This window comes from Canis lupus, chromosome X, assembly GCF_011100685.1.
Source record: "Canis lupus familiaris isolate Mischka breed German Shepherd chromosome X, alternate assembly UU_Cfam_GSD_1.0, whole genome shotgun sequence".
Taxonomy (NCBI): domain Eukaryota; kingdom Metazoa; phylum Chordata; class Mammalia; order Carnivora; family Canidae; genus Canis; species Canis lupus.
Window position 1 is genome coordinate 33,045,973 of NC_049260.1, and position 141,259 is coordinate 33,187,231.

The following is a 141,259-nucleotide window of genomic DNA, read 5'->3' on the forward strand; positions in this document are numbered from 1 at the left end:
AGAGTATTAGAACTGGATCCCATAAGCATCTAGGGCTGGGGAAGAACAAGAAAAATGGGACCCACCAGTACTTTTGTTTCAGAGGAATCTCCTGCAGATCTCTGCTCCTCTGATGCACGTTCTAAGATTAGTTGATAAACCACCTTCGTGTATACCCCAGGCGCTTATCAAACTTGTTGCTTCTGTGCTGTGTCTTGGGCCATTATTTAATATGTTGACTCTTTAAGGAAAAGAACTTGGTTTCCTATCACCCTTGCGCTCTTCTGGAGTTAAGCCCCAGTAGTTTCCATAGCCAGACATCATGGGTACTTGTCTTCCCAGTGCAGGTTCCCAGTGCCAGGGGTGCCTGGTGTGGAGTCTCATTGTTTTGCTCCTCCAAGTTTGGTTAGCTCTGTCAGAGGATTGGTTACCAAGCACATCTCCATTCCTCTTACCCTTTTTGAAATGGCCTTCTCTCTCTGACTAGCTGTTGTTGTTCTGCCAATCTTTCGGTAATTTTCAGCATTAGTTATATACATGTAATTGATGCCTCAGTGTGCCCACAGGAAGAAGCGAGCTCAGGATTCTTCTACTTCGCAACGTCTGTTTACTTTGATTCTAATAGTTCAACTGGTTCGTTGTTAGGGAGTTTTTTGGCCAGAAAGTACTGCTACAGCCCATGTTTTTGGTTTCTCCTATGGGAGCTGACTTGCTAAGGTTGAGTGCACACATAAAGCTACTGGGAAGAAAAGGTGGTGGCAGAGTGGGGGTAAGTTTGTGTTTAGCACTTGTGGCTTTGGATGTGACCTGGTAGGGGCTATCTTTAACTAGAGGGTTCCATGGACTTCCCTCAACAAGGTGACAACCCTATGTCTTTGACACTCCACCTGACCTTTGGTAACAGTAGTCCATTGGGGAAAAAACAAAAGGGAAGAACTGGGGCTTGCTCTGGTTTTAGCCTTTTGTTTATGCTATCACAGCGATCAAAGGCTTAACTCTTTAATTTTTGGCTTGTTGCTACTCTAGGACCTGAAAGGACAGGTCTCCCAGCCCAGCTCCTCCTAACAAAAGTAATTACATTTTTCCATTCCTAAAACACAGCTAAGACTCACAGTCCTGGGGCACCTGGATGGCTCAGTCAGTTAAGCATCTGCCTTCGGCTCAGGTCATGATCTCAGGGTCCTGGGATAGAGCCCCGCATCAGGCTTCCTGCTCAACAGTGAGTCTGCTTCTTCCTCTTCTCCCTCTGATCTCTCTCAATTAAATATATAAAATCTTAAAAAACATAAATTGCTAGTTCCTAGGGATAAATTTTTTTTAAAAAAGAATCACAGTCCTAAAAACCACTGACCACACTAAGTATGGCCTGTGCTTAAAACACTAAATAAGTTTTAATAAATTTGCTCCAAAATATTTTATTAATATGTTTTATACAAAAAACAAAGTAGAAGTTATGTGTTACACTGAATAACACAGTGAAAGCATGTGTATGGTTGTTGTTTCTAGTTTCTTTAAAATTAACCAGCCATGATGGAATAAAGAAAAAGAGTACATATTATATTCATCATTTTTGGGGTACACTTCAAAGTACAAAAAGCATCATGGTAATTTTTAAGTGCAAAGAAAGCTCATATTAAAATAGACTTTAAAAATTACAAATAAAAATCTGTACATCAAGGATATTTTTAAGGCCTTTCCGTGTGCATAGCACTCTGTAGAATGAGAAGAGGAGCTGCCAAGAGAGGAACCATCACATCAGGTGTTACAGGTCTGGCCCATTTCAGCTTGCAGGACCATCTCCTCTTTTCTCAAGGGGAAAGTATCAATCAGGTTGAAGAGAGCCACAGGCATCACCAGGGAGACATAGCGCTCCTTGTCCATACCATGCTTATCCACTAGCACCGTACTGAAGGAGTAGAGTGGGATGCGCAGCAACAACCTAGGACAGACAAAGAGAAGACTGTCAAACCTGACTCCCAAGGCTTCTGCTGGACCAACCAGAGCCCTAGAGTGATACTGTGTGTAGAGAAAGGCTTATTTCCACAGACTTACTCATCTCAAGACCCTTGCTACTCAAAGTATGATGCTTGGACAAATAGCATCACACGGAAACTTATTAGAAATTAGAATCCCATCCTCCATCCCAAACCTACTGAATTAAAATCTGCATCATTAGCAAGATCCCCAAATGACTGGTATGCATATGAAGGATTAAGTAGTACTACTTTATAATCAGGAAGACACCGGGCCTGCCTTGGAGCTGTGCACCGATAGGTACTGACAAGGTAGGTACAACAATACTAGCAGATTTTGTGCATTACACTGTCGTCAACCCAAATTTGCAGACTAGGTTTGCACAACTATGTACATCCTGGAACTAGCATCAGTGGTTAATAGGGAGGATCTTGCCCTATGTCTGGACACAGTTTTCATTGTCACAGTGAAATGGTGCTTCTGGCCTCTTGTGAGTAGAGGCCAGGGATGCTGCTGAATCTACTACAACCCACAGGAAAGCCTCCCCCACAAAGAATTAGCCCCAAATTCAATAGTACTAAGGTTGAGAAACACTGGACTAGGGGAAGCTGATTGAAATATGTTTCCAAACATTATAGTTCTGGCCCATGCTGGCTTATTCGGTAGCCAGCTCAGGACTGCACCATTAGAGCAGATTAAACTTACTCTACACTCTAGGTATATTAACTTGGTTAAGTATGACTCAAATAATTTCCCCCAAATTCAAAGTTTCAAAAGTGATTTTTTTCTACCACACTAGAAGGTATATTGTGTAAAATGATTTTTATATCAACAGAAACATTTAGATGAAATAAGCCAGAGAAAGCAAACAAGCTGATCACCTGAGCCCATTGAAAAATAAAATGGAGATTGAGTGGGTTTATTTTTTAATTTCGTTATCTAGCAATTACGTGTAAGGCAGACTATACAATGCCATCTGTATTTAAAGCGAAATATTTTTCTCCCCATGAAAGGATCAAAAGAAAAATATTGACTACTCCGAATCCGAACTGACTATACTTTCCTCTGCCTTTAAGGGGAGTTTCAGGGAAGATGGGAATAATTTCTACTTTATCTCCATAGGAAGCTAAATTGCTAATTCCATGCTAGTGACTAGAAAGAAAAAGAAAGACAACATTAAAGTATCTCTAGCAGGTCTCCTGAGATATAAGAGGGAAGCTCAGAAGTAGATGACCCAGAAATGCATTAATGGAGTGTTTGTAGACCACGAAGTGAGTCAAAAATGCAGAGAAAAACTTCTCCACATTCTTAAAATGAAGAGTATTTAGGTCTGGGGGAGAGGGGGATGTCCTAGGGCAGTGGGTCCCAGAAAACAGGAGTAGAAAAGAAAGCTGGTCTGGAGGGGAAAAAAAAGGCCAAGCAATGTTGTGGCCTAAGGGAAAGGGTAACCAATGAGGAATTGGAACATTTGACGTTCTAGTGCTCCTGAGCCTAGGGTGGAAATCTCCCATGTTGCCACCAACTGCTACTGCACACATTCCTCGTGTGAGCCTCTTGCCTTGACAGAATATAAAGAAAAACTACCAGGGCAAGAAATGAGTGTTCAGGCCAGCATGCTATCAAGTCACTGGAATGTATCCCACCATGGCCGAGAGACCACAGAAATCTTGGGGGTAGATGGGGCACCCCACAGGTTAAGGGGTGGTGCCAGCAGTGTGTTGGAGTCGCATAAATGCCTGTCATCAGACCAGAATGAACTCCTCCTGGAGAATTTTCTAGAAAACTCTGTAGACTCAAAAAACATGGCAATGGAAAAGGATCCTGAACTCACCTCCTCCCCTGGACACAAGTCCCTCTGAAAAAACAAAAACAAAAACAAAACCAGGCAGAGTGACTTCCGCGTATCAGGAAATGAGCCACATCCAAGTGGGTAGGAAAAGCCGAGACACAGTCTCACCACACAATCCACACACCTGGCACCATGACACACAAGAGGGAACTGAAAACCTGGAGCTTCTCCCTGAGGATCAAAGCAAGCCCACCCCACTTAGGGAACTCTGTCCTTTGAGACGTGCACATGAGAGAGCCCCTCAAACACCTAGCTTTGAAGACTAATAGGGCTGATGCCTGTGAGACTCACAGGTCTGTAGTAAACTGAGAAATGATGCTTAACAGGGCTCAACATGCGAACTCACCCCAAAGTGCAGCCCAGAAGCAGCCATTTGAAAAGCACCCCAGACGTCAGGTGGAAGAGGCTCCTTGGATCATTTTTAAGCATGTGACTGAAGGGCAGAGGCCTGAGGGAGAGTCTCCAGGGACCGAGGTTGGTGGGTACCATTTTCACACTCTATCTCTGTCTTGCTAAAGTCAGTGGAAGCCACCTTTTTTCTATTTTTGGGCTGTGGGCTGCTGCTTTACACTCCAGCCAGCAGGTGCCATCTTCATGCTATCCTGCCTCCTAAAGCTGGGGGGCACTGTTTTTCTCTCTCCATCTTTTCCTTGCTCCCTGTCTTGCACACTCAAGCTCTCCTGCCCTCCAGCTCTGTCCATCTCTCGCCCTCTCTCCATCTGTCCTCCACACACACTTGTTCCTCATTTCTCTCTCCCTTTCCCTCTCCTTCTCTATGTGTGTCTCTCCTTTGCTCCATCCCCTTCTCCCTTTTATCCTTCTCTTTCTCTCTCCCTCTGTTTCTCTCTTTTTGCCTCCCTTTCTCTGTGTGTCTCTCCTTGTTGGTGTCTTTCTACCTCTGTAGCTCTCTCTCCCTCTCTAGGTCTCAGTCTTTGTCTCAGCTTCCACCCTCCTCCTCTCTCGCCTTCTCCCCCCCCCCCACCCCTCTCTACGTGCCTCTCACTCCATCTCTGTCCCTGTCTCTCTTTCTACGTCCATCTCTTCCCCTCTGTGGATGTAACAATCGAGAAGACAGTTTTTCTTTATTTCTCTTTCTACTGCTTCATTATTGGTATTTAGAAATACAGTGGGTTTCGGTACCTTGATTTTTTCATATCCTTGGACTTTACTGAATTCATTTATCAGTTCTAGCCATTTGTTGGTAGAGTCTTTCAGGCTTTCTATATGGAGTATCAGGTCATCTGCAAACAGGGGAAGTTTTACCTCTTCTTTACTGATGTGGATGCATTTCTTTCTGATGTTTGATTGCCGTGGCTAGTACTTCCAGTAATATGTTGAGTAAGAGTGTAGCCAGAGTGTACTTCCTTGTCTTGTTTCTGACCTTAGAGGAAAAAGCTCTCAGTTTTCCCCTATTAAGGATGATGTTCACTGTGGGTTTTTCATAGATGGCCTTTATTATGTTGAGGTATGTTCCCTCTAACCCTAGTTTGTTGAGTTTTATTATGAATGGATGGTGTACTTTGTCAGATGTCTTTCTGCATCTGAGAGGATCATATGGTTCTTATCTTTTCTCTTATTGATGTGATGTATCACATTGATTACTTCGTGACTGTTAAACCATCCTTGCAACCCAGGAATAAATCCCACTTGATGGTGGTGAAGGATTCTTTAAATGTGTTGTTGGAATAGGTTTGCTAGTATTTTGCTGAGGATTTCTATATCTGTGTTCAGAGATATTGGCCTGTAGTTCTCTTTTTTGTGGTGTCTTTATCTGGTTTCAGTATCAGGGTAATGCTGGTCTTTCACAATGAATTTGGAAGTTTTCCTTCCTTTTCTATTTTTTTTTTTTGAATAGTTTGAGAAGACTAGGTATTAACTCTTCTTTAAATGGTTGGTGGAATTCACCTGTGAAGCTATCTGGCCCTGGACTTTTGTTTGTTGTGGGTTTTTTTTTTTTAATTATTATTACTGGCTCAATTTCTTTGCTGGTAATCAATCTGTTCACATTTTATATTTCTTCCTGTTTCAGTTTTGGTATGTTTTATGTTTCTAGGTATTTCACCTTTTCTTCTAGGTTGTCCAATTTGTTGGCATATTATTTTTCATAATATTCTCCTATAATTGTGCTTCTGTGGTGTTGGTTGTGATCTCTACTCTCATTTGTGATTTTATCTGAGCTTTTTTCCTTCAGAAGTATGGCTAGAGGTTTATCAACTTTATTAATTTTTTCAAAGAACCAGCTCCTGGTTACACTGACCTGTTCTATTGGTCTTGCAGTTTCTATGTCATCTATTCTGCTATAATCTTTATTATTTCTTTCCTTCTGCTTCTTTGGGGTTTTGTTCTTTTTCTAGCTCCTTTAGGTGTAACATCAGGTTGTTTGAGATTTTTCTCACTTCTTGAGGTAGGCCTGTATTGCCATGAACTTCCCTTTTAGAACTGCTTTTACTACATTCTTAAGGTTTTGAACCATTGTGTTCATTTTCCTTTGTTTCTATGTACTTTGTTTATTCTTTGATTTCCTGGTTGACCCTCTCCTGGTTTAGTAGCATGTTCTTTAACCTCCATGTATTTGTCTTTCCAGATTTTTTCTTGTGATTGACTTCTAACTTCATAGTGTTGTGGTCAGAACAGATACAAGTTCAACAAATTCAAAAATATCAGTCATACCATGTTTTATGACCCAATATGTGATCTATTCTGGAATGTTTCATGTGATCAGTACCCTTTTATAACATATAATACTTTGTGTTAGTTTGTTCTCTAGAAAAAAAATTCATTAACCAAATACCTTGAGAAAAAAAAATATACTAAAACTCATGGAATGTAACAAGAACAGTTCTAAGATAAGTTCATAATGATAAATGCCCACCTTAAGTAAGGAAAAAAAAAACTGAAGTAACTAACCTAAGTTTACACCTCAACCAGATAAAAGAACAAGTGAAGGCCAAAAAAGAAGGAAGTAAAGTTAAGATCAATGAAAAAAGATAGCAATATTGACTAACCTTTAGCTAGATTTACCAACAAAAGGAGGGGGCTCAAGTAAAATCAGACATGAAAGAGGAGAGGTTACATCTGATACCATAGGAATGCAGGAAATCAAATCATATACTACTATTAATAATATGCTAACAAATTAGACAACCTAGAAATGTATAAAATCTTAGAAACATATAACCTTCCCAACTGAATCATAAACAAACAGAATATCTGAATACACCAACTTTTAGTAAGGAGATTGAACCAGTAATTTAAAAACTTCCCACCAAACAGAAGACCAGGTCCACACAGCTTCACTGGTGACTTAAACATTCAAAGAAGATTAATAAGAATCCTTTCAAACCATTTTCAGAAATGGAAGAGGAGGGAACACTTCCAAGCTTATTTTATGAGGCCAGCATTTCCCTGGTACCAAAACCAGATTAAGACACAAGACACTACAAGAAAAGCCCAATATCCCTAATGAACATAATTACAAAAATCTTCAACAAAACACTAGCAAGCTTAATTCAACAATACATTAAATGGATCATTAACTATGCTCAAGTGGGATTTCTTTCAGGGATTCAAGGATGTTTCAACATCTGTTAATCAACGTGATATACCACATTCACAAAATGAAGGATAAAAATAATATGCTCATCAACAGATGCAGAAAAACCATTCGCAAAATTCAACACCATTTGTGATGAAAACCCTCAACAAAGTATAGAGGAAACATACCTCAACATACAGAGGTCATATATGACAAGAAGCCCACATCTAACATCATACTTGATGTCAAAAAGCTGAAGATCTTTCCAGTAAGGTCAGGAACAGGACAAGGATGACCACTCTCACTATTATTCGCATTGTATTAGAAATCCTACCCACAGCAATTAGGAAAGAATAATAAATAGAAGGCATTCAAATTGGAAAGGAAGTATTAAAACTGTCACTATTTGCAGAGGACATTATATATAAATTAAAATCCTAAGGATTGCACCAAGAAAGTGTTAGAGTAAATGAATTCAGTAATGTTACATTACAGGATACAAAAAAAAATCAAGATACAAAAATCTTCTGCATTTCTATACAATAATTATCAGAAAGAAAATCACTTTTGCAATTGCATGAAAATTAATAAAATACCTAGGAATAGATTTAAGGAGGTGAAAGACTTGAACACTGGAATCTGTAAGATATTGATGAATGGAACTGAAGATGATACACACAAAAAAATAGATATTCCATGCTCATGAATTGTGATATTGCTAAAATGTCCATACTATCCAAACCAATATACAGATTCAATGCAATCCCTATAGAAATTCTATTTTTCATAGAAATAGAACAAAAAATCCTTGAATTTGTATGGAAGCAGAAGAGATGCTGAATAGCTAAAACAATTTTGAGAAGCAACAACAAAGCTGGAGGCATTATACTCCTTGATTTCAAACTATATTACAAAGCTATGGTAATCAAAACAATATGGTAGATACACAGATCAGTAGAACAGAATAGTAATCCCAGAAATAAACCCACCATATATGGTCAATTAGTTTATGACAAAAGATCCAAGAATTCACAATGGGGAAAGGACAATTTCGTCAGTAATTTTGGGAAAATTGGACCATTTTCATACACTGTATGCAAAAATAAACTCAAAGATGGCTTAAAGACTTGAATGTAGGACCTGAAACCATAACATAGAGAATATATAATCAGTAAATCCATCATCAATGTGATGATTTTTTGGATATCAAAAGTAAAAATAAGTGGGAATAAATCAAAAATTTCTGCACAGGCAATTATCAACAAAATGAAAAATCAACTTACTAAATTGGAGAAAATAGTCACAACTCATATTGGAGAAGAGGCTAATATACAAAATATATAATAAAGAGCTCATACAACTCAGTAACAAACACAAAATAAAAAATGGGCAGAGAAGCTGCATAGATGTTTTTCCATAAAAGACATACAGATGGCCATCAAATCCATGAAAAGATGCTCAACATCACTAATCAGGGAAGTGGAAATCAAAACCACAGTGAAATATCACCTCAGTCTTGTTAGAATGGCTAGCATTTGAAAGACAAAAAAGTAAGTTGGTGGGGCACCTGGGTGGTGCAGTCAGTTAAGCATCTGACTCTTGGTATTGGCTCAGGTCATGAGATTAAGCCTCTCATTGGGCTCCATACTCAGTGGGGAGTCTGCTTAAGAGTCTCCCTTTCCCTGCCCCCCCCCCCGCCCCCCGCCCCCGCTCTCTCTAAAATTACTAAATCTTGAAAAAAACGTGTTAGTGAGGATGTGGAGAAAAATCAGTTGGTGCAGCCACTTTGGAAAACAGTATGGATATTCCTCAAAAAATTAACAACTATACGATTGTCCAATTCCACTTTGGGTATTTATCTGAAGAAATTTTTAAAAACTTGAAAAGATATACACACTTCCCTTATCTTTACTCCAGCATTATTTACAATAGCCAAGAGATGGGAGCAATGTAAGTGTCCATTGATGGACAAATGGATAAAGACAATATGGTACACATGATAAAATATTACTCAGCCATATAAAAGAATTAAATGTTGCCATTTGTGACAATATGGATGGACCTTACAGGACATTATCCTAAGTGTAATAAATCAGAGGACAAATACCATATGGTGTTACTTACATGCAGAATCTAAAACAACAAACAAAAAATATTCATAGATACACAGGACATATTAGTGGTTGCCAGAGGCAGGAGGTTAGGGGTGGGTAAAATGTGTGAAGAGGGTTGAAAGGTATAAACTTCTAGATGTAAGTCATGGGGATTAACATACAGCTTGGTGGTTATAGTTAATAATACCACATTACAGATTTGAAAGTAGCTAAGAGTAAATCCTAAAATTTCACAAGGAAAAAATATGACTATCTATGGTGATGTTAACTAGCCTTAGCATGATGATCATTTTGCAGTACATACAAATATTGAATCACTAAGCTGTATATTTGTATAGTGTCAATTATACCCCCAAAATAAAATGAATATTAAAATAATGGCATTCTTTGTCCCTACCACCCTTGCAATTGCTGGGAAGTTACTCTAGAGAACGTGAATTTGCCCATACCTTCATCTCTAAAAAACAGAGTAGGGGCACCCAAGTGGCTCAGTCAGTTAAGAGTCTGACTCTCGATTTCAGCCCAGGTTATGATCGCAGGGTCATGGGGTAGAGTCTGCGACAGGCCCCACATTCAGCAGGGAGCCAGCTTGAGATTCTCTTCTCCCTCTGCCCCTCTGTCCCCCATGTGCTTGCTTGCATGCACACTTGCTCGCTCTCTCTCTCAAAAATAAATGAATCTTTAAAAAATAAAAAAACCACGAGAGCAAGAAAGCAGGGAGGCGGGGACTTTGCAACACCAGGCACTGCTGCTGCCTGCTAATTGTCTTATCCTGGCTTTAGTGCTATTTGAAAATAGTATTCTAACCAGACAAGAGAATTTTTAGATTCTCCAGGCATTCTGCATCTCCTTTTCTTCCATGCTTCCCATTCTTTGCCTAAATTGGCTCTTTTCATCTGCACTAGACTCTAGGGTAGAATTCAAAGGGAAAAAGATAAAACATCCATCTGGCAAGTCCCTTATTCCTCACGGATAGGGCTGATAAAGGGGACATGTGGCCTGACACTGAATCCATTAGGCAACACATGAGACAGATCATCTCTGCGTGACATCTACCTGGACTAGCTTCTGGCTACCTGGTAATGATTCACTCTTTTTATAGGCTGCTTTGCAAAATATCCACTTCAAAGTCGTGAAGCCTTTGGTAAAATGGTAGGCCAGGGGTGCCTGGGAGGCTCAGTCGGTTGGGTATTTGCCTTCAGCTCAGGTCATGATCTCAGGGTCCTGGGATTGAGCCCCATGATGGGCTCCCTGCTCGGAGGGGAGTCTGCTTCTCCCTCTCTGCCTCCTCTCCATTGCTCATGCTGTCTCTCAAATAAATAAAATCTTTAAAAAACCCACAAAAAAAAAACAAAAAACACCACACTACGCCAGGGGACCAGCAGTTTCGGCCACATTTGGGAACATGCTAGAAGTGCAAATTCTCAGGCCCCATCCCAGACCTACTGAAGCAGACACTGTGGTGGTGGGGCCCAGCATTCTATGTTTTAACTGTGCTCCAGGGGATTCTGAGGCTGGCTCTAGCCTGAGAAGCGCTGCGTAATTCATTTTTGCAACTTTTTTGTTTCTTCAATCATCCCCAGACTGCAGAGGTTTCTAGTAGCCCCACATCTACAACCTGAATGACAGAAGTTTTTGTCTTAACTCAGATCTTCAAATTTCAATAGTTTAAAATCACATCACATTAAAATTTTATCAAGATTGCTTCTCTATATATCCCCAATCCAAAGAGTAACATTTAGCAGATTCTGTGGCAGGTTTTTAAGAAATCATGAACATAGGGTATGAGCAGATAGTTCTAAATTACCAACAGCTTCAAATACTTATTTTGAGAATTTTTGTTATACATTTTCAGATGTCAACATAATCCTCTCCTGAGTTTTGTTGTTTTTGACTTAAAATAGAACTATAAATACACTCTTAGATCTACTATTTCAGTTTCAAGTCATTTCCTCCATTTATTTAACTCCAACATGGTGGCAGGCACTATGCTAGGTACTGGACAGCAAATGTTGAGGAGATCTGATAGTGACCTCAAAAATGTCACCTGTAGAGAGAAGCTAGTGAATGAAGCAGGACCAAAAAAAATGTATGTATAAAAGCTTTTGAGTATACCCAGCCTTCTCCCTCTTTCAGCCAACTAAAGAGAATTCAGGCATCCTCATTTCTTTTTCCATCCCTTGCCTCTGAGTTTTTGACCTTGGTATGGATGGGGCACTCTTTTTGGCGTGGAGAGGTATAAATCAAACATGGTGGGGGGGGTGTTAAAAGGCAGATGGAAATAGACAAAGAATCTTTTGTGTCCATCTATAACATCACCAGCTAAGTATGTACTTCTATCATATAATCTTTCAAGGAATCTCTGTGAGCCTCTTTGAACACCTATGATGGGGCTCATCAGGTCTTCTTTCATTATCTTCTTCTGGGAATACAGAAAGACTGCATTTCCCAGCCTGCCTTGGAGTTCAATGGCAACCATGTGATGAATTCTAGCCAGTGGACTTGCAGAGAGCAATTTTAGGCTTCAAACATGAAGCACAAAAGGAGCCTATGGTTTGTCTTTACAGTCTGCCCTCTTTGCAGAAACCCAGAAGTCATGTGTTCTAAATGTTGATGCTACAAGATGGTGGAGCCACCATCAGCCTGGGACTCTTAAAGACTAAGAAGAGTAGGGGCTTTAACTATAAACAACTTCCGGATCCCTGGGTGGCGCAGCGGTTTGGCGCCTGCCTTTGGCCCAGGGCGCGATCCTGGAGACTCGGGATCGAATCCCACGTCGGGCTCCCGGTGCATGGAGCCTGCTTCTCTCTCTGCCTGTCTCTGCCTCTCTCTCTCTCTCTCTCTCTCTCTCTCTCTGTGACTATCATAAATAAATAAAAATTTAAAAAAATTAAAAAAAAAACTATAAACAACTTCCTTGCACTGGGTGAAAAAGAAGATGGGTGAGAAAGGAAGATTTTGAGGAGTTTTGCTTTAGTCTAATTAGCCTTTTCACGGTTGTCAAGAGATGGAAGTAAATATTTGGGATTGTTCTGAAATTACCTTTTGGCTACTGAATCCTGCTTTTTAAATGCACCATAACTCACATCCTGAGCACCATGATTCTAAGTCAAAATCTTAGACTTGGGATCCCTGGGTGGCGCAGTGGTTTGGCGCCTGCCTTTGGCCCAGGGCGCGATCCTGGAGACCCGGGATCGAATCCCACATCAGGCTCCCAGTGCATGGAGCCTGCTTCTCCCTCTGCCTGTGTCTCTGCCTCTCTCTCTCTCTCTCTGTGACTATCATAAAAAAAAAAAATCTTAGACTTGATTCTTCTAAGTCAAAATCATCTAGCTAAGTATTACCAAAGTAAAATATAGTTGTTAAAATGGAGGAATGGACAAATGTCGTGGAAGCATGGAGGTAAAAGAGGCCAGGCCTGGAAAAACTTATTGGATGCCTGCTCTCCCAATAACACAAAGGGCTGCATAGGTCCTTTTGGCAGCCTCTTCTCTACCCACCCCAACCCCACCAAGCTGAAAGAAAAAACAAAACAAAGACAAGGCATAGACACTTGGTTAAAGGGGAAAAGAAGAAAATACTGGAAATTATCTACTGCATTTGGACAAGCAGCACCATGCCGATTAACATGGCTCTAGAACTCTCAGACTACAAGCCATTAAACACTGAAGATTACCTGGCATTAATACTGACTAGCAAGACATCAGGGAATCTAGTCCAAAAACACATTATAGGGGGTACAATTTAAGGACAGAATTTCTACCTACCTGAGCTGCAGAGCTAGGGCTGGAGGCATAATCTTTGCTCCTATCCTACCAATGAGGGTTGGGAACACACCTACAAGCTCCACCACGGTAATATGTCGAAGATCCAGGCCACACTGTGCTTGCTGGAAAAAAAAAAAAACAGGCATGAGCATGAAGAAAGACTTCCAGGTTAAACTACAGACTCACAGAAGCAGCAGTGTTCTGTTTTGGGAAGTTTATTTGCCTACTCCAGGCATTCTTGAAAACAGTGGAGAAATTAGGGTTCAACTAGTGGTTATAAAACCTAAATATTTTCCTGGAGAAATCATTCAGAAATGACTTAGCAACAAGATTTTGAAAACCTACACAAGATGGCAGTCTATATTTCCAGGTGGGGTGAGACTTTGCATGAGCCTAAGATCCTAGAAAGTGTCCGAAACTACCCACAGAGAATTCTAATTTGTTTTCAAGGAGAGAAGAATATTTCCAGAGTCCCCTTATCTGCCCTTGCTTCTCCCTCCACCCCCATGCCCCTAAGCTCCTCATACCAACACAGTAAGAAAACACCCAGTAATCAAAGGTTTCAGTCTTCATCTAGTGCCCTAATTTTCACATCTGGTGACCTGACTTTTATGCCTGCTGCCCATAGGACACCCTTTGATAGCTTGTCGCTAGAGGCCGGGGTGAGTGGTGGGGGGGGACTTGCATTCCTGGGTCTCAAGAGACCATAACAACTGGAGAGACAGTTATTGGTAGACTACAACTCCTATAGCACAGCACAGATGGAAGACTGAAAACCAGCAGTTTTTTTTAAAGATTCATTTGAGAGAGTGAGAGAGCAAGAGGGTGAGCACGAGCAGGGGGTGGGGCAGAGGGAGAAGGAGAAGCAGGCTCCCCACTGAGCAGGGTGCCTGACATGGGACTCAATCCCAGGACCATGGAACCATGACCTGTGCTGAAGGCAGATGCTTAACCCACTGAGCCACCCAGGCGCCCCTACCAGCAGCGTTTCTGAGAATGGGACCTATCTTCTTGTCTGGTTGGTTTGGCCTGAGAGGCAGGCTTCTGGTTGGGCATGCATCTAGGGGCCAAGAGAGATGTTCTCAGGGACTGGAGGCCAGTGGATGCAATGTTTGTGCTCTACCTCCTCCTCATTCCACCTCACTAGAATCTCCCCCCCCCCCCCCAAAAAAAAAGCTATTCCTTTGTCTGGTCATTTGATTTTTATGGCTGTTGCCAGGGAACATCTTTCTATTACCTGGCTGTGGTATCCTACAGGACTGTAAGCAAAGGAGAGAGAGTTCTTAAACAGCCACCACCCTCAGGAGCTCAGTCATTATGTGAAGGAGGCCTGTGAGCTTATCATCACAGCTGGGGCCTGAAGGGCAGGCTTCTCCTTAAATACACATTGAAGAGCAGACTGTAAACCTTTCCAGAGACCTTGGAGGGCAGGCCCTGCACTCCCAGGTCCTATGGGACTGTAACAATCAGACAGTTCTTTGCAGGCTGCCACTCCCAGAGCACTAAATCCACAGCCAACTGAAGCACAATCCCAGTATTTCTGTGAAAGAAGCCTGTTCGTTTGTCCTGGATCTTAGGCTTCAGGTTTGGCACACACCTAGAGGCCTGCAGAGATGCTCTCAGGGAACACAGGCCAGGCCAAGGGACACCACCTTTTGCACTCTTTCATACTCTCTTGAAGTTTTCTTGGATTTTCCCAGGCAGGCAAATTAACTTGTTGCCCCATCCACTATGGATCAAAGCTCACAGTCACTCCTGACCAGAAAGCCTATTTGGGAAAATCTGGGAGTTGCTGTAAGTGACCTCTTCCAGTCCTGCCCAGGCAGGAACGTGGATCATGGCCCCACCAGCTATGGAATATGGCTTCCACCCCACTCTGACAGGGAAGATTGGTTAAGAATATCAGGGCACTACCTAACCCAGCCACTCCCAAGCTGGGAGGTAGGTAGACAGAGCTGATGGCCACCAGAGCAAACACAGTAGCCCTGCTCAGACATGAACTTGAAGGTTGGGTCAACTTGAGTCAAGACCAAAAATAAAGAGCATTGGCAGCCTTAGAGCTGCTGCTCCCACTGAGCCCAAGCAGGGAACCTAATGCATCACCTACTAATTGGTCACCCCACTTATTGCTGCATACAGCCTCCAGACCGCCCAACCAGGGCACCTTCCCACAACATAAGGGATGCTGAATGGCCTATTTAACAACCCGGCTTAGAGTGGCACTTGAACAGAGGGCACAGCCCGTGGCTTTCCCTGTCTACAGAGCAAAATTGGTAGCTTCACCCGACTATGATACTCAGTGTACACTCTTGCCTGATTCAGGTCCACAAGCAGTGAGCTGTGCTGACCCTGGTTCCATCCCACTGCCCCACCAGAACAGGGAAGCTAAGTCCTAGTTCCACCTTCTGCTGAGCATAGTAGCCAGTTCTGACAGTCTAATAAGCCTGACTAGACAATCCAGGCAAATGTGAAGCCCAACCTATAGCTTCACTTGGACAGGGAACCAAACCAGCAGTCTTACCAGCTATTTTCAGTAGTGTACACCCTCTACCCCCACCACCAGCCTTAGAACTTAAACAGTTGCCTTGCCCCAAAATAGACCCTCATAGCAGGCGCCCCACCCTCCCAAAGACATTATCTGCAGACATGCCCAAAAAACCAAAACTGAGCTTATTGCTGAGGAACGGTCTCAGTCAGAAACAACCTGCAATGTCTAGAAGAGAACACATACTCAAATGTGTAGATAGATACCAACATAAAGAATCAAGGATCATGAAAAAAATCACAAAAGGAAATCAATCAAGGATACCACCAAAGGGAACTAGACATCTTTAATAACTGATCCTAAAGAAATGGAGATCTATGAACTGTCAGAGAATTCAGGATAATTGTAAGATTTGTGAACTACAAGAATACATAGAAAACTAAACAAAGTTAGGAAAGCAATGCATAAACAGGAAATTCAACAAAGAGAAACAATTAAAATTCTATTCTAGAGTGAAAAAATATGTAACTCAACTGAAGAATTCCATACAGAGCTTCAAAAGCAGTCTTGACCATCCAGAAGGGGGGGACAATCAGCAACCTGGCAGATGTGGCATTTGAAATTACCTATAGGGTCCGAGGAGAAAAAAAGAATAAAGAATGGAAAAGAAGGAATAAAGCCCATAGGATTTATGGTAGAGAATGAAAAGAAACAATTCCAGAAGGAGGGGGAAAAAAAGGGAGAAAGGGGCAGAGAGTATATTTAAAAAATCATGGCTGAAAACTTCAAACCTGGGGAGAGAAATAGACATCCAAATCAAAGATGCCCAAATTATCTCAAATAGGGCTACACTGAGACACATTATAATTAAATTCTCAAAAGTCAAAGAGCAAGAATTTCAAAAACAGCAAAAGGAAAGAGTGAAGTTACATATAAGGGAATCCCATAAGACTATTACTGGATTTCTCAATAAACTTTTCAGGCCATAAGATAATGGAATGGCATATTCAAAATACTGAAAGAAAAAAACTCAACCAAGAATAATATATCAGGTGAAGCAGTCCTTCAGAAACAGAGAGAGAAAAATTTTCCTGAGCAAACCAAAGTTGGTTTCTCCATTAGACGTGCATTATGAGAAATGCTAAACAAATGAGTTAATTTAACTGGAAATAAAAGAATATTAGTTAATATCATAAAAACAGAAGACAACGTAAAAGTCACTATCAATGGCTAATATATGGTCAAAGTTGGATTCTGTAATATGATCAGGATGATAATTCACTTACAACTGTAACTTAAAAGTTAAAAAAATGGAGTAAAAATAACTCAAACTACAATCAGCTGTTATTAGTTATACACTATGAAACATGTGAACTGTAACATCAAAAACCTAGAGTGTAGAAGTACAAAGCTTAGGAATTCTACTGAAGTTAATATTGGTTTAAAACAGTGTTACAATTTTAAGATATTTTATGTAAGCCTCATGGTAACCACAAGGGAAAAACCTGTAGTAATTATACAAAAGAACATGATAATCAAACCACATCAAACACACACACACACACACACACACACACACACACACAGTAAATACACGGGAAGCAACAGATCTGCAAAACAATTAAAAAAACAGTTAACAAAATAGTAGAAGGTATGTTCTTATCAATAATTACTTTAAATGGAAACACATTAAATTCTCTAATCAAAAGACAGGATGGGGGCAGCCCTGGTGGTGCAGCGGTTTGGCGCCGCCTGCAGCCCGGAGCGTGATCCTGGAGACCCGGGATCAAGTCCCACATCAGGCTCCCTGCATGGGATGGGGCCTGCTTCTCCCTCTGCCTGTGTCTCTGCCTCTCTCTCGCTCTGTGTCTCTCATGAATAAATAAAAAAATAAAATCTTTAAAAACAAAAGACAGAATGGGTGAATGGATTTTTTTTAAAAAAGATACAACTATATGCTGCCTACTAGAGACCTACATTAGCTTTAAAGACACATATAGACTCAGAGTATGTGAATGAAAGGATATTTCAAGTAAATGGCAACCAAGAAAAGTAGAAGTAGCTGTACTTGTATCACAAAAACACTTTAAAATGGTAAAAAAAAAAAGAGAGACAAGGTCATTAATATAATGATAAAGGGATCAATATATCAGGAAGATATAAAAATCAAAAGTATTTACATACCTAACATCAGAGCAATGCAATACATAAAGCAAAAACACAGCTAAAAGGACAAATAAAGAGCAATACAAGAATGGATGGGGACTTTAATATTGTTAAACTCTGTCAACATTGGACAGATCACCTATTCTCCAAAGTTAACCAATAGGGAAATAGTGGATTTGAACAGTACAATAGACCAAATGGACCTAAATGACATATATTGAACATTCTATTTGAAAACAGCAGAGTACTCATGGAATACTCATGGAACACTTTCTAGGGCAGACCATATATTAGGCCACAAAACAAGTTTTAGCCAATTCAAGAAGAATAAAATCCAAATATCTTCTCTGTACATAACAGTATAAAACTAGAAATCAGTAACAAGAGGAAAATAGAAACACCCAAATACATGGAAATCAAACATTCCCCTGAATAGCCACTGTATTGGAGAAGAAATGAAAGGGGATATAAAAAAAGTATCTTGAGGCAAATGAAAATGAAAACATCAAAACATATGGGATACAGCAAAAGCAGTTCTGAGAGAAAAGTTCATAGCAATAAAAACCTATATTAAGAAGAAGTTTCCAAATAACCTAATTTTATACCTTAAGGAACTAGAAAAAGAAAAACAAACTGAGCCAAAAGTTAGCAGATGGGAGGAAATAAGAGTAGAGTGGAAATAAATATAGAATAGGAAAACAATAGAAAAAAATTTAACCAAACTAAGAATTGATTCTTTGAAAGAGAAACAAAATTGACATACCTTAACTAGACTAACCAAGGAAAAAAAAGAGATCCAAATCAACAAAATTATAAATGAAAAAGGAGATATTACAACTGATACTATAAAAGTACAAAGAATCACAAGAGGCTATTATGAACAAGTACACACCAAAAACTGGACAACTTAGAAGAAATGGAAAACTTAGCAACATACTAACTACCAATACTAAATTAAGAAAAAGTAAAAAATATGAAGAGTCCAGTTACTAGTAAGGAGACTGAATCAGTAATCAACAACCTCACAACCAAAAAAAAAAAAAAAAAATACCCAGGACAAGATGGCTTCTTTTTTTTTTTAAGATTTTTATTTATTTATTCATGAGAGACACAGAGAGAAAGAGGCAGAAACACAGGCAGAGGGAGAAAGAGGCTCCATGCAGAGAGCCTGATGGAGGACTCGATCCTGGGACTCCAGGATCATGCCCTGGGCCGAAAGCAGGCACTAAACCGCTGAGCCACCCAGGGATCCCCACAAAATGGCTTCACTAGTGAGTTTTTTGAAGAAGACTTAAAACCAATCCTTCTCAAGTTCTTCCAAAAAACTGAAAAAGAGGGAATACTTTCAAATTCATTTTATGAGGTGACCGTTACCCTGAAACCACAGCCAGAAAAGGATACTACCAGAAGAGAAAACTGTAGAGACCAACATCCCTGATGAATACAGATGTAAAAATTTTCAATAAAATACTAGCAAACCAAATTCAGCAGTGCATTAAAAGGATCACTCGCCAGGATAAAAATGGGATTTATTCCTGAGATGCAAAAAATTTCAATATAGACATATCAACCAATGTGATCCATCAGACTAATAGAAAAAGTCACATGATATCTGAACAGATGCAGATAAAAGTACTGGATAGAATTTAAATTCCATTCATGATAAAAACTCTTAACAAATTAGGTATAAAAAGGAATGTACCTCAGTATAATAAAGGCCATATATGATAAACCCAAAGTTAATTTTATACGGAAGGGTTAAATGTTGAAAATTTTTCTTTTTTCTTAATATCATGAACAAAACAAGGGTGCCCATTCTAACCACTTCTATCTAACCGGTACTAGAAGACCTTTCCAGAGTAATCAGGTTGAAGGAAAGAGAGAAAAGGCAGCAGAATTGGAAAAGAAGTGAAATTTTCTCTATTTGCAGGTGACGTGATCTTATATAGAAGCAATCCTAGACTCCACCAGAAAATCGTGTGGTATCATCAATGCACTAAGTTACAGTATACAAAATTAACTTATAAAAATTAGCAGCATTTCTATACAGAATGAGTTATCTGAAAAAGAAAGAAAACAATCCCATTTACAGTAGCATCAAAAACAGTAAAATGCATACATAGGAATAAACTTAACCAAGGAGGTAAAAGATGTCTACTCAGAGCTACAAGGCATTGATGAAAGAAATCAAAACACAATTAAATGAAAAGGTATCCTGTGTTTGTGGATTGAAAGAATATCGTTTAAATGTGAATACTACCAAAAGCCATCTATAGATTCAATGCAATCACCATCAACATTGCAATGGCATTTTTTTACAGAAGTAGAAAAAAATATTAAAATTTATATGAAACCCACGAAAGACCCTAAATATCCAAGACATTCCTAAGAAGAAAAAATGGGAATCATTACACTTCCTGATTTTAAGCTACACTACAAAGCAGTTATAGAATCAAGAGTGTTCTACTGGTATAAAAAGAGACACACCGATTAATGAAACAGACTTGAGTGCTCAGAAGTAAACCCATGTATGTGCAGTCAACTAATATTTGACAAGGGATGCAAGAATATTCAATGAAGACAGTCTCATCAATAAATGGTGCTGGGAAAACTGAATATTCACATGTAAAATAATGAAATTAGACCTCTATCTCTTTTTTTAAAAGATTTTATTTATTTATTCATGAGAGACAGAGAGAGACAGAGAGAGAGAGGCAGAGACACAGGCAGAGGGAGAAGCAGGCTCCATGCAGGGAGCCCGACTTGGGACTCTATCCCGGGTCTCCAGGATCAGGCCCTGGACTGAAGGTGGCGCTAAACCACTGATCCACCTGGGCTACCCTTAGACCTCTATCTTATAACACTTATAAAAATTAACTTGGCATGGATTAAAGACTTAAACATAAGACCTGAAACCAGGAATTTCCTAGAAGGAAAATTAAGGAAAAAGCTCCTTGACATGGGTCTTGGCATTGATTTAGATATGCATCTAAAGCACAATCAACAAATGAAATACAAGTGGGACTAAATCAAACTAAAAAGCCTCTGCACAGCAATAGAAACAAAAAAGTGAAGACAACCTACTGAATGGGAAAAATATTTGAAAGCTATAGATCTAGGAAGGGGTTACAATCCAAAATACATAAAGAACTCATACAACTCAATAGCAAATAAATAAATAAATAAATAAATAAATAAATAAATAAATACACCCCCCCACACACACACACAAATAATCTAATTAAAAAGTGGAAAATATCTGAATAGAATTTTCTCCAAAGATACACAGAAGATCAACAGGTACATGCAAAGATGCTCAACATCACTACTCATCAAGTAAATGTAAATCAAAACTATGAGACTCCTATTAGAATGCCATCAACAAAAAGGCAAAAGATAACAAATCCTGGTAAGGATGTGGAGAAAAAGGAACCCTGTGCACTGCTGGTGGGAATGTATATTGGTGCAGTCATTATGGAAAATAGTATGTAGGTTACCTCCCAAATTGAAAATAGAACCTCCATATGATAAAGCAATTCCACTTCTGGATATTTATCCAAAGAAAACAGTAACACTAACTCAAAGAGTGTTCATTGAAAAATCATTTACAAGAGCCAAAATATAGAAACAACCTCAGTGTCTACTGATGGATGAATGGATAAAGAAAATGAGAGGTTGTAGACACACAATGAAATATTACTCAGCCAAAAGAGAATAAAACCTTGCCATTTGCGGGCAGCCCTGGTGGCACAGCGGTTTAGCGCCGCCTGCAGCCTGGGGTGTGATCCTGGAGACCCAGGATCGAGTGCCGCATCAGGCTCCCTGCATGGAGCCTGCTTCTCCCTCTGCCTGCATCTCTGCCTCTCTCTCTCTCTGTGTGTGTGTCTCTCATGAATAAATAAATAAAATCTTAAAAAAAAAAACCTTGCCATTTGCAACACCACGAATGGACCTTGACAGCATTATCCCAAGTGAAATAAGTTAGAAAAAGACCAATACTGTATGATCTCACTTATATGTGAAATGCAAAGAAAAAAAAATCCAAACTCATAGAAAAAAGCTATCTTTGGATTTGTGGTTACCAGAGATGGGAGTTGGAGGGAGGGGGAATTGGAGAAAGGTGATCTAAAGGTAGAAACTTCCAGTTACAAGATACATACTAGCAATATAACGTGCAGCACGATGAGTATAGTTAGCACTGCTGAATGATATATGTGGATGTTGTTAAGAGAGTACAACCTGAGAGGTCACATCACAAGGAAAAAAAATTTTTTTTTTTGCTTTCCATTCTTATTGTATATACATGAGCTGATGGACGCTGACTAAACTTACTGTGGCGATCATTTTATAATATATGTAAGTCAAATCATTATGCTATATACCTTAAACTCATACAATGATGTAGGTCAATTATTTATAAATATAACTGGGGGAGAAAAAGATCCAGAGAAAGGAAAATGTAGCAATGACATACAGTAAATTCTCCATAACTGGAGAATAATTATATATATATATATATATATATATATATATATATATATATATATACCTCTTGTGAAATGATGGAGATCTGTAATTTACCTGATAAGACATTCAAAGTAATGGTTGTAAAGATACTCACTGCACTTGGGAGAATGAATGAATGAACACAGTGACAACTTCAACCCACAGATAAAAAAATATAAGAGTGGTTCAACAGCAGACCAGATGAAGCAAAAGAAAGGATCAGTGAACTCAAACACAAGGCATGGAACACAATCACAGCAATAAAAAGAAACAAGAATGAAAATAGTAAAGATAGCTTAATAGCCTTATGGGACAACATCATTTGGAGTAACATTCACCTTGTAGGGGCTCCAGAAGGAGAGAAAAGAGAGAGAGAGAGAAAGGGGCAGAAAACTCATTTGATGAAGTAATGGCTGAAAATGTCTCTAACCTGAGGAAGGAAACAGACATCCATCTAGATCCAGGAAGCACGGAATGTCCAAATAAGAGAAACTCTAAGAGACCCACATATTGAGTCACAGCATAATTAAAATTTCAAATGTTAAAAGTCAAGGAGAGACTCTTAAAGCAGCAAAAGAGAAATATCTTGTTAAATTCAAGGGAGCCTCCACAGCCCCCTTCAGAGTTTTCAGCAGAAACTCTTCAGGCCAGAGAAAGTGGCACAATACATTCAAAGTGCTGAAAGGAAAAAAATCTCCCAACCAAGAAGACTCTACCCAGTGAAAGTTATCATGCAGAATGGAAAGAGAGAGAAAGATTTTTACAGATAAGCAGAAGCTAAAAGAGTTCATCACCACTAAACCAGCCTTACAAAAACTATTAGAGATTTCTTTATGCCAAAATAGGAGGGAACTAATTCATAACAAAGAAACATATGAAAGGGGATGCCTGGGTGGCTCAGTGGTTGAGCGGCTGCCTTTGGCTTGGGGTGTGATCCCGGGATCCTGGGATGGAGTCCTGCAGGGAGCTGGTTTCTCCCTCTGCCCATGTCTCTGCCTCTCTCTCTATCTCACGAATAAATAAAATCTTTAAAGAGAAAAGAAACATATGAAAGATTCACTGGCAAAGGTAAATATATAGTAAAAGTAGTGGATAGATCACATAAAGCTAGTATGAAGGTTAAAAGACAAGAGTACTAAAATACAACTATCAAGGGATACAAAAGATAAAAAGATGTACATTATTACATTAAAAACAAAATATCAAAAAAAAATTAAAAAAAAATATCAGGGGAGAGAATACAAATTTAGAGTTTCAGAATGCATTCAGACTTAAGTTCTAATCAAATTAAAATAGACCATTATAAATATAAGTGTTTGTGTAAGCCTCATGGTAACTACAAAGCAAAAACCTATGGTAGAAACAAAATATAATGAGAAAGGAATCTAAGCATAATACTAAAAGTCATCAAACCACAAATAAAAGAGCTAGAGATGAAGAAAGGAACATAGTACAAAACAGCCAGAAAGTAAGAACATGACAATAAGTATGTATCTGCCAATAATGACTTTAAATGTAAATATATGAAATTCTCCCATCAGAAGATATAAAGTAGCTGAATGGATAAAAAAGCAAAACAAAACAAAACACAAGACTCATCTATATGCTTCTTATAAGAGACTCACTTTAGATATAAGAATACTCAGATTGAAAGTGAAGGGTTGAAAAAAGATATTCCATGCAAATGGTAACCAAAAAAGAGCTGGGGTAAGTATACATAGACAAGATAGACTTTAAAACAATCTAATAAGAGGCAAAGAAAAGTATCAGATAATGATACAGGGATCAATCCAAGAAGAGGACAGAAAATTTGTGAATCTTTATGGACATAACATAGGAGCAACTAAATATATAAGCCAAATGTTAACAGACCTAAAGACAGAAATAGCAATACAATAGGACACTGTACTATCCCCACTCACAACAATAGATAGCTCATCCAGACAGAAGATTAATAAGGAGGCATTGTCCTTACACAACATGTTAGATCAGATAGACTTAACAGATCTGTAGAACATTCCATATAAACGCAACAGAATACATTCTTCTTTTTTTGAAGGTTTCAAATGTACTTTATTTCTTAAATCATGCCATATTTTAGTGGGTGCACAGTGCTTTCACTTGGCATCAATTATGAGTTGGTTTTGAAACAATTCATTATTACACCAGCTGGGATTACTGATCCCTCCATTCCTTTGGGGTGACTCTGCCAACAGAGGACAGGTTCCATTCTATTCCAATTTGTGTTGCTGTATATGCCAATACAGCAATACAGAAAGTGGCTCCACTAGCCAATGCAGCATTACCATATTTGTCATGGAAATCAGGAGCCTGTTTCTGGTGACTCTGCCTTGCCATTGTTTGTGGAATGCTTTGAACAGAGATGACTTAGAGCATTTCTGGCCACGGAAACATCCTGAAGCTGAAGGCAGAATGGTGCAACTGCAGTTACTGCTTTAGAATACATTCTTCTTAAGGGCACATGGAACATTCTCCAGGATAGATCATATGTTAGGCCAAAAAACAAGTTTTAATACATTTAAGAAGATTGAAATATCAAATATCTTTTCTGACCACAGTGGTATGAAATTAATGAGTTACCAGAAAGCTGGAAAAATTCATAAGTATATGAAGATTAAACAACATGCTACTGAACAAGCAATGGGTCAGCAAATCAAAAGAGAAATCACAAAAAAATACCCTGAGACAAATCAAAATGGAAATACAACCAAAAATTATGTGATGTAGCAAAAGCAGGCCTATGAGAGAAGTCCATAGTGATAAATGCCTATCTCAAGAAGCAAGAAAAGTCTCTATAAAACAATCTAACTTTACACGTTGTCAAGGATCTAGAAAAAGAAAAGCCCAAAGTTAGAAGAAAGGAAATAAGATCAGAGTAGAAACAGATGAAATAAACAATAGAAAAGATCAATGAATAGGAATAAGTTCCTTGAAGAGATAAAATTGACAAACCGGTAGCTAGACTCACAAAGGGAAAAAGAGAGGAGTCAAAATGAGAAATGAAAGAGGAGACATTAAAACTGATAGCACAGAAATACAAAGGATCATAAGAGACTACTATGAACAATTACACACCAAGAAATTTGAGAACCTAGAAGTGGATCAATTCCTAGAAATATACAATCTTCTAAGATCAAATCACAAAGAAACAGAAAATCTGAATAGACCTAGTACTTACCAGTAAGGATACTGAATTGGTAATCAAAAACCTCTCAACAAACAAAAGACCAGGACTACACAGCTTCACTGGTGAATTCTCCCAAACATTCAAAGAAAAACACAAGTCCTTTTCAAACTCTTCCAAAACAAAACAAAACAAAACCCCCCCCCAAAAAAAAAAAACACACACACAGAAGAGGAGGGAACACTTCTAAACTTATTTTATGATGGTAGTATTTCCCTTTTACCAAAACCAGATAAGGACACTATAAGAAAATAAAATTACAGGCCAATATCCCTGATGAACACAGCTTCATAAATCCTCAACAAAACATTAGCGAGCCTATTTCAACAGTACATTAAAAGAACACAAACCATCATCAAATGGGATTTGTTCCAGGGATGCAAAGATGAGTCAACACTGCTAATCAATGTGATATAACATGTTAACAAAATGAAGGATAAAAACTATATGATCAAAATAGATGCAGAAAAAGCATTTGACAAAATTCAACATCCATTACTGATAATAAGTCTCAACAAAGTGGCTATCGAGGAAAGAAAGGTCCAAATAATAAAGGCCATCTATGACAGGCCTACATCTAACATCATACTCAGTGGTGAAAAGGTAAGAGCTTTTCCTCTAAGATCAGGAACAAGACAAAAATGCCCATTTTCACCACTTTTATTCAATATAGTACCAGAAGTCCTAGCCACAACAATTAGAAAAAGAAAGAAAAGCCACACAAATTAGAAGTGAAACTTAGTATTTGCAGAAGACATATTATACATGTAAAACCCTAAAGACTGCACCAAAATACTGTTAGAACTAATAAATTCAGCAAAGTTACAGGATACAAAATCAATATACAAAGATCTTTTGCCTTTTTATACACTAATAAGCTATCAGAAAGAGAAATTTAAAAAACCATCCCATTTACCAGTGCATCAAAAGGGATAAGATAATTAGGAATGATTTAACCAAGATGGTGAAAACCTGTACACTGAAAACCATAAGACACTGATGAAAGAAACTAAAAGAGATATAAAAACAAATAGAAAGCTATTCCATCCTCATGAACTGGAAGATCATTGTTAACATGTCCATACTGTCCAAAGAAATCTACAGATTCAATGAAATCCCTATCAAAACTCCAAAGCCATTTTTCATAAAAATAGATCAAACAATGCTAAGATTTGTAGAGAATTACAAAACCCAAAGCAATTTTAAGAACAAAGCTGGAGGTATCACGCTTCCTGATTTTAAACTGTATCGCAAAACAGTATGGTGTTGGCATAAAAACACACAGATCAATGGAACAGAATATAGAACCCAGAAATAAACATATATGGTCAAATTATTTTATGACAAAAGAGCCAAGAGTATAGTGGGGAAAGGACAGTCTCTTCAATAAATGATTTTGGGAAAACAGGTCTACTATCTTATACCATATACAAAAATAAAATTAAATGAGCTAAAGACATAAATAAGAGATCTGAAACCATAAAATTTCTAGGAAAAAAAACAGGTGGTAAGCTCCTTGGCATAGGTCTTGGTGGTAATAGTTTGGATTTGACATTAAAAGAAAGGCAACACATTCTGGGGAAGATGGCAGATTAGGAGGATCCTAGGCTCACCTCATTCCAGGGATACCCCTAGATAACCCCCAAATCAGTGAAAATAACCCATAAAATGAACCGGAGACTAGCAGAACAGACCCTCCACAGTGAAATGTAGGAAAGAAGCCACATCGAAGAGGGGAAGAAAGGTAGAGATGCAATCAGGAGACAGAATGACCTGCAGGACTGCCCATGGGAGGGAGGGTCACTGTGAGCAGGAAGAGAGGAGAGGAACAGACCCCACACAAGGTGCTCCAGGCATGGAGGACCAGCACTGGGAAGAAAAATCCCTGTAATATTTGGCTTTCAAAACCACAGGGCTCTAACTTCACGAATTCTTATAGTGGGGCTTAATACATGGAACTTTAAACATCAGTGGGCTCAGGTGTGGGAGAGCCTGAAGGCTACAGGAAACTGAATCCCTACCCTTAAAGAGGCAGCACTTTGAAAAATACTTGGATTATATGGGGAAAAGATCAGTTTACTCCTCTCATAGCATGTGCTAGAGGGGCAGGGATCTTTGAGAGATTTCTTTAAGAACAAAAGAGCTGGAGGGCCCCATTTCCTACTCAACCCCTCCAACCTAGATACACAGATACCTGCAGGACCAGCACAGCACCAACACTCCTCACCTATCTGGCTAACAGTGGGCCCTGGCACTTTGCTGGCACTGCACACCTCTCCCCCTACCCCCCATGTTCTCCTATGGACCCACCCCTCCACCACACCCTTGACAGGAGTCCATCCAAAGTGGTGCCCCGGGATCCCTGGGTGGCGCAGCGGTTTGGCGCCTGCCTTTGGTCCAGGGCATGATCCTGGAGACCCGGGATCAAATCCTATGTCGGGCCCCCGGTGCATGGAGCCTGCTTCTCCCTCTGCCTATGTCTCTGCCTCTCTCTCTCTCTCTCTCTCTGTGACTATCATAAATAAATAAAAAATTTAAAAAAAAATCTTCTTATAAAAAAAAAAAAAAAAAACAAAACAAAGTGGTGCCCCAAGTGCAGCAGTGTCCGAGCCACCCCAACAGGGGCCAGCACCACCCCCAAAGTGTCTCCTGCCCTGGGGACAGGGGAAGAAAACCACAAGTACCAGTTCAACTTTGGCCCCAGCAGTGGACTAGGAGCAGACATTTGGCCTGACTGCAGGTGCCATCTACCAATGAGAGCTTCTCAGGGTCTAACACATGGAGAGTACCCTGCAGTTTGGTGCAAATGTCTGATCTGACCCAACTCAAGCCCAAGATGGAACCAAATCCTGCCCCCAACAGGCAAACAGGTTCTGGTAAACAGGGTACATTGCACGCAGGGCAAGAGATATATCCGACTTTCTTAACACATAAACAGACACAGAAAGTTAGGCAAAATGAGGAGACAGAGGAATAGGTCTCAAATTAAAGAATAGGAAAAAAATCACAGCAAGAACACTAAAATAAATATGCCTAATAGAAAATTTTAAGTAATGGTTATAAAGATACGGACTTAAGAGTGGAGGACCTCAGTGAGGCCCTCAACAAAGAGAAGGAAAACATAAAAAAAAAAACAATCAGAGATGAAGAACTCAATTGAAATTAACAATATGCTTGATGGAATAAATAGACTACAGGAAGCAGAAGAACACATCAGCAACCTGGAAGATAGAGTAATGAAAAGCAATCAAGCTTGGGACGCCTCGGTGGCTCAGCAGTTGAGCGGCTACCCTCAGCTCAGGGCATGATCCCGGAGTTCCAGGATTGAGTCCCACATCAGGCCCCCTGCATGGAGCCTGCTTCTCCCTCTGCCTGTCTCTCTCTCTCTCTCTGTCTCTGTCTCTCATGAATAAGTAAATAAAAAATTTTTTAAAGAAAAGCAATCAAGCAGAATAGGAAAGAAAAAAGAATAAAGAATGAAAATAGATTAAGGGAACTCAGCAACACCATTAAGCAGAGTAACATTTGCGTTATAGGGATTCCAGAAGAAAAAGGGGCAGAAAATTTATATGAAGAAATAGCTGAAAACTTCATGAAGCTGGAGAAGGAAACAAATCTAGATTCAGGGGGCACAAAAAGCCCCCAACAAAATCAACCCAAGGGAGTCCACACCAAGAAACACAGTAATGAAAATGGCAAAAAGCAGTGATAGAGAATTTTAAAAGCAGCAAGAGAAAAGAAAACCATTACATAGAAAGGAAATCCCATAAGGTTATCAGGTGATTTTTCAGCAGAAACCTTGCAGTCCAAAAGAGTGTCATGACATATTCAAAGTGCTGAAAGGGGAAAACCTACAACCAAGAACACTCTTCCAGTGAGGCTATCATTCAGAATAGAGGAGACATAAAGAGGCTCCTAGACAAACAGAAGTTAAAGGAATCCATCACTGAACTAGTTTTACAAGAAATGTTAAAAAAGGAATCTTTAAGTGGAAAGGAAGGACCATAAGCAGGAGTAAGAAAAGTAGGAAGCGCAAAAGTAGTAAAATTAAATTATAAAAATCAGTCAAGGGACTCACAAGATCAAAGGATGCAGAGTTTGACACCACATACCAGACAGACTGGGGGTTGGAGAGGAGAAGAGTACTTATAGAATGGATTCAAACTTAAGGAAACATCAACTTAGTATGCATAGATGTTATATATGAAGTCCAATGGTGACCACAAACAAAAAACCCCAGAAATACACATGCAAAAAATAAAAAGAATCCAAGTATATCACTAAAGAAAGCCAACTTACCATGAGAAAAGAGAGCAAAGGAAGAAAGGAACAGAGAAGAATGCCATAAAAGAAGTAACAAAATGGCAGTAAGTACACACCTATCAAAAATAAGATTGAATGTAAATGGACTAACTACTCCAATCAAAAGACATAGGGTGTAAGAATGGATTAAAAAATGACTCGTGTATATGCTGCCTACCAGAGACTCATTTGAGACCTAAAGATAAATGCAAATTGAAAGTGAAGGGATGGAAAAAAAATTTATCATGCAAATGGAAGTAAAAGAAAGCCATTGTAGCAATACTTCTATGAGACAAAATAGACATTAAAACAAAGACTGTAATGAGAGACAAAGAAGGACACTATATAATTATAAAGGGGACAATCCAACAAGAAGATATAACAATTTTTAAATATTTATGCATCCAACATGGGAGCACCCAAATACATAAAGCAGCTAATAACAAACATAAAGTAAGTAATCTATAGGAATACAATAATGGTAGAGGGCTTTCACACCCTATTACATCAATGGCTAATTCAACCAAACAGAAAAAAAAATCAACAAGGAAACAGTGGGTTTCAATGACACATTGGACCAGATGAATCAACAGATATATTCAGAACATTCCATCCTAAAACTGCAGAATACATATTCTTTTCAAGTGTACATAGAACACTCTCCAGAGTAGATCACAAGTCAGGACACAAAACCAAGTCTCACAAATTCAAAAAGATTGAGGTCATACCATGCACCTTTTCTGACCACAACATTATGAAACTTGAAATCAACTATAAGAAAAAATCTGGAAAGAAACAAATACATGGAGGTTAAATGACATGCTACTAAACAATAAATGGGTCAAGAAAGAAATCAAAGAGGAAATGACAAAATAATGGGTGACATATGAAAATAACACAATGGTCCAATGTCTTTGGGATGCAGCAAAAGCTCTTCTAAGAGGGAAGTAGATAGAAGTGCAGACCTACCTCAAGAAGCAAGAAAAAAATTTCAAACAACCTAGCCTTACAGCTAAAGGAGCCAGAAAAAGAACAAACAAAACTCAAAACCTGTAGAAGGAAAGAGATAATAAAGACTGGAGGAAATAAATGAAATACAACCTTAAAATACCCAATAGAACAGATCAATGAAACCAGAAGCCGATTCTTTGAAAAGATCAACTAAATTTATAAACCTTTAGCCAGATTAATCAAAACCAATGGAGAGAGGACTCAAAAGCAAAAATTATGGGGGAGAAATAACAACCAACACCACAGGAAAAAAAAAAACAATCATTTAGAGAATATTACAAAAAATATATGCCAAGAAATTGAACAACCTAGAAGAAATGAAGAAATTACTAGAAACATGGAATGTCCCAAAACTGAATCAAGAAGAAATAGAAAATTAAAAAGACTGGTAACCAGCAATACAACTGAATCAGTAATCAAAAAATTCCCAAGAAACAAAAGTCTAGGGCCAGATGAGTTCATAGATGAATCCTACCAAACATTTAAAGAAGTGTTAATGCCTATTCTTCTCAAAATATTCCAAAAAATAATGTAGTGGGAAAGCTTCCAAATTCACTCCATGAGGCCAGCATTAATATAATGCCTAAACTAGATAAAGACACCACAAAAAAGAAGTATAGGCCAGTATCTGATGAAAATTGATGCAAAGATTCTCAACAAAATATTAGCAAACCAAATCCAAGGATACATTAAAAAAAATCATTCACCATCATCAAGTGAGATTTATTCCTGGGATGCAAGGATGGTTCGATACTCACAAATCAATGTGATACATCATGTCAATGAGACAAAGTATTAAAACCATATTATTACCTCCACAGATAAAGAAAAAGCATTTGACAAAGTACAATATCAATTCATGATAAAAACACCAAAACCCAAATAATCCAATTAAAAAATGGGCAGAAGACATGAACAGAAGTTTTTCCAAAGACAACATACAGATGGCCAAGAGAAACATGAAAAGATGCTCAACATAACTCTTCAGGGGAATGCAAATCAAAACTACAATGAGATATCACTTCACATCTGTCAGATGGCTAAAATCAAAACCACAAAAAACAACATGTGAGGAAAAAGGAAATTCCCTTGTGCACTGTTGGTGGTAATATAAACTGGTTCAGCCACTGTGGAAAACAGTATGGAGGTTCCTCAAAAAATTAAAAATAGGATTACCATGCAATCCACTAATTCCACTACTGGGTATTTGCCTGAGGAATATGAAAACACTAATTCAAAAAGATATAAGCACCCCTGTGTTTATTGCAGCATTATATACTATGGCCAAATTCTGGAAGCAAACCATATGTCCATCAATAGATGAATGGAAAATGAAGATGTGAGATAGATATATAGATATATATAATGGAATATAATACGTATATAAATACATTTCACATATATATGTATGCATATATATGGATATGGATAGATAGATGTGTAAAATGGAATATTAGCCATAAATAAGAGTGGAATCTTGCCATTTTCAGCAACATGGATGGATCTAGAGGGTATAATGCTCTAAGTGAAATAAATTAGAGAATGACAAATATCACACAATTTCACTTCTATTTGGAATTTAAGAAACAAGACAAACAAAAAAGAGACAAACCAAAAAACAGACCCTTAACTGATGGTTACCAGAGGGGAGGTGGATGGGGGGGTGTGAAATAGTTGATGGGAATTAAAGGATATACTTACCAGGACGAGCACTGAGTAATGTATATAATTGTTAAATCACTATATTGTACACCTAAAATTAATATAACACTGTATGTATACTACTTTAATTATACTACAATTAAAATTTTTTTAAAGGCAAAAAAAAAAACCCAAAACAAAATGAGTACAAACCAAAAAGCTCTGCACATCAAAGGAATCTATCAATAAAATCAACATGTAACCTGCTGAATGAGAGAAAACATTTATAAATCATTTATCTGATTGGGGTTAATATCCAAAATATATAAAGAACTCCTACAATTCAATAGCAAAACAATCTAATTAAAAAATGGGCAGAAGACATGAACAGAAGTTTTTCCAAAGACAACATACAGATGGCCAAGAGACACATGTAAAGATGCTCAACTTCACTCATCTTCAGAGAAATGCAAATCAAAACCACAATGAGATACCACCTCACACCTGTCAGAACGGCCAAAATCAAAAACACAAGGAATAAGTGCTGGTGAGGATGTGGAGGAAAGGGAACCCTTTGTGCACTGTTGGTGGGAATGTGGTACAGCCACGATGGAGAACAGTATGGAGGTTCCTCAAAAAGTTAAGAATATAACTACCATCTGATCCATCAATTCCACTTCTGGGAATTTGTCTGAAGAAAACAAAACACTATCAAAAGATATCTGCACTTCCATGGTCACCACAGCATTATTGACAATATCCAAGACCTGGAAACAACCTAATTTTTCCATCAATGGATGAATGGATAAAGAAAATGTGATATATGTACACAGTGGATTATTGAGTCATAGAAAGAATGAGATCTTCCTATTTCCAACAGCATGGTCAGTCCTTGGGATCATTATGGTGAGTGAAATAAATGAGACAGAAAAACAAATACCATATGATCTTACTTCTATGTGAAATCTACAAAAACTGAAAAAGACAACAAAACCAAAAAGTGATCTCGTGGATATAGCGAATAGACATGTCTTCATGAGGCAGGGGTGGGAAGATGGGCAAAGTGGGTGAAGAGGGCCAAAAGGTGCAAGTTTCAAGTTATAAAAAGTCTCAAGTATGTAATGTACAGCATGGTGACTATAGTTAATGAGACTCTATTGCCTATTTGAAAGTAGCTAGGAGAGTGGATTTTAAAAGTGCTTATAAAAAAATGTATATCTAGGTTTGGTGACAGATGCTCACTGTAATATTGTGATGATCTTCTGTAATACATATAAATATTGACTTATGATGTACTACTAAAACTAATGTTACAAGTCAATGATAACCTCACTTTTTAAATTTATTTTAAAATTTTTATTTATTAATTAAATTAATTTATATGAGAGAGAACAAGCAAGTGAGTGGGGGCGGAGTAGAAGAAGAGGGAGAGAATCTCAAACAGATTCTGCACTGAGTGTGGAGCCCAACAAGGGGCTTGATCCCAGGACCCTGAGATCATGACCTGAGCTGAAACCAAGAGTCAGATGCTTAACTGACTGAGCCACCCAGGTGTCAATGATATTCCATTTAAAAAGAGAGGAAAAAAGAAAATTCTAGCCCGATGAGTCAGCCCCTGGCAAGTGTCTTGGGGATGTGGCACCTTCAACCATGTGCTAGGAGGTCACATCAGGAACAGTGATGGTAACTGGGAACAGTAAAAAAAAATATGATGAATCTGGTTAAATAGGGAAAGAAAAATTTAAACTGCTAAGTTACTATAACACCAAGTATTTTACCACAATTCACTGAAGCATCTTCTGTAAGGTGATGGAATTGGTAAAAAGGATAAAAATATGTATTTTTATTATTCTAACTGAACCACCTATGTCAATCAAACCTTTCCTTGAAGGCTCCAGTTAAAATGTCGATGTAAGTATGTTGTGTGGGAGGTCACATAGAAACACCCGGATACCAAATATCTTAGCCAACTGAGAGAGGCAAACTGAAGGGGTCCATTAAAATCTGCTTTTTGCTCCTTTTCCCCCCACTTCACATGTGCCTTATAATGCAAATAGTATAGGCCCTCCGGGTAAGGGATGAGGAGTTAATGACTTTTTTCCCCTAAAGATTTTATTTATTTATTCATGAGAGACACACAGAGAGGCAGAGGTAGAGGAAGAAGAAGGCTCCACTCGGGGAGCCCGATGTGGGACTCGATTCCAGAACCCCAGGATCACATCCTGAGCCGAAGGCAGATGCTCAACTGCTGAGCCACCCAGGGGCCCCTAATGACTTCTTTCAAACAGATAACATCTAAGGAAGGCCCAGGGGAGGATGACCAGAGGCAGCCCTTCTATGCATATTCTAGACCAGCGACACTGGACATCTGGACGCCAAAACGCCCCACCCCAGCTCCAAGGAATAACACCTGGGCCCTCATCTTTGTTCTAACTGGTTCCTGGATGCCTGAGAAGCCACATACACCAGTCCATGATCCTCAATAAAATCCCCAGACCCCGAACAAAGGCGGGCCTCCATCTCTTTTCCTTTCTGAATCTCCCCAGGCACTCTACGTGCATTCTCTCTACACCTTCTATAAACTCCACTTTCACCTCCTGCTGGCTTGCATTTGATTTCGATCCTGTGTACGGACAGGGACCCTCTTGGTTGGTCCTGAGGGACCCCACTCTGAGTCATTGGACTCTGCCTACTGGCATCACAATGATTTAATTAGCAATTTAGCAAGTACCCAAAAGGATGGGATAGAGTCAGGTGGGAGACAGCAAACATTTTTTAGTTAAGGGCCAGATAGTAAATATGTTAGGCTTCCGGGGCTGGATGGTCTGTATCCTAACTATTCAACTGTGCCACCATAGTGCAAAAGCAGCCGTAGACAGTGCACAGATGAAAGAGTGTGGCTGTGTTCCAATCAAATTTCACTTGCAAAAGTGATAGTTTGCCAACATAGAGGAAAAGTTGCCTGGTTTATTCATTTTTCTACAAAATTAAGAAATCAGGAAATGTATGCTTGTGTGGTATGTACAGCCTGCAAGGCCAAATTTCCCACACAGTGGGGTCATACAGCCTTGTGATATGTGAAAAAGCAAGTCCCAGTGGGGACCCCGGGGGACACAAAGATGGAGGGAGGGAATGTGGCAGGGACTGAGAGCAAAGATGTAGTGAATGAAGTTCCCATCATTAAGGAGGGCACATGAGATGAACACTGGGTGTTATGCGATATGTTGGCAAATTGAATTTAAATTAAAAAAAATACAAAATTTTGCATGGTTCTTCAGAGTTTAGGGGAAGCCTTTCCAGTACATGGAAATGAATACAATTTATTCATTGTATAAATGCTGAAATGAGAAGTAAAATTGTAGCGTTTGATTAAACCAACATTGTTTTTTTTAAAGATTGTATTCAGAGAGGGAGAGAGTACACACGAGTAAGCGAGCACGAGCAGGGGAAGGGGCAGAGGAAGCAGAGAAAAAAATCCCATGCAGATTCCACCCTGAGCACAGAGCTGACTCAGGGTTCAACATGGGGCTTGATCTCAGGACCCTGAGATCATGACCTGAGCTGAAATCAAGAGTCGGACGCTCAACTGAATGAGCCACCCAAGCATCCCTAAACCAAGATTGTTTTGAGCACTTAGTCTTATTTTTATTCACCATAGTAGATGAAAATGCTTTTCTAAAATGCGTGCAGCACCGTGTCTCTGACCCAGCAGAGCATCCTACCTCTTTTGCATATGGTCAGGTTGGCCGCCCTTATTTTTTTTTTAAGATTTATTTATTCATGAGAGACGGGGGAGGGGGGAGGGAGAGAGGCTGAGACACAGGCAGAAGGAGAAGCAGGCTCTATGCAGGGAGCCCGACATGGGACTCCATCCCAGGTCTCCAGGATCACGCCCTGGGCCGAAGGCAGCGCTAAACCGCTGAGCCACCCGGTCTGCCCCAGGTTGGCCGCCCTTATTGCAAACCAGCTTCTGGACAAAATCTAGCAAGTTCTAGTTCGATCCTTGTCTGTTTCTAATTTTTTTTTCTCCAAAAGGCTCTGGTTGCCTCATTTTGTAGCTATCAAATTTCCACAGCTGAGAAGGATGCCTCCAACTTTCAGTTGCTGAAGACTCTTCTGGAGGTCTTGTTAAAATGTAGATTAGACCCAGTAGGTCTGGGATGGGGCGGAATTTGGATTTCTAACAAGCTCCCAGGTGACGCTGATGCTGCTGGTCCACAGACCACACTTGGAAAACCACTGGTCTTAAGGACTCCGAGGAGCTCTGAGAGTGGGGGAAGCTCCCTGGGGTAGGGCCTGGGACCTGAAGGCTCCTGGAATCCCCTCGTCCCTTGAGCCAGCCTCTCAAACAACTGAGTGATGGCCCTCAGCACAGGCATATCCTGGACAGGTTCAACAAAGACCGTGTTAGCTGGGCCTGCACAGCAGGTTGATTACTCTGACTAGCAAAGACAAAGAAACCATATTAGATGGAAGACAATTGAGTTAGCTCTCGGGAGTCGATGGTAATCAGGTTATGCCCTAGAACCAGAAATGAACGGTGGTAGCTCTAAAGCTCCAGTTCCCGGAGTTCACAGTAAATAGATGAGGCACTGAATCTGGCCTTTGCTTTTAATGAAATCACCGGGCCCTTCCTGTTAGCGGTCTCTTCCCCAAGCTGGGCCCAGCTGCAAGGACTCACCTGCAGCATCCCCAACTGCAGCCTGTAAAGAAGGTTCCGGGCTGTGGGTGTGGACACAATGAGGAGTCTCCTTTTCTCATAAAACTGATCCAGAAGTGCAGCTGCTGTTCTGACACCCACATTGACATTCATGGCTGGAATGAGAAATGGCCAGATGGATGAGAAACCCTCTACTTGTTCTGGTTCACCATAGCCTGTGAGGACACAGCATACGCGAATGCAGAAGTAAACTCCAAGATAAAATTTCAGGTGTGGGGTTTAAGATTTTATTAGATAGCATGCTCATGCGAGTGGGGGGAGGGATAAGTGGGGGGAAAGAGAGAAAGAATATCTCAGGCAGACGCCCCCAAGCTGCCCCCCCCCGCCCCCTGCCCATCACGGAGCCTGAGGTGGGGCTCAATTCCAGGATCCCAAGCCAAAGTTAAGAGTCAGCCTCTGAACCTACTGAGCCACCCAGATACTCCAGTTGTAAGTTGTTTATTTGGGAGATGGTTTCAAGAAGCACCGGGTCGGGGAATGGGGAAGTATATTAGTTTCCTCTTGCTGCTATCACAGATCACCATAAATCCAGGGGCTTAACACACACAAATTTTCCTGCAGCCCCAGCAGTGGTAAATTTCAAATGGGTTTTACTGGGCTAAAGTCAAAGTGTTGCCAGGCCTGCCCAGCTCTTCCCCCCAGAGCTCTAGGGAAGGATTTGTTTCCTTGCCTTTGCCAGCATCTAGAGGCCACCTTTGTCACCTGGCTTGTGGCCTTTCTTACATCTTCAAAGTCAGCAGTGTGGCATCTTCACCTCTCTCTTCCCTCTGCCCCCTTCTTATAAGGACCCTTGTGATTATACTGAGCCCACCTGAAGAATCCAAGCTGCCCTCTGCATCTCAAGACCTTTAACTTGATTACCTCTGCAAAGTCCCTTTTGCCACGTAAGGTAACATAGTCACAGGGCCCAGGGATTAAGACGTGAACATCTTTGGGGGAGGGGCATTACTTTCCCTGCCTCAGGAAGTGAGACAGGGAAAGAGGTATGCTCTCTCTACTCTAGTATTTTTTTAAAGATTTTGTTTATTTGACAGAGAGCAGCAGAGGGAGAGAGAGAAGCAGGCTCCCCACCAAGCAGGGAGCCCCATGAGGGACTCGATCCCAGACCCTGGGAATCATGACTGGAGCCAAAGGCAGATGCCCAACTGACCGAGCCACCCAGGTGCCCTGTTCTTTATACTGTAATGTACGAAACTGAAGAACCTTGGACATTTAGCTGATGCTCTACATGTGTGCCTCTCTCTCACCCAATTCTGAAAGGCTGGGGTTAAAGAGAAAGCAAAAAGATGATAAAGTACCATGAAATGAGGGGGGAAAGTGGAGTACATAAATAAAAGATATGCCCAGAATTTTCTTACTAGTCCAAATTTTATACCATTATCACTACCCAGCCCAATTTGTGTCCCTTGGTAATAAGAGCTGACCTGCATTGGGCACTTACCTGTGCCAGGCACCGCTCTATTCCACTGTTCAATGGGTAACCTCATTTAATCCTTACAACAACTCAAGGTATTATCTTCCTCATTTGACATTAGGAGGAAACATCCTGAATGCCCAAAGGTCTGTGTGACTTTCAAGCCAGTGCGACAAAGCAGGCATTCTGCTGTCTGTTCACAGTAATGTCCTGGCTTTGCACAAAAAGACCCTTACATTTGTAGGAGGGAAGAACAGGGTACCTAAAGCAGACTCCGCTGATTCACAAAGTCGCTGATGGTGGGGCCCTGGGTTCCCACCTCCGGTTTCCTCTTAGAGGACATGAAAGAGAAATGAGAAGATGGACAGGGGCAAAGGAGGAGGGTGGATGAGATGAGCTGTCCTAGAAATGTGAGGACCGTTTTCACCCAGCAGATGAAGAGGAGTGGCACGGCACCTGTCAAAGTGTACGGAACGAAATCCTCCCTCCCTGTACTGGGATTCAGAACTGAAGGGTCTTCAGGTTCTGCTGCTCGCTGGAGAGAGGGCTGCACAGGTGGGCTCATACCTGCGCAGGTGGGCTCCGTGCCAGACCAAGCCAGGTTGGACTGACAGACTCGGGCAGGGCTACCCTGTAGCTCGTAGCCACCGATGCAGGAGAACTCACAGGTGGCTCCGTAATTATCGCCGTCACTGGAGCACTTCATGTAACCATTCTCCGGGGCATTGAGCTTGCCACAGCGCCGGACTGTAGGGACACAAGGCCAGAGGGGGCTCAGTGCTGAGCTGCCCTCCGCAGAGTCATCAGGGAAGACCGCGGCTTTGCAGTCAAGCTTCCCTGCTGGCCTGTGAATGAGTGAGGGGGCAGGTGTGGCTATCTGGACACTGGGTGGGCCTTGGGGTGGTCACTGCTCCTACCAATGAGACCACTGGGATCAAGCAGTTTACGCCCCTGTGTTATAGATGAGGAGGTTGGGCCCAGACGAGTAAAGAATAAAGATGGTTAGTAATTAGTTGCCCAAGCCACGAGGCATAAAATAAATCCTTTTTTTAAGTCTTTTTTTTTCAGGGAGAACAAAGGTTCTGCAATACCAAGCACATGGGTTCCTGGTGGTCCAGCCAGGGGACTCCTGAACTCCTTTATAGAAAGGATTTATAGGCTTTAGCTGGTCACCCAAGGCCAGGGATGAAAACGTTATCGAAATAATATTCCTCTGGGACAACCAGCTATGAGCTCATGCGAGACTAGCTTACTGCTCTCAGACTTCTTAAATAATCTGCCAGCACTGAACCTCATCCGGATTTGTATTGTGAAATTCAGGCATTAAGATGGCACGCTTCCCCTAGCCTCATCATCAGGGGCTAATCCAAAGCCAGCACATATCCCTATGGCAGTGGGCATTCACAAAGGTTCTTGCTTAAGGGCCGGCTTCCCTTTGCTCTTGTAAAGAGAGGAAAAAGCCAATCAGCAGTATTCTTACCTCTCACTTTAACTCGAAATTTGCAAATGCCCTTGTTCTCAGCTCTGTCATAGACTGTGTACTGGATCTTGTGGTCTCCTTCTGGAAAATTTGAGCCTGGGGGGAGGCCTTTCAGAATAACACTTAAAGGGGGGAGAAAAAAAAAAACAGGAACACCAAAGGTAATCATTAAAGGCCTAACAACAATTAGGTCACTGTGGGCCTAATGATCAAAGGGGATCATTATGGGCATATGTTGAGTACCCACTCTGTACTGGATGTGGAGATACTGAGGGGCAGCCATTAGGCCAGTCTGACTAGAACAAAGATTTCTTGAAGAGCAGACTTTCCTGAGCTTTATTCTGCTTTGGAAGAACAGTTTGAGACCAGAACATGGGAGTTGCCAATTCCTGGGAAGTTTGGATTCATTTTTCTCACTGGAAGGTAGAACAGAGGATGGGGCAGGCCGAGAACCCAGGGCCTAAGTCCTCTTCCGATCCCACCTTTGTTCCAGGGGAATCCTTAACTGCCTCACTTTGGGGAGGATGAGGGAATTTCCTGTGAGGAAAACCATTTCAGACTATAATCCAAGCAGTCATCGGCAATTTGGGCCTGCAGGGGGTGCTAGACTTGTCTCTGGTTTTTTTCTTTCCGGTCCAATGGAGGTCTTTCCTGAGCAAAAGGCACATTTATTATGATTCCTTGATTATCCTAATGTAGTGATAACAACGATAACAACAACAACAACAACAACAATGATAACAGTAGTCCTTTGCACTTACATAAACCTTATATATACATATTTTAGGCACAGTTTCAAGCATTTTACACATATTAGTTTATGTAATCCTCCAAACAACCCCGTGAGACACGGATTATTATTTCCATTTCACAGATGAAGACACTGAGGCACCAAAAGGTTAGGAAACTAGCCCAAGATCACACAGCTAGGGTAACTCTAGCTAGCATCTCTTCTTGGCTGTCTGATGAGAACACCAAGAGGTACGGCATGATTGAATGCCAGGGTGTTTGGTTGGTTTTCCAACAGATATTTAATTTACCTTCTCTCTACAGTTCTTAGCAATGATGAGACTACCTGCTAATAATGAACGTGTGAAATTATCACTGTGACCACTGAAGAGAGCCTTCCACAGAGGTGGACAGGGTGTGTGTTTATAAGGTACGGATTGAAGCACAATTAAAATGCAGATAAACCTGAGAGGGATCATACTTCAAATATGAGTGGCTGCTGACCTCCTGGAGACTCTGTTTCATCTGTGACATGCAAGTAACAGTCATCAGGAGTAAATAAGGGAGCTCACGGGAAGCACTTGCTCTCTAGAACTTTCCTTCTTAGAAGGGGACCGCAGAACAGTAGCTTGGACAAGAGAAATGCCGGAGAAGCAAAGAACCCACTTGGGTGAGAGCTGAAAAGGGGACAAGACAGCCTTCGCTGAATTCTTCATTGTGTCTGGAGTGCACTCCCCACAGCCTCCTGCTCCAAGCCTCTGCTGGTTCGGGGCTGTAGGACTCTGGAAGCAGACAGCTGCTTGGAACAGAAGGCTGGAGGCTACTAAGGTACTCTTTGAAACTGTCACATTTCTAACCATAACACACAGGCGACCCATAAAAATGCCAAGATCTATAGCCTAGCTAGACAGTCATTTAGTGACCTGACACTGTGTTGATTATACAGGATTTCAATAGCAATTGCAATTGTAAAGATCTGAGAACCTATTGTGTGCTGGGGACGGGGCCAGGTGTTGTGCTAGGCCCCAAAGGTTCCAAGACAAACAAAATCCAATCCCTGTTTATATCAACTGTGACTTACTTTTTAATCCCAGTTGCCCAAAAGTTCTCCATAGGGGTTTGCACCATGAGCATATGACAGCAAAGAAATAATTTTCATAATACTCCAAATGTTACCTTTAAGGAGTTCCAAGGAGGACCACAGTTGGTAATACTGTCCAGGCTGAATGGCTACTGGGAGAAATGATCAGGATGCAGGAACAAAATGCCTTGCTTGGGGTGAAAGACTCAACATCTTTCTAGAAGATGTTCTCTTATTGCCCATAATTGCTTAAAATATTTCCTCTCACACAGCCCAGGTTGGCAGGATTCTAACAAGGGTTTCCCGGTGGTGTAGCTCAGAGGCAGCAAGTCGGGGGTGTCCCTCGGCCACAGTGCATGTGCAAGTGGGTTGGTCTGATGGGGCCATGAACTTTAAGGCACCGATGTGAATGTGCTGACATGAAGTAGTGGCCTCCAGAGAACAGGAAGGCCAAGCGGACAGCTGCAGGGGTACAGGCCCGGGTGCTAAATTAGAATTGCATGTAGCCAAACTTTCCCTGAGGGAATCCCACCTTTTACAAAGCATTCTGGAGGAATGCTGGGGGATGGGGTTAGGGTCAGAAAGAAGACAGAAGAACCCCTATTCTTTTTTTAGAAGCTTCTTCTGTAAGAGTTCAATGTAGTCACAAGTTTAAAGATTTATTTATTTACTTTAGAGAGAGAGAGAGAGAGAGAGAGAGAGACACAGAGCAGGGGTGGGAGATAGAAGTAGAGGGAGAGAACCCCAAGCAGACTCTGTACTGAGCATGGAGCCCAACCTGGGGCTTGATCCCACGACCCTGAGATCATGACCTGGGCCGAAACCAAGAGTCAACGCTTAACTGGTTGTGCCACTCAGGTGCCCCTAATATAGTCACAAGTTTAAAAAACTAAGCTAGGGATGTGTGGGCCTTTGGCTCAGGGCATGATCCCAGAGTCTGGGATCGAGTCCCTCATCAGACTCCTTGTAGAAAGCCTGCTTCCCCCCTCTCATTAATAAATAAAATCTTTTAAAAAACTAAAAAATCAGGTTTTAAAAGAAGCAGTTGCCAAAACAAGAGTTCTGCACTCAACCATACTCACAGAGCATGAGGGAGGCAGCATTCGGCTCCACCTGGGAGACACAGAGGCTTCCCAGGGAGGTAGGTGATGGCTTAGCAAGGCCTACGGGCTTCAGTAGGAGCACCCTGGGCAGGCAAGGTGGGGGTGATTCTATCTCAGAGTTAACCAGGTGGTGTCCTCTTCCTCCCACCACCCCCCCTTCCCTTCTTTCCTTTAGCAAATATTTACCAACTACTGACTCTGTGCTATGCATGGTTCTGGGAATTAGGGATCTGGCACCAAACATGCTATGGTGGAGACAGGCAAGAAACAAGTGCAGAAGTAAAATATATGGTATGTCAGGTCCTGAAGATGATGGTGGAGAAAAAGAAAGCACGAACGAGGAACTGTTGGAGGAGTACCGTACTGACTCCGATAGCCTAGATGGACCCACAGATACACTTCCCCACGCTGGCCAGTTAATGTCTCTCATAAAAGAAGCAACATCCTTCCCACGGCCACATTGCACTTACTCTGTCAGGATGCCATCTGCTGTGTCTCTTCCCTCCGGGGTCTCCCAGGACACCCGGACTGTCAGCTTATTGGGCTCAGCAATGCGTTCCTTCACACTTGGGCACTTGATTCTAGGAGGTTCCATATCTGAAAATATAATCAGAAGATTTTCACCATCATTAAGAAACATCTTGTCAACCTGCAGTGCAACACCCAGCATCTGACATGCCAGGAGCTCGACATGCACCCCGTTTTCAAAGAGTTTGTTCACCCCGATGTATTTCTCTTTCCTCCATTCATCTTGCCCCTTCTCTCCTGCTGAGTCTGGAAGATTGTTGGAGAACTCCTATGTGCATGGCTAAAACTGCAATCAACTGGCCATGTGAGGTGTCTTTGGGGATAATTCATTTGCTACAGCAACTTCTCCCCATGCTTCCAAACTCTGCTTACTGACTTCATGACATTGCAGCCACCCAGCTAGTCATTCAGCCACAGGGAGTTCCTCCTGCTTTAAAGACAGCATCAGAGATGATCCGAGAGAGTGAACTTTAGCTGTCTTCTGGTTTGATTCAATTCAAGGCAACACATCTCTACTGAGAGACTGCCTTAGCCAAAGCATCATTCCAACTGCTGGGTTTGGGGATGAACGAAGGCAAGAGAATCATGTGCTCCTCAAGAGTTTCCGGTCTACTGGGGCAGATTACAGTCACCATAAATAAAATAGGACATGAGGTGGAAGATGATACCACCCCAGGTGAGATAAAAGTAATGCTATGGGGCGCCTGGGTGGCTCAGTTGGTTAAGCATCTGCCTTTGGCTGGGGTCATGATCTCAGGGTCTTGGGATCCAGCCCTGTGTGGGGCTTCCTGCTCAGCAGGGTGTCTGCTTCTCCTTCTTCCTTAGCCCCTCCTCCACATTCTCTCTCAAATAAGTAAATAAAAAATCTTAAAAAAAATAAAGACAGCATAGCAAGTTAGCAACATGTAGATGTACATTGCTTTTCATGTCAATTGGTAATTATTTAAATCCAGCTATGCTACAACCTAAATGAAAATTAAATGTCATTTGATTCTGAATTACAAACATCTTTGAGAGACTAAAGTACCACATATGGTCTTCACATACTTTCTCCTACATCTTGTCTAATAATTTCTCATTTTATTTAGGGTCAGAAATTATAAATATGTTAAACAATTTTGCCTCCGGCTATCCAAATTTATGTGCATTCTATGTCATGCTTTGATGGAGCATGAATTTAAAAACCTTAATACGCTAATCCCAAATTGAATAGCTACCATATTTTATGGCATCTAAATTCCAATCAGTTCTGAGATGCATCCTAATTTCAGGGGTATTAAAATGTAAAACAATATGCTTCCTAAAACTGATAAAGTATATACGTGTTCTGATGAAATGGAACGTGCTTTAAATGCATTCGAGGTTCCTATTTTCATTTGCTACGTTTTTAAAAAAAAATAATCCTTTTAGGGATGCTCAGGGTGTGATCCCGAGGTCCCGGGATCCAGTCTCACATCAAGCTTCCTGCATGGAGCCTGCCTCTCCCTCTGCCTGTGTCTCTGCCTCTCTCTGTGTGTCTTTCATGAATAAATAAACAAAATCTTAAAAAATAATCCTTTTATTTTTGTTACAATAGGTGATAGAAGACATACGTGTATAATTGAGATGAATGTTTCACGGCTTTGGGTGAATTACAAAGAGGAGTTTACAATACCTGCCCCCTGGTGGTCAAAGCCAGCTGGCACGCTCATGGTGGAAAGCCTATTTTTTAAAACATTTATTTATTTATTTTTTAAGATTTTATTTATTTATTCATGAGAGAGAGAGAGAGAGAGGCAGAGACATAGGCAGAGAAGCAGGTTCCATGCAGGGAGCCCGATATAGGACTCGATCCAGGAACTCCAGGATCATGCCCTGAGCCAAAGGCAGCCGCCTAACCACTGAGCCACCCAGGCGTCCCCTTTTTTTTTTTTAATTTAAAACAAAAGGGGAGGGTCTGAAGAAAGGAGCTAGATGGCAATGCAAAATTACATTGTGTTTCCATACTTTCTTGGGGCAACACTGTCTGAGTGAAGAGACACTCCTACTTCTCCGTGTCATCTAAACATCTGAATGATGTGCCGGGTTTTCTGTACCCAACCATTCGTACTGACATTGCGAGCAAACATGCTCCAAATTAGGTTATCTGGGTGAAGGCTCTCAGAGCTTCCCAAAGCCAGCTTATGTCCCGCTAACAATGATCAGCCAACGCTGGCCTAGTTTTCCAGAATCAGTGCTCTTGCAAGCTGGAAACAAGGAAAAAAATCAATCATTAAAAACAATAGCTAACATTTACCGAACTAACCTGCCTGCCCAACCTCGGCTGAGTACTATGCCTGCATTATTTCACTGACCTCCCTGCTGCCCACCAGACCAAGTGTTGTTATTAGCATAGTCATTTGTACCCTGGGAAGTATTTCCTCTCTTGTGGAATTTCTCTGTGGTCTGGGATTTTCAGATATGATCACGTATTTTTTAATTATCTTAATAAGCCAAACACTTCTGTGTGTCTGCCTGCCGCTGACCTAAGAGTTTCCTCCAACACGTACATTCTTTTGGGGTTGCCTGCTACAGCTCTGTCTTAAATCTTGGAAGAGCAGATTCTGTTGTACCCTCAAGCATTTTGCCCTCACGTTCAGCTGACGAGACCAGCTGGCCTGCCCTTCAGCAGATGTTCCAGAAACCTAAGCCTATTATTACACAGCCATGGCCATCATTGCTTTTTATAAGAGATCATAAATTTCCATGAATGAATTGAAAAAAGTTACTATAGAAACATAATTGCAATTCCCTGTTGAGTCAGGATGCCCACAGAGCCAGTTATTGTGTGGAAACCTTGGCCTCTGCCCATTCACGGGAGACATCTGACCAACAGTGTCCCTCCTCTGTGCTCTAGATGCCTCTCTACATATAAAATATCAGAAACAATGGATGCCTGGGTGGCTCAGTTGGTAAGCATCTGCCTTCAGCTCAGGTCATGGTCCCAGGGTCCTGGGATCAAGCCCTGCTCAGCGGAGAGGAGCCTGCTTCTCCCTCTCCCTCTACGCCTTCCTTCCACTCATACTCTCTCTCTCTCAAATAAATAAATAATTAAAATCTTTAAACACACACACACACACATATATATATATGAAACAAATATATTTCACTGTATCAACAACTATTTATCTGACAGGCTTGGGAACCCTCAACACGTCTCACCAGGTAGGCAGTAGAAATAAGAGGTTCAAAAGGATAGCGTCCTGGCCAACAGATAACAAGAAGAAAAAAAACCTTTTAAACTAAGGCTAGACATTAACCACATAGTAAGATGTTTCCTGAAATACTGTTTTCCACTGGAGATCTGTGTTTGAAGGTGACTGCTAGACGTGTGATTAATAGAGGCTTCAGAACACAGCGATAACTTGTATCTGAAACTGAATGACAGGGGCAGAGGGGGGATGCCCTCTGTCCACCTCATTCTAAGGCAAGATGATATTCTTACCCCAAGTCAAGGGCTGCCACCACTCCTCACAACACGCAGACTCCATTCAGTGCCTGTTCCCTGACTTCCTACCTACATACCTCATGCGAACTGGCTCTCTACCTGCTGCTTCTCTCACTTCTTCTATCCCTTGGCTGTTCCCATCAACTTGCTCTCTCTCTGTACAGGCAATGTGGCAGGGACCAGTGGTGGTTCATCTGCTCTCTGATTCCCCTTATTATATAGCAAGAGAAGTTTGCCTGGGCCTTTGGCCTTCTGGAATAAAGACTACATTTCCTGGCCACCCCTGAAGTTAGGCACGGCCATGTGATAGGTTCCACCAATGGGTTGTGAGGTAAAGTAACCAGGGCAACTTCTAGTGCTGCTAAAAAGGGTGGGAGGAGCAGCACATCCTTTTCTTTTTCCTCCCTCCTCTACCCTGCTTTGAATGTAGATGTGGTGGGGGAAGTGAGAGCAGCCATCTTAGACTGAAGAACAGCAAGCGAGAAGGGGCCAGGCTGAGAACACTGCCCAGGGCTGCTTGAGCACAAACATTTAGATAAGAATAGAACTTCTAGGGGCACCTGGGTGGCTCGGTGGTTGATTGTCTGCTTTTGGCTCAGGTCATGATCCCAGAGTCCTGGGCTCGAGTCCCACATCGGGCTCCCCATGGGGAGCCTGCTTCTCCCTCTGCCTGTGTCTCTGCCTCTCTCTCTGTGTCTCTCATGAATAAATAAATTAAATCTTTAAAAAAAAAAAGAAGAGAACTTCTATCTCATTTAAAACACTATGATTTTGGCGTTGTTAATAGTACTTGAACTGGTATATAAGCAATCACACCTGTTTTGCAAACTACTCCATCTTGTATGGCATCTTCTAAGATGTATTTCATAAATGACTTCTAAGTACTGATTTCAAACAAAGAATATTGTGGTGAATTTCCTGTAAAGATGGCTACTCATAATCCTCTTATATGCATGCAGCACCTCCTACCAAGAGGTAGAGTCTATCTCCCCTCCCTTTGAATCTGTGCCAGCCTTGTGACTCACTTTGATTAACAGAATGTAAAGGAAGTAACACTACGCCAGTCCCCCGTCTGGGCCTTTAAAGAGTCTGGTACTTTCTACTTTTGCTGTCTTGGGAGCCAGCTGCCATCTAAGGAAGTCCAATTATCTGGCTGGAGAGGCCATGTGAGGAAGATAAGAAATTGTGAAGGTTGAGAGAGAGAGAGATAGAGGGAAGGAGAGAAAGAGACTCAGCCGAACCCAAGCCAGCACAGCCAACTGAGGTTCCAGACATGTGAGAGGAGCCATCTTGGATCCTCTGGGCCCCTGTCAGTGGAACAGAGATGTGCTGTCTTCACCAAGCCCTGCCCAGATTCCTAACCCAAACAACCAGGAGCAAAATAACATAGTCGTTTGGAGCCACTAAATTTTGGGTTGTCCGTTATGCGGCAATAGATTACTGATACAAATATAAAATAGTTTGAAGTTGGTGACAGGGGAAGGAAGTGGCCACTTCATGGGGCATAGGAAGATAGTGATGGCCAAAGGCAGAACAAACCTGGACACTGAAGACTTGCTCAACTGTTTGCTTCCCCCAGCTAGAGTATAATCTTTGTGGATGTCTCTAGGAAGTGGTTCCATTTCTTTGGTATCATGTAAGGTATTAGAAGATTTTCCCCAATGGATGAAAGAGGCAAGAATGGAAGCAATGAATTCCCAATGAAAAGTCACCATCTTCACCAGGAAGACACAGAGTTGAAAAGTCGCTGGTGGTATGTTTCTATTAGAGATGACCACTAGAAGTTTACCTGTTTGCTTTGCACTAACAAATTAGGCCAGGGGGAAAAGTATCTCAACGGATCCAGTTGTTTCAAAGCTGATGCTAGCTTCCCGAAAGTTTGCAAAAGGATGTGTATTTGTCAACCCCGTAAAAATTTAGCATGATTTAAGGTCGACAACGATGTACTGATACATTTATTCTTAGTCCCATCATGTTTCTATCTTCAACTGAATCTCTGGAAATAAGGCAGGGCAGCCCAGCAAACCTCCCTGTGGGTCAGCTGGTAAGCCCAGCTGTCAGTTGAGGAGTCAGACGAGCATTCCATCAACGTGCATATGTGAGATCTCAGAGAATTTTTTATTCCAGAATCTCATTTGTGCTCTCAATCTATCCTACCCTGCAGGAAACGCAAACTAAGCAGATGCAATTCCAAAAACCAAGTTGCTTTGTACATTGTCCTTTGGTAAGACAACTAAATGGGGCTCTCTGCATGTCAAAAGATAATGGCTGGGTTTGCATTATCTGTGATTTTTCAACTTTCTTTAATGTTTTTCTCTTCCTCTTTTGGCCCAGGAAAAAGTGTTGGTCTGAAGGAGAAATCATGTGTCAACTCAAAATTTGGTCTCTGGATGAGGACTTGTAATTCTAGCTGTCCATTGTTCTAACCGAATGCCAATGCAACCAAAAATAACTCCAAATGGAAAGAAGGAAAAAACATCCCCTAAAAACAATAGTTGTTTCATTCCAAGGTTTCTTTTTTATATATATCAACAGCAGTTGTGGCTCTTTAAATAGGTTACTCTCTTTGCAATTGCAGTATGATTCTCCTCCTGCATTGACTTCTTTCTGTATCTGTTTTGGAAATAACCATGGGTTTGAACCCACTGCCAGAGTGCGGTCTGCATAAGAGAATTAATTTTAACTCATGGTACTTTCGAATTAGCCAGACCACAGAACTGACCACCTCAAAGTCAAAAGCAAGCCCAGCGTTCCTTCTTCCCTCCAGGTCTGGAGGAGAGCTGGGACGATTTTCTCAGCACTCAGCAAAGCTCTGGCCAAGATGCACTGCTGGAAGTTGTGTTGAAATTTGGGAACTCTTCAGCCACCATGTGTCAGCATCTAAAATGAGGCTGAGGCTCTGAGCAATGCTCAAGGCACCCCCCCCCCCAGCCTTGCCAACACACAAACAAGGTTATTAAACTAATTTAATACATTTAAAGCCAAAAGAGTCAATGACCTCCCTGGAGTAAAATTCCCTGGGAACAATCTGCAGCTTATGTGTCACCAAAATCAAAGAAAGAATTGCTGGCTTGCTTTGTCCATTTGTCTCTTTTTCCGGGGAGCTCTATGCTCTCCTGTGGCTCCCTGGTTCCCCCGTGGCCACTCCCACCTCACTGGATGCACAACATCCCTTCCCGCCTCCACAATATGCCTCAACCTTGCCTTGGCAAACTCTAAGATAAGTTCCCTGCAATTGGAGTTCATTCCCTGGTTCTTTCTATCTCCCTCTGGGAAGGTCCTAGCCCCATCTGGTCCAGCTTAAGCCATGCCTGTTGTTTTTTTTGAGAACAATCGGCATTTTCTTTCCACTGCTGCATATGATCTGGACACCTGAACGGCGTGATCCCAAGAGAACCAACACTCGCTTAGCAGAAACACCTTCAAGCATCTCCTCTTCTCCTACCCACCTCTGCCCTTTCCAACATGAGGGAGGAGGGATGAAAAACCCTGGGTGGTGTTTCTGAAGGGCTATCTGGCACATACTAAGCCACGGGGGAGATCTGAAAGCAACATCTGTGCTTAGGTCCTGTCCTTCTAGAAGCTCGTGCTCTTGGCACCTGTACCATGTGACTAGGACTGCTCAGCCCTCTTCTCACCAAGAACTACCGTGATTCAGGGGGAGAGGTCTAAAACCTCAGAGAGGGCAGCCTGGGTGGCTCAGCAGTTTGGCGCCTGCTTTCAGCCCAGGGCATGATCCTGGAGACCCAGGATCAAGTCCCACATCGGGCTCCCTGTGTGGAGCCTGCTTCTCCCTCTGCCTGTGTCTCTGCCTCTCTCTCTCTCTCTCTCTCTCTGTGTCTCTCATGAATAAATAAATAAAATCTTTAAAAAATAAAAATAAAAAAATAAAACCTCAGAGAAAAGCTGCTGACCCAATTAGCCTGTTGGTGCTCAGGTTTGCTATAATCTCCCCATTACTACCTGGCCTGAAAATCACAAAATTCTATTTTCTGGACGTCTCCTGCCAGCTGGGTGCCGAACAGATGTGCCAATAGGAAGAACTGTCCCAAGATCGGAAGGTAGGAAGAAGGTGGAGGTCATCATGCTTCCCTGGTGGGAGCTTCAGTGAGGGTTTCCTGGGCTCCTGAAACATCAGCAGGAGTGTGGGTTCCTGACTTCATCCTTATCAATGATGGCATCCATTCTAGAGAGGTCGGCAGCTGGGCTGGGCTTATGGACTTCGGGTGACACCACCATGACACATTTGCTTCTCCAGCCCTTGGTTGATATGGCTTTCTACTGTAACTTATCTCTGGTAACAGTGTTTTTCCTCTTTTGCTCCTCTCACTCTTTTTAGATTTTTTTTAAGCCAATTCTCTGTAGTAAATTCTCCTCTGTCTGAAGTTCCTAGCGTTGTTTGTTTTTCCAATTACTGACCAATACAAACTCCTACCTAAATCCTAGAAAAAGAGAAGCCTAGGGGCACCTGGGTAGTTCAGTGGTTGAGCGTCTGCCTTTGGCTCAGGTCGTAATCCCGGGGTCCTGGGATTGAGTCCCACAACAGGCTCCCCCAGAGAGCCTGCTTCTCCCTCTGCCTATGTCTCTGCCTCTCTCTCTGTGTCTCTCATGAATAAAAAAAATAAAATCTTTAAAAATAGAGAGAGAAGCTAGAACAAAGCTGAGTCAGTTATCTGAGTTTATTTGGACCTGTTGCTCTCATCAAATGGATACTAGGGATTGTCCAGGCTGTGGTTCTGCCATAGAAGGGTTTATGTCACATCCTGGGCAAGGTCCCTTGGCTATAGCTCAGTAACCACATAACTGCAGAGTGAGAGTGACTGCCAGGGCGGACCGTGGACAGTGGTGCCATCATGAAGACACCACTGGGACTGAGGTCAGAGGGGTTGTTGTTGTACTTCTGCCCCCAGAGGGTGGCATCCAATTTTGGTCTCACTAGTGAAGTACATGGTCCAGAGAATGAGCAGTCAGGAAGGAGCCCTTGGAGTAAAACATATTAGCAGCCTGAGCTGACCGGTTCTCCAGAGGACGGGCAGACAGTAACACAGCAGGAGCCAGGCTCCTATGGCCTTAGCATGTCAGTGCCAGAGCGGTCTCTGGGTTCAGAGACTTTGGACCTGCGAGCCTGGAAACACAGGCTTGGTTCTAAGCAACCCTGAATAAGTCAGGTGACCTCTCAGGCCTCATCTGTAGAATAGGGGAAGGGACTAGAATGTTCTATAAGGGTGGGTCCTAGCAGCTCTAACAGTTTTTGAGTAAATGATCCTCTGGGATGGTGGTTCTCAACCACTTGGAGGGAGCTTTGGAAAAATACCTGGGCCCTAGTGTTTCAGATTTAAATAGAAGCGTGTTGAAAACCACTGTCCTACAGCAGTCTGCCTTGGTATTTAAAGAGCATGGGAATCCCCTGGGGAGCTTATTAAAATGTGGATTTTGATCTGCCAGGTTTGAGTTGGGTCACAAGATTCTACATTTCTAACAAGCTTCCTGCTGGTGCTAATGCTGCTGGCCCAAGGGCACTATTTTGAGAATGAAAGTATTAAAGTTCTTCCCAAATTTGATATTCTAAGGCAGGTTCTCAAACTTCAGAGCATCAGAATCCCCTGGAGGGCCTGAAAAAAGGCCACTTGCTAGTCCCCACCGCAGACGTGCTGAATTAGAATCTGCATCTTCACCAATGTTTCCAGGTGATTCCACGTGCCTTAAAAGTTTGAGAAATATGGTCTTCCATCAGTGGCTCTCTTTAAGCACTTCCAGGATGCTCCCGGGGTGGGGGTGGGGCTCCTTAGAGCACAAAGCGCTAGCCTCCCCCCCACCTCTGAGCCTGGATTCAGCAGATCTGGGGTGAGGCCAAGAACTCACGTTTCTAAAGAGTTCCCAAGTACTACTGCAGGCTCCCAGGACCACACCTTCAGAACCACTGTTCAAGCAATCCAGAGAAAGGTAACATTTCCAAATCCCTGCTTAGCAAACCGAGTGCTTGCTGATCACCAAAGGAACTCCCCTGTCAGCTGGAAGGCTACAGAGATGTTCTCTGTGGGGCTGATCCCGCAAACGTCAAGGACTCTGCTCAGCACTACAGGGCAGATCCCTGGACGGAAGGAGCACCTGCAGGGCCTCGGTAGCAAACCAAGAAAGAGACAAAATTCCGACAAAAGCCACCGGCTGTGAAGTCAGCTCCAGGGACAGAGAGACTGACTGACTGTAAGGTCTGGGCAAAGCCGGAAAAGCAGGGGTGAGGAGAGCTTCTGAAAGCAAAGCTGGGTGCTTCTGCTTTGCAGACGGGGTGTTGCTGCTTCCTTTTAAAACCCACAGTACAGACTCCTAACTCTGGGAAACGAACTAGGGGTGGTGGAAGGGGAGGTGGGTGGGGGTGGGGGTGACTGGGTGACGGGCACTGAGGGGGACACTTGATGGGATGAGCACTGGGTGTTATGCTATATGTTGGCAAATTGAACATCAATAAAAAATAAATTTATTAAAAAAATGAAAATGCAAAAAATAAAAATAAAAACTAAAAATAAAACCCACAGTACACACACACCCTGCTCCTCCCGAAGGACGTACCCCGTGAAGGCTGGTGTTTTCTTACCAACACAGGAGGCTGGGCGGCCACTCCAGGCCTTGTTGTCCATACACGTGACGGTGCGCTCCCCTTTCAGTGTGTAGCCCGGGGAGCAGTAGTACTCACACCGGGAGTTAAAGTAGGCGCCGTCGACGCACTTAAACCCTCCATTCGCTGGCATGGCCAGGGTGGGACATCGCTTTTCTGAAACAGAGAAAACCCGATAGGCAGCGTTTCTTAGTTTTTGTCCAGAGAGTTTCGCGGTCCAGGAACTTTGAAATCACAGGGTGCAAAGCCAATGGAAAGGTAATGGACAGAATCAGAGAAGCAAAGGGACACCACACAGAAGGGGCCCATTGTCGCCTATCAGAGCAGGCTGGACTGGCATCCCAGAAGCAGGCCCCCGAGACATGGATCTGTGCACAAGTGATTTGCTAGAAAGGGCTCGCGAGGGAGATGGGTGAGGGGTGCAGAAGGCAGCACAGGGGAGGGAAGGAAGCGGGGCAAGGTGGGATGGCGGGCAAAGGCAGCCCCAGCCTCCTCCTGCAGGGGAGCCCTGGAGCGGAACAACAGGGGTCTTTGGCCTGCCCGCAGGCAAGGAAACTGGGCTTCCCTAATCCTTTACTGGCCAGTGCTGGGCAGCTACAAGCCCACTGGGGATGCTCTCCCTGTCAATGCAAAGGGGACAGCCCTCTGGAGGAGCAGGGCCTCCTCTCCCTCTGAAGAAGATCCAGCATGCAAGTCAGAAGCTGGGGGATGGACACCCAGAATTGGGAAAAGGCATCGAGGAATATGCGGGTGAAGCACCAGAAGCGTCCACGACATACACAGTCACCGTGGTGCAGAGTCTACACGGGCTGGGCCACATGGCTGCAGCCCGGAGCCTTCATGTCCCCCATGATAAAGTTAAAGCATGTTCAATAGTCTTGCTGCAAAAACTGGACACATGGCAGGCAAATGCCTGGCATACAACAGGTGATCAATAAAAGGTGGCTGTCTGGATACCATGGGCATCTAAAATGTGCTTCAACAACGCCGTGCCTCTTGCAGTTGCCCAAAGGAGGGGTGACTTGTCCTCAAGCTAAAAGTCAGCCCCTCAAATGCTCGTCCCATTTTCTGTTTCCCCTGAGGCACAGTCCCTTCCACTGGAGAGCATTCTGGAGTGACTCCCCTGCCTCCTGAAGCTCTACCCCTTGGGAGAATGCTGCCTGTCTCCAGGAACATGGGTCTGTGGCTTTAGCAGCTGTCTGGGTACTTCGGGCACCATCTGCACCTCTGCCCCGCTCTCTGCTGCTACTGCCTGAGACCCTTGATGGCAGTGCCTGAGTGTGTCTTGTTTCTAGATCCCCAACACCTCTGTGGCATCTGCTCACAAGGGGGACATTTTCTCATCAGAGACCACGTAACAGTCCTTTTTTCAAAGGCCCTAATCTCAGAGTGAAAGAACTTTGGCCCCGATGGGCCCCAGGGACCCACCATGGCTGGGCTACTCACGCTTGCAGATGACCTTGTCGGACCACCGCTTGTTGGACTGGCAGACGAGCTGGGAAGAGCCATGCAGCTCGTAGCCCTTCCGGCAGCGAATGTCGCACCTGGTCCCCAGGGCTGTTTTGTAGTAGCCTCCTTGAGGGGCCCTGCAGTACACATCCCCATACTTCACCTTGATGGGGGAGCACCAAGGGGTGTCTGCAGGTATCGGAAACAAAGGAGGGGGGAGAAATAGGAAATGACACTTTTAGAAAATATGTCTCCTCATTCTCCAAAGTCCCTGGCTGGCTGTGCCCCAGATTTTAGAATCTTTTAAGGAGTCTTTAAGGTAGGGGCCCCTGGGTGCTCAGTTGGTTAAGCATCTGTCTGTGGCTCAGGTCATGATCTCTGGGTCCTGGGACTGAGCCCCACTGAAGGCTCCCTGCTTATCCCTCTCCCTCTGCCCCTTGCTTGTGCCCTCTCACACAGATAAATAATTTTTTTTTAAAAAAAGGAGTCTTTAAGGAGTCTCTGGGGGAGGGAGGTTACAATCACAGGACTAGGTGTCAGACATATCTGACTGTGGATCTGGATTCCTGCATTCTAACTGTGTGACTTTGGACAAGTTGCTTAGCCTCTCTGAGTCAATACCTATAGCTCTGTCACAGGGGCTCTTAGCAGGACAAAAACAAAAACAAAAACAAAAAAAACAACAACCCACTAATGCATATCAAGCACCTAGCACAGTGCCCAGCACATAGCACATGTTCAATAAATGCTTGTTCCTTTGGGTATTTTCCTTAAGGAGACAACATAATTCTTTGGAGGGCAACTGATATCATTGGAAACCCTGACCCCAACCATCCATACATAATGGCAAGGGAATCAATAATTGGTTAGACTTTTCCCAAATCTGCACACATATTCTCTGTAAAAACTCATCACACTATTTTAGTTAACGTGCATGAAGCTGCAATTTCCAGGGTTTTGCCATGGGATATAATTTTGGCTTAAGATGACAGAACAGGGACACGTGGGTGGCTCAGTGGTTGAGCACCTGCCTTGGGCTCAGGGCATGATCCAGGGGTCCCAGGATCGAGTCCCGCATCGGGCTTCCCGCAGGGAGCCTGCTTCTCCCTCTGCCTAGGTCTCTGTGATCTCATAAATGAATGAATGAATGAATGAATGAATGAATGAATGAATGAATAAATAAATAAATAAATAAATGAAATATTTTTTAAAAATCACAGAACAGTTGCTCCCCATAGGGAAGAAACTCCCCTCTTCAGATGTCCCCAGTTATGCCCCATGTAGGTAAGAGAGTGGCAAAAGTGGCAAAGTTCCGAAATGACCAGATTCCAGGGTGTTTTGATTCTGGTCTGGTGGTTGCCCAGAGCATAGCGCTTCTGATAAATCAGCGCCTCTCCCCGCCTTTGGAAGGTGCTCCCTGAGCCCTAAAATCGTTAGGGCAAGGCTGGCTCCCGCGTGGGGAAGCTGCCTCTGTGCCCACCGCATAGTCGATGGGGAGCAGAGCCAGAGCTCCCCAAGGCCGCCGGGAGCAGGCTCCCCAGCGCCGAGAACAGGAGGCCCCTCCTACGGCTGCCCGGCCCCTGCCGCCGCCCTGGCACCTGGGCCATCCGTGAGCGGGGGGAGTGCGCCATCATGTGGCCAAGGAGGAGGACAGACACCTTGTTGGACTTTCCAAGGAGTTTTCTGAGGACGTGTGTCTGACTGCTTCTCAGCCATGAAGACCAAGTCATGTCCAGGGCTTGTGCACAGACTCCTTTTTTTTTTTTTTTTTTTTTTTTTACTTTTGTGCTTTCACAACTCCTTTGGCTAATACTTTCATCATATAATGTTTTTGCAGACAGCTGCCACCTGGGTCTTAAGATCAGGACTCAAGCAACTATTCCCTGGATTTTCAGGGTATAAGTCATGTCCTGTGGGCTTGGCCTAGAGCTGATTAAGTTCAACCATGTGGACACAGGCCTGCGGGAGCTTGCCTCAGGCCTACGGGCCTTCCTTGAACAAAGTTTCCTTCCCCTGGCCTTTACACACACTGCATGTGCTAACAGTTTTAAATGAGAACAATCTGAACCCTGAAGTGAAGTACAATACAACCTTACATGTCTCCATTATTTTCTTCTAAGTATAAAAGGATTCTTGGGGCAGCCCGGGTGGCTCAGTGGTTTAGCGCCACCTTCAGCCCAGGGCCTGATCCTGGAGACCCGGGATTGAGTCCCACATCGGGCTCCCTGCAGGGAGCCTGCTTCTCCCTCTGCCTCTCTCTCTCTCTCTCTCTCTCTCTCTCTCTCTGTGTGTGTGTGTGTCTCACGAATAAATAAATAAAATCTTAAAAAAAAGGATTCTCGAGCTGATTTTAAATGTGTTGGTTCTTTCTTTGGCGGTGGCTCCAGGTAAGCCATGAAACTGGGAGATTTCCAGACCACAGGTAAATGAGACACCCTTGGGGTGTGTTTGCTTAGCAGACTAAGCTGTGGATATTTCTTCTATCATCAAAAGATCTTAAGATAAATTCTGGAAGAATCCACAGATGCCTGCCACTCAAACAAAACTGAGATTTGAAACCTACTGGCTTCTGTGACTACTAGAAGTGAGGTGTATTTCTCTTTCTCTCTCTTTTCTTTCTTTTCCAAATGTAATAGGAAAGATCACCTACAAGGAAACTCCAAAATACATCTGTTGTTTTCAATCTCAGAGAAGCACTTTTTATAGTTTATCAGAGGACTTCATGGTATTCTTAAAAATCTTAAAAATTCTTAAAATTCTTAAAAATCACCTGTTATTTTACCTCTTTATCTGTATCATCGTCCCACCCCTCCTCAATGCCTTCCCCACTGCCTCATTCCTCTTACTTTCCCTGCGTGTCCTGTTCTCCTTCTAGACTGCAAGGCTTCTGTGCTTGCTCCCCATCACCAGCCTCTCCTCTTGCTGACTGGGTCCCCCTTACTGCCTCTCTCTCCAGAGAGAGAAAGTGAGTCCCCACCAGGGGTTGGGGAAGAGTGGCAAAGGAGGAGTGAATTCAGGTGACACAGAGAGAGAGAGAGGAGGAAAACGCACTGAGCTAGTGGAGTATGGTGCATGCAATGTGGGGCAGAGGCAAGAGCCCCAGGAGGCATCCATTCCAACATTGTCATCTCCTAGCAACTCTGGACAACTCACTACATTTTTCAGGGAAGCAGATTCCTCATCTATAAGCGACAGGAGTGGGTTAAGTTATTTTCAAAGTCCCATCTAACTTTGAAGCTGTAGAATTCATACCCTTATTCCTTTCCGACTTCCCACCCATGCCTGCCTCCACACTCCCTCTTCTGACTGCTGACTGGGTAGTCTCTCCTAACCAACTCCCATGACCCTTTCAGCCGAAGGCAAATCCTTTGTGCGTTCTGGGTCCCAATCACAACTCCACTGATGTAAAAATGGGAAAAGTGTTCCAATTCTCAACCTGTTTTTCACTCAAATATCGAAAACACCCACATCCTCCAGCTTCTGGACTTTTTTTCAGGAGGGACACGATTCTTGAGGAAGCTAAAATGAAGCAGCATACCTTCACTTTAGCACACGTGTTATGGCTGGCTTTTCCACAAATGTACCCAGGACTAATATTTAAGGCTGGCATATCCAGTAGAGAATGACCTGAGGATACATATATCACAAATTCCTATATTTCTATATTCCTATAGTATTTTTCAGTGCAATTAGATTATGCCCCATATTCTGAGTCCTCAAATCCTCCTAGAAGGGCTGGCTGCATATCCAAAAGCTATGCTGTTGTCAACACGTAGGGAAAATAATCTTGTTTTCATTTATTTGCAAAAGGAATTTCTTTCATATTACTTTCCAAGACAAATATATGGAAGATATTTTGACAGTTTAACAGCTCTTCAGTAACAATAATTAAAATGGTAGTGAGTGACTTGAATCTGAAATGCATGAAAGTGCCATGAGTTGAAGTGAATGGGCAAAACACTTAACACGGAGGTTTAGTGAAAAACATATCTTATGCTGCTTCAATTAAGACAGGGTTTATTTCAGGAGAAATCTAAATTGATTATTCAGCAAAGCTTTTTCATCCCCCTAGGCTAAAGTGGTAAGCATCCCAGTTAACTGGAGTTCCTGGGATAGACAGTGTCTTACAGCAGATCCGTGAGGAGCTACTAGCAAACTCTGGACATTCAGTTAAATGTCTGGATTTGGGGCACCTGGGTGGCTCAGTGGCTGAGCATCTGCCTTTGTCTCAGGTCATGATCCTGGAGACCTGGGATTGAGTCCCTCATCGGGCTCCCTGCAGGGAGCCTGCTTCTCCCTCTGCCTGTCTCTGCCTCTCTCTGTGTCTCTCATGAATAAAGTAATAAAATCTTTTAAAAAGAATAAAACGTCTGGATTTCGGACCGAAATGCAACGTCAGCTAGCTGTGTGACTCTGGGCAAGTCACCTACCCTCTCTAATCTCTGTTTCCTTCATCTCTGAATAAGGAATAACATTTAGCCCTGCACGCCTTCCCCCTTCCCTCAGTGTGTGACTATACAGTGGCATTCCACAAAAGAGAATCAAAAGCAATGCTTGCCACATTCTGGGGTCACAGTAAATTCCATTTCACTTCCTTCTTTTCTTTACTTTAACTCAAAAACACTTATTGAGTATGTGCTCTGTGCCAGACACTGTGCAGGGACCTGAGGACCTACAGCTGACCCCCTGGTTACTGATGTGAGCTTAAAGTATTAAAACTTAAAAAACAACAGGGGTGCCTAGCTGGCTCAGTCGGTAGAGTGGGTGACTCTTGATCTTGGGGTTGTGAGTTCAAGCTCCTGGTTGGGTGTAGAGATTACTAAAACAAAACAAAACAAAACCCCAAAAAAACCCAAAACAACAAAAAACAAAAAAAACTTAAGAAAACTGACAATAAAAACAATCTCCTAAGAATTTTTATTCTTAAAGCCATAGGACAGGCACATATTTTATCTATCTGGTCTACCTCCCACAATCACACTGCTGTGAGGTGAGCAGGAACACTGGGAACCATGAGCCGAGGACACTAGACAACTTTTACTGTACAGGTGAAGGGCCATATGTGCACATAGGCATCTTAGGAAGCTTTTTCAACAAGTAACTCAAAGAAAAAATTTTTTTTCAAACTCTCAATTAATTAAGGAAGTGTGAGGAATCAGAATATTCCTTAACCCAAACATCTAATTAACAAGTTTGTCTTTTCCTTGATTGGTTGATTCCTGAGGCAATTACTATAGAAGTAATGGGTAGGAATGAATATCTGCATTCACAAATCATAAGAAAATGTGGAACATGGTGGGAAACACACCTGGACATAGGCACCAGTCATTATGTTAGATTGTTCACTTCTGTGGAAAACAACTGAAGGACTCTCTGCAGCCAAAGGCTGGCCAGTACTACCCTGATTCTCCTACAGCTTACACATATCACAACAGACCAGGGCAGTGTCCTCTTACTAGACTATGGGCAAATTTCCTGGGAAAAGTGCCACAACAGAACTTTATTAACCAATTTTTCTTCAAATTATTCCTCCACTGCAAAAGGAACCAGGATTCAGAGAGAAATCATCTAAATTTCCCTTCCCTTTTCCCAGGGCTGAGCTTCAGAGAAATGACTCACCAGTAGAAATATTTGTGGACATACTTACCTGAGCCTGCATAGAAGTTTCTTGATTAGGCTTTTTATACGTGGTAGGGGGGCGGATTGCTGGAAATGTGTAGAGATGGAGTTCTTTGTCATTAGATTAAAGTGTCATTGGGCAACACACTTTACTTAAACATTTCGGGAGCCAAGCTGGACTCAGGAAGAGCACAATGAAATGAGCTTATGAAAATCAAGTTTTCTCATTCTCCATTCATCTCAGTACATTAGCAGCACAGGGTCCAGATTTGACCTTGGGGGGTTTGTTCTGGACCATTCTAGCTGTAATGTATGAATCAGGCAGAAGTCATGGCTTGATTTTCACTTTCATCAGCTAGAGCTTGGCTTTGCAGAAATAAGGACAGTAAAGAGACTAAAGAGAATAAAATGACCACTGGGGTGCTGAAGGTCAGCACTTCAGAAAATTCAACATGCTTTTTCTTTCTTTCATTTCTCTTCATTTTTTTAAAAAAATGGGAATATAAACTGATTAGTTTTTGAATATTTTTTTCTGGACAGGTAATTCGCACTTTAATGTGTTGGCTGGTCACTTTATTATAGTCTGCTCTTGCAGGGCAAAAAAGGAAAGTTCTCCTGGCATCAGCAGGTCCTCATTAGCACAGAAGCAAAGCATTCACCTTTATATCTAGTGTGTGAATACCCGACTTCATCGTCTTCTAGCGGTGAGTCTCCAGATCCTACAATAAAAAAAGAACAGAAACTGCAGCAAGAAAAGCCACCCGATATGGACGAATATTTCGAAGCGTTGCTTTGGCACAGTCCATGCAAGAAGGGCAATTAGAACGCAGAGCCAAGAGTGAAAGCTTCTGTGGCCATTCATGAGGGGACAAGGGACCTCTCAGAGTGAACCTGGATGGGCTGAGATTGCCAGAGCCAATCAAAATGAGCCTCCAACTGTTTTTGGAATCACCACGTGCCAACTGAAATTCTAGACTCAGGATAGAAAGTCAACTTCACTCTGAGAAGATGCCAATGTATATGAATCTCATGCCAGGGGAGACACAGTAAAATGTGTGTGACTCAGACATGGCCTATGGTTTCTCCAGCAGTTAAAGAAAACCCAATAGAACTGAGTGAAAATCAGTCCATCTTGTGAAATGAATTTGGATGGAGGATAAGGAGGCAAAGCAAATGTCTTATCTTAATGACCAAAGAAATACAAAGCTACTTTGGTATATTTGTAGGAAATGAGGGCTGGAATCAACAATCCAGATGTTTATTTCGAGCCTCACACCAAGGCATCGCTAAAGCAGAATTTCTTGATGAGTCTTGCTACTCTTGAAAACCACAGCCTCAGAGAGAAAATCTGCATTTAATTTTAAAATTTAAACTCATTTTGAAGTTGGAACTGAATCATTTTTAGAATATTAAGTATTGGATTCCAGTAAGTGGTAGATTCTTAATCTTTAAAGTGGTACCAGGGCCCAAACTTCAAAACCATAATCTTAAATTTACATATCTTTCCCTCTAGACTTCCTGGTTTGATCACGGACCATGGAGTTGGCACCATCTTGGTCACACATTTACCTACAGGGACGTGCAAGCATAACAGACAGGGACAATGATACTCTCTATTATGAGGCTTTTCAAATCCCCATACAGGATAAGAGAGTCAGTAACGGTCCTCACTGCACATGTATTCTGGACAAGAGGTAGAGTGGAAATTCGATGTTGGAAGCTGATGAAGCCTGGACCATATCCATTTGAAAAAGGCCTCAATTTCCCCAACTAGAGAAGTTCTGTGTTCTGCTTTGCTCCAGGATTCTTCACTTGGTCTCTAGCCACCACAACAGGTACAAAGTTACACAAACTGCTCTTTCCTCAATATCAAAAAGTGAACATGAAAACCAGTATTACTCTTCAGGAAAGCAATCTAGCGACATGAATCAAAAGCCTATGTTCAAACCCCTTTATCCAGGCATTCCACTTCTGGGAATCTATCCCAAGGAAAGGATATTAAATATAGGAAAAAATTTTACACACAAAGATTTCTTTCTGATGTCACTTAGAATAGCAGAAGACTATAAACAGACCAAACAGTCAATATTATGGTTAAATAAACCAAAGGACATTCATTGGATTATAATGTAATATAGCCATTAAAAATGTTTATAAAAAGATACAACAGTGTGGGAAAAGCTTATAACACTAAGTGAGCAATGTGTTATAGCAAAATTACACAAATTGCGTGATTTACAACAATGTAAAACAATCAAGTTCAAAATAAACAATGCATAGAAGAGCTATGGTAATTGGATGTTTTTCTTCTTTCTCATTTAAATTCTCTACTATAAACATGTATTACTTTCACAATGGAAAATAAACTTTATTATGCATGTAACTCAAAGAAGCTTCATTTCCAAAATGCATTCTGAACATATCAGAAGCGGTTCAGAATCTGCTGTCCCTCCCCTCCCACCCTGCCCGTTTCTCTCCACATTCAGAGCTGAACTGGAGTGCTCTAACAGTTGTTGGATTCTTCAACTCCATATGGCCTATCTCATATTGTCAAGAGATACATCTTTTTTTCTTTTCTTTCTTTCTTTTTTTTAATTGGAGTTCAATTTGCCAACATATAGCATAACACCCAGTGCTCATCCCATCAAGCGCCCCCCTCAGTGCCCATCACCCACCCCTTGCCCCCCTCCCTTTCCACCACCCCTTGTTCATTTCCCAGAGTTAGGAGTTTCTCATGTTCTGTCTCCCTAAGAGATTGATCTTATATTAAGAGTGCTTCCCTCTTCCCCCAAGTCATACAATCTACCTACACAGTAAGAGGTTCTAGACTTATTCCTGGTTGGAAGCAAAGAAAACAACTGTCATAGGTTGGGTTCTTGGGGGAGTGGCTTTTGAGATGGAATTCAGGGCATAGGAGGTTTATTAAGGATCAATCATCAACATCTGTGAAAGGGACAAGAAAGAAGCAGGTTTGGACAGAGGGAGAAGTTGAGCCCAATGACAGTCTCTCAGGTTGGGCTGAAATGGCTGAGCCTTTATACCCCTGCCTCGATCAGCCACTGGATATGGCCCACGTTGGGAGGACACGAACATGGGCAAAGCACTCCGGACACAGAGGTGATCTCAGAAGGGGCTGAAAGCTGATGACTGGCTGAGACCAGCACTGCCTCCAGCTGAGACCACCTGTCCTTCCTTGAAGGGAGAGCTGGTCGGGCCATCTCTGTGACCATCACAACACTCCCTCATTGACAAATAACTGGAGATGTGTAGTCACAAGGCAGGGGGATACTCTCCATAGAGAAGGGAAAGAACCTATTGGAGAGGTGGGTGCACTTGGGGTGCACAGCCCCATTCTGCTGGTACATTAACATTCTAAGATACCTTCATCATATATTATTTATTATAGGGAAAACTTAACATCTGACCACAGGGGAATCAGCAAATAAGTTATCTTCTATCAACAATATATCCACTAATCAAGTTTGAAATAGGGAAATGTGTGTGAAATACAGCTTAGCAGAAAAGAAGATACTGTAAACTATACACGGAATAAAGTATAACACTGAATATATATACACATATATATATAATAGCGACATGCATGTGTCAAATTTGGAATACCATAATACCATATATGGAATTCTCTCTCTCTCTCTCTCTGTATATATATATATATATATATATATATATATATATATAAAACATATAAAAAACATATATATATTCAGTGTTTTATATATATAAAACTATATATAGTATATATATATTCAGTGTTTTATATATATAAAACTATATATATAGTATTATATATTTATATATAGTATTATATATATTACTTATATATATAGTATTATATATATATTACTTATAATCCTAACTTGTAATACCATAAGGTAGGATTACTAATCAGTGGGGGTAAAGGTCAATAAATATGCTAGGATTAAATGGATATGCATACAAAGAAAAAAAAATAAGAGTCCTACCTCGCACCATACCAAAAAACCATTTCCAAAGCATTTATAGGCCTAAATTTGAAAGCCAAAACTTTGGGGAAAAATGCAGAATGTCTGCATGATCATGAGGTAGGGAAAGACTATTAAATTAAACGTACAAACCATAACCTATAAAGGAAAATATTGCTACACTTCACCACACTAAAACGTAAAACTTCTGTGCAATAAGAGACACATAAACAAAGTTTAAAGATGAATGCCAGACTGGGAGGAAATATTTGCAACACATATAATACAGAATTATTATCCAGGATATATAAAGGAAACAGTCCAATGGGGGAAAAATAGCAAATACGAACAAGTACTCCTGGATTTGAAGCAAATGCTGCAACACATTAATATGAAACAATCCTCAACCTCACTAGTAATCAGGACAATAGAATCAAGATACCAATTCACACTCATCAGACTGCCACAACCTTCCCTGACAAGGATGTCGTGATACAGGAACTTTCAAGATCTGCCCGTGGAATATAATTGGTACAACTACGTGGAAGAGATCCTGTGCACTGCCTTTGAAACTACCCTTCAAAGCAGCCATCCCACTTTTAGAGATATTCCTCAGGGGCTCCTACATAATGCAAAAACAGCCGTGTGCTAGAATGCTCATTGCAGCACTGCCGGTAGTAAAAACAACTGTATAAAACCATTACTGGAAATAAATGGTGGTGTGTTGAAATGATAGAAAGCTGTCAAAGTTCAAATTGGTGAACTCAATCTACATGAAACAAGGTGGAATCTCAAACACATGATGGACAGTGAACAAAAGCAAGTTACATGATAAATATAGCATGTGATATCAATTACATAACATCTTAAAATACAAAAAAAATACTATTATGTTTTCCATAGATATGGAAACTATAAACTTATAATGGATTAGAAAAATATACATCAGCTTCAGATTAGTGGTTTCCTCCGGGCAGGAAGGAAGAGGAAGAAACTCAGAAACGCATACACAGGGCCACTGATAATCTTATGTCTTAGCAGAAAAAAAAAAAAGGTCTGGAGGAAATGTGGGAAAATGTGAATATCAGTTGAGTCTAGATGAATACTTTTCTTATACTTGAAATACTTCATTATTTGAAAAAGGAAAAGAGAAAGAGAGGAAAGGAGGGAGAAAAAGAAAGAAATGGGGAAGCTGTCTGGAAGAACATACCAGAAACTTCCATGCTCGAGCGGAACTCCTGGGTGAAAATTTCCCCTTTTCTATGTTTTGCAGGTTGTCTCCATTGAGCATGTCATTACTTTAAAATTTCTAACAAAAACATACTGAACAATCATTGAAGACTAGACCTGGTGGACTGTGGTATTTAATATTCCTGTTCATTCCACACTACTGCAAGTTTTCACATCCCAAAGCCTTGATAGACGTCTCAAAGGACTGCCGCATAAGCGAGTGCAGGACCAGCTGCCAGAAGCTGGCCTTCTATACTCTGGGTTTTGAGTTTTCCCCCACCTCCGCCTTCAGCTGCACACACATAACTCCCACAGTGAGCTTCCACCCCGCTGCTCATTGCCTCTAGGGGTGTCAGGAGTAAACTCCGCGTGTTGTAGTAGTTCAAGTCAAGACCACAAGCTCTGAAACTCAAGTGTCATTTGAAAAGTGGTAGATGTTTGCCCAAAGAGAAGAAAATTCCAGGTCACATGGTGAGGAAATCTTTATAATGAGCCAGAAGGAGACGCAAGGAGGGTGTCCAATGACCACCCGAATGCAGCACTCTCCCTGGCAGAGGTAAAGCAACTATGCTCTCCTCTTCATTTGTTTCTCTGGAGAGCTTACTCAAACCCAAACCAAGCCTTTTCACTAGAGTTTTTACTTAAATTAGAGACTGCAAAGCAGACATTGCAGATTATCTCAATTCAGAATCCTGGCAGAGGTTGCCCTGGTTAGCAACTCGATTAGCAGCAGCCCGCATACATTGCTCTATCCACCTTCACTTAGATCCGAACCCACGAGTCTGTCTCTCCCTAGCACTGATCGGCCAACAGCTAATGGCCTTCTCGTGGTGTATGCCAGGGAAGAGTGGGCCCCCCAAAAGCAAGACAAATCTCGGTGTACCAAAAGCTGCCGACTGCCAGCCTGGCAGCCATTCTCCTCTTTTTTTCTTGCTAAAAGACCTCCAGGCCACGTTTGGCAGCAACATGCCCTTCCCCAGGAAATGAACGATGGTAAGTTTAAGTCACACATTGCCCTTTTGCCAATGTCTGTTGCAGGGATAGACACGAAACCTGGGATTGGTCAATGACCAGTAAGAAGAAGCCTGATTTGGGGGGGTTGGGGAACATGGGAAAGACTTTCTCCCTGATAAAAGAGAGAACTGCACAGGGAGAAAACGCTTCCTGCTTTGGAAGCTGTTGTGTAAGGATGAATGCCCAAAGCTACTGCAACCCTTTTGCAACTATGAGATAAGATGTTGGGACTTCTAAAGATGTTCAGCTAGGGATGGTACAGTGGAAGGATAACAAGAGCCTGGGGTCTATGGTGACCTTACGGGGCCACTAAATCAACCTCAGACATCTTACCTCCAGACTTCTTGTTAGGTCGACAATAAATGTCCTTTCAGTTTAAGCTTTGGGGAATAGCACTGTTTATCACTTGCAGCTGAATGCATCCAAACTGATACACAAATGAATGGGAAATGTGCTGCCTATTACTGACAGGGGATGAAAGAAGGGAAAAGAAAACACATGGACATCAGCCATCCCTCTCTGAAAGTGTCCAGTTTATCATCAGCCTAAAGTCACACATCAACTTCTATAAAAAATAACGACCAGTCTACAAAATGGACATACTGAAGGATACGATAAGACCAAAGACTAACTTACATGCAGTAGATTTTACTTACTAAAGTTTAATGAGCAATAAAAGAGGTTCATACATATTGGGGATGTTCCACTGGGTTACAATGAAAAGAAAGAAAAGAAGAAAAGGCAGGGGATGGCGGGAGGAGAGAGAAAGGTTCCTCAACACATTCTTCTTAATTTATGAAAGTCTATCCCTTTAGAATTCTGGTTAACTGAGGTTTTATTACGCCAACCATTAATCAGTCCTCATATGGTTCAGATTACCACTCTTTGGAAAGAATGCTTCAGTGCTTCTTCCACACAAATACAAATTCTACATTGGCTCAGAAATCAGAAACTCAGTGCCATGAAGGATTCTGTCCCTCAGCCATACCTGGAGCCAATTCCATTTATAATTCTGCTCTCCTTGCAGAAACTTCATCTAATTCAACAGATTTCCAAAGAAACAGACACTCCTCTCCCCCAAAGTTCAAATAAGGGTCTTTCTGGTCTACCGAGACCCACCCTATCATTCTGAATGTCCACATATCACTGAGGCACCAAGTCACTCTTAAGAAATATTTGTTATATGTATTAGAATTACATCAGACATTTAGATTTTAGAAGGATAGTGGAATGCTCTTTCCATCACCCTAAAAGATTTCTCATGGTGGATGAGGGGAAGCATTGAGACTAATAAAAATGGAGCCAATTTGCTAAAACTATGTATTTCGTTATTGATTGTGACACATGATCCAAATGGACAGATTTGCTGCTTCTGTGTTATATTTTTAGCCCAAAGGGTTGGGTTTAGTTTTTAGTTATTTTGAAGACAGCTCTGCATTCTTAATGTGTTGTAGGAATTTTTTTTCCCTTCATCATCATTATTCTAATTATTATCAAAAGTTATCATATTAAATAGCAAACTGCATCATCAATTTTATACTGAAAGTCAGCAGCAAAATTAAATTCCCTATTCCCTAAGAACAGCAGAGATTCTTAATCTGAGTGCCAGGCCTCCTAGAGGATCAATGGAAGGGCTTTGTGTGAGGAGTCCATGAACCCCTGTAATCAGACATGCCTTTTGGTACATGAATACACTTTTCTGGGGGAAAAGTTGCTAACTTTCAGTAGATTTTAATAGGAGTCTGCAATCTAAAAAGTATTAAGAACTATACAGTTGTATAGCATTATTTATTATAAAGTATGTTAAAATGTTTACTGAAGAAACATTGATATTTGACTCGTTTTGTATAGGAGAAGAGACAAATATATTTAAAACAGAGATAGTGATGCCTGGGTGGCTCAGTGCTTCAGCATCTGCCTTTGGCTCAGGGCATGATCCTCGGGTCTCAGGATGGAGTCTTGCATCAGGCATCCTGTGGGGAGCCTGCTTCTCCCTTTGCCTATGTCCCTGCCTCTGTGTCTCATGAACAAACAAATAAAAAATCTTTTAAAAAATAAAACAGAGAAAAATGCTTAACTTTATTATATTTTACTGTCTTTCCTCTAGATTTTGATGTCAAAGAAAAATTTCTGCAATGATGGAAATGTTTTATATCTGTGCTGTCCAAGAGGGTAGTTCCTAGCCATATGTGGTCATTAAGCACCTGAAATATATGGCTAGTACAACTGGGGAACAGCATGTTTTTATTTCATTTAATTTTAATTTTAACAGCCACATGTGGCTAGTAACTACCATATTAGACAGCATAGGTCTAGACTTAATTTAAAAAGAAAACCATGGTGATAAATTATGTCTCTAGCTCAGTGGTGAGAACCATGTTTAATATGCCTTATATACCTAGCATATGGTTCAGAATTGGTAGTCACCAAATGTTGGAAGAAAAGAGAGAAATCCCCTTAAGTTTCTATGACACATAAATCACGTGTCCTTATGCTTATGTGTCTGGCATGGTTTACCCTACTCAGTATAGCTACAGTACATAAATTTGAAATGTGACAATCCTAGAGAGACCTTGATGTTTAGAAAAAGGCATTTTTAAATTATATTTATTTTATTTTATCTTTTGAGGGAGGGAATTGCAGAGAAGGAGAGAGAGGATCTTAATCTCCACGCTGGGCATAGAGCCCGATACGGGGCTCAGTCTTATGATTCTGAGATCATGAGCTGAACCGAAATCAAGAGCCAGGCGCTTAACCGACTGAGCCACCCGGAGCCCTAGAAAAAAGGCGTTTTGTACTATTGAAAGCCATAGGGTATTTATTTGTGAGAGCCAGATAATTTAGTGCGAGCAAATGATTTGCCAAAGGGGTTACACTGCAGCCACAATTAAGTGTAAAGGACATTTGGGTGGCTTGTGAACAAAGATCAAATCCAGGGCATTGCCAGAAAAACACAGTCTAAAGATGAAGCGAAAGATATGACTGTCAAACCCTTCATTAAGTCAAGGTGGTGACTCAGAGCCCCTTCAATCATACAGTAGGCCCCTGGAAGATATTCAGGATTTGTCTCATAGATCCTCTCAACCAAATAAGAGTAAAGAGTTTGTAGCTATGAAATGTGTGGGTATGGCTTTTGTCTAGTGGAGTGAACTTCAAGAGGATTCACAGGTGACCCATGATGTCCTTAACGAGTTATATATGCAGAAATATCCCTGGCATGACTGACGGGACAGAACATTACAGAATGAGGGGAGGTCTTTGGGGTCCCAGAATTCTGTCAGGAAGCAGGCTCACAGAACCACTTGGCTGCCAATAGGTGTGACCTTTCATGAAAAAAGAAAGAATGCTCAGAGGGTGGAATCATGAGCCCAGAAGGTAGAAACCATAAAGAATTCTTTCCAGGGACAGAATAGAGAACCCAGAAATGGGCCCCCAACTCTATGGTCAACTAATATTCGACAAAGCAGGAAAGACTATTCACTGGAAAAACGACGGTCTCTTCAATAAATGGTGCTGGGAAAATTGGACAGCCACGTGCAGAAGAATGACACTGGACCATTCTCTTACACCATATACAAAGATAAACTCAAAATGGATAGAAGATCTAAATGTGAAACAAGATTCCATCAAAATCCTAGAGGAGAACACAGGCAACACCCTTTTTGAACTTGGCCACAGCAACTTCTTGCAAGATACATCCATGAAGGCAAGGGAAACAAAAGCAAAAATTAACTATTGGGACTTCACCAAGATAAGAAGCTTTTGCACAGCAAAAGGAACAGTCAACAAAACTAAAAGACAACCTACAGAATGGGAGAAGATATTTGCAAATGACCTATCAGATAAAGGGCTAGTGTCCAAGATCTATAAAGAACTTATTAAACGCAACAGCAAAGAAACAAACAATCCAATCAGGAAATGGGCAAAAGACATGAAGAGAAATCTCACAGAGGAAGACATAGACATGGCCAACACGCACATGAGAAAATGCTCTGCATCACTTGCCATCAGGGAAATACAAATCAAAACCACAATGAGATACCACCTCACACCAGTGAGAATGGGGAAAATTAACAAGACAGGAGACAACAAATGTTGGAGAGGATGCGGAGAAAGGGGAACCCTCTTGCACTGTTGGTGGGAATGTGAACTGGTGCAGCCACTCTGGAAAACTGTGTGGAGGTTCCTCAAAGAGTTAAAAATAGAACTGTCCTATGACCCAGCAATTGCACTGCTGGGGATTTACCTCAAAGATACAGATGCAGTGAAAAGCCGAGACACCTGCACCCCAATGTTTCTAGCAGCAATGTCCACAATAGACAAACTGTTGAAGGAGCCTCGGTGTCCATCGACAGATGGACAGATGTGGTCTATGTATACAATGGAATATTTCTCGCCCATCAGAAATGACAAATATCCACCATTTGCTTCGACATGGATGGAACTGGAGGGTATTATGCTGAGTGAAGTAAGTCAACCAGAGAAGGACAATCATTATATGGTTTCACTCATACGGGGAATATAAAAAATAGTGAAAGGGAATAAAGGGGAAAGGAGAGAAAATGAGTGGGAAATATCAGAGAGGGAGACAGAACATGAGAGACTCCTAACTCTGGGAAACGAACAAGGGGTAGTGGAAGGGGAGGTGGGCGGGGAATGGGGTGATTGGGTGACGGGCACTGAAGGGGGCACTTGACGGCATGAGCACTGGGTGATATGCTATATGTTGGCAACTTGAACTCCAAGAAAAAAATATACAAAAAATTTGTTTCCAGGGACACCTGGGTGGCTCAGTGGTTGAGCATCTGCCTTTGGCTCAGGTCCTGATCCCGGGTTCCTGGGATCGAGTCCTGCATCGGGCTCCCAACAGGGACCCTGCTTCTCCCTCTGCCTGTGTCTCTGCCTCTCTCTCTCTCTGTGTTTCTCATGAATAAATAAATAAAATCTTTAAGAAAAAAAAAAGATTCTCTCCAGATTGTGAGGCATGACTAAGTAACTACCAAAACTGGGGCAGCTCGATTCAGAATTTCTATACAACAGTGATGACTTTGTGCCCCCCATTTAACCACATTTTTAAAAGGAATGTCTATAGTATTATGCCTATTCCACCATTGCAGGTTGGGTGCATGGGGAGCAGATAACTTAGCTCTTTCGTTTTATAGGTCTCCTGATAGAGAAGAACTGTATTCAAGGAGTTATAGTTAAGGTAGGTCTGAGGGGGCTCAAACCCACCTGGACCTGATTTAGATGATGAGCTTCTCAGTCTTGAACTGTTGCTATAATGGGATGAGACATTAGGGACATGGGGAGGGGGTGAGTGTATTTTGCATGTGGGAAGGACATGAATCATTGGTTCTACCCAGAAGGTAGACTGGGATGTGCGTTCTCTAAGATGGATGATGGGGTGAGGGGGTGCAAACCTGCAGAATGCATGTTTTCAAGCATCCTATGGTGCTAGATTTTACCTGAGACCGTATCCTTGCTTGGCTCTTTTTTGCATCCCACCCTCACTTAGAGGTTTCCCCTGAGAGCAGTCCATCAACACGCCACAGACTCAGCTTCCAGGGAACCAAGGTAAGACAGCCATTGAATCTCCCTAACATTAAAATACCCCAATTGGCCATGCCCCATAGGGCTGCTGTAAAGGTTGAATGGCATATGTGTATGTTTTTAAGATACTCTATTAAAATAAAATCATTACCACCATCCTTGGTTTGTTTTACAAGCTTTTTATTTGATGCCTCATAATTACATCTTCTATTTAATTCAGTGTGTATATATTTTAGGCTGCTGCTGCCCTGAGCTGCTATGCATGTAAATGAGCTTCTGAGAAAAAGATGAAAATGTGACAAACTTATATCTGGCCTGATGTGTTTTTCAACAATTTTTTTAGTGCATTAAGCACCATCAGGAATCTCAGTGCTGCCAAAGTTTTCTGTGTTTCAAATTCCTCCATCTAAACCATCTTATGTAGTGTGTGTGTGTGTGCGCACACAATACTTTTATTTTTGAATAACCACCCGGAAAAGCCACATCCTCAATCCTCTCTAGTAAAATAAACTATTGTCAAATTTAGTCTATGGATTCAGATGAGCAGATGATAACATTTGCTTTAGGAAAAAGTGACCTTCAGGTTTGTTATATTACCATAACTTATCCTTTGAGGCAGGAACATCCTTGTGATCCCCTATGTGCCTTCCTAATCTAAAAATCCTCACAAAGTGGGAACCTCCAGAAAGTTATTTTATTGCTGTATTACTCCTGAGCCTCTCATTTTGTGGCTCTTGGTAGCACATCTGATGTTCGAACACTTTGGGGGACCCTGAAGAAGGATAGACAGAGGGTAGAGTGGTAACCCTTCTCTGCTCCATGGGTAAATTTACAAGGTTTCTAAATATATGGGGGCGGGGGGCACTGAAGAACCACAGGAGGGAGTCCCACAGGCCTGACTGGCAGGCAGGACCTGGTCTATTAGGTCTTGGCAAAGTTTTGAGACAGGCAAGAGATATCCAGAGCTGTGGATAAATGTGTGTGTTTAAAGGAGCGGAACGGAGAAAATGCTTTACAAGAGCATCAGCTTCAGCTTGAAGACGCAGGCCCAGAAAGAATACGCAGAAGGTCAGAAATGATAAATGGGCCACTTTTTCTTGGAAGCCTTACTCCTCTAAATCAGTGGAAGGAAGCCCAAAGCTAAGAAAAGGGGGTGGGGATGGAAGGGCACGTACACTAAGATGAGGCCTATTCCAAGTGCAACAAGTGGATCCAGAGAGATCGATCTGAACCTTTTGCTAATCATGAGGAATAAATCGAAGGAAACGTTTAATACCGGTGTTTTTCTTGGGGGAGAATGTTTATCAAAATGTTCAGATGGGATAAGTTTACAGTACATCTCAGACATTCAATTCACCACATGCCCCCCCACCTTTTCCTTTCCCCATTGCCATCCCAAGCCCCCGACAGGTATCAACAATCAACTAGAGTTGTGAGTTTCAAACCTGTAACCCAATTTAATGGGTCATATGGTACTTTTGTAGGGAAATAGAATTGAAAATGTCAGGGTTTGAAAGTATCCATGGATAGATAATGGCTAAAGAAGATGTGCTAGATATATATACCACATCTTCATATGTATATTGTATATTATGTATATTACATTATATCCTATAGAGTAATATTCCACTCTGCCATAAAAAAAAGGATGAGGTCTTGCCATTTGCAACATGGATGGACCTAGAGAATATTATGCTAAGTGAAATAATTCAGATACGGACAAATACCATATGATCTTATTTATATGTGCAATCTAAAAAATAAAACAAACACAGGGTGCCTCAGTGGCACAGTCAGTTAAGCGTCTGACTCTTGGTTTCAGCTCAGGTCATGATCTTGGGGTCCTGGGATCGAGCCTGGCATGGGGCTCCCTGCTCAGTGGGGAGTCTGCTTGTTTCCCTCTTCCTCTGCCCCTTCCCCTGCTCACTCTCTCTAAAATAAACAATCTTAAAAAAATAAAAATAAAACAAATGAATAAACAAACAAAAAGCAGAAAGAGATCCAGAAGTACAGAGAATAAACTGATGGTTGCCAGAGGGGAGGGGGGAGTGGAATGGGCAAAATGAGTGAAGGGGAGTGGGAGATACAGGCTTCTAGTTATGGAATGAATCTGTCATAGGGATGACAGGTCCAGCATAGGGAATATAGTCAATGGTATTGTTTTTTTTTAATTTTTATTTATTTATGATAGTCACAGAGAGAGAGAGGCGCAGAGACACAGGCAGAGGGAGAAGCAGGCTCCATGCACCGGGAAGCCCGACGTGGGATTCGATCCTGGGTCTCCAGGATCGCGCTCTGGGCCAAAGGCAGGCGCCAAACCGCTGCGCCACCCAGGGATCCCTGTTTTTTTTTTTTTTTTTTTTTTAAGATTTTGTTTATTTATTCATGAGACACAGAGAGAGAGGCAGAGGCACAGGCAGAGGGAGAAGCAGGCTCCATGCAGGGAGCCCGACATGGGACTCGATCCAGGGTCTCCAGGATCACGCCCTGGGCTGAAGACAGCACTAAACCGCTGAGCCAATGGGGCTGCCCTAGTCAATGGTATTGTAATACTCTTGTATTAGCTACTCTTGTGGTGAGCACAGCATCATGTATAGACTCGTCCAGTCACTATGTCCTGGACTGGGGACTAATGTAACATTGTATGTCAACTGGGCTTCAATTTTAAAAAATTCAGTATCACAGCTTGTTACGTGTATTAAAGATGAATAGGGCTTTGCACAATCATTGTTTCAATTATGTGGGGGTATGTGTGTGGTAGGCTGTCCCCAGTTTGCATGAGACAGTCTTATTTTGTGTCTGTTGTCCCAGCATTATCAACAGCACTCCTTTTCACATGCAAAAGTGGACACTAAATGGTATATTCACCCTAACGAGAGGCCACAGTAGAATATATGTCTTTCTATGGGTCTTAGTGAAAATAATGGGAAAAACAGTGATTCTGAATATTTCGAAAACCCACAGGTGATGGCTTTGCCTTGTTAGTTCTTTATTTCTTCCCTCAAAATGAAGGTCATCTATCTGAGAAAGGCTTCCAGGAGCAGTGACGGAAGCATTTGCTTTCCCCTGCCTTGTTCAGGACATGGATGTCCTATCCCATGAGAAGTCAAGCAGGTCCGGAGTTTCTTCAGCTGCCCATGGCCATCCTGTGTGGCAGGAATGCAGCTGGAAGAGCCCTGGTACCAGCTCCTCTACTATGTTCTCGACTGGGGAAACCTTTTCCTGAGCCTTAGTTTGCTCATCTGTAAAAGGGAGTGCACGGTAGAGTGCAGGACATGTTTCTGAATTATTTTCCCTGCCAACACCCCCACCTTCAAGCTGGATTGGGGGGTCACTGTAGTCAAGTGAATCAACCTGCCCACCTCCTCGCCCTCCAGCTGGTAATGAACCATCAGCATGGTGCGGCACTGAACTCCACCAGCTTCTCTCATCGCCATCGCCCCTTGCAGCCCTCCCTACCAGCCCAGGAGGTACCTAGGACCCAAGGACTAGAATGTAAAGCCGGCAGGGTGGCGGCTTCTTGCTACCTTACTCATGACTATACTCTGTGCTCTGGGAATGAAGCAGATATCATGGATATCTGAATGGCCACGACCTATGGCATGGCATCTGGTTGGAATAAGATATCAATCATAAGAGAAAGAAGAAGTGAACTCTCCTGACCATAAATCCTGCGCAATTTCACAACCACTGGTCTCAGTCATCATGCCTTCTCTGCACAACCGACCTGAAAAGCCCTTCCCACCCTTCGTAATCCCTTGCCTGTTTACAAAGCTATTTCAAAGCCTGGTTGTTCTAATTTGTCTTTTATTTTTTTAAAAAAAGAGCTTATTTATTTGAGAGAGAGAGAGAGAGAACAAACAGGGGGAGCAGCAGAGGGAGAGAGAGAAGCAGACACCCTGTTGAGCAGGGAGCCTGATGCGGGGCTCGATCCCAGGACCCCGAGAACATGACCTGAGCTGAAGGCAGATGCTTCACTGACTGAGCCACCCAGGCGCCCTAGTTTGTCTTTTCTAATCTTTATTATTTTTTAAAGATTTTATTTATTTATTTGAGAGGGAGAACATGAGAGACAGGTAAAGAGAGAGAGAGAGAGCGCAAGCATGGGCAGGGGGAGGGGGAGAAGCAGAGAGAGAAGCAGACTCCCTGCTGAGCACAGAGCCTGACCTGGGCCAAAGGCAGATGCTTACCTGCCTGAGCCACCCAGGAACCCCTCTAATCTTTACTTCAAATCCTATTCATACTGATATGCTCTGTTCACATTTTCCAATCAGGACTGATCTCATATTGCTTTGGGTTTTCTGAAGCCATTTCAGATGTGCCCCCATGCCACCCATGTGGTTCTAGTCTGTCTTCCCAGCTAAGCATCAGACTCCTCAAGGAATATGGTGGGGATTCAGATCCTCTTCCTGTCCCCATGAAACTAACAAAGTACATCTTCACCAAGAGGCCCTCAAAAGGGTTCTTCCCCTCAGACTTTAGCCTACACACCACTGATCTGTTTGAGCTGTTCCGCCAGCATCAAAAGGAGACACCCATCTCCCATGATGAAGGCTGTACCTACAGAAACAGATACTGTATTTAAGATTCAGGAAAGCTACCCAAATAAAGTGGCAACTGGTACATCACTCTTGGCACTCAACCAGCGGTATAATTTACAAAATTCTGGCACATCATGGCAAAAGTGAGAATAGCAGGACTCAGAAAATATACTAGAAAAATAATATAGAATTGCGGCAGGGTGCACTGAGAATGGTAGGCAGCAAGCCTTTCCATGCACAGCTAATGAGGGGGCGCCTGGGTGGCACAGCCTCTGGGCATCCCACTCCCGGTTTCTGCTCAGCTCGTGATCTCAGGGTCCTGGGATTGAGCCCGACGCTCAGTGCAGGGTCTGTTTGAGACACTCTCTCCCTCCCCCCGCCCCTCCCCTCCCTGTTCTCTCTCTCTCAAAGAAATAAATAAATAAATAAATAAATAAATAAATAAATAAATAAATCCATCTATCCATCCATCCATCCATCCTTTAAAAAGATAAATGTACAGCTAATGATATTTTAATATAGATTAAATGGCAGAGGGGATCCCTGGGTGGCTCAGCGGTTTGGTGCCTGCCTTTGGCCCAGGGTGTGATCCTGGAGTCCCAGGATCGAGTCCCACGTCGGGCTCCCAGCATGGAGCCTGCTTCTCCCTCTGCCTGTGTCTCTGCCTCTCTCTCTCTCTCTCTCTCTCTGCCTTTCATGAATAAATAAAATCTTTTAAAAAAAGATTAAATGGCAGAGAGAGAGAGAGAGAGAACACACACACACACACACACACACACGGAGGGAGAGACGAGACTATGAGGTAAGACACTTCAGGCAACAGCCCTCACATGAACATTGTGAGAATGTCTGCAGGTGACAGGCTGTAGCCCTGCTCAGCTTAAACCTGAGGCTTTGCCTTTCTGCAACATTCTCTGGTTTCCTGGCAGAGAGTGGGGCATAAGCACCCAAGGATGAAAACCTGGACTCAACTTGAAAACTTCATGCATGATTTACTTAGCCAGCTCCACCCAGGATAGGTGGTTGAATGGTTTCTTCTGGGGTCGTTTCTCTCCTTGATTTTTGCAAGCATCCATTTTATATTAAGTGCCCTTGAACTGACAGTCACATACGGGCTGCTGTCAATTATTATTATCTTTACTGAGAGATGTGAGCTCTGGGCCAAAAAAGAAGGTGGAGCTGAACCGACGGCCATTCTGGTTTTCCAAATGCTCATTGGCAGGCCTTGCACAATGCTTGCTGGGAGAGGTTAAGCCCTAGGACACAATGCCTGGTGCTACCCAGGTCTAGGTGTGGGGGGTATGTACTGCGTTCTTCTATGTGAAATGAGAAGGGGTCTCATTTTGGAGAAGGTCCCCTCCTTTTGGAGAATTACATCATTCTCCATGCCACCCATGTGGTTCTAGGGGAGATGGCTTTATCCTAGCCACTGATCACAGGGACAATCACATGAACCAAGCTGGGACAATCTGATCCTCCAGAGGATTCTCCTCCAGTGGTAAAATAAGGAAGTTATGAGCCTGTAGTTGCCAATGACAAAAGTTAAGTCTCAGAGAAAATGCCAAGTCAAGCGAAAGAAGTCACCAGAGAAGAGCAGCGACAAAACAGAGGAAGAGGGAGATCAAGATAGAGCTCACAGTATTTGAGTCCTTGGCTCCAGGATCCTTGGGCCCACCAGCATACCCCTGCCTTTACATAAAACAATAAAATCTCCCTTTTGCCATGACTAGTTCAAGATGGGTTTCTGTGACTTGCCATCAAGAGTTGTGACTTAAACAGTAGGCCATCTATTCACATTTGAATGAAATGAATGGCCACGACCTACAGCATGGCATCTGGTTTGGAATAAGATATCAGTCTCAACATATCACCTCCAATTCCTTATTTTAAAGCAATACAACAGCTCAGTTTTATTTTTATTTATTTTTTGTTTTTCACAGCTCAGTTTTAAAACATGTGTGTGGGGTGCCTGAGTGGCTCAGTTGGTGGAGTGTCCAACTCTTGATCTCAGCTCAGATCTTGATCTCAGGGTCATGAGTTCAAGTCCCATGTTGGGCTCCATGCCCAAAAGCACAACACATGTGTGTTGCTGAGCAAATCTACCGGGATCAGCTTTATTTTTAATAAAACATATTAGATCAGAATAGGTTAAAAAAACAGTAAATACTTACAACACACTATACATAGAAAAAGTTTTGAAACTTTTGTTTCAGTAATATACATATGCATATATTATACACATAATATTTCATTGATTCTAGAAAGCACCTTTTTTTTTAAAGATTTTATTTATTTATTCATGAGAGACACACAGAAAGGGAGGCAGAGACACAGGCAGAGGGAGAAGCAGGCTCCATGCAGGGAACCCGACATGGGACTCGATCCTGGGACTCCAGGATCATGCCCTGGGCCAAAGGCAGAGACGCTCAACCGCTGAGCCACCCAGGTGCTTTCCCTAGAAAGCACCTCTTTTACATTTAATTGCTGTGAACTCATGATGATGATCTTTATAATCAACTGAAGGGCATAATGTAATTAGCACTGCTTTTTTCTAGTGGTACCTAAAATAATGGTGCCTCTGACAACCGGAAGAGTCTTAGATTTGATGACATACAGTGTGCATGTATGTGTGTATTCTAGATTGTGATGGAAAATATGTTTTCTTCTGCAGGTAGCAAAGAATTTGAAAATAACTACATTACAGAACTTATCTAGGGATCCCAAATTGATAATGAAACAGAGTAATCTTTGCTAAACATATAAAGTAAGGCATTTATTCACTCTCATACTTATAGAATGCCTTAACACAACCAGTTACACAAAGGGTTCCCAAAATGGCTTCCTTCTCATTCTAGAAACTCACAGGGAAATTTCAGGTAATAGAACAGGCAAGTGAGGGCAGTATCAATGGGGTTCTGGCATCATTCAACAAATACCACATGTAGCCCTCTGCCCAAAGAAAGACACAGAGTAGCTTGTAACCCTGCCAAGATTTCAGGCACTGGTGAGAGGGGAGCCCAAGTGCCCCTCACCTACAGATGGCAGTGGCCCAAAAATGCAATTGTAAGTCAGTTGCTTCTAATCTGAACTTGGGTTTCCCTTGGAATCCATATTATAAATGGTAATCAAATCCCTTGAAGAGTCCACCAGAGCCATTTTAAGTCATAACATAGTGGAACTCTAGATGTCCCTGGGGGTGATGCAGTATTCACTGAAAGGAGAGGATAGGGGGATCCCTGGGTGGCTCAGTGGTTTAGCTCCCGCCTTCGGCCCAGGGCACGATCCTGGAGTCCTGGGATCGAGTCCCACATTGGGCTCCATACATAGAGCCTGCTTCTCCCTCTGCTTCTCCTTCTGCCTCTCTGTGTCTCTCATGAATAAATAAATAAAATCGTTTTAAAAAATAAATATAAATAAATAAAAGGAGAATACATTCTCCTCCCTCTAGTGCCTGCAACATCCCACATCTGCTGCTCCCCACCTCAGCCCTGGGACACAGCATTCAGGCTCATTCTATTCCCAGTACAATTGTCCTGCTAGTTGATGGTCTTGATCTGCTAACCTAGAGTCCAACAAAGAGATGAATATGGATATTTCTATGTGTGTCCTTGTTTCTTTTGAGAATCCTCTGTTCCAAGAATTCAAAGCTCAGAAATTCCAGATGCAAACACAAATCCCCACTTCTATGTCTTGGCTGCTGTCAAGGATGCTGCAACTTGTCAATACAGGAGCCTGCTGGCATGTTGGCCCCTTCCCAGCCCCAAGCTCTGTTTGTCCTTCCTCCAGCAACTTAAGTCATCAGTAAGCCCCAGGGTCAAGGCAAGACAGTTTGCAAGGCAGGGACTGGTAGAGCTGGTCCAGTCCCCATTTGCAGGGATGAGGCTAGTTCCCAGAAACAATGGGCCAGTGAAAAAGGAAGTACACACCCTTGTATCTTTCTGAGCAATTTTCTACCACTCTGATGAGCAGATTCAAGTCCAGTGTAAGGAGGAAACGGCCAAATAAAAGGTAAATGAAATGAGGTAGCAGTGATTTCTCCAACCTTTCATCACGCAGGAGCAGCTCTGTACAGCACCAACTTATTCAGCCTTATTGGCTAAAGTAGACACCAGTGAGCCCTAACACAGGTAAACACTTGTGGCTTGTAAGGAAGAAGAACCCACTATTTAGTGAACAGACACTGCCTGAGGCACTGTCCTGGGTGATTTATATAAAGTATTTTATTTAACCCATGTATTCCCATGAAGCCTATCCAAAGAGAAGGCAAAATGGAAACACACTATTTTGTATCCCTTACAACAGCTGTCAGTAAATTGTTTTGGTGGTATCAGTCTTTGAAAGTTTTTCCTAGATGTACGGTTGTCATGTCACATTCAAATTATACGCTGCAAAATCAAATCAAGTATGGACTCTTTTTCATCATTTAGGATGCACCGGGGAAGCAAGATATGGGCATTTTTAGAGCAGGAATGCAGATGTCTCCTAGATTACCACTCTTCAACGAGATGCTGAGCAAGGGACTGCGAATGGAATCTAAAGGCAGGCAGGAAATGGGAAACATCCCAGCAAACTGGCAAAGGCAACTCTTTGGTCTACTGTAAAATCTTCAACAAGCAATGAGGTAGCCACCTCCACTGAGAATTTTCTAGTATGTGAAGTTGAGGAGGTACAAGTATCCTTTGACCCATCAAATCACTAGAGTGTGCTGGTCTAATCCCATAAAATCCATCTAAAAGCAACTATAAGTTGGAAAGGGAATCAGTTTTGAAGTCAAGCAATTGGGACTCCATTTCAGGCAGTATGGGAGGCACTGGAGTCTGACTGTGCTCATATAAAGATCAACTAAAAAGTCTGAATTTTTTGTTTACTTTTTGAAATCCATTTTGAATTTAGAAGAAAGAAGGAATACTCAAAGGCCAAAACCTCCCCTCATCACCCCCATAAGGCCTACACTCTTGGTATAAAGAGTAAGCTAGAGGGACGCCTGGGTGGCTCAGTGGTTGAGTGTCTGCCTTTGGCTCAGGTCATGATCCCAGGGTCCTGGGATCCAGTCCCACATCAGGCTCCCCAAAGGGAGCCTGCTTCTCCCTCTGCCTATGTCTCTGCCTCTCTCTGTGTGTCTCTCATGAATAAATAAATAAAATCTTAAAAAAAAGAGTAAGCTAGAAATAAATCTACCCCATGTGTCAGGCCTACAAAGAAAAGTTCTTGTCTTATACCCAGGCACTGACCAGAAGATGAAAAAAATGAAAAAAACCTTCCCAGGAGAATATACACTATTATAAGTATTTATAACTACATGATTATTGCTAGTATATTATTACTAAAGTATCATTAATAATCATTAAAACCACAGTGATAACCATTTCACGCCCAACCAGTTTGAGAAAAGATTAAAAAAATCAAACAAGGTCAAGTATTGACAGGGATGTTGAGCAGTAGAAACACACTAGTAGTAGAATTTTTCATTGGTACAATGCCTTCAGTAAATAATTTGGTATTACTGAACAAACTCAAAGTGATGCATGTACCATGATCCAGCAATTCCACTCCTAGGTATTTATTTCAGAAAAATTCCTGCACATTCCAGGGAAATGCACAAGAACTTTCTTCACAGCACTGTTTGTGGTAACATAAAACTAGCAAGAACCTCCCCCCCCCCAAAAAAAACTAGCAAGAACCCAAATGCACGTCAAGAGTACCATGAATAAATTATGGTATATTTACACAATGGGATTCTATATAGTAATGTGAATGAACAAACTACATGCAATAATGTAAACAAACCTCAAGAATCTAATGTTGACTGAGAAAAGCATATTGCTGAAGAATACATTCAGGATGAGCCCACTCACCCAAAAGTCAAAAAATCATGCAAAAGTAGATAATATATTGTTAGAGATATAAACATATTCTGTAAGACCATAAAGAAGACCAGAGGAATGATTAACTTGAAGCTTGGGTATTGGTTCCCTCTGAGGTGATATAAGGGATAGAATCCAGGGAGAGGGTAGCAAGGACTTCAAGGTAACACTTAGATGCTCTTTTTTGGTAACATCCTATTTATTAAACTGGCTGGAAAGTACAGAGCTATGTGTTGTTGTTGTTGTTGTTTATGACTTTGCCCATATTACATATTCTTTTGTTCTACTCAGTGTTTAATTAAACTTTTTTTTTAACCAGAGCAATTATAATGTCTTTGATGCAAAAAGAAAGTCTGTTAGGTTGGTTTTTCATTTGTTTGCAATTATAAAAACTTGTTTATCCTAGAAGTTCTGAAGAATGACCATTTGGGCTTCAAGTAAAAGGCATGCTTTGCCAATGAAATTAGAGAGTCTTAGATCTGGAAAAGCTCTCAGAAGATAATCTGATACAGACACCGGCTTCAAGGACATTGTGTCCCAATGAAGACTCAAAGTTTGGAGACAGTGCCATCCCAGCCTACTCTCAAGCAGCTCTCAACGTGTTACCTCTAGGATGGTCCATAGTCCTTCTTCAAGGTCTCCCTAAAATCTGTCTTGCTTTAATATGTATGCCAAGATCCTACCACCATCACTACCAGTGCTTGGGAGAAACTTTCTACGTGGTCATTTGGGAAAGGGCTGAGGAGCGTGTATCAAAGTAGACATAAAGGGTCCCTTGGGGCTCAGGCAACAAAACTAGGCCAACTGGAAGCAAGGCCAAATCCATGAAGTCACTCAAGCAGACAACGGAACTTCCCACCTCTGCAGTGGGAAGTTGAGGTTCTAAATGGAGACTGCCCAGGGGAGAAGGACCAGGAAGTGCTGACCACCATAGCAAGATGAGAAGGGATTGGAGGTCTGAGAAAGAACAAAAGGGAACAGGCTTATAGATTAAATCCACAAAATGTATTTTCCTGAAGAGATTAGAAACACTTGAAAAGATCAGTAATATCCGGTGTTGCTTAGAGTGTGGGGAAATAGATACATCACTCATAGAGGTACAATTCAAAAGAGTCTTTCAGGAAAGCAGAGTGGTGATGCACAGGGAGACCCTTAAAAATAAACATGAACCTTGAGCCAGCCACTTCCAAAATTCATCCTAAGGAAATACTCAGGTAAGTGTGCATAAACAAGGATGTTTGTTGTGATGGTGTTTACATTAACAGAAAGTTAAAAATAGTCTAATATCCCTCAAAAGAGCACTAGTTAGAGGCACCTGGGTGGCTCAGTTGGTTAAGCAACCAACTCTTGATTTGGGCTCAGGTCATGATCTCGGGGTCATGAGATCGAGCCCCATGTCGGGCTTTGCGCTGGGTGTGGAACCTGCTTGTGATTCTCTTCCTGTCTCTAAAAAAAAAGAGGGGACTAGTTAAATAAATTGCGATACAGCTATCAAGAATAATGACACAGAGCATCTGGGTGGTTCAGTGGTTGAGTGTCTGCCTTTGGCTCAGGTTGTGATCCCGAGGTCCTGGGATCAAGTCCCGCATTGAGCTCCCTGCAGGGAGCCTGCTTCTCCCTCTGCCTATGTCTCTGCCTCTCTGTGTCTCTCATAAATAAATAAATAAATAAATAAATAAATAAATAAATAAAATCTTTAAAAATAAATAAAAATAATGATGCAAATAATAATTGAAATGATAATGGCATGCAGATTAAAGCATAGGGGGTGCTAAGGTCTATATGTCTGATATATTTTTCAAAACTAGATATATCGACAGATGGATAAAAACATGGATATCTATGCAATGAAGCACATATAGTAAATATTAATCATAGAAACTATTAAGTACCATATGGTGATTCACCATAAAAATGCTTTCAACATATTGAAATTTTTGCCAACAATTTATTGGCAAAAATATTAATTGCAATGGAAAGGGGACCACCACAAATTCAAGTTTACAAAGAGCAGATTACCCCAACATAGATGGACAAATAACACTGTTTTCATTGTGAGTGGATGAGTAGAATAGGGCCTAGAAAGATAAATACCAATATATTAAAAGTGGCTAGCTCCGGGTGGTAGATTACAGATGATTTGATTTTTTACATATTTTATGGTTTTAAGCCTTTTGGGAATTTTTTCAATGGCCTGCTGTGGCTTTTACAATTATTTGATAGTTATTTCCAAAAAAGCAAATAGAGCAAAGAACTTATGTGTCTGGAGGATGGAAAGCAGGAAGGGGGTGAGTTGAGGAGGGAAGCAGAGAATGGAGCAAGCTCAAAGCCCAGGCAGGCGTGCTAACTCTGCTGCTGCCACACCAGCCAGGTTTCAGGACCTGGCCCTAAATGCAGTGTTGCCCTCATCAGGAATCTGGAAGTTTCCACCATGGCCTGCTATTCCCACAGTCAAGTAGAAGAGTCGATGAATTAGTGACCAGGAAGGGCAACATCTTATCCATCCTATTATGATACAAAGTGCCCAGTTTCTGTATATGTTCATCTAAAGGAGGAGTTTTAAGGTGACAAGAAGATAAAGAGGAATTTTGGACTACCTAAGAAGCTGTGGAAGCATTAACAGATTGACTGACAGAAAGGAGATTTTCCTCAATGCCCACGGTGCTTCTGGAATTGACCTACCAAGAGACTAGAAAAAAGCCCAGGTTAGGAAGGGGCTTGATACCAGAGGAGCAGGGCCCTCTTGCGGCCTGCCTCACCTGAGCTCAGATTCCCAGAGCCAGGTGGCCTCCACCTGGAAGCTGAGAGAATGTGCAGGGCAGACTGTGGGCCAATTGCTCGTCGTCGCTAGAAGATGAAAGGGAACCAAAGAAGCGTCGGAGACTAAGCATGGGCAATTTCAAGCTGGTCAAAATATGGGGTGTGGAAAAATAGAGACACGACAAGCTTCAATTCTATCTGATGTTTTGTTTGAAGACATCTCGTTAAGCAGAAAAACAAGGAGGTGGTTTTTAAAAAGTGATCATTTGGCATCAGCATTGGTTCACAAAGAACAAATCAGGCCAAATAAACTTCATTTCCTTGGTTTATTTGAGAGAATGCCCCTCTGATCCAGCAAATCATATGTGCATAAAGGCCCACACACCCCCATTGGATATCCCCAGGACCAGATGGTAATACCTTCAGCTGATCTAAATATTCTAAAGAAATACTGATTTATACACTGATTTATACACTGATTTATACAGTGACTTTTCAACCTTTTTAAAGAATATTTTATTTCTTTATTCATGAGAGGCACACAGAGAGAGGCAGAGACACAGGCAGAGGGAGAAGCAGGCTCCCCATGGGGAGCCGGATGTGGGACTCGATCCCAGGACTCCAGGATCACAACCTGAGCCAAAGGTGGACGCTCAACCACTGAGCCACCTAGGTGCCCCTCAATCTCTCTCTTTTTTAAAACCACAACCCATAGTAAGAAATGAATGGTATCTTGTGACTCAGTGAACACATACATTTATAGGGCTGAGAAAATAAGTTTCACAGAACACTACTTAAAGTGCAATGCCTTCTCATATTTTCTATTCTATTCCATTTAAGTTTCGAAAAAGTGTCAGTCATGACCCACTCCCCATAGTGTGTACCCCACTAGTGGGTGACACTCTTTCGGGAGACTTGCTGTAGGGCTTTGTGTAGTTCTGGGAGCGGAAGAACAATTAAGAAGAAAAAGTGTAAGAAGACACAAAGCTGGAGAGGACAGGTTTTTATTTTTTTAAAGACTTTATTTATTTATTATTAATGAGAGACAGAGAGAGAGGCAGAGCCACAGGCAGAGGGAGAAGCAGGCCCCATGCAGGGAGGCCGATGTGGGACTTGATCCTGGGACCCCAAGATCATGCCCTGGGCCGAAAGCAGGGTGCTGAGCCACCCGGGCTGCCCGAGAGGACAGGTTTTCAGTTTTGTCCTGCCAAAGCTGAGCCTGTGACAAGGACTTGGGTGCGGGTAGGGCACTTGTAAAGCGACTGCCCGCCGGCGGACGAACCCCCCCGAGGTGGTAGCTGGTTGGGAACCTACAAGGAGACACTGAAGGAGATTATAAACATGAAGACTTGTATTTCTCTTCCCACACATAAGCTGTACCAACCCAGCTACTGGGATACCAACCCGGGATCGGCCCGGCCGACTTGGTCTGGTTGTCTACACTGTGAGCTCGCAGGTGAAGCATGTTCTGAAGGAGAGGAAGCAACGGGATCAGAAAGAGGGCAGAGGGGCAGCCCGGGTGGCCCAGTGGTTTAGCGTCTCCTTCAGCCCAGGGTGTGACCCTGGAGTCCCGGGATCGAGTCCCACGTCGGGCTCCCTGCATGGAGCCTGCTTCTCCCTCTGCCTGTCTCTGCCTCTCTCTCTCTCTCTCTCTCATGAATAAATAAATAAAATCTTAAAAAAAAAAAAAAAAGAAAGAGGGCAGAGGCTACACGACGGAGGGCTAGTTTATTCTAGACGGAACCAGCCACGCCAGCAAGACCAGGCCACTTAGGCCGATTCTTGGGCCCACACATTGCGAATGACACAGACGTGCTGGAAGATGCCAGGAAGAGAAACCGAAAAGGGGCCAATGGGTGCTCGCTTTAGTAACAAGTAAATAAGTAAACAAAGAAACAGAAAGTCTGGAGTGCGGAGTAGACTTTTGATTTATAGTCTGAAGAAAACTAGACTTCAGGTAAGCAGATTCCCTGATTGCTCGGGGATGAAACTATAAAAAGGGCAATGTGATCTGTATCAGCCCCAAAGTGAAAAACAGGGAGGATGTCTGGAAGTTACCCAGGGGCTGATTTCAGCTCAGTTTGGGGGGAAAAATGTTCTAAGGCTTCGAGACCATCTTGAGACGCCATCAAAGCTCACTGAGCCTGGAAGAGTTCCCGCAAGGCTGGGGGAGGCTGGCAGGGAAGGTGAGCGGGGGGGACCCCGCACTGGGGACGAGGGTGGGGCGCTAAGGCCCTTTGCAAGCTTAAGATTCTGTGGTTCTGTAAGACTATAATACCCAATTACGTCTCGCACACAGACCCCAGATTGACGTTTAGGTCGCTGAAAAGCAAACTCTGGTGAGAATGGGATGGGCAGAACGGTGGAGGAAGCGACCAAAGGCAACTCTAAACACAAGAGAGAAATCAAAAAAGTCAGAGGGATGAACACCTCCAAAGGATCACTTCGTCAGCCCTGGGGAGGGAGGCAGGATCTATGGCTTTCCATTCACTGCTGGTTACACACTGAGGCTCCTGCCCCTTCCCCCTGCTGTAAAAGGAAAGGGGGCAGGGCACAGAGAGACGGAGAAGCCTCAAAGAAGAATCATCTCCTACTTCTCAGATTCAATGCAAAAAGAGCAAAACAATAAGTTTCAGTGCTGTCATTTAGAAAAGAAGCTACAGACTCTCTCACACATATTGGAGTGTTGGCGGACAGACGCGCAGGGAAACTAGAAATCCAGATGTGCCCTGGCTTGTTAGAAAGCGTGCACAGCAAATATTAAGCAGGCAAGTGCCCCGGGATGGGGGCCAAGATCACTGCATGATTATCACTATGATTTTCAGCTGCAGCAAATGCCTGCTTTTAGGCAGGATTCCGCAGCACCGATGGTACAAAGATTATGCAGGCGCCAGGAAGCAGGAGTACCCCGGAGAGCAGAATCAAAGGTCTTTAAGAGGAAAATGAATTTTTAAGATGGATGAGAGAGATGACTTGCTGCATAATAAAGAGCATTAGTAGAACATTAAGTTCTGAGGCCCAAGCAAAAAATCAGGGACCATGCCAGATGCCACTTGTCTCCTCTTAGGCATGTTTCCCAGACAGTCCACTGCGAGAGTCAATCTCTCTTCCATATACTTTTTTATAAAGGTTTCATTTCAAGAGAATTGCGCTGGTCAATGAATTGTCACGAAACAAACGGACCCACATAAAAGCACTCGGCTCAAGAAATGAACTACAATCAGAATCACGCCACTATCCTTCTTTTCTTCTTTCTTTTTTTGAAAGATTTTATTCATTTATTCATGAGAGACACAGAGAGATGCAGAGACCGAGGCAGAGGGAGAAGCAGGCTCCCTAAGGGGAGCCCGATGCAGGACTCGATCCCGGGACCCCAGGATCATGACCTGAGCTGAAGGTGGACGCCCAACCACCGAGCCACCTGGGTGCCCCCACTATCCTGACTTCTAACATCATCATGAGTTGATTTTCTTTCCCATTCTCAAAAGGTGCGGAAAGAAAGACATAAGCAGATGAAAAATTCAGCGTGGTCTCTTCAGGGATGAGGTTCTGGGAAGAGCACAGTGCCTTTCTGGAAGACTGGGAGTAAAACAATGGGGTGGGATGCTAGGACGCCTGGTCCAGCTCCGCTACCAGCTGGCTGTGTGACTGTGGCCTGCCTTACCACCTCTGAGCCTGAGTGTCTTCCTGTTTAAACATCGAGTTGGTGTACTCTTTTTTTTTTAAAGATTTTATTTATTTATTCATGAGAGACACAGAGAGAGGCAGAGACAGAGGCAGAGGGAGAAGCAGGCTCCCTTTGGGGAGCCTGATGCAAGACTCGATCCTAGGACCCCAGGATCACGACCTGAGCCAAAGGCAGATGCTCAACCACTGAGCCACCCAGGCGCCCCTGGTGTATTCTTTGGACGATTGTTAAACACAGGCAGTGCGTCAGAGGGAAAGGCTGACTTCAAGATCAGGAGCAGAAGGACACAGAGGAGGAGGAAGACGGGTTTGATAAATGACAGAGTGGCTGGAGCAGGTCTCAGATCCCAGGGCTGGATGCTCTAGTTGAAAGCAGTATGGCTCCATTTTAGATTCCATCCTGATTTATATTCCTGAAGTGTTTTTATGAGCTAATGATGAATGACACGTCAACAGTGTTGTTTCACAAGAGAAGACTTCAAAAGAGCCCTATTAAACTGGGGGATTTGGCTTTTGTTGATATTTTGAACAGAACTTGGATGTTAACGCAAATGCTGTTTTCTGAGCCTCAGTTCTCACTGGAATTGGGCTGCAGTCAAATTCAGATGCCTGCTCAAAATTAGGATGTGTGGTTGCTTTCTCTGTGAGTGGAAAGAGCTTTGGTAGAGTAGGGAGCTGAGCCAATCACCTGAACCAGGGCCACCTAGTGCGTGACCTGCAGGGCTCACAGGTCTGCTGTGGAAAGCAATCATCTGACAGTAGGAGCCACATGGTTCTTCAAAGTTCACTCTTCTCTAAATAAATGGATATAATTTCACTTATGTTCTGAAGCCATTTAGTTTGGGGCACCCGGGAGGCTCAGTGTTTGAGCGTCTGGTTTTGGCTCAGGGCGTGATCCCGGGGCCTGGGATTGAGTCCTTCATTGGGCCCCCCACAGGGAGCCTGCTTCTCCCTCTATATCTCTGCCTCTCTGTGTGTCTCTCATGAATAAATAAATAAAATATTTTTAAAAAATAAAGCTGTTTAGTTTGATACCAATACAAGTGCCAACATTAAAATAAGTAATTGAAAAGCTTCCCCAAAGCCTCACCTGTGTGGAAGATCATGTTTTACCAAATCTCTGTTAATTCCACAATTTCCACTGTTCAGGCCAAAGAAGATAGGATTGTGCATTCGCTACTAAGATAAGCTATCTAATAAAGCAAAGGAAGGATATGCAGCATTCGACACATAATTGTTCTTCATGGTCATGTTCCTTTCATCAAAATTTTTTATTGGCATTATGTCATGAAAAAAATTTTAGATGGAACTGGGTTCACCCAAAGGAACACAAGTAACTTATCCTTGTGCCACATATAGGTATGTTGTCCTTTTGAACTTCCAAGGTGACCCCATAATATCAGTATTCTCGTTTTTATTTTTATTTTTTTTTATTTTTATTTTTTTTTAGTATTCTCGTTTTTAAATCATGATTGTTTTCTAATCTCACCCTAGTAGATATATCTTTGGAAAGCAGAAAATGTTTTCCAATGCAAAGCATTCCTATCCTTTCTTGAAATTGTAATATTTATGAACTATCATGCAAATGCAAAAAAGCATGTTTGCATTGGAACAAAGTCAAGTCAGAAAGCATTGTTATCAAGGTCTAACAATATGCTTGTTATCAAGAAAGTAAAGCTATATACTATATATCAAGAAAATATAGTAAAGAAAATAAAGAAGAAACAAAAGAGAGAAAGAAAGACAGGAAGTAGGACAACACCTGTTTGGCTACCATGATCATGTAACATTAGAAAAATAGCTCCCAAGATTCCAGGTCTGGGTAGGATGGAGTTAAATACTCTCCCTGGCTTTTCTACAGAATACAACTAACAAACCCAAACAGAGTACACCGCCCAGCTCTTTGAGGGCTCTGAAAAGCAAACATTAGCAGGCCGACTGGAGAAGAAGACAGAATCTGAAGTACCATCGGATCAGTGGTGACTTTCCCCTGGGCTGAACTCAGGTCAGGCCAAACACAGAAATGGGCACTGGATACAGAGAGAGAGTTCCAGAAGAAGCCTTCTGGCTCTGGCTCAAGGAGGAGGAAAGGATACTCCTAATATTCAAAGAGAGGGGAAAATCCTCCAGTTTTTTTAAAGATTTTATGTATTTATTCATGAGAGACACAGAGAGAAAGGCAGAGACATAGGCAGGGGGAGAAACAGGCTCCCGAAGGGGAGCCTGATGTGGGGCTCAATCCCAGGAGCCTGATCTAAGCCAAAGGCAGACACTCAACTGCTGAGCCACCCCGGCATCCCAAATCTTCCAGGTTTCTTTTGTTGGTTTTCCTTTTTCTCTTGTGTTCCAAGACTGCGGTAACCTTGTGGTGGCAACAGGCAGGAGTGATAGCACGCAGCAGGGGTCTGCAGGGTCCTACAACTCTGAGTGAGGAGAGACTTTCTCTCTGACTGGAGAAGCTGTGGTCTCAGAAGGGTAGGGAGATCACCTATGGCTTTTTCTCCTTCCCCATCATCCCTTTGCTTGGTATATTTTTTCAATTTTTTTTTCTCTGTTGTCAGAGACTTATAGGACAAAACCAAAAGGTGCAACATTGAAGGCAACAGAGTTCAAGAAGGAAAAGAGAAAGAGTGCAGTGGGATGCAGTTAAAGCAGTACTTAAGAGGGAAATTCATAGCATCAGGTGCTTCTATTAGGAAAACGGAGCACCCGGGTGACTCAGTTGGTTAAACGTCTGATTCTTGGTTTCAGCTCAGATTAGGATCTCGGGGTCATGGGATCAAGCCCCATGTCAGGCTCTGACCTCAGGAAGTTGGCCTGAGATTTTTCTCTCTCCTCCCTCTTCCCCTTCCCCCTGTCTCTCTCAAATAAATAAATCTTTAAAAAAGAGGACTTTAAAAGGAAAGAGGAAAAGTCTCAGGCCTAAAAAGGAAAGAGGAAAAGTCTCAAAACAATAACCTAAGCTTCCACTTTAACAAATTAGATAAAAAGAAAATAAAACCAAAGCAAGAAGAAAATAATAAATGTAAAAGCAGAAATCAATGCAACAACACAGTAAAGAACATAACAGAAAAAAAATCAATCAATTCAAAATCTGGTTCTTTAAAAATACTCATATAATTGATACAACCCTAGCAAGACCGACAAAGAAAAACAAAGAGAAGAAAACAAGTTACTAATATCAGGAGCAGAGCAGGGAATATCACTAGACACTACATACAACTCTACATATAACTTCAACAACTTAGATGAAACACAAACTACCAAAACTCACCCAAGGATGAAATCAGTAATCTGAATAATTCCACAATACTGAAGAAATTAAATTTGTAGTTAAAATCTCCAGGCCCAGATGATTTCAGTGGTGAATTCTACCAAATATTTAAAGGAGGTATAACATCAAATTGTACAGAATGTCTTCCAGAAAGAAGTGGAGAGAACATGTCTCAATTCATTTTATGAAGCCAGCATTAACTCTGATGCCAAAACCAGACAAAGAAATTACAGGAAAATAAAAATACAGGACAATATCTGTCATGAACATAGGTGCAAAAGTCCCCAGTGAAATATTACTAGATAAAAGTCGGCAATACGGGGGATCCCTGGGTGGCTCAGCGGTTTAGCCCTTTGGCCCAGGGCGCAATCCTGGAGTCCCGGGATCGAGTCCCATGTCGGGCTCCCGGCATGGAGCCTGCTTCTCCCTCCTCCTGTGTCTCTGCCTCTCTCTCTCTATGTCTATCATAAATAAATAAATCTTAAAAAAAAGTCGGCAATACGTAAACAAAAATAACATCAAGTGTTATATATCTTGGGAATATAAGGCTGGCTTTTAAAAAAGATTTTATTTATTCATGAGAGACACAGACAGAGAGGCAGAGACACACAGGCAGAGAGAGAAGCAGGCTCCCTGCGGGGAGCCTGATGTGGAACCTGATCCCAGGATCCCAGGATCACGACCTGAGCCTAAGGCAGACGCTCAACCACTGAGCCACTCAGGTGCCTCAGGCTGGCTTGATATTTAAAAAATCAATCAATAGGGACGCCTGGGTGAGCGTCTGCCTTTGGCTCAGGGTGTGATCCCAGGCTTCCAGGATGGAGTCCCACATCAGGGTCCCCGCAGGGAGTCTGCTTCTCCCTCTGCCTATGTCTCTGCCTCTCTCTGTGTGTCTCTAATGAATAAATAAATAAAATCTTTATAAAATAAAAAATAAATCAATAAAAAAACAATGTAATCTGCCACACTAATAGACTGAAAAAGAAAGTTCACATGATCATATCAAATGACACAAAAAAGCATCTGATAAAATTTAACATCCATTTATGACCAAAATTCACAGTTAACTAGGAAGAGAAAGGAACTTTCTCAACCTGATGAAGAGGATGTATAAAAAGCTTACAATTAACATTATACTTCATGGTGAAAGATGGAATGTTTTCCCCCGATGATTGGGAATTGGGAATAATATGAAGACCTTCATCCTCACCAGTCTTATTCAACATTAGGCTGGTACTCCTAGCCAATGCATTATGATAAGAAAAGAAAAAAGAAGAAAAGAAAGAAAAGAAAAGAAAAGAAAAGAAAAGAAAAGAAAAGAAAAGAAAAGAAAAGAAAAGAAAAGAAAAAAGAAAAGAAAAGAAAAGAAAAGAAAGAAAAGAAAAAAGAAAAGAAAAGAAAAGAAAGGAAAAGAGAAAAGAAACATAGAAAGACATGCAGATTGGAAAGGAAAAGGTACACTCGTCCTTCTTCACAGATGGCATTATTATCTATGTAGAAAGTCCTAAATAATTGATGAAATATCTCCAGAGGTTAGCAACGTTTCAAAATACAGTCAAAACAGAAAACTCAATTTCACTTGTATGTGGAATTTGAGAAACAATCAAACGAAGAAAAAATGAAACAAAAAACAGACTCTTAACTATAGAGAACAAACTGGTGGTTATCAGAGGGGAGGTGGGTGGAGGAATAGATGAAATAGGTGAAGGGGATCAAGAGCACACTTGTGAGGAGTACTGAGTAATGTATGAAATTGCTGGATCATATTGTGCATAACCGTATGCTCATTACACTGCAACTTAAAAAAAACACACAAAAATCACTTGTATTTCTATCTGCTAGCAAAGGATCATCAGAGAGTGATTAAAAAAAAATTTCCAATGGTTCCAGGAAATGAAATACTAACAAAAAATAAATCTAACAAAAAACACATACCCAATCTGTATCCTGAAAACTCCAAAATGCTGACGAAAGAAATAAAAAATGACTTACATAAATGGAGAGATATACTGTGTCTGTAGATTGGAAGATTCAAAATCAGAAAGATGTTAATTCTCCCCAGACTGATTGATAGATTTAACAGCATTCCAGTCAGAATTCCAGCAAGCTTTTTTGATAGATATTGGCAAGATGATTCTAAAATTTATATGGAGTTTATAGCCAGGACAATATTGGAAAATAATCAAGTTTGAGGAAGCACACTACCCAATTTTAAGACTATTTACAAAACTACAGTAATCAAAATAATGTGGCAAATGGAAAGACATGTAGATCAATGGATGAGAACAAAGAACACAGAAACAGACCTGCAGAAAGCAATTAATTTGCCAATTAATTTTGAAAAGGCACAAAGGCAGTTCAGTGGAATTTATTGTGTCAAGTATATCTCAATAAAGCTGTTAAAAAAAAAAAACAACACCGTCCTGTGTGTTTCTCTCACAGTATTTTTTTTTTTAATTTCAGGAATTCCAGGAATTTTAAATGCATGAAGAGGGGCCTTTGGGATTCACAGAAATGGAAAATGATTTGGGATACTGCAGCTGTTCATCCAGGCTTCTTTTTCCAAATTTAGACACGATGGAAAATGCTCTGTGACTTACTCTTCACATAATCAGTGTCCTTACTAAGCATTCAGCATTGAGTTTAACATTAGGTCCTAGAAAACAATAATATATAAGAATATAAAATAATACATCTCAAATTTCATCAGTGATTACAAATGAATTCAAAGAAAAAAAATCAAGGCCAAGGTAAATCTCTTAGGTATTGATAGTACCAAGAAACACTAAAGCCCTTTGTTACAGAGCACACATGATGCAAGTTCCTTGAAATGAAAGGACATTAGGACACTTGAGGGCAGAAGAAGTAGACAGTGGGAGATTTTTTTAGGGAGCCCTAAAAACCAGACTGGTTTGGAAAAGCATGGTGGGAGGCACCCACGTCCACTTGGGCTTACAGTAAATGATCAGCCTCAAATTGCTGGTGGCCAGTGGTTACCTAGCAGTCATAGCCAGCAATTTGTGGGTGTCTGTCACATAAAGTCCAATGAGGGAGAGAAAGAAATGGCTAGTCAGCCCTCTCCAAGAACAAAAATGTGTGCAAGTTGCTTTTTGGGAGTTGTAACCATACCTTATATCTGCACAGTACATTACAAATCACTTCCCTACAGGAGCAGGTGCCATTGTTCAGATTTAGCAGATGAAAGCAGAAGTTGGCCAAGTTCATCCAACTGGTAGGTGGGTAATGACATCGAGCATACCTTCTCTGGTGAAGTTTCTGTTAAAATATTTTGCCTTCTCATGGGGTGCCTGGGTGGCCCAGTCAGTTAAGTGATCGATTCTTGGTTTCAGCTCGGGTGGTAGGATCTAGGCCCACGTTGGGCTCTGTGCTTAGTGTGGGGTCTGCTTGAGATTCTCTCTCCCTTTCCCTCTGTCCACTCCTGTTCGTGCTCTCTCTCTTTCAAATAAATAAATCTTAAATTTTTTTTTTTTGCCTACTCTTTAAATTGGACTACATGCTTTCTTATTATTTGGGTTTAGAGAGCTCTTTATATATTTTGGATAAAAGTGCTTTATCAGGATGATACGGCATTTGTAAATACTTTTTCCAGTCTGTGGTTTATCTCTTTATTCTCTTTTTTTTATTTTTAAAAGATTTTACTTATTTGACAGAGACAGAGTGTGCACAAGCAAGGGGAGTAGCAGAGGGGGAGGCAAAGGGAGAAGTGGGCTCCCTGGAGAGCCCAATGTGGGGCTTGATCTCAGGATCCCAAGATCATGAACTGAGCTGAAAGCAGACGCTCAACCGCTGAGCCACCCAAGTGCCCCTCTCTTCATTCTCTTAACTGTGTCTTTTGAAAAACAGAAAATTCAAATTTGGATGAAGTACTTTTTATCTTTTATAGAGCATGCTTTTGGTGTCATATCTAAGGAAATCTGATCTAACTCAAGCTCATAAAGATTTTTCTCCCATATTATCACCAAGTTTTATAGTTACAGGTTTTATAGTTACATCTATGATCTATTGGAGTTACCTTTAAGTCTTTGCCATTGATGAAAATGGGAGAAGTCTGGGGGAGCAAAGGATGGGGGTGGTGCTAGTATCAGTAAGCACTGGCACACGATCCTTGGATATTCCCAGGACACAGATTTATTCACTTCCATGTACTTGCAGTGAATCGGGGCATGTCACAGCCTGTAGCTAAATAGGCTAACACCCAGAGAGCTAACCTGGGATCCAGCATTTAGTCAGAAGGCACCCGGCAAACACCCTGGGAAGTTCAACTCACATCTCCAATATGCTCTTCCAAACCACACCCACCGTGGACTGCTCGCAAGTGGCCACCACCAATCCCCCCCAACCCTGCACATGATACCACCCTTCCCTTTTCAAGAAGTGGAGTCTCTCCACTCTCAACACCTTCACCTCAGCCTGCTTCGTGATCTGCTTTAACAAGTAGAATGTGACAAGAGTGAGGCCATGACAGTTCTGTGCTTGGGCCTTAAGAGTCTCGGCAGCTCTGGCTTTCGTCCCTTGAGAAGCTATGTGCGTGGAAGGAAGTCCATTTTCTCTGCTGGGGAGGAAGGCAGCATGGAGAGACAGAGGAGATGTAGAGAATAGGAGACTGTGGCAAGGTAGAAAGGGAGGCCTGGCCATCTTGGCCATTCCAGTCATCCCAGAGGAAGTGCCAGGCATGTGAGTGGAGCCATCTTGGGTCCTCCAGCCCCACGTGAGCTGCCCCAGCCACCAGCATGCGGAGCAGAGATGAGCCAGCCCCACTACGCCCGGCCCAGGGTGCAGGATCAGAAGCACATGAGCGGTGGTGGGTTGTTTTGAGACACTGAGGTTCAGGATAGTTTCTTACACAACAACAGATGACTGAACACTCCCCAAGCCTCTCACGGAGGTCTGCCTTATGGGTTCACTTTTTGACCTGGATGGTTCTGTTCAGCAGGAATGAATTCAGCAGTACAGAGCACTTTGAATCAGAACCTAAAATCTTGGCTTAAGTCGCAGCTTCGATATTGTGGGAGTTTCCCCAAAAGCCGGCTCTAAGATAAGGTGCAAATAGCTTATCTGGGAGGAGATTCCAGGATGCCCCCTAATGGGCTAGGGGAAGACAGCCAGGGTAAGGGAGGATGGGAAGGAAGGGGGAGAAGGGAAGTGGGGGGAACAAAGGGAAGGGGGAGGGGAAGGAAGGGAGAAAGGCAGTAAGTGTACCGTTGGCCGTTGGCCGGGCTGCTGTGGGCAACTGGGGCTCCATCCTACCTAGGACTCTTCCTCCCTCTCTTGCACCCAAATGCCCGCCTTATGTAACTTCTTTCCCCACTAAGGCTACTCTTAAATATCCATTCTAACTTTATGTCCTCCAGAAAAAAAAGTGCAAGTGGTGGGGGGGGGGGGTGCTGGTGATCCCTGCCCGACAGGAGCTCGCAGAGACAGCCATGCTGCTACAGCTGCTTCACCTGAGGGAATATTCCTTCTTGTGGTCAAAGTCTTCCACATGAAACCCCAAAGGGAGATGTTTAGGGGAGTCCACGGCACCCACGGTGCCCAGGCATTCCACCTTTCATGAGCAAGGACACGTAAGACAGCATGTGGGTTGTGAAGTGTTAACTGTGGTCATAGGGACCCCTGGGTGGCTCAGCAGTTGAGCGCCTGCCTTTGGCTCAGGGCGTGTGTGAACCCGGAGACCTGGGATGGAGTCCCACATCGGGCCCCTCGCAGGGAGCCTGCTTCTCCCTCTGCCTGTGTCTCTGCCTCTCTCTCTCTGTGTCTCTCATGAATAAATAAAGGAGATCTTTAAAAAAAATAGCTGTGGACATATTTTACACAGCTGACAAAAAACAACTTGAAGGGACAGCTTTATAAATGAAGGCATCACTCTTGTTCAAGGGAAAAATAATATATTTTGGCCAGTTTATTCTCCTTCTATTGTTTAATATTATAAAGAGCCAGGGCACATGAGTGGCTCAGTGGTTGAGGATCTGCCTTCGGCTCAGGGCGTGATCCCAGAGTCCTGGGATCGAATCCTGCATCCTCCACATGAAGAACCTGCTTCTCCCTCTGCCTATGTCTCTGCCTCTCTCTCTGTGTCTCTCATGAATAAGTAAATAAAATCTTTTTTTAAAAAAGAGCCAAAGTGGGGCCCTGTCCCTCACCTAACGTTGGTAGAGAGGATAAACAGGGAAAAATCACGTGCCTGATTCTGAGGTCAGCCCAAAGCAGAGGCCCTCAACAAATGGCAGCTCCCGTGCCCACCAAGGGGCACCCCAAGGCCCTGGAGGCTGACTGCGCACATTTAACACATACGGGCAAGAAGGTCTAGCCTTGAAAGTAAAACCACACAGTGGCCCCAAAGCAGTAGTATATGGTCCCCAGAAGGCTTAGTGATCCTCCTCAGAGGTCAAGTGCAACACACTCAAAATCCAAGAAGGGAAGAAGGCTGTGGCAAGGCCTTGGGCAGAAGGCCCCAGATTGAGGCGCAGGCTGAGGTCACATGGCATCAGAGTGGCATGGCAAGCGTGAGAGATGCCCATCCTAGTCTGGAGAACCACTAAGATACTCTTTGCCTCAGCCAACTGAGGTTCACATTTGGGGGCCATCAGACTGCCTCTGTCGCCTGGCAGTGAGGTGATTCTGCTTCGTTACAATTCTGTTCAGAAAGTAAATCCACATCAAGGACCCACCCCTCTACATCAGCTCTTGTGCTCTTGAGGCCTCACCTCCATATAATTGAAGAGCAAAGGTCCAGACCAGAGAACTTGGTGGTTCCTCTCCCCTACCCTTCCAGCCTCGGTGTCACTGGCATTTTCAAACTAAAAGACAACACAACATGTACAAACTCTCTGACAGCAAAGAATGAAAAGTATCCATCTGCAGGCCCAAGGTTGTGACACTACTGGCCCTCACAGTGAATGGCAAAAGAGAAAGCTCTGGAAGGTGAGGCCAGGAGCTGAGTGTTAAGAATGAATAAAGAGGCTCTGCCTGGGGAGAGGCCTTCCCCTCAGGTCTGAATGCTGCCCTGGCCATTCCCATGGAGAGAAGGGTCACTCACTGTGGGCAAGGACACCAGCAAAAGCCAGTTGGACTTGACTGGTCTGGAAAGATGGGGTGGGATTTGCATGAGGAAATTTTTCAGAAGGGGGAAAAAAAGAGTATCCTGAAAGGGGCAGTGTGCAGAGGAGGAGAGAAATATATCTCAAGGGCTGTTCCCAGCTTTCTTCATATTTTAATACAGAAAAAGACGTTTTAAAGAACGTATGTTTGCACCAGCTCAAAATTGGTGGCTTTCAACTGGAAGAAACTTCTTTTAACCAAGTATGCATACAACTGCTTAGTGAGACAGATGTGGGACAGATGATGCTACCCAAAGTTTTGGGGTTTTTTTCTTTTTTTTTTTCCCTCTGAGCTTGCAGTGGTCACTGCCACCAGCTTCAGGAAATTCATTGTCATCTTCTCAGATGTCCTGTCCTGGAACCAAAAACATATTTCCCTTTAAAAACAACAAATGTGATGACACAAACAAATGAAAAGATATTCCGGCTCATGAGTTGGAATCATTAATATTGTTAAAATATCCATGCTACCCAAATTGATCTACAGATTCAATGCAATCCCTATCAAAACACCAAGAGCATTTTTCACGGAGCTAGAAGAAACAATCCTGAAATCAGTATGGAACAATGAAAGACCCCGAATAGTTAAAGCAATCTTGAAAAAGAACAAAGCTGCAGGTATCACAATCCCAAATTTCAAGATATACTATAAGGCTGTAGTAATCATATGGTAGTGGCACAAAAACAGACCCATAGATCAATGGAACAAAACAGAGACCCCAGAAATAAACCCACACTTCTACAGTCAATATTAATCTATGACAACGGAGGGAAGGATATACAACAGGGAAAGGACAGTCTCTTCAATAAATGGTGCTGGGAAAACTGGTCAGCTACATGCAAAAGAACTAAACAGGACTACTTTCTAACACCATACAGAAAAACAAACGCAAAATGGATGAAAGACCTAAATGCGAAACCTGAAACCACAAGAATCTTAGATAAGAACACAAGCAGCTGTAGCATCAGCTGTAGCAACTTCTTTCTAGACATGTGTCTTGAGGCAAGGGAAACAAAACCAAAAATAAACTATTGAGACTACATCAAAATAAAAAGCTTCTGCGCAGGGAAGGAAACAATCAACAAAACGAAAAGTCAGCCTACTGATTGGGAGAAGATATTTGCAAATAACATATCCAATAAGGGGTTAATATCCAAAGATACATAAAAAACCTATACAACTCAGGGATCCCTGGGTGGCTCAGCGGTTTAGCACCTGCCTTTGGCCCAGGGCGCGATCCTGGGGTCCCGGGATCGAGTCCTGCGTTGGGCTCCCTGCGTGGAGCCTGCTTCTCCCTCTGCCTGTGTCTCTGCCTCTCTCTCTCTCTATCATGAATAAATAAATAGAATCTTTAAAAAAGAACTTATACAACTCAACACACACACATACAAAAAAAAATTATAATCTGATGAACATGGGCAGAGGCCTTGAGACATTTTTCCAAAGAAGACATGTGCATGGCCAACACACACGAAAAGATGCTCAACATAACTCATCATCAGGTAAATGCAAATCAACACTGCAGTGAGATACCACTTCACACCTGTCAGGATGACTAGAATCAAAAAGAAAACAAGTAACAAGTGTTGGTGAGGACGTGGAGAAAAAAGAACCCTAGTGCACTATTGGCGGTAACGCAAACTGGTGCAGCCACTGTGAAAAACAGTATGGAGGTTCCTTAAAAAAAGTAAAAAAGAGAACTACTGTATGATCCAGTAATTCCACTACTGGATATCTACCCAAAGAAAACAAAAATACTAACTTGAAAAGATATGTGCACCCCCCACGATTATAGGAGCACTGTGGACAGCCAAGATACGGAAGAAACCCACATGTCCATGGATAGACAAATGGATAGACAACGTCACACACACACACACACACACACACACACACACACACACACACACACACTGGAATACTACTCAGCCATAAAAGAAGAATGAGCTCTTGCCATTTGCGACAACATGGATGGACCTACAGGATACTATGCTAAAAAAAGGAAGACAGAGAAAGAGAAATACCATATGAGTTCACTTACATGTGGAATCTAAAAAACAAAATAAATGAACAAACAAAAGGCTACCTGAACAGACTCTTAACTACAGAGAACAAGCTGGTGGCTGCCAGAGGGCAAGGGGTGCGGGGGATGAGTGAAACCGGTGAAGGGGATGAAAAGGCCAAAACTTCCAGTTATAAAATAATTAAGTCACAGAGATGAAAAGTATAGGGAATACAGTCGATAATGTCGTATTAACATTGGTGGCAGAGGGTGACTACACTTACCATGGAGAGCACGGAGTCATGTCTAGAATTGTTGAACCATTATGTTGTACACAGGTAACTAATATAACACTGTATGTTAACTGTACTTCAATTAAAAAAATAAAAATAAAAAGCACAAAACCAAATGTGAAACACTAGTCGAATGAGATGCTCTGAGAAAACAATTTGGAAATGACCACACCGGGGGCTCTGGCACTTGCGCAAGCGCCGGGATCACCTGGAAGTTTGGATAAAACACAGATTGCTGGGCCCACCTTCCCTCAGGTCCAGGTTCAGGAGCTCTGGGTGCCGCCTAAGAATTCACATATCTAAGAAGTTCTCCGTGGTGGTGCTGCCCCTGCTGATCTGTGCTCTCCCCGAAGCCTCCTGGGTCCTCTCCATCTGTGCTCTCCCCCAAGCCTCCGGGGTCCTCTCCCAGAGGGTAACACATATCAATGACCCTGAACAGTCCCGCAAGAAAGAAACCTACTTAACCCCGCATTTCCCAACTACCACACATTCTGCTGCCCCTACAATATCTATGGCCCTCCCTGAGAAGCAGTGCTGCAAGGAAGCCACTTTCAGAAATGTTCTGTTAGGGATGGTCCTGACCAGCACAAAGATTACAGGCTCCTAAAAGAACAGCATCCGGCCAAAGACAGATGTGCAAGTCAAGCCCTCGGCACCAAGGTAAGGGGCTGGGAGGGTCGCAGGCCGGACCACACAGCAAGGTCCTGGCAGGGCAGCAGATCTGGAAAGATGCCCAGAAGTCCACGCAGCATCAAGAGAGCCTGTCAGCAGGTAGCAGAGGCCAGTCGGCCTCCAGCTTTGAATTAGGATATCAGGCCTGGCCAAGAATTGGCAAGAGTAAACAGGGTCCTAGCTTCTAGAGGGTCTGAGAGGTTACCAAGCCTCGAAGGCAGATCCTGAGACACCCAGTTATCTGTCACATAAACTGACAGTAACAGGGTACGGGGCTAGTTACAGCACGCGGGCCCATTATCTCTTAGAAGACTCCCTGCCAAAGGCCAACACGAGTCCTGAGCTGAGCCGCACGGTGAACGAGAAGCAGCCCCACTCCCCTAGGAGTTTGTTAGATGGTAAGCTCTGACTTCACAGGTCTGAGGTGGGGTTGGAGATTCTAGAATTATCTCAAGTTCCCAGATGAGACTGGGACTCTATCCATACCTTGAGTAGCGAGGCCCCAGTTTAGGGGTGGCAGACTTTTTGTAAAGGCCCGGATAAGAAATAACCTCCGGCTTTGCAGGCCACATGGTCTGTGTCATCCCTACTCAACCCAGCCATGGTATCACCAAGCAGCCACAGACAGTGCCCAAACAGATGAGCATGGCTGTGAGCCAGTGACACAGATATTTGAATCTCATGAAATCTTCCCACGTTAAAAAATATTCTCCTTCTGACTTCTCCAACCATTTTAAAACTTAAAAACCATTCTTGACTCACTGGTCATACAAAACCAGGCAGCGGGCCATATCTGGCCTGCCCAGACTTACTTGGGAGACCCCCGCCCTAGATCCTAGTCATCAGCCAAGATCTGCCAAAGCAGAATACAGAGCCCACCCTCTCCTCATCCCCATCCCAGAAATGGTCGAGGCTACCTTTTTTTTTTTTTTTTTTTTTAAGATTTTACTTATTTATTCATGGGAGACACACAGAGAGAGGCAGAGACACAGGCAGAGGGAGCCTGGGATTCGATCTGCAGGAAGCCTGGACTCCAGGATCGCGACCTGAGCCAAATGCAGATGTTCAACCACTGAGCCCCCCAGGTGCCCGGGAGGCTCCCTTTTTATTGCTGCTACCAGTTGGGTCTCCCTGACTTGCCCCATTCGTGGGACTTGGGGGTGTGGAGTGCAAGAGGCTGCATGTGCTCTTCAGACTTCCCCGCTGGTGTTGCCCGCCACGGGGCTGCCCCCTCCCTCATCCCAGGGGCCTCAGTTTCTAGTACAAAGATGTGTAATCCCCACGGTGGCAATTCTGAGTCACAAGACAAGGTCTGGCTGGAGAGGCAGGGGAGGCCCTGACCGCCCCAGCATGGCTTTCTTAACAAGCTGAAGCTATTTCTAAGGGACAACTTAGCAGCAGAGCAGAGCCAGGCGAGGCTCCTGTCCCCACTCACTGAAGGTGGCTCTGCTGCTGCTTGGAGGTCAGGCCTTGGAGGACTTCAAAGGACACGGAGTCCAGGCTCCCCCTCGGGGCTGGGTTTGTTTTGGAGCTGGAAGAGCGAGTAGAGACCTAAAGGCTGTGCAGGCTTATCTCAGGAATGTCGGGAACTGCGGAAAGGAAGTCTAGGGACCAGGAGGGAGGCAAAGCCCAGAGGAGCGGGGGAGGAGGCGAGGGGGCGACTGTGTGGCAGATGGGAACAGGCACGCCGCCTGCTCTTGGCAAAGGCGCTGAAGTCATTCATCACACCAGTACTTCTGAAATTTCACTGTGGAGAAGGATCGGTGGGGGGATCTTCTTAACATGTGCGCGCTGCCTGGGTAGGTCTCGGACAGGGCCTGAGCTTCTGCATTTCTTTCTTTCTTTCTTTCTTTCTTTCTTTCTTTCTTTCTTTCTTTCTTTCTTTCTTTCTTCTTTCTTTTCTTTCTTTCTTTCTTTCTTTCTTTCTTTCTTTCTTTCTTTCTTTCTTCTTTCTTTTTCTTTCTTTCTTTCTTTCTTTCTTTCTTTCTTTCTTTCTTTCTTTCTTTCTTTCTTTCTTTCTTTCTTTCTTTCTTTTTTGAATTGCATTTGCCGACATACAGCACAGCATTATTTCTCGGCGTAGTTTTCAAGAATCCGTCAGTTGCACCTAACAGCCGGCGCCGCCCGTCTGACCCGCTCCCGGGGATCCAAGGATCCACGCGTGCCAGGGTGCGGCCCGGGGGGGGCCAGCACGCTCTTTTGGTTGGTTCTGTTCTCCTCCGAAACAGCCACAATCTCTGAAAGGCTATGGCGGGTTCCACTGGGCCGAGCCACTGACGCCCAGGACGGCCAGGCATCAGGTTGTTCGGGGAATTCCCGCCACCGTCCTACCCACCAAAAGAGCAGGCCGGGGCAGCCCGGGGGGCCAGCGGTTCAGCGCCGCCTGCAGCCCAGGGGCGCGATCCTGGAGACCCGGGATCGAGTCCCACGTCGGGCTCCCTGCATGGAGCCTGCTTCTCCCTCTGCCTGTGTCTGTCTGTCTGTCTCTCTCTTGAATAAATAAATAAAACCTTTAAAAAAAAAAAAAGAGCAGGCGGGGTCTCAAATCATCCTGACCACCACTCTTCAGTCCTGAGCCTTGGGTCTGCCTCTATCCTTTTCCTAATCAGCCCGAAGTCTGTCTCCTAACCAAGCTCCGTGCCCACGTACCCACACACGGCACTTAGCTCTCATTTTCTTTCTGATTCGGGCCCAAGGGTGCCCGATGACCAGCAGCCAGCAGCAAAAGGGTGGCAGGCAGCCTTAGGTGACTCTCACCACCATAGTTGGCAGAACAGACATTGCTTTCTCACTCAGGCCTTGAGTGGAAGCTGTTACCGACTTGGGATAAAATGATACCACTTCGTCAAAATGACAGATAATGTCAAGAGTTGCTGAGGACATGGAGAGGCTGAAACTGCCACACACCGCTGGTGGGAATGGACAAGGGCGCAGTGGCTTTGGAAAACTGCCGAGGTATCTATCCAAGAGAAATGACACCATTGTGCCCACATGGAAACTTATGGGGATGTTTGCTACATTACTCACAATAATCAAAAAGTGGAAACGCAAATGGCCATCAAGTGATGAATGGATAAAATGTGGTCTATCCCATGCAATGGAATAAAATTCAACCACACAAAGGGATCAAGTAGTGATACCTGCCTCAACACGGATGAACTTTGAAAGCATTATGCTCGGTGAAAGAAGCCAGACACAAAAGGACAAATATTGCATGATTCCATTTGTACGGAATGTAAAGAATAGGCAAATGTGTAGAGACCGGAAACAAGTGAATTGTTGCCTAGAGCTTGGGGGTCAGAGTTAGGGAGTGACGGCTATGGGGCAAAGGGTTTCTTTGGGGGATAATGAAAACGTTCTAAAATCATGGTGATGGGACGCCTGGGTGGCTCAGTGGTTGAGTGTCTGCCTTTAGCTCAGGGCATAATCCCAGGGTCCTGGAATTGAGTCCCACATCAGGCTCTCCACAGGGAGCCTGCTTCTCCCTCTGCCTATGTCTCTGCCTCTCTCTGTGTGTCTCTCATGAATAAATAAACAAAATCTAAAAATATAAAATAAGATGAAATAAACCATGGTGATGGATACACAGCTCTGTGAATACACTACAAATCACTGTATTGGTTTCAGTGGGTGAATAGTATGGGATGCAAATTATATCTCAGTAAAGTTGTTAAGAATGTCATGACATATCAGTTGAGGAGCCAAAGCAAATGGTGGAGAGAGGAGAGAGGGAGAGAGGGAGCATCCCCAGATGCTTACAGCCCTTGAGGAACATGCAAGCAGCCCCAGGCATGCCAAGTCCTGAGAGACACAACGATGCCCGAAATACACCGAGACAGGGGTTCAGCAAGTGCCTGCAGTGGGAATGATCCCGGCCTGCCCCTCTTCTCCGGGCCTGGCACAGTGCCTAACACGTAGTGGCCACTCAAAACTGAATTCAGGACAAGCCTGGGGAGAGTGATGGGAATTCTGAAGCTACCACTTAGCTCTAAACCCAGCTGTGCTTCTACAGCCCTAGGTGACCACAGACAAACCTCTTCAACTCACCAAGCCTCGGAGGCTCATCACTAAGACACAGGGGTTACGTCTCGGGTGCTCCAAGTCGGGTATTCCACAGTTCCACAGATTAGGTGACCCACACAGGGGAGCCTGTATGTGGAAGGGAAACTCCTCAGGAATCTAGATAGGGCCTGAGATACCCAGCAGGGTCAGGACTGGCCAGAGGCGTTCTCCCTCTTAGATCTCATCACACACACTCATTGAGAGCCACCAGGAAGACACAAAATGAATGAGAGACCCCAGGATCTGCTCACATGGCCGGAGGCCTCAGATCCATGAGCAACTAATAGGGAAACAATATGATTCCACCCCTTGGAAAGCTAAATTAAAATCTAAGTGGAAACAGGATTTCAACACTGGATGTTTAAAGGAGTCAGAGCCTTTGTCTGACGAATGCTGAGTCAGTGGCAAATCTGTCAGAGTTCTTCTATGGATCAGGCCAATCTGGGGGCAGAGTCTCAGAAGGTGGGGGACGTGGCCACGCCACCACTTCCTCACCACTCCACAATGAGCCTGCCAACCCTTGGCTCAATCTTTGCCCTGTGGCCCTAATTTAGCCAGTGTTTTTGAACATTCCTGGATCCCTGGATCTGGCAGGGTCATTCAGCTCAACCACCCACACAGTAAGTGGCAGGCCAGAGTCCTCAGTCAGAGGGTCCCAGGGCGCAATCGGCTTTGGAGAGACAGATGCTCATTAGGCTTAACTGGGCAGACACTGCGAAGAGCCAGTGACAGCAGACCGAACAAGCTGCCGGTACATGTGACCGATCGCACTACAGGTCACTGTGAGAGCAGGGCAGAAGAAATAGCGGGACGATATTTTAAGGCCAAGGCAGAAAGTCTGTCCCCAGTTCTATGTTTGGATTTGTCTGACTATTACTCATTAAAAAACGTTTTAAAAGCAGTGTACTCAATTTACAACCCCAAACCTCTGGGATAATCCAAGCCATTAGGTCCAAACCCATTTATCTTCTCCCTGGAGAACAATGCATAAAGTGGCCTCCAGTATGAGCTAAGGATTACGGGTGAGTGAATCATGCAGCTCAGGAATGAGCACTCTAGAGGGTTTGGAGTCGAGTGCGCCATGCAAACCGTAAGATCCAGGTGAAACCAATTACCATCTGGAAAACTTGGGAGCTTCGCAATGCTACCAATGACTTTTCTCTTGCTCAAGCTTTAACCTTAAACTGTGATCTGAAAATCCTGCCCTGGGAACTCCCGGGAGTTTCGAATTCTCCTAGTATCATGTCCCAGGGGGATATGAAATCCAAGAGCCTCATCAATGAAGTAGGCCCTGACCCGTCACCTGTCGGGATGGGTCTCTTCTTCAGAGCAGCGCCAATTTCCCCTGACATTTTGCTGTCTGGCATTCCTTACTCTTGAATTAACATCTTGGAAATTCCAGTTAAATCCTGCAGGAGTATTTGAAACAGAATGCTTGTTCTCTGTCACAATTAGTTTAGGCAGTTAATTAATTAATCCACAAAAATTGACTGAAGATCGTCCCTCCGGTCGCAGACACTGTGCTAAGTGAAGGGTACAACAAGTTGCTGGCCCAGGCCCAAAGACAATCAATTACAATCTATGATTATGCCTACTTTGTTGGATGTTGTTTTTTAAGTGAGGAGAAGGAGACATTGTACCACTGTCTGCAACCCCAAAGATCACCTGCTCACTGGTTCAATCACAGTTTTCCAACCCTGGCAATTTCATCTTACTTCGTATGTAGATGTTTTTGCCTGTGAAGGGCAGCTCGCTCTCGAAATTCATGAAGATGATCTAGTGAGTAGTGGTTCGGAATTGGGATAAGAGCCTTCTCCCCAGAAAAAGAACACCCATGTAGACTTTGATTCCCAATCTCCAGATGTTCTTAGAGTAGGGCACAGGCCCCCTCTGTTAGCCTTCCTTGGGCCTGCAGAGCCGCTGTCATGGGCATCAGCCACCCAGCAACATCATTCTTTAGTATCCAAGCCCAGTGCTCCTGCATGGCTGCTCTCTGTGCTCCCAGGGCCTGTCCACCGGCCTCTGCTACATTTACCCACCCAGAGAAGCTGGTGTCTACATCCCTGTAAGATAGAAAGTACTGCCAGAAGGAATTCCCCACCTTCTTCACCCCGTTGTCCCAAGCACCTCATCATTTGGTGTCTGCTTGAAAAAGTCTCTGGGTAGAGCCCAGTTGTCATCAGAAAAGGCAGAAATGGAATCTATTCCCAAAACCACATTCAAATATCCAAGAGAAAAGCGTAGGCTTAAAAGGCTCCCATACACAATGCCCCATAAAAGCTGACAGTCGAGAACTCACACAATGGCCAACCGAACTGAAGGGACTGGCTCGGGAAACTCCCCAGGAACTGGAGCTCATTCACCCTGCTATGCTGGAAGTGAATCTTTAACCTGGGGATTCATCATAACTTGGCTGCCACAAGCTCATACTATGCTATAGCCTGGCAAAAGGAAACCTTCTTCTGTTTAAACTCAATCTTCACTTTCAATTACCCATTTTAGCCGCGTTCTCTGAAAGGGGAATTGATGTAGTGCACATATTTGCGTTCACTAAGGAAGCCATTCAACCGCTTTGGAAGGGGCTGTAGCAAAGTGGCCAACAAAAATAATAAATGTACGCTCCAGCTTGTGGCTGCAGTACGTCTCTCGCCTTACAGCCCCCAACAGAGAAGGTTATTGCTTAAACAGAGGGTGTTCGTGGATCTAAAAAGCAACCTCTACAGCCAGCGAGCCACAGTGCCCACGCATGGAGATTCATGGTGGCACAAAGTCCTGGTTACCTATGAACATTTCTCACCTCCTTTCTGTCCAGTGGCCCATCAGCCAAATTCGAGGGCTATTAATTTGATCAGCACAAATGCCCACTTGGCTCAAGGTGCTCGGCCAGGCACCATGAGAAACAGAAAGAAGGTGAAGGCACCGCAGCGCCGGCCTTCAAGAGCACAGAATCTCGAAGTATACAGGCGTGCATACAGTATTGGACCGTCCGGCACATGTCATCAATGGCACAAGAAAAACATGAAGAGCCATGGGTGTTTAAGGGAAGGCAGAAGAAGCTTCCCATTTGAGGAATCAAGGAAAAGTTTCATCCAAGAGAGGGTGTCGTTGAAAGATGGACAGAATTTGGGCAGACAGGTGGCTGGGGTAGGGGGTGGAGGGCCAGGCAGGGCAGGGGCGAATTCCAGGGGCAGGGAGCAGCAATCGCCAGGAAGAGGGAAAATGTGACTCAAGCTCTGCAAAAAACAGGGAGTCTCTTTCAGCCACATTTTAGGAAACCAGGAGAGAAATGCTGAAAATTGGGGCTGGAAGCAATGGTGCAGTCCCCTGAAAACAGCTGAGAACTTTCTAGTTAATGTAAGAGAGGACAGGGAGCTGCCGCTCTAGGTTTTTGAGTAGGACAGTAACGTGATGAAAGTAGAGTTGTACTTAAAAGACCAGTATTTGGCCAGAGAAAGTAGAATGGGTCAGAATGTGGGAAGAATGTTCTAGCAAGCAAGAATGTTCTAGTAATCATTGAAAAGAGAGGGGCTATATTTCAATGGTGGTGCGAAGACTGATGAGGTGGGAAGGTATGAAGACAATGCTTGAAGGATGGTTTCTGGTGTCTCTTTCAGCTCACAAATCTGTGAAATGAGAAGCAGTAACCCCAACATACTGGACTGCACATGTTCTCGGTGAAGAAAATGCTAGATGAAAATGTCCTGCTCTCCCCAGCATTCCCCCTCTTTTCTTACCCCCTTTTTAATGAAGAGGCATTTTTTTCAGCTCCTTACATGTTATAACTCCAAATCGAAATTTCTAGCTTAGCCTGCTCCTGGAGAGACTTTAATTGTATATCGTGAGCCAGGTGTTCAGTTCCTAATACTTATCTGCGAAGGCGGTTGGACTGCTTTGGCTGGTGTGGTCTGGTTGGGCTTTGTGCAAACCTCACTCGGCTTTCCTGACTGGTGAAACCCTGCTAGCTCACCAGTTCTCTGGCGAGAAGATTCATAAAATTCACGAAGCCTTTCTTAGTGCCCACCACGCTCATTCCCCACCTTCAGCCTTGCTTGCATGATGAGGTGGAGGGAACCTCCAAACTCTCAGGTGTAAATGAGGTTCCAAGAGTTCATTTAAGCACAGAATAAAAACGGAAATGTAAATCAAAACCACAATGAGCTATTACCTCACACCTGTTAGAATAACTATCATCAAAAAGACAAGAAATAACAAGCGTTGGCCAGGATGTGGAGATGAGGAAACCCTCACACAGCGTTGGTGGGAATGCAAACTGGTGCAGCCACTGTGGAAGGCAGGATGGAGGTGCCTCAAAAAATTAAAAAATAGATACTGTGTGATCTGGTGTCCATTCCACTTCTGGGTATTTATCCGAAGAAAACAAAAACAGTAACTCAAAAAGATATCTGCATCCCCATGTTCACTGCAGCATTATTTGCAATAGCCAAGATATGGAAGCAACCCAAGCGTGCACTGATAGATGAATGGATAAAGAAGATGTGCTGTGTGTGTGTGTGTGTGTGTGTGGCAATACTATTCAGCCACAAAAAAGAATGGAATCTTGCCATTTGCAATGGACAACATGGAACCTTGAAGGCATTATGTTAAGTGAAGTAAGTCAGATAGAAAAGAAAAAATCACCATATGACCTTACTTATATGTAGAAGCTAAGAAACAAAATAAAAAGCCCCAAGCTCATAGATTCAGAGAGTAGACTGGCGGTTCGAAAGTTGGGGGGGAAGTAGGGAATGGAAAAATTGGGCAAAGGGGGTCAAAAGGTACAAACTTCTAGTTACAAAATAAATAAGCCATGGGCATGTAAAAATGTACAGCATAGTTACTCCGAGAGTGAATCTTAGAAGTCTTCATTGCAAGAAAAAAAATTGTAACTGCATATGGTGACTGATGGTACTAGACTTCTTGGGGGTGATCATTTCACAATGTACACAAATAGCAACTTATTATGTTACACACCTGAAACTCACATGTTATGTCAGCTACACCCAGAAAAAAAAAAAACCCCAAAAAGAACAGACTAAAAAGTCTCATCTGCTATAGGCATACAAACACAATCAAACACAGACAAGTTTGCTAAGAACTTTCTATACATTTCCTGTGGATTTTTGCAGACACTGTGTCTTTGCTAGGCTGCAGAGAATGAATGAGATGGCCAGAAAAGCTGCATCAAATTCAAAGATGGAAGAACTCCAGAGACCTTCTAGGAGTGGGAATGATTTACTCTCTGACAGATTAGCTATTAAATCTCAGACAGTTGTATAACGGTGGTGGGAAGGATGGGGCCCTTGACCCCCACATCCCTCTTTCAGAGGTTCCCAATTCCAGGCCTCTCACCTTCTCTCTTACTGGAGACATAATGTGCACTTGCTAAAGGAGTGCCTCTGAAATGATGTGCAAAGCCATCTGTCCCCCAGCACTTGGGGTGAATTCAGCTGATGTGATCTGCCTCGGGACCCACTGCCCACAGAGTCTCCCCTCCCCAGCCTTGGCAAACCTCTGGCTTGGACTGAAAACCCCTCCTTTAGGTTCAACAGCCCCAGCAGAGCCCCCTGAGAGGTGCCCAACTGGGGGCAGCGTGCTGGCGGGCAGGGTTCCCCAAAGCCAGAGAGGAGAGCCCAAACTGGCAAACCAGTTTTTTCTGTGGATGGCTGGGCCCTGGCAGCAAGGTCCACGACAGATGGATAGATGCTGGGACAAAGGAGAGCAGAGGGATTTGAGACGGAAAAAGAGAAGAGGCCCTTCGGCTGAGAAAGGCTCCAGCAGACGTAGGGCAGCCCCGAGATGCCTCCGACCCCAGCGTGAGCGGCTGGCAACCTCTCCCTGCTCCTGTCCTGGCCAGTACTGCCCCCCCTTCCCCTCCACGTTTGTTTTAACCCAACTTCGGCTAAAGGGGAGTGGGCGGCGTGGACATGGACTTGCTGGGGCTGAGGATGAAGTCTCCTTTCTACTTTGCCCTCAATCCGTTCCTACCAGAGAGCTTAAAACTTACACGAGTCTGCTCAAAACACAAACGTTCCCGTTGATCACTTTACACGTTTGTTTGACTCCCGCATTCATGTGGGGAGGTGCGGGTATTTGCAGCGGGCGGCCCTACAGCTGCGGGGCACACTACCTGGGAGCCCTCCGCCGCCCCGTCCTTCACCCGCACACCCCCGCTGTGAACTGCCCACACTGTGGAACGCAGAGCCAGATGTCTGCACGCTCTGAAGTCCACGTCCCCCACTTTCCCATTAGCACTAAGTTAAAACGCGCCCCTGGATTTCTTCTCCATTCCAGGGGGGCAAAGGCGCATCCATGTTGCCCTGGTCCCCTGAAGCTCTCTGCCAACCTAAGACTCCCAGATGAGGGAGTTAGCTGGAGCCTTCTGAAAGGTCAACACCAAAGGTTTTGTCGACACGGCGGCGAGAGCCCCGAATAAGCGCCCGGGGCCCCTTAGATGCTAGAGGCCACGCCCCCGCCGTGGGAGGCCACGCCCCCGCCTAACTGCCGCGCGTGTGTCACCGAGCGCCTGCCCCAAGTCACCGCTGTCAGCTGGCACCTCTCTCCCGGAGGCGCAGACTTTCTCGGAATCCCCAGCAGGGGGGGTTGGGGGGATGCGGGAGAGGCCCCGCCCGTGGCGTCCACGGGGGCCGCTGTCCCGCGGCGCGTGCCCGGCAGCCCCCGGGGTGGCCCGGGACCCCCAGGGGAGCGGGTAGGGGCTCCTTCCAGGCCAAGCTGCGGCCCCCCGCGCCTCGGCCGCGCGCCGCCCGGTGACAGGCACCACTCCAGGTGCCGAGAGACCAGCCGGCCGCCCAACTTCCCTCCGTGGCCTCGGGCGCCAGCGTGGGTCCGCTCGGGCCCCGGGGGGCGCGGAGGCGGGGGGCTGACCGCCGGCTGTCCCCTCGCGGTGCCCAGACGCGAGCCCACCGCGCGCAAGCCCCTCCCGGGGGCCACCGAGGCCGAGCCGGGGCGGACAAAGGGCGCCCCGCCGGGGAGGCTGCCCCGCCTCCGCTCCTACCTGGGGAGGCGCGGCTCGGCGGGACCCGCGGCAGCAGCAGCAGCAGCAGCAGCGGCGGCGACAGCAGCGCGGCCCGGAGTGCGGGGCTCCCCATGGCGCGGCGGCGCTCGCTTCGCTCGGCTCGGCTCCCGCTCGGCGCTTCCAGGGGGCGGAGGAGACGGACGGGGCCGAGGGGCTGCGCGGCGGGCGGGCGGGCGGGCGAAGCCGAGCTGGAAAACTCCTCCTCTCGCCGCTGTCCCTCCCGCCCCCCTTCCCCCCCGCCCGCCGGGGCCGGCCCGCCTTCCTCCGCCTCCCGGGACGCGGCGCGGGCCGGGGCTCCGACCCAGCCCTGCTCGGTGCCAGCGCTTCTCCGGGAAGCGGGGCAGGCCCCCAGGGCAGCGGAGCGCACCGCATGCTCCCCAGTGTCTCCCTGCTCTCCCAGCCCGCTCACCCCGGCACTCACGCCGGTGCCGCACCGCCTCCCGGGTCCCGGGCCCCCGCGCTGTCATGTGCGCGGGGAGCCGCGTGAGTCCTCCAGTGTGACGGGACCACCGGTCGGGCCCCCGTGGCCCGCGCGGCCGGCTATTACCCGCCACGTTCGCGACCTGACCCTCAGGACCGCGTCTCAGTCCGATGATGCCCACTGTACCCAAGAAGACACCGACGCTTGGAAGCTTGCCCAGTTCGCCTTAAGGACACAGAGGGGATTTGAAGTTCGCTGCGCGGTTCTGTGGCACCAACGTCCGTCCTACAGCTTCTCTGTTTCTCTTCTGTAAGGGAATGAATCGAGGGCTGGGCTGGGTGCCTGCTGCACTGCAGTTTGGAATGGGCCTTGGGGTTCTCTTTCCAGGGTGGGCTGATGCACAAGAACGAGGCACAGAAAGTTCCCTGTCTTCGCTCCCAGTCTTGGGAATCCAGCTGTTGTGCTTTTCTGCAACCAAATTTTCCCATTTCCTGAGTTGTTCTCCACCACCTCCAAGGACACCAGGACCAGCCTGAAGCCTCCACCCTGTGGCCTGGCATCAGGATGGGCTTTCTAGGCTGCCTGCAGGACGGATCTGATTTCCTCTTCCAGGCTTTCCCAAATGTTTTCTTTTTTGTTTTGTTTTGGTGTTTTTGGAAACCTGCAAGGCACAAAGCAGCACCGCACTCCTTTCCTGCCCCAAAGAGGTCTCAGCTAAGGCAAACTGCGATCAGGGCTGCTGCATGAGGTTATGCGCTGTACAAAGGTGCCTGGAGGAAGGAGCGAGCGGGAGCGGAAATCCAGTCACCTCGGGGTCAGGGAGCCCTGTGCCTTGGCAAGGGCCACATACCTTGTGGAAGGGACAACTTTCTCCTTGCCACAAGCAGTCTGATCCACTAGCTAGGCTAAGAGCCCTGGGAACATCCATCCAGAAGGTTTTCAAATTCTTTTATGGAGAGGGCAAGCCCATTTCCCAATTCTCACAGAAGTCCCAGACTTGAACTTCCATCTTATCCTCTCCAGGCCTGAACGGGGAGGGTAGGTTCCCTCGTCTCCTATCGGATTCTCCACTGCTGCTCCCTCCTCAAGGAGCCAACAACCCCTCAATAAGCCTCCAGTCGCGAGAAAATGAGGCAGATCAGCCTCATCTACGGCCTCCATCAGACCACGCTCACCACCCAGTGGTTCTCAACCCTGTCCAACTACAGGGGGCCAGGGGAAGGGTGGGCATTTCATGAAAACGCGACATCAGGGCTGAACCCAGCCTAGTGGAATGAAGATCTGTAGGGATGTGGCCTGGAGTTTGACCAGATGTGTATTTTTGCTCCCCAGTGTTCAGCGGGGCAGGTTTTAGGATGGCTTAAATTCTAGGCCAGCGTTTCTCAACCTAGGTACCGATGACCTTTGGGGCTTGATCCTGCTTTGTTGGGTAGAGTGGCAGCCTGTGCCCTGGAGGATGGTTACCAGCATCCCTGGCCTCTGTGCACCAGTAAAGACGCCAGTAAAACACTTCATTTTCCAAGTCATGACAATGAAAGAAATGCCAGACGTTGTCACATGTCCCCGAGGGAACGTTTGCCCCCAGCTGAGACACTGTTCTAGGCTCCCAAACAGAGGTGAATGCACATCCCACATTCCAGGCCCAGGGTAGTGCTTTCCAGCGGCTTTCCTTCACCATGTTACCTCTGAAGCAAGTTCCACTCACAGAAACCAGCCTAAGTTCTACTACTGGGCTGAGAAGGAACAGCCGGCTCTCTCCCAGCACACGAGTCTGGCCCAATTATAACAAATACTGCTCTCTGTGTTAAGAGTTTTCCTCTTTGCATGTGTCCTGCTAAGTGAAACAGGCCAGGCGGAGAAAGATGAATACATATGATTTCTTTCATATGTGAAAATTAAAAAACAAAACAAATGAACAAAGTAAAAAAGAGACAAAGCAGAAAACAGACTCTGAGCTCCAGAGAACAAACAGATGGTTTCCAGAGGGGAGGAGGGCGAGGGGTTTCAGGTGACATAGGGAATGGCGATTTAGGAGGGCACTTGTGATGGGCACCAGGTGACATATGGAAGTGGTGAATCATTATATTGTACACCTGAAACTAACACCTGGTTAACTGTCCTGGAATTAAAATACAAAGATAAAAATAAAATATACCAAGTGTTATGGCAAAAAGAATATTTTTCTCTTTGCTGCCTTAAAGCAAATGCCAATCAGATTTTATTACTACTACTCCTGTTACTATTTTTTCAGGTAGGCTCCACACCCAATGTGAAGCTCGAACCCACAACCCAGAGATCAAGATTCACATACTTTACTGACTGAGCCAGGTGCCCCATCACGACTACTATTATTCCAGGTCTCTGTCTGATAGAAGGGATGAGGGCAGAGGACGAGGAAGGAAAGAGCAGTTCCTCCCACAACATCTTGCTAGACAACAGGATGCTTATGTAGACGAACAAACCTGTCAGACAACTAAACCCACAAGACGGGGTAATGCGTTGATGGAAACAGGCAGAGCAGTCACTCGGGAAGTGCCACAGACCTATCATCTCACTCCTGTCCTGCTTGACATAACTATTAATGGATTGAAAAAAGGCAGTGTCAGCATGAGACACCACGATGGATAGGCAGGTAAGGGGTTGGTTCTAAACATCTCCCAGGGCAGGAGCGCTGCATGGACTCTGAGCATCGGGTAAGGATAAAGGTGGCATCCGACGTTAGATCTCAAAAATCCAGCTCACAGATCACAGAGGAGGAGAAAGAGGCTTCACAGGAATGGCTGTGAGAGCAATCGAGTGCCTTCCGAATTAAGAAAGATCTCTCAGGCCCCTCAGGGCCATGCTGACAGGGCCTGTTCTGTCCGCGGAAGCATTCCTGAGTGCTGGGCCAAGTGCCAGAGGAGAGGAGAAGGGAACACAGACATCAAAGCCTGGCAGGGGGCGTGGACATGTCTTTCCACTCGGCGCAGAGTGCTGAGGAGGTTGGCTTAAACACCCCAGTCTTCTGAGTCAGAGCAGAATGACCCGCGGTGGAGAAGGAAGAGGATTCCCAGGATTCACCCCCCACTTTCTGCCTTGAGCTTGTTGGCTGAGAACAGTGAAGGAGCACCTGATGGCCCCCTCCCTCCCGCAGGACAGAGACTTCCTGGGGACGGCGGTCAAGGCCCCGTGCCCCCCGCCATCCGCCCCCCACAGCACCTCCTTCTCCTACCCTTTCAAGCCAGTTCTTCTCTTCTCTTTCCACCTCCTTTCAGAGTAGAGGGCCTGAAGTTTGAGGGGGAAAGTTGGTGGCTCAGTGTACCTTGGTAAATGGACTGGCATTATCCAAAGTCGAGGAGCCTATGTCAATGCTTCTCAAATCATCTGTAGTAAAGGACTATTATTTTAAAATGTCCAATCCAAACATAAAAATAAAAAATTCCAATCCATCATTGAAAAATGCGTTTTTATAAAATCACTAAACGGGGGTGCCTGGGTGGCTCAATCGGTGAGGTGTCTGCCTTTGGCTCAGGTAGTAATCCCAGGGTCCTAGGATCGAGTCCCGCATCGGGCTCCCTGCTCCGTGAGAGGTCTGCTTCTTCCTCTGCTCCTTCCCCTTCCCATGCTCTCTCTCACTCTCTTTCTCTCTCTTTCAAATAAATAAAATCTTTAAGAAAAAAATAAAATCACTAAACAGGACTCACTAGAAAAACAATGAAAAAAAAAAAAAGCCAGAGAGTAGCACATAGCTCCAGGCACTACACTTTGAGTAGCAGAGTTATAATAAATTCAGCTTGTTACATTACTGTTCCTACATGAACTACAGACTATAGTAGACTCTCTCCAGGTTTCTGGGAACTCAAGACAAGGACAAGGAGATTCGACCTCAGTTTCTTGGAATCACGCTAAAAGAATGCCAGAAAGATAGGGCATGTTGGGTCGGTACTTTTGCTCACCGGTATCTATTAAATATCCAGATGGGAGAAGGTTAAGGTAAGAATGCTGGAGGTCAAGATCAAAAAGCTAAGGCCGGTCCAACAATAGTATCTGTTTATAATCCTCTGGCTTACAGATCTTTCTTCTCTTTCTAAGATAAATACTCAGAATGAGCCAACACAAGCTCTAGGAGATGAAAAATGTCTGTAGCATAAGGGAAAGGGAATATGTCTGCTCTAAAGAGTCAAAGGAAACCATCTCTTTGAGAAAAATAAGAAGCTACCAAAAAAAAGGGGGGGGGGAATTTTAGGGCAGCTTGGGTGGCTCAGCGCACTGCTTTCGGCCCAGGGCATGCATGATCCTGGGGACCTGGGATCGAGTCCCACGTCGAGCTCCCTGCATGGAGCCTGCTTCTCCCTCTGCTTGTGTCTCTGCCTCTCTCTGTGTGTCTTTCATGAATAAATAAATAAAATCTTAAAAAATTTTAGAAAATATTTACTTGGCTGTATTCAGTAACAGATTCGAAGGAAATGCTTCTAGAAAGCAGGAACAGGGGGAGTCCCTGGGTGGCTCAGCGGTTTAGAGCCTGCCTTTGGCCCAGGGTGTGATCCTGGAGACCCGGGATCGAGTCCCATGTCGGGCTCCCTGCATGGAGCCTGCTTCTCCCTCTGCCTGTGCCTCTCTCTCTCTCTCTGTGCCTCTTGTGAATAAATAAATAAAATCTTAAAAAAAAAAAGAAAGCAGGAACAGAAAAAAAAAAAGAAAGAAAGCAGGAACAGGAGGTCATATAGAAAATTAAGGACTAAAAGAAGACAGATTTAAAAAGGTAATGAACGGCTTTCGAGTCAGCGGCCACACGCTAGGCCGTCGCCACACCGGTCTTGACAACCAGAAAAGGTGGGGCAAGCAGGAAAAAACCAATGCCTTTCTCGGAGCCGACAAGGCACTGGGTTTTCAGGGCAAAGTGTCACCCATCGTTCTCCAGGAAGACGGGCACGTGCCCGCTGTGACAGCGGGGACAGGCTTACCTGGAGCCGTAGATCGGCAGGAATGCAGAGATGGCAATTTAGGAAAAGCCGCTGCAAGCTGAGTGGGGGCTGTTAGGAGCGTGAGGAACTCCCGGGGCCCCCCACGCGGCCGCCCCGCCTTCACCTCCAAGAACCCTCCCGGGTTGTCACCGTGAAGGTCCAAGACAGGCTCGGGCAGGGGCTGGGGAGTGGGGAGCAACCATGGGGCGGCAGGCCCGGAGCCGGCTGCACACGCAGGGGCCCCTCCACCGGGAGGACTTCACCTGACCTGAGCTCACCTCAGGGAAGGCCAGGCCCCTCACCTATCTTGATGATTAACCCCCGCAAAACATCATTTGGGGAACCGCTCACTTGGGGTTCTGGAGGGGGCCCACCTACCGCAGCCACTCCAAATCTTGGTCATGACTGTGGCTCCAGAAGTCAAGGGGGGGTCCCTAGTAGAACGTTACCCTAGAGCCACTGGAGGACAGGGGGCACAGGTCCCAGGCAGGCCGATCAGGCTTGCTCAGAAAAAACTGTAGAACCAGGGGCGCCTGGGGGGCTCAGCTGTTGAGCGTCTGACTTTGGCTCAGGTAGTGATCCCGGGTTCCTGGGGTCGAGTCCCACATCGGGTTTCCCGCACGGAGCCTGCTTCTCCCTCTGCGTATTCTCTGCCTCTCTCTCTGTTGCTCGTGAGTGCATAAATAAAATCTTTTTTAAAAATGTAAAGCCAAGCCTGGTTGAAGGAGTCCCTCTTCGGTTAGGTGCTGTATGAAGGTGACGTAGGAAATGCTAGCTCTGAGTGGGGCTCAGGAAGAGAAAAGACGGGGGCTGTGCAAGCCGCTCTGCCACTTGGGCCACGGGAACTAGGGGGCGTAGTGCTCCTCAAGCTGCCAGCGGCAGATAGGGATGCGTTCCGACATCTCTTGCAAACCCCTATGGGTGCAACAAAATCTGACCCTGAAAATTTTGTAGGAATTCCCTGCCATCTTTTCTGGATTACTACTCCCCTTTCTAGAAACAACTCTAGATGGCTACTAGGCATTATTAGAGGCTGAACGCTTGGCCATGGGTCACCAAGTTCCCATGTAATCTGAGCTGCCTGTCATGAACTGGGTGCTGGCCAACTGGCCAAGCCATCACATTGGGTATGCAGAGCAGCACCCCATCATCAAACGGAAGTGATGGTGCAGTCAGGCTCCAGCAGGCCCTGAGGGCATAAGTAAGTAACAGTAGGAAGTGGCCTGAATGTCCATGGCACCTACTTTTGCTATGTGACCTTCTCTCTTCCAGCCTCCATCTCTGGCCTGGAGGACCATCTCCCTCCATCCCCCTCCATCTCCCTCCATCTCCCTCCATCTCCCTCCATCTCCCTCCATCTCCCTCCATCTCTGGTCTGGAGGGAGCATTCCCTAGGACCAGGTGAATGAGGAGGAAAAAACCTCAGAGAGGTTTGCATGGCACAGAAGTACCAGCTGAGACGGTGGTGCAGAGTGGCAAACACCGCAGCCCTACTCTCTGCCAGCTCTGAAGGACCACATTGAGGGGAAATCCACCAGGAGGCAGGACTTTGAGTAGTCTACCCAATTATGGGAATAGACACAGGGGATATGGATTTGCCTTCCCTGTCTGCAGGTTTCTGCCAAAGTCACCACCCCGGGTTCCTACCGAATACCGTATGTGCCGTCTCAGTATTCCACAAGTATTGCCTCCAATCAAGGGGCTCCCTTCACAGCAATTGGAGTGAGGCATTGGACACATGCTCATGGAATTCACTGGTCCCCATGAGCCTGAAGCACCTTGATAGAAGTAGAGCACGCTTTCGAAGACACATTAATGCCCCAGCTAAGTGCACTGCAGAGCTGGGCAAGGCCCTCCTGGATGCTGTATATGCTTTGGGTCAACAGCCAACGTATGACGCTATTCCTGGCAAAAATGGGAAGGGTACTAGTTAGTGTTACCTCCGCTGTTACTTCCCGTGACCATGCGTAGGCTCTGTGGGTCTAGAGATCTTAGTTTCTTTTTTTTAATATTTTATTTATTTATTCATCAGAGAGAGAGAGAGAGAGAGAGAGAGAGGCAGAGACACAGGCAGAGGGAGAAGCAGGCTCCATGCAGGGAGCCCGACATGGGACTCGATCCTGGGTCTCCAGGATCACACCTTGGGCCAAAGGCTGCGCTAAACCGCTGAGCCACCCGGGCTGCCCGAGATCTTAGTTTCAAAGAGAGGAATGCTTCCACCACTGGTGGGGGGTGGGGTCCAACAGTGACCCCACTGAAAGGGAAGTCGAGACCCCTGCCTGGGCCCTCAGGGTGCCTTGTACCACTAAAAAAATAGCAGAGAAGGGGGTTACTGTCTGGTTGGGGTGACTGGTCCTGAATGTCAGAGAGAAATCATGTTGTTATGACCACACAATGGATGTAAGGAGAACGTCTAGAAAGCAGGGAATCCTCCTGGTGCCTTCACTACGCCCAGGTCCTGTGATTAAAGTCAACAGAAAACTACAATAACCCAACTCAGGCCAGGCTGCCAATACCCCAGAGCCTTCACGAAGGAAAGCTTGTGTCCCTCCACCAACCGAACCAGCCAGGGCCAGCAGCTGAGGTGCCTGCCGACAGCAAAAAGAATAAGCAATGCTAGAATGTAGGAAGAAGATAGCTATAAATATCAGCTAGGACCATGTGACCATTGCAGAGACAAGGATTGTAAGAGTCATAAATATTTCCTCCTTATTTTAATATAGATGTTTGTATATACATTAACCAGATATTTTTGCTTTTTCTTTGGCATCCCCTTATCGTCTAACACAAGATGTAATAGTAACACTTAACTTTATATCTCAGGATTTAAGTTATACGGTATCAACGAAGAACGGGAACCAGCGTGGAAAAGGATCAACATCACCCAAGGACAAAAATGGAAATTTGCATTCTCTTCTAGAGGAAAAGTTAGCATTTTTTTTTTTAACTTGTATGTGGGAAAGTTGTATAAGGCTGTGCGGAAGTAGGACTTTGGTACTGTCCTTCTTCAGAGATTCTGTATACCTTAAGGAGACGTATATGGATGCTAAGTTGACTAGGGGTGGAATTTAATGGCTTTGTAATGAGTCACCTTGGCTGGGCTGAGCTACGTTTCCCAGAATTCATGCTCTTGTTTGTTTGCAGTTAGAGTCGGTCACAAGGGACATTCTCGGGGAACCTGGGGGCCTCAAGGGAAGCGGTGGCCATTTCGTGGTTCTCACCTCGCCGGCTTGCTGACTTTCCTCACTGGTGCGAAGGAGCAGGGCCTGCAGGTGCCCTCCCCGCCCCCGAGCCACCCTCAGGCCTATCGGAGTCCTGCGCCAGGTGTGTGTGCTTAGCTCTGTGACAAAGAGCCCCACCTCTGCTGGATGCCCTCCTCACCAAGGTCAGAGGCGACAAGAACTGACACAGGTCACAGCCCTTCCCCACGGGCTTCCAGCTCAAGCTTGCTGGTTCCAGTCTGCCCCTGCCCGCGCCCCTCCGCTTCGCAGCTTTGCCTTCTCTACCACCTGCCCCGTGAACCCCAGCTCCAGCATGGGACCCAGAGACAGCAGCCGCAGGGAGACTGATTCCCAAGTTTCCACGATTGCCGAAGAGCAATTCCCCGTAACCAATCCCTACGGGCCTGAGGCAACATAGATCCCCTCCTGACTCTGCTTCCCTGGCTGGACTCACCCTGACAGCGAGGAGCCAGCGTGGAGGGGAAATAGGGTCGGTATTGAACCTGCTAAGGTGGGGGCAACGCGGGTGGGAGGTCCGTGTGCAGATGGCTGGCGCTAAGAGCATCTGGGATTCGGTAGGAGAGAGGGGGAGAGGGGTCTGGATTTGAAATGCTTGCATGGAGGTGAAAGCTGAAGGCAGCCCACAGGACCACTGCCTCGGGGGCGCTGGGAAAAGCAGGAAGAAAAGGCAGACCAAGATATCCAAGCAGAATAGGGCAGGAAGCCATAGCGAACCTCAGCTCATGGATCTTGACAAGGGGTCATCTGATCTCAGAGAGGGAGGCCTTCTTTTTTTTTCTTGCCAGAGAAGACCTGTGGAAAGACATTCCAAGGACCAGGACCCAGGACTAGAGGCTGATAGAACATGCAACGAAGTGCAGAAACATCAGTTAGATCCTGTGCCAAACCCTCTTTCCTCTCCGGATTGAGCCCCGTCACCTCAAAGCCCTCTCCCAGGGTTGGAATGGGGTTGGTGGCCTTCTTCACCCTTCCGAACAGAGAAGCAGGAGGAGGAAACAACCCATCTCTGTCCCAGAGCCTATGCATCTGAAAAGCAGCGTTAACTCCCCTGAGCCTGGGATGTGTTTTGCATAAAGACCATCCTCAGAGATGGCTTCCAACCATTCCCATACTGATTTCCCATAGAAAACCCCAGTCCCTGGCCCAGGGGGATCTGTTCAGGACTCCGCAGGAGTGGTTTGGGCCCCTTCACCCTTTCTTTATTCCCAACAAGACTCTTGGGCTGCCAACTTTGATGGTGGTACAGCTGACCCCTTGCTGAAGGCTGCATCCACTCAACTGTTTCCCTGTTCTTGTTAATTCCTGCTGATTCTGGTGATGTTGGCACGTCCAGGGGCCTCTGTCTCTTAGAATGCTGATTCATCCAGAAAGCATCTGCTGGAGGTAACAGCCTTGTCACGTGTTTCAAGTCAAAGGAGGATGTGTTGGAGGAGAAGGAAAGCTTTCATTTTCTCTCTTTCTCTTATGAGAGAGAGAGAGAGAGAGAGAGAGAGAGAGAGAGAGAGAGAGAGAATGAGAGTAGAGACATAGGGAGAAGCAGGCCCCCAGGGAGCTTGATGCAGAACTCGATCTCAGGACCCTGGGATCATGGCCTGAACCGAAGGCAGATGCTCAACTGCTGAGCCCCCCAGGCGTCCTTCATTTGCTCTTATAATCAACCCAACGGTCCGCACCCCTGCAAGCACGAAGACTGGAGAATTAGTCTTTGAGACTCAAGAAAGGCTTCCAGCTGCAAGAACGGCTAACATACATGCCTGTGTGTGTGTGCACGGTACAGGCTGTCTCTCCCTGTGCTCGTACTCATGCCCTTTCTCCTCTTTTTCCTAAAGACCTCCCTTGAGTCCTGAGTTTCTGGCTCGTTGTGAGGTCCTCGGGGAGGCCAGAGCACACGCAGAAACCCTGCTCTTTGGCCAGAGCTCTGAGAGCTCCAGCCAAGTACAAAAACAAGCCAAGTTTAGAAACAATGAGTTAACAGTCCTTCCTAGGTTGCATCAGACTATTAGTGATAACTAATCAAATGCTTCATTTAGTCAAATCCTGTTGGACTTTTTGTTCTGAGTGTTTTTCGAGGATCAGCCTTTCTCTGACCCTGGTCAATAGCCAAAGAAAAGTTGATGCGTGGAAAAGTTACAAGAGTTGCACAAAGGCCCACAAGAGTTGCACACACCCAAGCTAAAAAGAGATTCTGAGCTATCCGCATTGGGATTCTACGGGAATAGGTTTTAGGTGGCTGCTTGGAGCTTTCCCCCATTTCCAGGACACCACACTACCATGCTTCCAGCCGCTCTGGATGCTCCTTGGCCTCTGGCCACCCGTCAGTCTCTGGGCAGCCACTGAATGTTAAATGCCGTGAGAATCTCTATACTCTTTCCTTAATTGATCTTATCTCCCCTCAGAACTTTAATCGCCAGCTAAACACTGAGAACTCCTAAATCTATACCTTTAGGCTCCCCTGTGTGCTCCTGACCCTGCTATATAACTTCTCTTGATCATTCAAATACATCTCCAACTCTGTGTGTTCTGAACACATTTAGGACCTCGAACCCGCAAATGTAGTTGTTCTCCGGTATTCTCTGTCTCTATGACAGGCACCATCATTCATCCTTGACTCTCTCCTTCCACTCCACCCCAACCATTGCTAAGTCCTATTCATTTTTCCCCTTACGATGCTTGAATCTAGCCATGCTGCTTCATCGTCATTGCCATCCATGTGGCCCATGCTACATTCCATCACTTCTCAACTGAATTCCTATCAGTGACCTAAGCGGTCTCCGGCATCCACTCCTGTCTCTCCTACAATATCCATATACCCTCCACTTGCCATAGTCAGAGATGACTGTCACTCATCAGCTTAAAAGCCTTTGATGGACTACTGGTGGACGTAGATGGAAGAGCATGCTGCACACAGAGTACAAGGCTCTGTTGACCTGGAGCCCGTCTACCTATCCAGCCGTGACACTCACCGCTCTGCCCCCACTCTCAGTACTTCCATCACACTGACCCTTTCAGTCTCAGGGTCTTTGTACAGACTTTCCCTTCTGCTTGCTTTTCCTAGTCCTTAGTCTAGGTAACATCTCCTTATTTTCAGATCGTCCCAGGCTCCCTATAGAAAAGTTTATCTGCCTGTTTTATGTGCTGTTTGTTTTTTTCAAGGTGGTCGTGACAACGCCTCCGCTTTTCCTCATGTTTGTCACAATGTGACACTGGACACTCCTCCCACCAAGGGAGCTGTATCCTCTCTCCCCTTTATCAAGGTGGGTCTGTGGCTACAGCAGAAATGACCAAGGCTAGGTCATAGGAAGTGATCCAGCTTTGTCTGTCTGTCTGTTTTTAAGATACTCATTCTTAGATGGCAGCAAGTGTGCCATACAGAAGTCACATGAAGGGTTCCGCATGTGATGTGGGTGTATGGCCGGACAGCTCAGATGAGACCCCAACCAGTGGCTAGCACCAACTGCCAGACGGGAGTGAGGAAGCCTCTGAAATGATTCCGACCACAGTCCCTGTATCATTGCAACTGCACAAGAGCCCCGAGCCAGAAGGGCGATGGACCCAGTTAACCCCTGGCACCCTAAGGTAAGGGATAGTTGTTTTTAGCCACTACATATGGAGATGAGTCATTCAGTGGCAGTAGAGAGCAGAAACGCGTGCTTCAGAGCATGTGCCTGTTTGTCTACCTATTTGTGTGAATCATTTAAATCGACCACAATGTTTATCTATTTGTGTAAACATTTGTATTTGACTAATACCTGTGTTCCCCGACAGACCAGTATTGCTTTGACGCAGTAAGGACGGTGTCTGATTTGTTTGTCATCATCTTTCTAGCGCTAACAGAGAGTACATGACAGGTATTCAAAAAACACTTTTTAAGTAAATTGAATGAATGAATTCCTATTGTTTGCACAAGGTTTAAAACCTTTAAGACCGGAAGCTTAGATGAACACCTGAATACATTTAGCCGTGTAATTTCTTAATGCTTATTTGAGGTGACACATCTCATTGCAAAATTAATTACTCAAAGCATAATGAATGATGATTTGACATTCATTCATCAAACATGTGACTGTGCAGAGACACTTTGGAAATATCAGGAGTTACACTACAGGGTTTCTGCACTGCAGTTGCTCATACAGGGATCATTTCAAGAATTTACCAAAGATTGTTGGCATTCAGGGTTTCCAGCCTCCCTTTGTTTATTTCTGTGAGAAATTACTGAGACATTTATTTGAGCTTTTAAGGTTTTGATCCTTAGCTGGTGAAGGAATGCTCTTAACTCTCCAGTATCCACATCCCCATAGACTTTTGTTTATTGTCTGGTAGTGACTTGTTTATTGTCTTGAAGTGATTGAGCCTGTGTCTTTGTGGCATTAACTTGTAGGGTGGTCACATCTAGGAATCACTTAACTATTGAAATGTGACTAGGGCAAAAGCTAGGAATGCATATACAAATATCTGCATTTGATGGGGCACCCGCCTGGCTGGCTCAGTGAGTAGAGCATGAGATTCTTGATATTCGGGTTATGAGTTCAAACCCCATGTCGGGTACAGAGATTACTGAAAACAATAAAACCTTAAAGAGAGAGACAGAGAGAAACATCTGCATTTGATGTGTTTGTAGTTTAGAAGACTTTCTGAGCTGTAAGCATGAGCTGGGTGACACTATGGGTGGCATGGCCAGTGACAGGTCAAGGCAGACCAGAGGTGTCAGGAAGGCCACTACGGAGGAGGTGCAGCTTAAGGTGGATTTTGAAGAATGGGGGCAGGGCGCAATGTGACCAGAAACATGGAAGTGGGCATGTGCATTGCAGTAAGACAGGAGCAGACTGGTCATGGAAAGGGCAGGCAGTTGGAAAGGAAAATGAAAGCCAAGTTATAGAGGTCCTTAAAGAGCCGGCTAAAAGCTATGTACTTGATCCCAGAGCCCAGAACTTAGAGCTGAGTGATGCTTAAGGACAATGGAATATGGCTTCCCAGGGTCATGAGAAACACCCGCTTCTCTAGAGCCTGATTTGCAACGTCCTGCAGAGGCTGCCCTTCCTTTTTCCTTCTTTTCCAGGATCCCCTCTGCAGTGAAACAGTAGCAAGCCCTTGTGACCACTAGGCATGTGTTGTTTCTTTGGGTGGGTTGGAGCCAAAAAAATAATAAAATGAAAAGATCGAAATTATCTATAACATGCTGTGTGGCTATCCATCTAGGTTTTCTTTTTTAAAGCATGAAAGTGATGTTTAAAGGAGACCCTGAGGAAGATGACTGTGGCAGTGGGTGCCAGGACCAAAAAGGGAAGCCCAGAGGCAGAAGCCGATCCCTTGAACACTACTGATTGCCAATTAACATCCATTCTCTGCACCATCACTGCTGGCACCCAGTTTTGTTTTCCTTTCCCCTCACCACTTCACAAGGATTAGGGCACTTTGACCCCCATCACCTGCTCCAAAGGCAAATCCTACTTGTCCTAAGCTGGTTAGGCCAGCCTCCCAGGGATCTATTTAGGGGCTTGCGTGTGACACAGTAGGATGTTAAGTTGGGGGGGTATATCAGAAAGATTTCTTTACTTCTTCTTGTAAATCATGTTCCCGCAAAAAGCGGGCTCTGCGGTGACAGTGAACATGCAGGAGGCTCACGAGGGAGTGCACCTGGGATCTACATCTGTGGAATGAAAGAGAAGGCAACAGGAAGGGGCAGAGGGAGAAGTTCAGCTGTGATATTGTCTCAGTGAAGACCTCCGCCAACACATCAAAGAACTCGGGAGATGGTCTTGTAGGGTCGTTCTGAGTTGGGGTGAGGAAGCTGAACCTTTAAACTAAGCTCGTGACAAATAGTTATTGGATATTGGCTACTCCCAGGAAGGGAAGGGGAACTTGGATAAGGAGGTTATCAGCTGCAAAGAGCATTTCTAGGAAGGGCTGACAGCTACAGGCTCTACTGGACACCCTCCCGGCAGCTGGGAAGGAAGTCCTCCAACCCTGAAGAGGGACATAGGCAGCACATCATAGCATCCCCTGTATGCCTAAAAGAGTCATACAGACAAGAAAAGTTCTTCTCTTTCTGCTGATGTTATGTATGGATGTGATACCTAGAAGGTGTCAGCCCTTTCACAGCTGCTTGTGACTGGAGCCAGCATGTGGATAAGGAGGAAATGAAGAGAACTGCAAGCAAGAGAATCAGAGCTCAGACCCATGGTGCCTGGAGCCTACTCCTAATTCTGACCTGCCTGGTACAGGTGGTGATACATGTCCTTATTGTTTGCATCAGTTGAGCTCTAGGGTTTTCTCTTTCCTGCTCCCCAAGCATCCTAGCCAAGTATGGGTAGTTCAGGCAACAGATGAAAAGGCTTGGGAAACATACAAAGAATGGGCAAGAAGGCATGGGTACAAGAAACATTACAAAGAAAGCATTAGCAAAACCTAGATCCTTGCAGCATATGGGGCCCTGGGGTGGCTCCTTTTTTATAGTAGCCACTATCTTGGTTTTGGAATGGCCAAATAAATTGGATGGGACTAATATTCCATCTGTGGTAGGTACGCTTTGTGATAGATCAACACCCCTTCCAAATGGTACCCCAGTTTCTTTCTAGGGAACTACATTTCCCTTTTGTAAAAAATCTAGTGGGATGAGAAATCCAAATGGCTCCCTTTGCAGCTATGGACACCCAAGGGGTTTCAGGAGGAAACATCCATCTGATTCTTCCTTATTTCCCTAATACAGTATAATGCAGGTACCATTTCTTGGTCATTTGGACCCTGAATCTAGAACAAGTGACAGAAAAATGACAGAATGGTTGGTGCTCTATTTTTTACCCCAATAGCAGTGCCTTGGCTATTCCTATAGTGCCTATTTCCCTGTGTACCTCATCCCCATCCAAAGCCACCTTCCTTTGGCTTCTTTCCAAATCCTTTTCTTCTGCCTTCCTGTCGATACTGTGCACTCCTAAAACCCTCCTCATTTCCCACCAAAATCCAGTATCTCTCTCTTTCACACTAGAGTTCCAGAACTTTAGTGAGGCACTTGGATTCCCAGCTCAGGATGATATTTCCTCCCTTGCAGTTTGGTGAGGTCATGAGACTAAGTTTTGGTCATTGGGGGTAAGTAGAAATAATGTATGCTATTTCCAACTTGTCTTCTTCCAGTGGAAGGTTCAGGTGTTCCCTTGAGCCTTTGCCTTTAATTTTGGCTGGGAGATGAGGACTGGGCAGCCGTCTCCTATGAAGTAAATGGAAGCCCCAACTAAGGATTGTATAGCAGTTTTCTTCACCTTGGACTCCATATCTCTGAACTGTGATCTGAGAGAGAAATATACACTTTGAATAAGCTCCTGAATAGTGCATTTCTGTTGCAGCATCTTACCAAGTGCCCTGAGTGATACATCTTATAGTAAGTTTTTGATTTGTGATCAAACAACCTTATGTGATATGCCTAGGAAATTAGTGCTAATAATATGGAAATATTAACAAAATTCAAGCTCTTTGTGAGGTTTCCCAGCCCAAATATTGATGGACATGAAATATTTAAACATTCTTGCAGCCAAGAGACACTGCTGCAGACACTGGAATATTTATAGTGTAAGACAGGAAGAATCATGGTATTTGTGTTTCCATAAGGCTAAGGAACCATTTTCATCTTGGATCCAATCTAGAAATTTTTTTCCTGCCAAAGCTGAACTTGGATAAAATTCTCTCTTTCACCAATGTGGAGCAGAAACCATAGGAAGAGAAAACCGAGTTTCCACTGAACAGAGCATGGAGCCACAGTACAGAGAATGTGATCTTATTTCCAGAGTTTTACAATAAAAGCAATGGGCTTTTTGCAGAATGTTGGAGGGGATGAACCTGCCTACATCTTAGGACTTTGAAGTAAACTTTGAGCAATTACTCAATGTAAACATAATTTTCCATAAATTTTCTGAAAGACCCTATGCCACAGACATTTATTGACCACCAAATATCTATGTTCTCCTTTATATTCCCTAACCTTCTTGCAATTAGGTGGAACCATGGGTCTGATTCTAGCTATGAGAAATGTGATCCATCAATCCTAGGCTTTAGCATTTAGGATCCAACAAGTATAGTTTAAAACCTTCCCACAAAGATAATTCCAGGCCCAGCTGACATTATTGCTGAATTCTAACTAACATTTAAGGAAGAAATAATTGCAATTCTCATAAACTCAGAGAAAACTGAAGATGAAAAGATATGCCCCAACTCATTCTATGAGGCCAACATTACTCTGACAGTGAAACCAAAGATATTACCAAAAAGAGAAAACTATAGAATCATTTCCCTCATGAACATAGATGTAAAAATTCTTTAAAACTTAGCAAATTGAACACTATATAATATAAAAAGTACAATATATCATGACAAAATGGAATTTTCCTAGAAATGCAAATTAGTTTTAGCATTCACAATTCAATCAATGTATTTCACCACATTAACAGACCATAAGAGAAAAACTATATGATAGTTTCAATACATGGAGCAAAAGCATTTGACAAAACTCAACATCCATTCCTGATTACAAAAAAAAAATCAGCAAACTGAGACTAGAAGGAAACTTTTTCTACCTACTAAAGAGCATTTACAAAAGACCTTTAGCTAATATCATACTTGGTGGTGAATGATTGAATGTTTTCCCTCTAAGATCATGATGTCCACTCTTGCCACTCAACTTAATATTCAATATTGTACTAGAAGTGCTAGCCAGTGCAATCAGGCAAGAAAAGGGAATAAAATATTCAGATTGGGAAGAAAAAAAGCAAAACTTTGAACTCAAAGATGAAATGATTATCTATGTAGAAAATCAAATGGAACTCACAAAAAACCCATTAGAAATACTGAATTCTCTATACTATATAAAAAATTGAAAATTTAAATATAGTACCACCTGCCATAGCTTAAAAATATGAAAGACTTAAGCATAAGTCTCACAAAATCTGTGTAAGGTCTAAATACCAAAACAATGTAATATTATTGAGAGAGAGAAATTAAATTTCATGGGTCAGAAGTCCAAACTGATCTATATATTAAACTCAATCAAAATCTAAATCTCAGTAGGCTTTTTAAGTAAAAATTAACAGGCTGATTCTAAAATGAACATAGAAAGTCAAAGAACCTAGAAAAGCAAAAACAACTTTGAAAAAGAAGAACAAATTTGAATAACTAACACTCCTTGACTTCAAGATGTATTAAAAATCTTCATTAATGAAGATAGTGTGGTACTGGTATAAAGGTAGACAAATAGATCAATGGAACAGACAAGAAGTCTAGATATAGGCCTGAACATATAAGGTCAATTGATTTCTGACAAAGATGCAATGACAATGCAATGGAAAAAGGATAGTCTTCTCGACAAATGGTGCTGGAACAATGAAACATTCACATGTCAATTAAAAAAAGAACTTTGACCCATCCTTCACACTAAAGACAAATACTAATTCAAAAATTGTAATCCTGAATGTAAAATATAAAACTATAAAGTATCTAGAAGAAAACATAGGAGAAAAATCTTTGAGCTTGGGGTAGGCAAAAATTTCTTAGATATGACACCAAAAGCACAATCCATAAAGAAAAAAATGTTAAATAGGACTTCACCAACATTAAAAGAATTTTCTCCTTATTTTTCTTATTTTTTTAAAGATTTTATTTATTCATGCAAGACACAGAGAGAGAGGCAGAGACATAGGCAGAAGGAGAAGCAAGCTCCTCGCAGGGAACCCGATGCAGGACGCTCCCTGCAGATGCTCAACCACTGAGCCACCCAGGCACCCCAGCATTTGCTCTTTAAAAGACAATATTAGGAAAATTAAAAGACAAGCCCCAGATGGAGAGAAAACATTTGTGCATCACATATTCAGCATATAGAAGGAGCTCTCAAAACTCAAGAAAACAAACAATCCCCCAAATTCATAAAAGACAATTCATCAAAGTAGATATATGGAGGGCAAATGAGCCCAAAAAAGATGCTTTACATCATTAGGGAAATTCAAATGAAAATCATAGTGAGTTACTTCACTCAAGGACAATCATTATATGGTTCACTCATACGGGGAATATAAAAAGTAGCAAAAGGGATTATAGGGGAAAGGAGAGAAAATGAGTGGGAAAAATCAGAGAGGGTAACAAAACATGAGAGACCCCTAACTCTAGGAAACAAACAAGGGGTAGTGGAAGGGGAGGTGGGCAGGGGGATGGGGTGACTGGGTGATGGACACTGAGCAGGGCACTGGCCGGGATGAGCCGGGTGTTATACTATATGTTGGCAAATCGAACTCTAATAAAAAAAAGTACATATTAAAAAATAATAATAATAAAAATAAAGGAAAAATAGCTGAAAAAAAAAAGAAAGCCATAATGAGGGGAGCCTGGGTGGCTCAGTTGGTTGAGTATCCAACTCATGGTTTCAGCTCAGGTCGTGATCTCAGGGGTTATGAGATCAAGCCCTACATCAGGCCCCACGCACAGAATGGAGTCAGCTTGGGATTCTCTCTCTCGCTCTGCCCTTCCCCCCACTCATGCTCACTTGCATGCTATGCTCTCTCTCCCTATCTATCAAATAAATAAATAAATAAATAAATAAATAAATAAATAAATAAATAGATAAATTCTTTAAAAAGACCAAATGAGATCACTACCTTTCAGAATGATTCAAATTTCAAACACTGGCCATATGTACCAAATGTTGGCAAAGATGTGGAGAAACTGAAACTCATTCACTGCTGATGGAAGTGTAAAATGGCATAACCACTTTGCAAAAACAATTTAGCTGTTTCTTAGAAAGTTAGCCATACACTTGCCATAAGACTCAGCCATTTCACTCAGAATAATTATGCTGAGTGAATTCAGTTAGACAAAAAAAGAGTACATACTGCATTATTCCATTTACATAAATCTTAGAAAATGCAAACTAATCTGTAGTAAAGACAACCTATCAATGATTGCCTGGGGGACTAGATGGAGAAGGATGGAAAGGAGAGGCTACAGAGGAACATAAGGAAGCTTTGGGGAGTAATAGATTCATTACATTGAGTTTGGCTATACATACACATAGACCCAAATATGTCAAAACTTGTCAAACTGTACATTTTAAATATATGCAGTTTATTTCAATTATACCTCAATAAAAGAATGTTTTGGAAAGTGCTGTGATTAAGCGTGTGGCCCACAATAAAATCTCTCACTTGTATAAAATTACTCAGGGAAAAGATCTGATTAAGATGATGGCTTTCTCTGTCCTCTATTCCCTTACCATTATACCAAGAGAAAGAAAAAGGGAATTTATTTATTTTTATTTACTTATTTTTTAGAAAAAGGGTATTTAGAAAACAGCAAAAAAAAAAAAAATGTGCCAGACCTGTTAATTTTATCCCCAAGAGAACTGTGGCTATGATTGCAATACAGAATTAAGGACAATCATATATTAAGAACTCTTGTAAGGTTTTACAAGTTTACTTTTTAAGTATATAATTCAGTGATGTTTAGTATATTCACAGAGTTGTACAGCCATCACAACGGTCTAATTCTAGAACCTTTTCATCACCACAAAAAGAAACATCACACCAATCAGCTCCCCATTTTGCCTCCTCTCAGCCCATAGAAACCATGAATCTGTGATCTTTTGTATCTGACTTCTATCACTTAGCATGATGTTTTCAAGGTTCATCCACATTGTAGCATGTGTCACCAGTTAATTCTTTTTCCTGGCTAAATATCTCATTATATGAATATACCATACCACATTATTTATCTATTTATCTACTGTTAAATCTATTAAGTTTTTTAAAAATTTATTTATTTGGAGGGGGGGAGGGGAGGGGGGAGGGGCAGAGGGAGAGGGAAAGAGAATCTCAAGCAGGCTCCCCACTGAGCATAGAGCCTGACATGGGGCTTGATCCCACAACTCATGAGATCATGACCTGAGCTGAGACCAAGAGTCAGAGGCTGTACTGGCTAAGCAACCCAGGCGCCTCAAGTCTATTAAAGTTTTTAAGAGTCTTATTCTGCTCGAGAAGCCACAAGCCTGGGCAATACCAAACAAAACAAAATAAGCCTTTGAGTATTTAAGACTTAAAACTGGGCAGCATGGGTGGCTCAGCAGTTTAGTGCCACCTTCAGCCCAGGGCATGATCCTGGAGACTCAAGATTGAGTCCCACGTCAGGCTCCGTGCATGGAGCCTGCTTCTCTCTCTGCCTGTGTCTCTGCCTCTCTCTCTCTCTCATGAATAAATAAATAAAACCTTTCAAAAAAGACTTAAAACCAATCTTCTAATTTTAATCTTAATCCCTGATCTTCTAAGGGCAACTGAGAAAGCTATACAGATTTAAAGAGGGCATATATGTTCAACAGCTAGTTCAGATATGACAAGGAGCATTATAGAAAAGGAAAAACCTCCAAAGAGCAGATCCAGGGACTGTAAAGAAGAGTGGACAGTGGCAATACGGCAAGAGAGAAAATCAGGGCCTGATCCAGAATGTTCTTCAGTCTCAGCATAGGGCCTCCAGTCATCTGCAGAGTTTTGAAATTGCTACATTCCAGTGACTTGTGTCTCTCTTTTTCCCCTTTCCAAATAGGAGTGTTTATTTTTGTCATTATACATTAGGTTTATGTTGGAGGGTAAGCTGGATAATTTGTCTTGTTAGTCTCTTAGACCAAGTAGAACCAAGAGTGGTCCAGACATAGTTACCATGTATCACCCAGAGATGCAGGACTATGAGCTCAATTCATCGATCAGATGGGACTTTAGTCACATCTCCCGGGTCTCCCCGGGAGAATGGTGGAATGTGTTCTATGTGTGAGAGTGTTTTAGATCAGGTTTCCTAAGAGTAGAGTCTAAGATTCTTGTTCAAGTGTTTTATTGGGGGTATATTCCTAGGATAAAGGAGTTTAGGGAAGGAAGATAGAGCAGAGGGGAAATCTACGCCAATCTAGTATAAATGAGTGCACCCATTAGAGTTCAAACAGGAAAGCAGAAATACTGTAAGTGATCCGGAATTGGGAATTATGACAAGGATTAGACCTTAGCCAACTGTGGGAGCTGGCGAGGAGCCATATGGCAAGCTGTTGTCTCTGCCTTCGGTGATGAGCCTGAGGTCAACACAGGTATTAGGGCTAGAAGAAAGAAACACTGAACTGGAAGTGGAAGAGACCAAGGACAAACTGGGACTCATAAGGACAAAGTGGAAACCATGTGTTATCACTGTCTCCAGTTCCAATGACGTGGGTACCCCACAGGAGCTGGCATCTTTTGTCATGGAGCCACATATGACTCTGGCCCAGAACTTGAAGCTGAAGGAGATCAGGCAGGAAGTGAAGATTCTTGCAGGCCCCCAGTGACCTTCAGGGAATATCAGAGGATAATGACCACTGCTTCATATTCACCTTCTAAAATCTGTTGTGACCCATCAGAACCCAAAACCACATGAGGAATGAAATTCTGGGAAACATAGTCCCAGCTTAGGTAAGTTGACATGGTACAAAGCCAACACATGTGGCCAAACTTAAAACAGACCCCAACGGAGGTGGCAATGTGACACCCAGGAGGGGACTTGTTAACAGAACTTGAGTAACAGAAGAACATACACCAAAACAGGATCAAAACAAAGACCATTTTCTTAGTCACACCTGCCGAAGGATATTCATCAATTCTTCAGAGAGAAAATAATAGAAATTAATGTAGGAAATGAAAGACAGTGCTATCCTCTACACAGTCTACTGTGGTGAAAAGCACAAGTTTTGTAAAGTCAGGAACCTATTTACAAGTTGTGTGTTCTTGTGTTAATCATCTTCTCTGTGACTCATGTGTACATCTGAAAATGGGGATAATAAAACTTTTCTTATAGGCCTGTTGGTAAGATTAAATGAGTTAATAAAGAGAAAGCACTTGGAATAGCATGTGGTATGTAGGTGCTTATTAAATATTAACGTTATAATTGTTGTATATCATCATGCTTTAACTTTACAATAAAATACATACATTTGTGATCCTCAGTACATTTCTAGGTTGTCTTCATAAAGTTCTGGGTGAAATGCTTCTTCCATGGGTTATGTATTTCTGCCTGATAGTTGTAGGCAAGATTCTGGTGTCCAGAATGGGGAAAACCAAGTGTGCAGTCTCTTGTTGAATGCTTCCCATTCAAGAAAGTTTCTGATACAATACACACCTCATGGACATGAATTATTCTCATTTCTATACATTTATATGTCTCATCAACACGAGACTTCTGGTGTAGAAAAATGATACATTTACATACCATGAATAGTAAGAGAAGCAAAAAGCTGTCTGCTTTTTAGGAAACTCTTCTAATTCTGCCCTGTGTGTTCAATGAAGATTTCTCAGGTAAATAAAATTAAGGTATTCAAGTAAGTTGCAACTGTGGTTTATCAGACTCAATTCTGGATCTGGGATGATTTCAACTAGAATGTGTGTGTGTAAGAGTTACCAAATCTGAGTTTGTATTTAGTAGATTTTCACAGCCTTTGGTTCATTGTATTTTGTTTAAACACTGTTTTAAAACATTGGGTACCGTTTTGGGAGTAAGCCTGGGGAGCCATGATTATGCAAGACCACACTGGCTTAAGGAAGTTTATAATAGAACCATCTCCCTCATTTGTAAATGAGATATGGCTGAGCCCTTCCAATTTCTGTTATTTGAAGGAAAAAAAGTCTTCAATGACATAAAAAATTCATGAAAGTGTGTCCTATTGAGTCTCATATCTGAGTTCTTTCCAGGATGTCTAGGGTAGTGAGCAGACACTTCTATGGCAACTGTTGGTCATGGAGGATTCCATCGCATGGTTCACAAAAGGGGTTCGATCTGCCCTCTTGTCTCTCTCTAGTGGGAGCCATCAGGGAAATGTTACCCCAAGATCCTCTCTCTTTCTGGCCACACTGTTCAACTTCAACTAGATCAATGTAGATTTTTTAAACTGAAAAGGTTTTTAAAACTGAAAGCAGACTTCTGTTTGTAACAGAAACCTGGGTACATTGCCTCCCAGAATAAAGGACTATGTTTTATGCCCTCTTTTGCTGTGATCAAGTTTTAGCCCATAGGATTTGGTAGAAGTGGTGTATGCAACTCTGGGGAAATTTCTGTAAAGGAGCTGACTCAGTTTGGGGGGAGAGCCTTTGTGCTTTCCTTCCATTCACTTTCCTAGACTGTATATATAATGGCTGGAGCTCTGACATCTACCTTACAACATGGGATGACCTTAAGGACAGATGAAGCCACATGGTGAGAATGGCTGAGCAAAAAGGATGGTCCTAGATCCCTGATGACTTTGTGGAGTTGTCACACAAAGAGTAACTATCTACCTGTGAGCTTGTTTTATGTGAGAACAAACCACTGTGTTTTTAGCCACCGTATTCAGGTTTCTTCTATTAGTAGTTAAATGCAATTCTTGAATACAATTAGGAAGTCTTAGAAGGCTATTAGGAATATGTTCCTTTTTACCTCTTGGCTCAGGCTTTTGCCAGGATGGTGTCCCTACAGATCCTCCTTTGGATCCTAATCTAGCTTTCCCACATCAGGTTGGTGACAACTGACTAAATTCAAATGGCCATTGAATGCTCCCCCATCTGAATGCTTCATCTCTTCCTACAGGAAGGATTTTTCCCTCTGGGTTCCCTCTGCTCAAGCATTGAGCAGTATCTTTGATTTAAGCCAGTAGACCTGGACAGAGATTGGTTGTTGGTTCCATAGCAGTCTCAGTTTTATGAATGAGGATGATTCTGGATCATCCTATTCTAGTTTAGCTACCTTATCAGTGAAAACTGCAAAGCTGATGGCCCATTTAACTATGCCACCAACTGTGTCTTTAGGTCCTCTGAAAAGCAGATGCCAATATGGAGTTAAATGTGCAAGAGATTTATTGGAGGTAACATTTGTGAAGAATAAAGGGAAAAGGATGAAAACCCACAGATTTGCCAGTAAGAAGTGATGGACTTGGTTTATAACAGATGGGGGGAAATCTCAGCTTTTCTAGCACAAGGCTGAGGTCCTGCTTTGAAGTGAATGTTCATTTATAGCCAGATATTTAATGGAGAGACCCTGGAAATCAGAGAAACACAGAAATGCTGAGATAAATTCTCCATGCCTCCTCAGTGGACTGCCAAACTAAAAACAATGGGAAGGTTCAAAAGAACCTGGAGAAAAACGAAAGCCAAGGGAAATATGAGAATTGGCTATAACTTTGAATGCATCCCAGAACCATGCACAGTTCTTCCAGCAGAGGGTGGAAGCGTTACGGGCTCAGTTAGAACACAACTCCAGCCAAATCAATTGGCTAACCAATAAGCTATTCAGACCCAGAGTCAACCTTTTGAAAGTTGGGCTAAGTGTAAAAATAGGACCTAAAAATCCGAAGTGATGTCATCAGCTGCATACTGGGAGTAAGGTGGGTTGGTGTGGGTTGGGGGCAGGTTAAGACAGATGCTATAGTTTATTTTTTTTAAAGAAAGATTTTATTCATTTACTTATGAGAGACACACAGAGAGAGAGAGAGAGGCAGAGACACAGACAGAGGGAGCAGCAGGCTCCATGCAGGGAGCCCGATGTGGGACTCGATCCCAGGTCTCCAGGATCACGGGCTGGGCCGAAGGCAGGCACTAAACCACTAAGCCACCCAGGGATCCCTAGATGCTATAGTTTAAATTCAGACATGTTACTAAACACCAGACAAAGTAACCAAACACTCAGAAAAATACAACAATTCAGGGTTATTACAACATATTATATAAAATATTATCTAAAATGCCTACTTTTAAACCAAAATTTACTAGAGATACAAAGAAATTGGAAAGTGTAACCGAAACTCAGGACAAAATTAGCCAATAGAAATGGACTGGGAGTGGACCCAGATTTTGGATTTAGCAGAGAATGTCTTCAAAGTGGGTGTTATAAATTTGTTCAAGGAACTGAAGGAAACTATGGTTGATAAATTAAAATACATTAAGAAAAAAAATACATTAAGAATGAGTTAACAAATAGGAAGTCCCATTAGAGAAAAAAATCATAAAAGAACCAAATGAAAATTCTAGAGTTGAAAAGTCTAAAAACTGAAATGAAAAAATGTAATAAAGCTGTTCAATAATATCAGTTTGGTCAATTTCTTTGGGCTCTTTTTTTTTTTTTGGCAGCTAGAGAAGATAAATTTTTAGCCTTCTTATTGAAACAGGGTATTTCTAAAAGGCAGAGAAAATTGTTTTCAAATGTTGTTATTTATATTTCTACTGCTTTTTTCCTGCAAACATTTTGAGGTGATAAATAACTAATTGGTCAATTAATCTGTTGACAAAGGAGGCAAGCATATACAATAGGAAGAAGACAGTCTCTTCAATACATAGTTCTGGGAAAGCTGAACAGCTATATGCAAAAGAATGAAACAGGACCACTTTCTAACACCATACACAAAAATAAACTCAAAATGGATTAAAGACCTAAATGTGAAACTTGAAACCGTAAAAATCCCAGACAAGAACACAAGCAGTAATTTCTCCAACATTGGCTATAGCAACATTTTTCTAGATATGTGTCCTAAGGCAAGGGAATAAAAAGCAGAAATAAACTACTGGGACCACATCAAAATAAAACACTTAAACACAGTGAAGGAAATCATCAATAAAATGAAAAGTCAACCTACTGAATGGGAGAAGATATTTGCAAATGATATAGTTGATAAGGGGTTAATATCCAAAATATATAAAGAATTCCTATAACTTAACACCAGAAATACAAATAATCTAGTGTAAAAATGGGCAGAGGACCTGAATAGACATTTCTCCAAAGACATACAGATGGCCAACAGGCACATGAAAAGATGCTCAACATCGCTCATCATCAGGGACACGCAAATCAAAACCACGATGAGATACCACCTCATACTTGTCAGAATGGCTAACATGGTCAGGATGCAGAGAAAGGGGAACCCTCTTGCACTGTTGGTAGGACTGCAAGCTGGTGCAGTCACTGTGGAAGACAGTGTGGGAGTTCCTCAAAAAATTAAAAATACACATATGACCCAGTAATTTCACTACTGGGTATTTATCCTCAGAAAACAAAACACCAATTTGAAAAGCTAAATGCACCCCTATATTTATGGCAGCATTATTTAAAATAGCCAAGATATGGAAGCAACCTGAGTGTCCACTGATAGACAAATTGATAAGGAAGATGTGGCCTGCACACACAATGGAATATTACTCAGTCATTGAAAGGATGAGATTGTGCCATTTGCAACAACACGGATGGACCTGGAGGGTATTATGCTAAGTGAAATAATTCAGACAGAGAAACACAAATACCATATCATTTCACTCACATGTGGAATCTAAGCAAAACAAATGAATAAGTGAACAAAAAGAATCAGACCTATGAATACAGGGAGCAAACTGATGGTTGCCAGAGGGGAGGGGGTAGGATGATGCACAAAATGGGTGTCGGGGAGTGAGAGATACAGGTTTCCAGTTACGGAATGAATAAATCACAGAAGTTAAAGAAAACACAGCATAGGGGATATAGCCAGGGACATCGTAATAGCATTGTATGGTGATGTCATCTGTAGTGAGCATAGTTTAAGATAGAGAAGTAGGATGACTTTTTTTTTTTGAGAAGTAGGATCACTTTGTTGTACACCTGAAGTCAATGCAACACTGTATATCAACTATACTCAAAAAATTTCTTAAAAAGAATGGTCAGGACTTGCCAACTTCACTTACATTTGCCCCTATTTCTAACTCGGGGCTAACCAGAGAAAGCCAAATACGCTCTTCAACACAACTTCTAGGAGGCCCCACATCTCAGTAGCCTGCCCCCAGCTTCCCCAGGCCAACAGCTTCTAATCAGGGCATACCTGAAGCCTTCCA

The 141,259-nt window shown here is 43.5% G+C and overlaps 1 protein-coding gene across 2 annotated transcripts; it reads right to left on the reverse strand.

The window, feature by feature from the left end:
• Nucleotides 1-1,374: 1,374 nt before the first annotated feature.
• SRPX (sushi repeat containing protein X-linked) lies at nucleotides 1,375-113,954 on the reverse strand. Of its 2 annotated transcripts, XM_038587166.1 has the most exons (10): nucleotides 113,779-113,954; nucleotides 61,396-61,455; nucleotides 55,115-55,306; nucleotides 53,648-53,824; nucleotides 43,532-43,658; nucleotides 40,149-40,270; nucleotides 39,236-39,415; nucleotides 37,216-37,349; nucleotides 13,219-13,340; nucleotides 1,375-1,918 (listed from the first exon to the last, which is right to left on the reverse strand). In XM_038587166.1, exons 1-10 carry the CDS (start codon nucleotides 113,870-113,872, stop codon nucleotides 1,735-1,737), a joined length of 1,392 nt encoding a protein of 463 aa, XP_038443094.1. In that variant the 5' UTR covers nucleotides 113,873-113,954; the 3' UTR covers nucleotides 1,375-1,734. The 2 variants fall into 2 exon arrangements, with proteins under 2 accessions (XP_038443094.1, XP_038443095.1); XM_038587167.1 differs by lacking the exon at nucleotides 61,396-61,455.
• Between the last annotated feature and the right edge of the window lie 27,305 nt (nucleotides 113,955-141,259).

Bases quoted from the DNA above. Each gene is read 5' to 3' on its own strand.
- SRPX (XM_038587166.1), bottom strand. From the start codon at position 113,872: ATGGGGAGCCCCGCACTCCGGGCCGCGCTGCTGTCGCCGCCGCTGCTG. The intron at 61,456-113,778 runs GTAGGAGCGGAG...TTTTTATTGTAG, and splicing joins GCCGAGCCGCGCCTCCCCAG to GATCTGGAGACTCACCGCTA. The intron at 37,350-39,235 runs GTATGAGCCCAC...TTCTCATTCCAG, and splicing joins CACGGAGCCCACCTGCGCAG to CCATGAATGTCAATGTGGGT.